The sequence below is a fragment of the Microtus pennsylvanicus genome, chromosome 9 (genome assembly GCF_037038515.1).
Source record: "Microtus pennsylvanicus isolate mMicPen1 chromosome 9, mMicPen1.hap1, whole genome shotgun sequence".
In the NCBI taxonomy this organism is placed as follows: Eukaryota; Metazoa; Chordata; class Mammalia; order Rodentia; family Cricetidae; genus Microtus; species Microtus pennsylvanicus.
In genome coordinates this window covers 60,918,379-61,057,283 of record NC_134587.1, presented here as the reverse complement: position 1 = coordinate 61,057,283, position 138,905 = coordinate 60,918,379, and the positions used below count along the sequence as shown (strand labels likewise).

At 49.9% G+C, this 138,905-nt stretch overlaps 2 protein-coding genes across 3 annotated transcripts; both read left to right on the top strand.

Moving 5' to 3' along the window:
- Positions 1–19,129: 19,129 nt before the first annotated feature.
- On the top strand, positions 19,130–120,560 carry Rasa3 (RAS p21 protein activator 3). The gene is made up of 24 exons (XM_075986237.1): positions 19,130–19,343; positions 64,313–64,430; positions 80,734–80,837; positions 87,785–87,879; positions 94,729–94,805; positions 97,110–97,190; positions 97,555–97,627; positions 101,046–101,122; positions 102,665–102,769; positions 104,078–104,234; positions 104,778–104,926; positions 106,042–106,156; positions 107,203–107,277; positions 107,902–108,025; positions 109,155–109,261; positions 110,507–110,584; positions 111,467–111,544; positions 112,273–112,346; positions 113,685–113,791; positions 114,519–114,601; positions 114,834–115,042; positions 116,060–116,163; positions 117,432–117,615; positions 119,024–120,560. Exons 1-24 carry the CDS (start codon positions 19,289–19,291, stop codon positions 119,097–119,099), a joined length of 2,505 nt encoding a protein of 834 aa, XP_075842352.1. The 5' UTR covers positions 19,130–19,288; the 3' UTR covers positions 119,100–120,560.
- A 4,097-nt stretch (positions 120,561–124,657) lies between these two features.
- Positions 124,658–134,466, top strand: C9H13orf46 (chromosome 9 C13orf46 homolog). Of its 2 annotated transcripts, none has more exons than XM_075984499.1 (8): positions 124,658–124,847; positions 126,839–126,890; positions 127,744–127,903; positions 127,993–128,040; positions 128,983–129,033; positions 129,970–130,037; positions 131,802–131,880; positions 134,401–134,466. In XM_075984499.1, exons 1-8 carry the CDS (start codon positions 124,658–124,660, stop codon positions 134,464–134,466), a joined length of 714 nt encoding a protein of 237 aa, XP_075840614.1. The 2 variants fall into 2 exon arrangements, with proteins under 2 accessions (XP_075840614.1, XP_075840615.1); XM_075984500.1 differs by lacking the exon at positions 134,401–134,466 and adding an exon at positions 134,150–134,201.
- Positions 134,467–138,905: the final 4,439 nt, after the last annotated feature.

The following is a 138,905-nucleotide window of genomic DNA, read 5'->3' as shown; positions in this document are numbered from 1 at the left end:
TACTACCACGGGAAGAAAGCTGAACACAGAAGAGGAGAGAGAGAGAGAGAGAGAGAGAGAGAGAGAGAGCACAAAGCTGGTGTCACCAGAGGAGACTCCTTTGCAAGAAGATGCATTGGAGAGATGGATAGAGGAGGGGCACTCCTGCTTGCTTGCACCACTGCGAACAGCCCAGACCTGCCTGTTCAGGACTCTGTCACCATCCACGATCGGCCTTCTTCACAGGGACACTTGCCAGCCAGGTGTGCCCTGCTATGTCTCCCAGAACCTCCACAAACAGCTAATCCAAGAAGGGCTTTCCTCACTCAGGGCTGAGTCACAGTTGTAAAGGAACCGGCATGGGATCTACATAAGAATGGGATAAATGAAAGAAGGAAGGTTCTGTGTGAGGGAGGGAAGCAAGCACCAATCCTCCCAGCTACAATGCCTGTGAGCCTTACCAACCCCAACATGGCACAAGGGTGCAGTAGTGGCATGAACACCTTGGCTGTAACCAACCCTTCCTAATTAGGCTTAAGACCCGCTCAACAGAGGGAAATCATGCCTGGCACTGGAAACCCAGCTGACTCTCCAAGGCCATTGGAGTCATGGATCTTAAAGGGAATCCTACAATCACTACTTTGCTAAGTCGACCTAATTCCTAACTGCTGTCTTAGTAGTTGTTCTTAGACCCACAGGTGAGTGTAGTTCTCACCCCTCATCAAGAAAACGTCTCTTTGCAACATCCAGAGACCATTACAGGAAACAGAACCAGTAAAAATGCGGAGCTGTGGAGCCCAGCGCCAACAGATACATCTACAATACATTTCCTATAGGGAAGGCTCAGGGAGCATTGCACAAGGGGAGGCAGGCAGACTGTAAAAGTCAGAGGACCAGCCGGGCGGTGGTGGCGCACGCCTTTAATCCCAGCACTTGGGAGGCAGAGGCAGGCGGATCTCTGTGAGTTCGAGACCAGCCTGGTCTACAAGAGCTAGTTCCAGGACAGGCTCCAAAACCACAGAGAAACCCTGTCTCGAAAAAAAAAAAAGTCAGAGGACCAGAGAGTTTGCTGTGAGACTGTGTCTCCTAGTGATGTCAGAAGCTAAGCCCATAACATCTCACCAACATGACTGTTTAAACAGAAGCTGAACAAAGACAACAATACGCATGCTAACACTGACAGGGGAAGCCCAGGAGGACTCAGCCCTACACAAAGAACGAAGGCAACTATGGGACGCTGAGAGTGGGAACAGTCTTCCCCAGGGAAGAACATGCCAGCTGGTTACCCAATACCAATATCCAATACAGCTCCAGCCCTAAAGACACATGTACAAGTGGCGTTATAGAGACTGTGTGTGTGTGTGTGTGTGTGTGTGTGTGTGTGTGTGTGTAAAACAGTTAAAAGAGGTAATGAATTTGAAAGAGAGCAAGGAGGGGTATGTAAAGGGTTTGGGTGGAGAAAAGGGAAGAGGAAAACTATGTAATTATAATTATAATCTCAAGAAATAAGTTAAAAAGTTAAAATGAAAGGAGAAACAAAACCAAAAAAAAAAAAATAGCAGGTGCAGAGACAGAGAAACCCAGGAAGGGAGAGAAAGCCAGCCGCACAGCCCTAAAGCAAAGCCATCGCCTCCACAAGAGGCACAGCCAACGGGGGCATACAGACACACTATGAAATCCTTTGAAGACATGCAAACACAACCAGAAAATATGATGCAAGATATGATGGCAAAGCCAAGCGCGAGCTTGGTCTCCCTGCCATGTGTGCTGCCAATGAGCTCAGCTCCTGCTGAAGAGAATCAACACATTTAGTCTTTTTTTTTTTGCATAATTACCGGAATACTCAAAATATAGAAAACCTCTATTCTCCACAATAACCCCCTCTTTCCCTTGCATTTGATGTCCCCGCCCCCGCACCCCCAGCCTCATGCAGCCATAGATTTGTTTATCATTACCTGTGTGCCTCTCTGTGACGGGCATATAGATGGAACCACCAAGTACGGAGTTTTCCCGTGTCTGGCTTCATTCACTTACTACGATGCTTTTGAACTTCATCTTTGTTGACACAAAACACACTCAGCCTTGAAGTAAGAGAGATACCTGCTGGTGACCTGGTTGGCAAAGTGACACAAGCAAGTAGTCATGGAAATGTGTCAGCCAGTCCTGCATTTCTTTCAACCAGATAAGATTGGATCAAAACCAGCCCCGCACTCTCTGCTCGATTAACAGTGAGGGTGGCAAGGGTGGATTGATGAAAATGGTGGAGGCCAAGTGTTCTGGTTTGATTTTTTTTTTTTGCTGTGACTAGAATCAACGTGGCTTAGAAAGGACTAACGTCAGCTTATGGGCTACAGTCCATCATCCAGGGACGCCAAGACGGGAGGGAAAGTGTGTGCGTGCACGTGCGAGTGTGCGTGTGTACGTGTGTGCGTGTGTGTGTGTGTGTGTGTGTGTGTGTGTGTGGCTGCGCTGGAGCCCAGGGCCTCATATGCACTCACAAGTTTTGTTTCCTAAGATGTATCCTTCACACATTTTTTCCCCACAACCTGCTCCGATACCCAACTAATTCCATAAATCCTCAGTTTTGTGCCGTCCTTTTCCTTCCTATTCTGGAACAACCCTGGGACTTTATTTTAGGTTCTTGACTGTTGGCCTTTGCCTACTTGCTGCAGGACCTTCAGCCACCAGGTAAAACAATATCTTGGTTTATCTGCAGAAGGTGATGACAGGGTCCTGTCTCCTGTTTTGTGAGATTCCATACAGGCTGCCCAGCATCAGGACCTCAAAAAATACTGAGGGCACACCACACCCCTATGTTGTTGTTGGAGTGTTACATAACTGAGGAATTTTGTTTCAAAATTTCATGAGTAAAGCCAAAGTTGTTCAGTGAATAAAACCATGAAGTAGACATGATTGTGTGTTGGTAGAAAAAAGCAACATGATCTGATGTAAAGTTTCAAGCTTAGATCTAAAGATGTATATCTTATAAGGTATATAGTATATAAAGATATATAAGATGTATAGTATATAAAATTAATCTTTAACTTAGATGGACAATGCTTTCTTCAAGATTTTTTCCTTGTTTTTTTTTTTTTTTTCTATTTAAATGGCTGCCACCCTAAACATTCCTGTTTAAGCTGGGCGTGATGGTACATGCCTGCAACAGCAGCACTTGTGAGGCCACAAGGCAGGAGGATGAAGAGTTTGCATCCAGCCTGTGCTGCAGAGAGAGGCTGTTTAAAAAACCATCTTTAATGGAGAAAAATATTTTCTTAAAAATTAATTCACGTGCCGGGACCTATTCTGTGATCGTCTCTTGGTTACACTCTTTTCAAAAACAGGACTTCTATGTGACCTACAGTAGTGACCTGCCTATAATATCCACTAGTGCAATAGTGGCAGAAACGTTAGGGGAGTCATCAACCACTTCTAAAAAACTGGATTTAAGGCCCACTCCATGAGATGGAACCCATGCCTGACACTGCCAAAGTGACCAAGAACCTGAGGCTAGACAGGTCATGGGACCTTGGGAAAAAACTATTATTATTTTGCTAAAGGAATATAGCAATATAGTGACTGACTACAAATAACATTGCTATACCCGTAGATCAATGCATTGCCCAACCCTCATCAGAGAAGCTTCTTGCAGTAGATGGGGATTAACTCAGAGACGCACAACTGGACAATGTGCAGAGAGTGAGGGAGACTTTGTAGCACTGAGCCTAGAGGGAATGTATCAGTCACAGAATGTATCAGTCACAGAATGTATCACAGAATGTATCACCTCGCAAGGCTCAGGGATCTATTCAGGGAGGAGACAGAAAGCCTGTGGGAGCCAGAACAAGCTCATAATTCCTAGGAAACAGCATCTTCCAGAGACAACTAGACTGATACACATAGAAACTCACAGCGGCTGTGACAGTGGGCACAGGATCTGTACAGACCAAGAGTCTCTTTGCAATGGGTACCTTCTGGGAAGGGGAAGATCATTTTTCTTCCATGGAGTGTCCCTGGGTTTATCAGTCTATTCCAGGAGTAGTTAGCTGACTAACACAATGTGGACTCCATGTTTTTTTTTCTGGTATGTGTGTTTGTGTGTGTGTGGTATGTGTGTGTGTGCCTTTTCTTTTGTTTTTATATTTTTGTCTTATTGTTTGCTTTTATTTTCATTTTGTGTTGTTTATTTTTTGAAGCAGGGAGAAAGAGCACAGATCTGGACAGCTGGGGAGGTGAGAAGGATCCGGGAGGAGTTGCAGGAGGGGAAAGAATATGGTCAAAATACAGTGCATGAAAAAGAAATACAATAAAAGACAAGAAAGAAGAAACAGCAACCAAACAAGCAAACTAACAAAAACAGGACTTCTGCTCAACAAATGCTTGAAGTTCAACTCCACACTGGGGTCAAAGGCTCCAGGCTCCAGGTGTGGTTCCAGGTGACTTCTTTCTTACCTAGAATGGCTCCTATTTCAGAACTGAAAGTGTCACACCTCACTAACTCCCTCAAGGTCTGGCTCCTGGTCAGTCCCTCCTAGGACACAAAGCCTCTCCTGGAACTCGACAACTCAGTGACTTGACACCCCTGCTGAGCAAGCTTTTGGGACCTGGTTATCTGTGTTATTGTGTGATGATAACACAGCAGAACATGGACAAGGCTAAGGATCCGCTTCACGGACCCAGGTCCGCCTGAGAAGGCTGATATTACTGCAGTATCCTGTGTCCAGCCACTGCCCAACCCAGCACTTTCCTCTGACTCTGTAAATTTCTCCTCAGCTTTGTACTCCTCAGCAAGGCAGAGGCAAGACTCCTAATCAGTGGGTCCATCCTAGGGCCTGGGAAACACCTGCTTAGAGCATGACCTGAAGGGCTTTGTCCCCTTTTCCAGTGACTAACACATGCTCTCTGCTATTAAAACACTAGAATGGACTCCGGGGTGGACACAGCTACCAAGGGTGTGAGTCTCCACAAGGACGGGAGGCCAGATGGCCTGTCAGCAGCAATCAGCTCCAACTCACTGGAGCACGGCAGTGTGTAATTAAAAAGAACAGCAGGCTCTTGCAAACAGCACTGGGACCAAGCGTTTGACTTGGGAGGGGTTGCGGGAGGGGGGGAAGGTGGATGAGATCCTTAAACCAGGCCTTGCTAGAGATCCTCTGCACTGTGTGGAAGTGATGCAGGACCAGGCACGGGAAGCTTTCTGACAGGCTCTTCCAGCTGGAATGTGTGTGAAGTAGCAAGCAATAGTATGCATGTATGTGCGCATGCACGCATATATGTATGCATGTGCATATGTGTGCATATATACATATGTACATGACCAGCAACATACTCTTTCTGTGTGTCTCTGTCTCACTCTTGTTCTTGGAACAAGGTTCTGTTTTGTAGTCAGGCATGCTTGCAATTCAACAAGCAGCCTAGAACGGCCTTGAACATGTAGCCGTCCTCCTCTGCCAGCCTCCCAAGTATTGGGGGCGATCCACCAAGTCAAGTTCGCCCTCTTTCTTTTCTTAAGTAAGAGTGGCGCGATACTCTCTGAAGGAGAACAAGCTACAAACACACGTGGACAGCCTGCTAGAGCGTCTAGTGAAGCTGCCTCTCTGGAGCCTCACAGGACCTTGGGCTGCAGGTGCAGTGATGGCGGACAGTGGCTATGGTCGCTCTGTGGGCCAGGACTAACGTTCTTAGATTTCAGTTCAGTCCGCCTTCAAAAGTGGGTTCTTCATGGCTGAAACACCATAGTGTTTGAAGTAAAACAAAAATGAAAACAAAAAAAAAACCCAAGCAAATGAAAGGTTTGATGTCTGATGTTCTATGTGAACAAAATGGGTCAGTGGAGGCAGGATGTCCCTTCTGACACTTTAGAACTGCTCCACCTACACCAAGAGGATGGGCAGATAGAAAATGTCTGGGTCGCCTGCACAGCCATCATTTGGTGTTGCCCCTACCAGCATCATCTTTTTTACTGTTGGCTGGATGCAGACTCTCACTTATTTGAGAAAAGAAAAAAAAATGTAAAGAATCAATAGTCTGAATGAGATAAGGGTTTTCTGCAGCGGAGAATCATGTGACTAGAGAATATCTCCCTTCACTAAGCCTGGAGAGACACAAAGTAACCAAGTTAACACAAAATAGGTCAGGCCATGAAAGCATTAGAAGTAAAGGAATAACGTGGGCAGGGTGGTGTCAGTAGTCAATAAAACCTTTTTGACAGGCATCACCGTAGCCAAGTCCCACGGGAAAAAGAGGGATCGATTGGCATTTACTCGGGACACCACTCTCACAGGTAGCCAGAGACGACAAAGTTCATGCCCTGGAGAGAAAATACTCTACTGAAAGAATACCAAAGAGCTGAGAGTCCCGGAACAGTAAGACAACTAGGGGATGGGAATCCAGAAGAGCAGCGCATGTTCACACAGCGTCCATTTATATGGGCAGGGGAAGTCCAGGGTCTTTGCAGAGGATATGCGCAGCCTGCATCCCTGCATCCTGCATGATGTGAGACTGAATTTAGCAAAAGTTATGGAGTCCCTGCTGATCCTTGAAGCCTTCTGCCGCTGTCAACACTTCACCACGGCGTCTAGTTCAAGACCTGTCCTTTCCTCAGGTCCTCTATCATTCTGCCCTGGCTGGATTGAGTTGCTCATCTTGTGGACCCAAAACACAGCTCTTGCTCCAGAGGAAATAAGGACAGTTTATTCTGAGCCAAGTGTGCAGGAAAATGGATTCAGCTTGCTCATGGTATGTTCCACCGGGGAAGTGGCTGTGCTAAGATTTTATGGTTGTAGAATAAAAGACAGCCATACATCAAGGCTTTAGGCAGACACATTGGTGGGGACCCCAGGTAGGGGCATTTCTGCTGAAGACTTCAGGCACTGTCTGGTAACACTCTTAGCCTTCCGGCTAGTGGAAATGCACTGCTAAATTAATATATCCCAGCGCTTTGATGGTCAAAAGGCTATCAGACACAGAGAGGAGCCCCAGATAGCTACTATGGGAGCTATCCATGGCCCCAAAGTAATTCTGGTTCTAGCTTGGCAACCTTCCAATCCTCCACAATGACAAAGTTCTAATCAACCGATCGATCTGAAGCACAGGTATGGCTGCGTATAGTATACAGCTTGCTGGGCCCAGCTCAGCTCTGTAGACAACTGGGGCAAAAAAGACAGGGGATGCCCAGTGACCAGGCTGAGAGCACATCAGAGCAGTAACCATGTGTGTTCTTTTTCCAGGAGGACGGGGCCACCATGCACTAGCCCTAAGTCAGCTCTGGCAGCCACACACACATTCATGCACGAGAAAAATAAAAAAAACCTTGCTGCTTAAGCCTACTATGATGGCCCATACCTTTAATCCTAGTCTCATGAAGCTAGAGGCCGAAGGATCTCCATGAGTTTGAGACCAGCCTGGTATACGAGTTGATTCCAGGTCAACAAGGGTTACATAGTGAAACCCTCTCTCAACCAACAAAAAGATCTGGCAGGCTGGATAGATGGGTCAGAGGTTGAGCGTGTGCTGCTCTTGCAGAAGAACTGACCCTAGTTCAGCTCCTACAGCAAATAGGGCAGCCACAGCCACCTGTCACTCTAACTACAGGGAGCTCTGGGGGCACCAACACTGATGGGCACATACCCCACCCCAGGCACACACCCACACACCCATAGAGTTAAAAGTAAATCTTTAAAAAAATCCCATTTGAATTGCTGACGTGAAATTCACTAAAAAATTATGGAATGAATTTTGGCCTGGAATTGGGACAAAATTTTTAACAATTTCTGAAAGGGTTCTGCACATGCTTCTGCCATTTTGCACTATGTATTTATGAAAAGTAACTCCCAGCACTAATGATTCTAAGATCAAAATATTTATCAACTCTGGAAGAAGCTAAAGAAGCCCTACACCCTGCTGTATCAAATATGCGGCCGAGGTTTCATTCTTAATGCAAAACTAAAGACATACGTACATCTCATGCAAATTTGCTTTTTATCTTTAATAAATGGTAACACTTACATGTTTACCAAAGAACTATTTTAAGATTTTTTTTAATGATTTATTGTCAGTACGTTCAGTTCATATATCTGTTTTTATATACCTACATAACCTGGGGTCATGTCAAATTTTCTCAAGTGAAAAGGGCTAGCAAGTATTAAAAGTCAAGAAGCCTTGGTCTGGAGGGACATTCATTCACCAAGGCCTAGCACGGAATGAATGCAACTCTTTCAGGGAGAGTGAAACACATTTTGCAAGAACCTAGAGGACTCCAGCCAGCAGGCATGCTTCCCATGAGGAGGCGGCTGGGACACCTTCTAAGAAGGGCCTCTTCCCTCCTCCTCTCCCTGCCACTCACTCTCCATGCTCTCTCCTCCCAAAGATTGCTTTGATGTATTTGAAAGGGGAAAACAAAAGGGGCTTGAGGCTTAAGCATGCAGACACCCCAGAAGATCAGGCTCCAAAGGGAGACTTGCCCTGCCCTCCTCTCCCAGCTTGGGAGGAAAGTGTCCAACCAGCGAAACAGAACCCAATCCTCATCTTGGCCTTGCACAGGAGCCCCCATGTCCCACCTGCACCTTGTCTTAGGGCAGAGTGGGAAGGGCCTGCCTTTGTCTCTAAACTGCCTGGTCCAGGCTGCATCTTAGGGCCCTGGCTTCCTAAGGGCTGGAAGCTGTATTTTGGGGGCAGTGCTCTGTAGCACTGGAGGCCTCTCTCCGTCCTGCTGTCTGTCCTCAGGTATGGTAGTGTTAGCATCTAAGTGGATAAGGACAGGCTCAGGGACAAAAGTGGAGCAGGACACCCTGGAAGGAACACGTGATGGTTGTATCCATGGCATTCTGCCACTGTAGGTATCAACGGCCCAAGAACACACTTGTATAATTCTAAAACCTCTCAGGAGAACATAATTCAACTTTAAAATAACGGCTCCATTTAGCCATCTGCTCACAGAATTCCCAACGATTTAATGATTTTCTCTCATGGACAGGAGCTGTCAGCATGCAAGAAACTCACGGGTGTGTCTTAAAACCACTGTTCAAAAGTTAAACCAGAGGCTAGAGAGATTGTGCAGGAGTTAAGAGTACTTGGCTGTTTGTCCAGAGAATCTGGGCTTGATTCCCCGCACCTACACGGCAGCTGTGACTATCTGCAACTCTAGTTCTAGGGGATCTGATGTCCTTTTCTGGTTTCTTCGGGCACCACAAGTAAATGGTGCACAGACATACAAATACACAAAACACTCATAAAACTAAAAAATAAGATACATTTTAGGAATTAAATAAAAAGATTACCCTAATGAGGCTAGAACAGGAGGTAAAACATTAGACTGCAGTAGCTGCTCAGTGGCTTTGCTGTATCATCTGCCTTGTGGTCCTTGAGCATCTAGAATCGTTCTGGAGTAGAAACAACCGCTCCTTTCCATCCACCGCTGGGCTAGGAGACTGGTGTACTCACGTCTGTGGGCCTCAGTCTCACAGAGCAGGCTGTGACTGCCTATGGCTTCACAACACTCCACAATCAGAAAATTCTGGGGTGGGGGAGAGAGAGGCAGAGAGAAAGAGAGAGAGAGAGAGAGAGAGAGAGAGAGAGAGAGAGAGAGAGAGAGAGAGAGAGAGAGAGGAGAAAGACACAGAGAGAGGAGAGACAGAGATACATACAGAGACACATACAGAGAAAGACAGATGTTAGTGCAAACCTAGGCTGAGCTGTGCTAGGAGAGCCCCTGCCCTGGACTCCTCCAGCTGTGTCTGCATCTCTGGGTTCCTTCCACCTGCAGTGAGTTCCTGGCAATCAAACCACCAGGGCAGCAAGATGCTCACAGACCTTGAATTTGCTCTTGACCTCAGCTTCTCCTCCCCACCCTGCCATCACATTAAGGGCTTTTTACAGAGGGCTGTGCCCCGCAAGGTGAGTAAACACAGGTCACACCCTTCCTGTGCAGAGGAGGCTTGGGTTCCTGCTGAGAGAGCTTGGTTTCTGGAGCTGCTGTAAGGAGGGGAGATTGGCAGTGAGGTGACAGCTGCCTCCATGTCACCCTTTGCTCTAAGCATTGCAGTCTGAAAAATTCAGTTATAGAACAGAGGTCCTGTGGAATTTCTCCATTTTCTTCCAGTGGTAACACCTTGCAAAGCCACAGTATTAGAAATGCTTCTGGTATTAGAATAGCCAATGGCTCACTGAGATTGTCTTTCCATGTGTGTGTGTGTGTGTGTGTGTGTGTGTATTTTGGATGTATGTGTGGAGTGTATGAACATGTACATGTATAGGTACTGAACATGTGTGTAAGCTATGTTAGCATGTGTGTGCTGAGTTTGTGCATGTAAGCGTATATGTACTGAGTATGTTTGTATGAATGTTTGGGCATGTATGTACTGAGTATATGACCATGTGGGTGTGAGCCTGTGCAAATGTATATATGCTGACTATGTGAACATGTGTGTGGTGATACTACGAGTGTGTGTAAGTTTCTGTGTGCTGAGTGTGTGAGCATGTGCATGTGAACATGTGTATCTAGACTAATGCAGTTCTATCATATATGTGGATTCCTGTCAAAATGCAGGGCCTCTTCAGACATCAACATCAAGGGTCTCTTCTATCTTTCACCAGCCACAGCTTCCTCTTTCACTAGCCCCGAGACCATCTGGGCCTCCATGTCTGTAACTTTGTCACTGGAGATTATTGTGCAAGCGGAATGCACAGTGGCTGCCCTGGAGACAACCCTCGCTGAATTTCTTGTACTGTCTTGGAGTTTTGCTTTGAATCTCGACCTGGCCAGCAGTAAGCCCTATGTGCTTCCTACTGTCTACTTGGCACATGCCTACTGAGGGAGAGGTCAACGATCATTTCCAGTCTTGCACACCTGATATCTTTTTTTGTTTTAACACCAACTCTCCTTGTAGCTGGAGGGACAGACCCTGGAGGTCCCTGTGGTGTGAGGGAAAGAGCTCCCAGTGTCTTCCTAGTATGAGGTGGCAGAGCAGTGGCTGATGGGATCACTTGTGCTGCCCACGGCAGGAGGCTCGGTCTGACAGGGTGGCATCGCTCTGGGGACGGGAAACCTGCTGCACTACTTACTTACCTCTCCCTATGGCCTGTTGTGTGGCCTCTAAATCTCCAGGGCTCCATACACGGCAGCATCAGGGGATGAGAGACCACTCCGGACTCTCAGGGAAAACAGCCAGTACTGGCCCAGCTGCACGGCACCATGGTCCAGAGCTGTGGGTTGTGACCCCTTTGGGGTCACAAGTCAGATATCCTGCACACCATATATTTCTATTATGATTTATAACAGTAGAAAACTTATAGTTATGAAGTAGCAATAAAATAATTTTATGGTTGGGGTCATCCCAACATGAGGAACTTTATTAAAAGGTTGCAGCATTAGGAAGGCTGAGAACCTCTGACTTAGAGTTGGCCTTACAGCCTGAGCTCTGTTGAGCAGAGATTTGGGGATCATCTCGAGAGGAGGGGAATGCTCGTCTCCACCGGGAAGACAAGGAAATTGGGGCGGTGTGCACTGTGGCTAGCTGGTGAGTTTCTGTCACTCTCCACAGCCAAGGGCTCTGACTTTGAATTTATCAGTGCCCAGGTTGTGTCTGCTCCAAGTGCACCACACAGCTGCTCCCACCGGGAGCGTCACACTCTTCAGACCTTGGTTCTAGAGAGTGAAGTTTGCGGGGTGTGCCCTCCTCAGCCAGCCCACCCCCAACTCATTACTGAGTGGCAGAACAGCCCAATGTGAGGGAAGGAAAGTTGTGTGCCAGGCCTGAGCAGGGTGTAGCTAGTGCCCTTAATCCCTCAGAGCCATTTCCTATAAGAACACAGGCTTAGATTCTTCTGTAGGATGGCCACTGTGGCTGTGCCCAGGATCTCTCTCTCTCTCTCTCTCTCTCTCTCTCTCTCTCTCTCTCTCTCTCATTCTCTCTCTCTCTCTCTCTCATTCTCTCTCTCTCTCTCTCTCTCTCTCTCTCTCTCTCTCTCTCTCTCTCTCTCTCTCTCTCTCTCTCTCCAGATCTGCTTTCTCCCTGAAGAGGGCAAACTCACTAGCACCCAGGGAACTACACAGGGGAACAAGCCCTGGGGCTGGGCCTGGCTAGGTGTCTCTGTTGTCTCACAGGCTGGCAGGTCCTAGACACAGTCAAGTGCTTAGAAGGAATTTGTTATATAAGCAAGTTTCCAACCAGCGCCAACTGTATATAAACATGTATAGAACCTTCAAAGAGCCATAGGAAATAAAAACTCTTGTACTGAAGTGGCGGACATACAAGTGTATTTTTGCCCATGTACAGGTTTGTATTTGTTTGTTTGTTTATCTGGGTCTCTTGACTAGCCATTAATAGCATCTTTTTTTTTCTTCTGATTTCAACAGCCTTCAGCCACAGTTTTGGGCATCCCCTGCATTTATTGCATCTCCGGCACCTTGGACAGGAAACACCTGTCTGTGTATGAAGGACGTCCCACAGCTCTGTTCCTTCTGCTGCTTTAAGCCTGTGTGGGATTCCAACAAAAGGTTCCCGTCCTGACCTCTAGCTGTCTTTTAAACTCCTCGGATAATTTCATGGAGACTTTAAACGGGATAAATATGCTTCCCTGCCGCCGTTAAAGAGGTAAGGCATTTGAGGTCTCGTTAGCTGCTCTTTTCAGTAATGTCGAAAGTGATTTGGCTAATTAGGGTAAAAATACCAAGATAATTTCATTAAGATGGAAACCATATGGTCACCCCGAGAACATTTTTTATGGTCACCATAGAGATGAGGTACACTCTCCCACAGGGGTACCCTTAAACACCAGTTCTACTCCTACCAGCTCAGGGTAAAAATGCTGGCTTGTGTAAATGGTTGAGTTTTCTCCCGGTGAGCGAGATGCTATGCTGATAACGTGTGCAGCTTTTTAATGCTCCGCATGCCCGAAACTCATTCTCCCGTGTAGAGACTCCCACAGCTGCAGCTGCACTTGGAGCAGGTAAAGCCATTCAGTCGTCAGGAATGGCCACAAGGGATCCGGGTTGCTCTGTTCTCACTCTATTTCTGTATGAGGTCTGTGGTCCCAGCAAGACAAAACAGGGGTGCACAGGGACTCTGGCTGCCCAAAGTAGGGGCAGGGGCTCACCGCCTCCTCTTATGCCTCTAGGTCCTTGGCCTGGCTATGATGACGAGATTAGGGAGGGACACCTTCACAAACCCACCTGGCTTCCTTTCCACTAGTGACAGAGAGCAGGGGACACCAAGCAGACTGTGATAGACACACCAGCTGCTTTCAGCTGTGCCTCTCAGCAGCCCCCATCTGGAAAAGCCTGCTGTGGCAGGCTGCTCACCCTCTGCTATTTCCACACCATCTCCCCTGTGACCCGCGAGACTACCAGAAGCAGCTTTCCCATGTTCTTTCTGGCTTCTCATGAAACAATGCAAGAAACTCAGACGCTGACTTGGCCCAGAGCACATAACTGCATTCTGACTCCCCAGTGTCTTTTAACACTGACCGCTCATTCCCCAAACTTACTAAACAACTGTCTGAGTGTCTGAGTACTTTTTTTTTTTTAAAACAAAATATTGTCCTTCCTGCAGGGTTTGCATCCATGCTCTTAGACACACAGCCCGTCTAAGATGCGCTCTCTATGCTTCTCTCAACTCCAGCAGGCACGGAGCTGACCTTTCTGTCCATTACTCCAGCTTTCCCCACATGCTGACACCACAATTTCTTCCTGTGATTCTTATATTTTTAGCTTTAAAAACTTAATCTCTTGCAGATTGGTTGTTTATCTTAAGTTGCCTCAAAGCCTTTGAAAGTAGATGGGTTAGATATGAATAATGATTGATCTAAGAAGCTACTAATGGTTTCACACTTCTCAAGAAATATTTTTCAGGGGTGGGAAGAAGGAGATTATATCAGAGAACAAAAAGTCATCTAGAAGAAAAAGAAATAATAGGCTCTATATCACCATCTCTTGTTCCTTTAAAGTTGTTCTCAATCTGTGGGTAGTGACCCCCTTGGGGGGTTGAGTGACCCTTTCACAGGGGTCACCTAAGACTATCCTGCATATCAGTTCACAACAGTAGCAAAATTATAGTTATGGAGTAGCAATGTAAATGATTTTATGGTTGAAGAGGTCACCACAACATGAAGAACTATATTAAAGTCTCACAGCCTTAGGAAGGTTGAAAACCCTGCTTTAAAGCTATGTGCCACTTCCCCAGTTTCGTGTCTAGGACATGAGCTGGGGAGGCCAATGATGTATGATGTCTGATGGAACTTTTCTTCTGGGATATGCAATATGCACGCATCTACTCACCCCAGATAGGGAGCTCACAGCATACCAAAGTATAGATAACACCATAGTCCAACCTGGTGAACCATGAGTTTTATTGGGGTCTCTTACAGGAACAGAAATGACTCAAAGACAGGTGCATCACCAAAGCCCATCCAGTGTGGCTGGCAACTCGCAAAACTGGGAGCACAGTGCACAGCTTTCAGGCAGCTCCACAGTTTGTCGAGTGTCCTTTCCAAGGGGTTGGCCTAAACCTCTTCCTGGAAGCTCAGCTGGTTTCTGCTTCTTCCAGGAAGCAGATCTAGTCTCAGAGTCTTCTTTGCAGCCTGGCTCTGCTCTTATGACAGGGACTCTCAGCTTTTTATCACTTACTCTCTCAGGGTGTGGCTAGAATCTGCTCAGTTTCAGGGACTTCCTGAAACTATTTGTTTACCTTCCTGCTTAAGTGCTTCCCTGAAGGATGGGATGTTTCAGTCGTGAAGAAACAGTTGCACAACACCGAGGTCCACACAGTTCTTTGGTGGGGGACCCTAAGATGTGCTATAGGGCACCTATGCTTCACAAAAGAAGGGGTCTACCCTGTGTAGGACAGACTTGTGTGTCTGGTTAAGCAAAGCAGATAGTAAGCAGGACAGCCTTGGGAGCGACAACTGGTCTCCTTGGTGATCATTCTGGGGTTCTTCAGAGAGTCTTGGGACATATGTATGTGGCACAAGGCTTCCCCCTCAGTTCTGTCATGTGCTAAGGAAGACGAACACAGAGAACAAGTTTGTAGAGGGGTTCAGGAATAGCGCCCTGAGGCACAGGTGTTCCGTTACTGGGATGCTTAGGTGGCAGAAGCCTCAGGTTCTGGTAGGAATAGATCAAGATCCAGACCTATGTGGTACAAGTCCTGGTGTCACCAGCTGGCACAGTAGATTTTGCCCCATGCTCATGACCAGCTGCATCCTAGGACAGATGGCAGCTGGGACTCCTGGCATCCCTGGTGGGTATCAGAGACCCCAACTCTAAATGGCTGAGTAATAGTATGTCCACATCTCTCTGCCAGGGCTGAGCTAGCTGCTTGCTGCTTATCATGCATCTTTCTTAAAGATGCTCCCTCAGCACCTGGAGGACCAGTCTCTGTTCCTCTAACCAAGCTGCAGTGTGGACTTTCCACCCACAGCTCACCCCAGTGTTTTCTTCCTGGGCCTCGAGGGTAGCATATGTCAACCAGCATGGTTATCTTCCTTATACCCTGAGCTGCCTACAGGGTTCTCGCAAACTTTCAGCCTTCTGTATCCTTCTAGAGATGAGCCAGAAAAGTGACTCCAGTTTCACAAAGACCTGTGACCTCAGGCCCTTCTTCACAGAGGGGTGGGAAGTGTAAGACCCCATTGTCTGTCCTTGTTTATGAGGAATTTCCTGGTGTTTCTGGGGACTCTGGACACCTGGAAGCCTCAATAAATCGCCTGTGAACTTGCTTCTCAACCCCCCTGAGCATGTCTTTGTAAAGTCTGGTTCTCTTCCACAGCCTGTCAACCTGTTTGCTAACCACAGTGTCAGCTCATGGACTAGGCTGTGGTGCAGAACACTTGGCAGGCAGCTCCTAGGAGCCTGGGTAGGAGATCTGTCCTGGAACCAGGGCTGTAGCAAGACGTCTAGAGGCCCGAGTCTGTGGTGATCCACTGCTCCCCTCAAAGTCTATCTGACTCCTCAGGACTATGTCTACTGAGTCTCCAGGCCGGTATTAATCTCTGTCCTGGGATTACTACTTTTACCTCACATTATGGTGCCTTGATTGGCCTACCAGACAAGGATAGCTCTTAGCCTACAAACTTCAGCGTAAGGGGTATAGTGCCTTCATGAAGCTAAGTGTGCAGTTGGTATACTGTGAGCCAGGCCTATGCTGGGCTAGGTCTTTTTTATTTTTATTTTTTTAGCTTCACAAGTTCACATTGCACAGAAGCACAATGACCTTGAGATTGCAAGTCCCAGTTATTCTGAAAATATCCAAGTGAAAGACCCTGCTAGGTAGCTGCAGGCCCTTGAGATGTCCTGGAGCATTTTAGCATGCATGCACACATGCACACCGGTGCCGTTCTCAGAATTCAGACTCACCTTAGTTAGCAGGCTGTAGGTGTGAAAGCTGCTCACTCTGGGAATGTAGGGCGATGGCTTTGTGTATGGGGGACTTTCTTTAGCTTCTTGATATTTATATTTGGTTCCCTTTGGTTTTATGAATTAAGCCGGAGCTCCTGAGAGTGTCTTGCTCAAACAGTTCTCTCCTGGCTCTCCTGTCCTGATGGTCATGATGGTGCCACACACTCTGCTGCTGCTGCTTAGTTACCAGCTTTCCACTATCGGCTCTTGATTCCGTTGCTGCCACAGCCCTCACTGCTGTTAGGTACCCAGTACTGTCTTACCTAGTCCTTTTATGGACCGAGGATGAAAATCTCCCAAGTTCACCTTCACCAGACAGCCTTGTCACTTTGTAAAGGAGCATCACCAGGCCAGCCTCATAGAGTATACCTTTGCCAGTGAGTCACTTCCCCGAGGATGGGGCACTCTTGTCTGTTGTCCACAAAGACAAGTTGGCAGCCTTACTTCCCTGAAAGTGGTGGGGTCATGTTTGTTACTTTTTTTAATCTTCAAAAGGCTGTCCCAGGAGCATGGGGCATTTGCCAGGGTACTGAGTGTCTATGAAATTTCAAGGCGTCATTCTGCTCCATTTCCTTCAGGTCTAGATCTGTCTTACCTCAACTTCTGGGGCTCGTAGTCAATGTCTTGGAAGATCTGTTGGCCAACTGTCTCCCTCATTTAGGCCCAGCTCCAGTGATCCGTAGATGAAAGACAAGCAGGCATGTAATATTTTGCAGAGATTTCAAGGTGTTTCCAGGCATAGAGAGATCGTCTACTTTTATTGAAAGAAGACCTCCAAGCACATTTAGAAGAGTCCAGAATGAAGGTTTTATTTGCTTTCCCTCATTTTGTCTTTGTGTGTGTGTGTGTGTGTGTGTGTGTGTGTGTGTGAGAGAGAGAGAGAGAGAGAGAGAGAGAGAGAGAGAGAGAGAGAGAGAGAGAGCTTGATACAAGCTAGAGTTATCTGGGAAGAGGAAACTCAGCTGAGAGAATGTTTCTATTGCATTTCCTGTAGAAAAGTCTGTAGGAATTTCTTTGTTGTAGGACACTGATGACTGATATGGGAAGGCTCAGCTTACTGTGGGAAGTGCCTGTCTTGGTCAGGTGGTCTTCATCTGGTCCAGAGAGAAAGCTGAGCAATCCAATAGAAGCAAGCCAGTAAATGGGGTTCCTCCATGGCTTCTGTTTTTGTTCTTGCATTCAGATTCCTACCAGATTTTCTTTTATCATGGGCCATGATTAAAGTAAGCCTTCCTTGCCTTTTTTCTTCCCTCCCTCCTTCCTCCTCTTCCTTTCTTCCTTCTTTCTTTTACTTTTTTTCTTTCTTTTTTTGATAGGATTTCTCTGTGTAGCCCTGACTTTCCTGGAACTCACTCTGTAGACCAGGCTGGCCTTGAACTCAGAGGACTGACTGTCTGCCTCTGCCTCCTGAGTGCTGGAATTAAAGGGGTGCATCACCACCTCCGAGCTTTCTAGTTTGTTTTGTGGTTCTCAGGTTGGTTTTGATCATCGTGTTTGATCACAGTACAGAAACCTAACTAAGATAGTCTTTTGGTAATGTTGTCTTGTCTCCCTCCCAACTCCATCCCTGCCCAACCATGTGCTTGCTACTGACCTAAATTCTCAAGCCAGGAATTCAGGATTTTTTGATGTGTCTATTTAGAGGGGTCCCTTCACAGAACCTGACAACACAGCAGCTTTTGGCGGGTTCTAGCCGTCAGGTACTCTGGAATTCCAATGCTGTACTGACAGTCCTGGCCTGTGCGCTGTGTTTCTGGTCTCTGGTTGCTGGTGACAGAGCTACCGCAGAGCACCAAGGGATGTGTGTGTCACACCTTTCTTTCAGGTACTGTGCCAGTGATTTAGCCCCTTGACTCCACAGCCAATGCTTTCTCGATTTTCAGACTTCCCAAAGGCAGTGTATTCTTTCCACAACTCTCCCATCCAGCTTTCACTGCTGAAGGAAGGGCCACCTTCAACCTTCAAGGCCACTGAAGAGGCTGCCTCTGACACCACTCCTCGCCCACCCGGGGCCAAGTCTGTGGGGCACACTTCTGTGACTACTATAAGGGACCCGAGGAGCCTGGAGCGCTTGCCCCTGGAGAAAGCTGGGAGTTGTTCCAGCTGCAGGGAAACCCTGTCCTATTGGAAGGATCAGGATAGGACCTCAGAAAGGTCTGATGGCTGCAGAGAGCCAACAATCCTAAAGTTGGACACCAATCAAATAGTCAGGAAACAGGTTTGAAGGTCCTGGGATGCCAAACTCAAGGCCCAGGTAAAGGCTGCCCAAGCACACCGGGGACAGCGGGGCCTGCCTGCTGGGCACGGGGACCTCACTTTGGCCGTGCATCACCATTGGATTTATTCAGCGCGATCGGCAGGTGTCACTTCTCGTAGGTGTTGAAGCTTGGGCTAGAAGAAATGTTTTCCTTTCACAACTTTTGCTTGAATATACCTTTTTAAAATTTAAGTGCGAGTCAGTCTCACGGAAACTGGCAGTTAAAACACAGATCAGTACTCAAGACCCTCTCTTTGTCCCAGGTCCGAATATATCAGACCAGCGGGGAGCCTGAGAACAGGGACCGCTAAACCCCGAGTCCCTTCCGATCCCGCCTCAGAGTCCGACTCCGCCCCCTTACAGATCCGACCAAAGGGATGCAATGTTTGGCAGTAGGCGGAGTCGTAATGCTCCGCCCCACGCGGGGCATTAGCCAATGAAGATCGGGGGTTTGGCAAAGGAAGGCGCCCACCGCCCCGCCCCCGAGCTCTGCCAATGGAAGGGCGCGAGGCGGTGCACCCGGGCAGAGCGCGGACCATAGCGCGCGGGGCTCCGGGGGCATCCGCCGCTCGGCTCCGTCTGCGGGCCTTGTCCGCCTGTCTTGTCCTCCTCCTGCGGCCGCGCTGCCGGGCCCTCGCGCGTTGACGAGGTCGACAAGCAGCATGGCGGTGGAGGAAGAAGGGCTGCGGGTTTTCCAGAGCGTGAGGATCAAGATCGGTGAGGACCGCGGTGACTTGGGCAGCTCCCCAGACCCCTGCTCCTGGTATCCGGCTCGGCTGGACCAGCTACTCGTGCTTAGCCGCCCAGTCAGCCCGGTTCTCCGTGGCACTGCGGGGGAGGCGGGACCTGCATCGGGGGCGTCTGTTTGTGTGCGTGAGCGCGCGTGGCTGCCTGCGTGTGTCCGTGTGCGCAGGACCGCTCCCGGACCGCTCTGGGTCTCGGGCGCCCGAGTTTAAATGCACGAGCACTCGCGGTTCTGTCTGGGTGTTCCCACTTTAGGGATCAGGTCTACTGATGTCAGTCTCTGAGTGTCCCCTTCCCACTTGTGCGCAGGAACTTCCTTCCCAAGGAGGGGGCGCCCCTTCACCCTTTCTGCTGTGCGGTGCTGCAGGCTTCGGGGCCGTGCGCGCGCGACTGATGTCTGCGCGCTGCAGGCATGGTGATGGAGCTGCCAGCACCTCCCCCTCCTTTCATTGAGAACTGGCCGTGGGAGCTGTGGCCGGCAGGCTTGGCATTCAGACTGCTCTCGGTTGTTCCGGACTTCTGCTGCAACGCTGGGGGCAGGGAGTGAAGTAGAACTGGAGTGATCTGGAGAGGACTTCCTGATTTTTTTTTTAAATCCGGAGAATTTGCTTTTCTCAGTTGCTTTTTTTTTCTTTAAATCTTGTGAGTGATGTGTGAGTCCACTTCCTAACAGTGGTTTTCTGAAGTGACCGTTACACATCAAACCATTAACGCACTGGGAAAGGGCCAATTTTCTGGCAGGAATTCTGGGTCCTAGCGCGCTGTTCCTGTAGTCTTTCCCCCCTGAACTGCGTCCCACATACTGGACTGTTCCCATGTCAAAAGGCCTCTAGTGGGTGGCAACAGCCACAGTCGAGTGTCGGTTGTTGATGACATTCGATGCTGGCTGAGGAATGCCAGCTACTCGCAATCAGCGTGTTGCTTCCTGTCTGACTTATTTTGATTTTGAATCATCGCCGAGACAGTTTGATCTTTGGTTCAGAGTGCTGCGGATACCATGTGGTGCTTGGGCTCCCAGAGGGCATGGGAGGGAGTTCTCTCGCTTTTGTGCTTGGAATTGTTGTCAGTTTCAATCTGAGGAATGGGGCTGCTTCTGGCCGCTGTGGGGCAAGGCAAAGGGCACTTGTGTGAGGGCAGCCAGCTCCAGTTTCCTTCAGCCAAGACCATCTCACCAAGTGAGTCTACCAGGCTCCAGGGGTACTGTGCCCTTCTGCTCAAGGACAGCAAGGGGGAGGGGTCTTGTGGGATACCGTGAGGGTAGAATCCAGGCCTTGGGTCAGCAGGACAGTGTGCCTAGCTCCTGTCCTAACATCAGCTACTGTGTACACAGGGAAGGGTTTTAGTTCTTATCAAACAAAGAGGATGTCTCTTCCACAATGACATAGTAAGAAAGACAAGAGCAGAGGGAAGGCTCTGATGTCCAAGACAGTAGCCCAAACCATCTGCCAGATTAGGGGCTTCACTAGGGGAATAGGGGTGGGGGCAAGTCTTAAGGTCTCCTTCTGTCACTAGACTTTGAATAGGGGTGTGATTGGAGCCTTCATTGCCTCTGATGACATAGGGGACTGGGCAGCACTCAAATGTTTAGGTTGGGTACAGGTACCCAAGCTCCAACTGTCTGCTCCCTAAATGTGCTCTGTCTCCAAGAGGTTCATCGTTCTCAAAGGTTGTTACCCACAGGGCTCCTCAAGGGCGGAGGGTAGTGTCTGTGTGTTCACTGGGTGGAGTATGCAGTGAACACAGTTCTGCGTATAGATCCTACCTCCTGTGTCTGAGCACAGATGTGGCTTAGCCCTCTGGAGCCCAGAAAACAGCTGTGGCAACTGGTGTGGGTTTGGTGTTGCTTAGCTGCCCTTCTTGTCTGATACTGGGGTCCCCAGGGGAATCCCACCAGAAGAAAAAATAGGACTCCAGCAAGGTGGGTGGTATGCTGGCTCCCTATGGGCTGGGCTCCTGGGTTTCCTTTTGCAGTTCTTGGTTTGTGGTCAGGTCACTCGATGCTTAACATCTGCCTGAGTGTCGCTGGCTGTGCCACTGTAGTGAACTCGAGGGCAGGGGTGTTGACCCAGCCTGCCCCTGTTTCTCCCTCTTCACACACACACACACACACACACACACACACACACACACACACACACACGCACGCGCACACATACGCGCGCACGCACGCACGCGCCCACACACACACACTCCTCTGAGCCTTGTCTCCAGGAACGCTGGCTTCCAGCAATCCTGCTGGTGACTTAGAGGGTGACCCAGATGAGCCTCTTTCTGGTCACAGCCATTTCCCCATCTGGATAAAGCAGGAGTCCATGTGGGCTGCATCCGGTAGAAGGGCACAAGGGTGTGACCTGTCATAGTCAACACCCTCCCCCATCCAGAGAAGGAGAGAGACAGTTGCCCCTAAAATCATATAGATAAACACGGTTGCCGCTGTTGCTGTAAGGACTTAGGGAAGGGCCAGTGTGACGAGGCTTGGCCTTCGCTTCTTGGTTTCAGAGCATAATGTAGTACTTGGTTTCACCAGAAATGAATCTCTCTGTTCTTCCTCTTTCTCATTCCATCTACGCTTTGAAGGAAAGGCCACATAAAAAGTTAAGTATCTTAATTTAAAAAAGAGAGAGAGAGAGAACATTTTCAAGTCCTGTCTTGAAGAATTGGTTGCTTCCCCATTTAAAATGTGCAGGGTTGTTTGGATGTGTTCTTCTGTGCACTTAGAATCTTAAGTATCTGTGGTAACAATTACTGCTTTGTTTCTTCAGCCATCACATGTGACTGACCCACGCTTCCTTGAGGCTGCTGTATTGAGGAAGTGTGTAGCCCAACTCTCTAGAGTTGATGCCGCCTGGTGATTGGGCAGATAGCTGTGGCCGGAGCTCATCTGCCCAGCAATGCTATTTTGGGCCCAGTGTTCCCTGGGGTTGCAATGTAGCTTCACTTCCCAGTCATGTTTTCCTTTTGCATAATATTTATTACTTGTTTTAAAAAAGTGCCTCCCTGGATAAAAAACATTGAATGCTGTAGAGGTAATTATCATTTGTGAATTAATAAATAAAAATTCGAAATTCTGGCTTTGCATTCCCAGACCAGAAATGTTCTCTTGCACTATTGTGGCTTTTCTTTCCGCTGAGGTCTCGGCTGAGCTCTGTGGGTGCCCAGGAAGACAGGCTCTGCATCCTGCTTTTCCTCTGGATCCTTGGTGACTCCAGTCCATCTGTGTGGATGTCACAGCAGCCTCTCTGCATCCTGGCTGGCTCCGTGGTCCTGCACTAAGTTTAGAATGTGGTTGTGGAGAAGTGGCATGGCCAGCAGAGCATCCGGCAGGACTGGGTCGCTGTGGACCAGGGTTGGTTTCTCAGGCTCACTTTGCTTCTCTGCCTTCCTGCTGACAATAGATTCTAACCAGGAGCAGGAGGAGCCAGTGAAAGGAGAATGGGCAAAAGTGCAAACTGAGGGCACACAGGGCTGTGAGCCCGCCTGGCTGGTCAGCTGTGATTGGGCAGCAGTTGGCAAAGCGCTAGATCAAGGCCCGGGAGCTCAGGGCTCTGTTAGCCCATTGAGCAAAGTTGTTCTCTCAGCTGGCCACAACGTGTTGACACCAGGGTTGCTGCAGGCCATGGATCTGCAGGAGGCAGTTGTATTTCTGGGTTAACCCAGTTGTCATGGGCCGGCCAAGGCTTGGTCAGAGAGAAGAGGTGTTTCGTGAGTCATGGCCTTTGTGATACAGTCGCTTCTGGGCCTGAGTCTAAGAAGATGCCATGTGGGCCAAATGTGGTCCTTGGCATGGGAGATTTTTAGATTCCCTTGAGCTCTCTCATGCTAAAATTAACTTGGGTATTCCATTAACCGAACTCAGCTCAGCTGCCTGTGCTATTTTTAACTGCCTGAGACTAATGTGGAGATCTGGACCTGTGGAAGCTAGGGAAGCTCTGGCTTGGACTGCTCCAACCTGCTGGTCCAGGTGCTGCCTGTTGGGGCGTCAGATTGGTGCGCCTGGTTGGTGCACCTATGGTAGGCAGAGAAATGCAGATTTCAAGCGAGGGTGTGTATGCACATTGTCTCATTAATTTTAAAGATTTGGTTTCATTGTTTTATTTATTTGTGTTCGTGTATGTGCATGTGTGTGTGTGTACTTGTGTACGTGTGTGTGTGTGTGTGTGTGTGTATGTATGTACACATTCATGCCATACCTGCAGAGGCCAGAAGAGGGTTCTGGATTCCCTAGAGATGATACCGAGACAGTTGTGAACTGCTCAGCTGTGCTGGAAAAAGGACTCAGGTCCTCTGGAAGAGCGGCAAGTCCATGTAACCTCTGAGCCTATCTCATTAATCATTAAATTTAAATTTTCACAACCTCATGACATTGATGTCAATGAAGGGATATACATATGTGTGTATGTATATAATATCTATGATATATATGTGTGTGTATGTACACACACACACATATATAATAGCCAGCCTGTGTCACGTCTGGTCATTTCCTGTCAGTTCATAAGGCCTTTTACTTCCTCTATGATCTTAGATTTGGCTGGCGGGCTGAAGAGGAGCTTTGGAGGGAGGCAGCAGGATGCTGAGGATGTTGAACAGGGCTCTGGTCCATGCTTGTAGACAGCAGGGCTGTGCTGACTTCTGTGCTGGTTGAACACGGCTGAGACTCACTGACCAGCAGGATGGGTGTCTGAGAGGAGCTGTGCATCCGAGCAAGGAGATCAGCCTGCGGTCAGACTGTCACATAGTAGCCTCAAAGTGATATGCAGCAGCCATGCCTGGAAGGCAGAACGTGTTTTGATTTGATTCCCTGAAGCTCATTGTGTATCTGAATGCATAAGTCTCACATGCATTCTCTTACTGAGGAGTTAACTGCAACTGGCTGAGGGCAAGGGACGGTGTGTTTTAAGTGTGGGTATGAAAATGTTTAGCAAAAATATGGATTCTGCAAATCCTTTGAAGGTCCAGGTGGTTGCATGACCTTGGAGGTGAGCTGGCTGGTCTTTAGGACCAGAGCCCCAGACAGTCAATGAGGAGAGGAGGTGATAGTTCTTTCTTAGAATCTGAGACTCAAGAGAGGGTAGTGGTTGGTTCTTGATAACTACAGTTTTTATTAGATGAGCCCTAATTTCTCTGACCTTAGTCTCCTTTGTCTAAGTGGAAAGCAATGCTTCTGTGGACCCAGCCCAGGGATTGCACATGCACCAAAGACTGGATCTTCACTGGCAGAGGCAATGTTTCCAGTATAATTTGAAGCTGTTGGTTCTGTTAATTTGTACAAATTAGAGTTCCGCCTAAGCTGTGCGTAAATCAGAGAGGTCTGAACTTTGATTAGTGGGTAGGGGCTAAAGTCTGAAGAGAGATGGCTTTAGCTCTGCCCACGGAGAGAGGATTCCATGGATCTATGGACCCTAGTGTCCTTCCCTGCCTCTGATATTGTGGGGCTGGTTATCTATACAACTTGGAGCGTAGATGATTTGGCCTGGAGCTTCCAACTCGATGAGTAAATGGTCCTCCCCACAGGCAGAAAACACATGTAGGTAGGTCACGTCAGGACTTAGATATGGGACTTGTAGGTGCTGGGTGGCTTTGGGAAGGCACAAGGTGAGTGGGGGATGTATAGCTATGCATGTTGAGCTGAAAGGGACCTCATGGGTCACAGCTGGCCTTCTGTAGGTGCCTGTCAAGGTATGCTGTCTGTCCATCCTGTCAAGGTATGCTGGTCTGTTCATCCTGTCAAGGTATGGACCAGTCTATGATGGTGCAGAGGAGGCGCCACCTGCACACCAGAAATGTTCCTGCTCCGACCAGATGGCAATCATGTACTGAAGTGCTCTCTGTACAGCCCCATAGCCAGAAGTCCAAGGAACGAAACAATGGGGACAGAGCAAAGTGAATGCCAATGTTAATATGTCATGGAGCATCCACTGAAGGACAAGGGAAGCTGCCTCTGGGCCGTTCCGCGCAACGTGAGACCAGTTCTGTTTTCTTGGGTTCCAGTTTGTTCTTTCCCTCCCTGTGACGAGGCTACAAGGAATGACCCCGTAGCAGTTGAGCTCCTCCCAGGGTTAAGACTGTCAGTCAGGCTTCTCTTTGATTTTTTTGTTAAGAAAATAATTAATTTTTCTGTCTGAAAGTGCTTCCTATTGGGGCTGTCCTTCTGCCTGTTAAAGCCATGCTTTCTTCTCCAGGTGGGTTTTCTTGGCACAAAGCAGTGATTCTCCAGGCAGAGAGAGTGACATCTAGATTCTGAGTCAACGCTTGGGATTTGCTTTGATGCTGGGCCCTGCTCAACTTGGCGCTGCCCCAGTGCCAGCCTCTGCTCTTCGAGCTGAGAGGAGCTGAGGACACACAGATACCTATGAAGGGTGGTCATGGTCCTGACGGGTATTCCTCACTACCATCCAGGTCGCAGAGAAGCAAGGTTGCCTCCCACTAAGGTGTCCTGTGACATGTCTGCTTCATAGCGCCCAGGAGTCTTCATGGTTAGCAAGGGGTGGAGCTTGTGGACTTGTCTGCCAGAGAGGAGTGAACTAGCCCCCAAATGAGTTGCCTGTCCTTCTCAAACCCTTTTAAAAAACAGCCTGCATGGGACTAGTCTGTGGAGCACACCCTTCACGCTGAGCAGCGCTGGTGTCCCCCGGCAGCGTGGAGTAGAGAGAGCTGAGGAGTCAGTGTCAAGGGTGACTAGTTGCAAACCCTGTACCAGCTGAGCTCCATCTTGTCCAGTGAAACCGTCAGACCCGCGTCACGAATCAGGGAAGCTTAGAGATGCCACTCTCTTCTCAACCTTGGCTTCCGGGGGACTTGGTCTCCCTCTCTTACATACTCCTCTCAGGAGGGGTGAGATTTATTCTGTCCCAGGATAGCTGCTGCCTGGAGAAGAAAGCCTGGCTTTGGAGCATGGTTCAGTTTCAGTGTGGCGATGTATTTTAGTCCTAAGACCCTGAACCTCTGGGCATCTACTTTGTTTTGGCTCTGGATAACTTGGGATTTTCCAAGGCGGGGATCAGACTGGGGCACGGGGCCATTAGCATTAGTCCAGGAACATGAGGCTCTTCCGGAAAATTCATTCGTGTGCAAGCCCCAAAGGCCCTGGACTCTTGTCTAGAGTCTGGGATGAGCGCTATGACAAGGCTGGTTTTCCCATGGCCTTTAGGGTGAAGGCTGAGCTGGGGAATTCCAGACCCTTGGATCTGCAGATGGAATACTCAGCCTTCTTGGGAAGCCTTGCTGAGCTGCCTGCTGCAGGATGGAATTCTGGGAAAGCTCAACCACCACCGAGCCTGGAGAGGACACTACCTCTTAACTCAATGGCTGATCTCCAAGACTCTGCTGCTGGATTCGGAGTTTGTGCCAGGTTTTCTTCTGCACAGCTGCCTCAGCCGGCTCCCGAAGAGAGAATGCATTTCTGCTCCCCAGCTCTTGAGCCCGGCCCTAGGCTGGGCACAGGAAGGAGGAAGCAGGCTGCTGGCCCCAAGCCTGAAGGGGCACTGAAGATAATTCCCGAGTGTCAAGGCTATCTCTTAGCGATGGTGATCAGAGCTGTAAGGAGTTGTTGACCTAAGAACACACAATAGGGCATTTCCTCCGCGTGGAAAGCTGAGTTCTAAGAGCTGGAATTATGCCCTGTGCTTGTCTGTATCGCCGGAGATCTGACGCCGGGCACTGGGGCTTTCTGAGGCATGATGTAGCGAGAGAGAACTGAGCTGCACCATGAGACCTACATTCAGGTTAAGTCAAAAGCCATTCTCAAGGTGTCCTCTTGTGATGTCGTTAGGAGTTTATTTACACATATACATATGTGTTTGTGTGTGTGTGTGTGCGCGCGCGTGCGCGCGTTGTGGCCACTTACAGGGCAGAGTTTCGTGCCCCAGTATGCAAGGTGTACAAATTGTGTTGAGGGTTGGGGTTCTTCTTTAGCAACAGGAACAGGTCACTTCTGGCATTGTGAGATTTGCAAAGTTTAAATTAGTCCTGATTTTCACAAAATCCTTTACTTTTCCTGTTACCTGCATGGGTGGGGTATTGTCACCTGGGGTCCAAGACAACTTCAGACAGCTTGCCTCTGCTACTGTGACTTTGGTATCTGGGTATTCTGCTCCTCTATTCCCACACCATAAGAGCTCTTCTCACGATTGTTTTGGAATTTTACGCCTTTTATATTTATTTGTGTAGTACAATGTGGCTCATGTTTTGGGCCACAGCGTAGAGTTTTTCTCGTGGCGTTTCTTCTGTTTGTTTCTGACCTGTTCTCGTAGATGGCTTTTGTCAGGCCAAGGCCCAGTCTTTTAAGCTGCGTGCTCAGGAAGCCATAACGAGACCCACATGAGTCTGGAGCAAACTTGAATCCTTATCATTGGGAAGGAAGGCATGGACAGGTGCCAGAGCTTGAATTCAGTAGGTAAGACATAACCAGGGAGCCCAGGCCGGGATGAACCATTGCCTGTTAAAGAGAAGCAGGAAGCAGTTGCCTGCAGATCATTGTGTTTTGACAGTTGTTGGGGGGGAGACTCGTGGGCACTTTCTACCTGTTGGCTGTTTCAGACAGAGCTGGTGCAAAGCCCTGTGCCAGCTGGACTTTGGCCAGAGCATGAATGAAGGCCCTGCTGGGACACCCAGCCGCTTTGAGCTGCACCGGTTGCACAGGCCTCTGGCTATTCCTGGGTTACAGTTATACAGCAGCGATTCCCTTGAGGAGTCCTGGAGGCAACATCTGAGACATGAGCGTGGCTGACCAGCTCCCCAGCTGGTCCCATCCGTCTGGAATCTGTGACATTCCTTTTGCTGTTCATCATTTCCTGCTCCAGGCAGGACTGCATTTAGTGTTTAGAGAGACTTTCTCAGTATTGGAACCCAGGAATGTGTTTATGCATGTCCCGAGTGGAAATGAAGGGTCACATGGAAAGAAAAAAATTTTTTTCACTGTTTTTGCCGAGTGTCTTGATTTAAATTTTGTTTCGTGAAGTATATTTCATGACGTCTGCGGGGAAACTTTGTCTCCTTTGTTGTCCCCTTGCTGAGCCCCAGGATATGATTTTCTCCAGAGGGCTTGAAGGAGTGGATCAGGAGGGTTTGGCAGGCAGAGAGGTCCCACGGGGTCTTATGTCCCGAGTCAAACACTACGGGGGCGTCCTTCTTGTGATTGTTGTTCTTACCCTCCTTAGTGTAGTCATTCCCCAGCCCCAGGGCCGCTCCACAGAGCCACCCACCTCAGGGCCGGGCTGCCCCATCTCTGTAGCACCCTGCACCACGTGGTGCTGTGGACATAAGAATGCAGCTGTGTTGCGGCTGGTTAAGGGTCTGGCGGCTGATGGGCTATGAGGGTCTGGAAGCTGATGACCGGGCAGGGTCTTGAGGCAAATCAACTGCTACAGTTTGGAATATGATGGCCAGAATTGTGGTTGTAAGTATATATCTGGATTCTGGTGTGTTTCAGAGTGGCTGGTTACCAAGAAAATGCAGGGTAGGTGTTCGTCAGGGAGGCTCTGACTTGATTAGGGGGCTGCACATAGGTATCGTGTGTTGGACTTCATCTTCCTCCTGAGATGCTGTCTCAGTTTGCTGGTCCTTGTCATCAGGGCAAGGAAAGGGTAACAGGACAGCCCTTTTTTCAGAGTGAACATCAAAGAGAGGACTCAGAGGGACTCTCATGGGCTCGAGAGGAAATTTACTCGGACCTTGGCCTCCCTGGTCATGAGCTGATGGAGATGTAGGACCCCCATCATCCCTACTTGTTGTCTCGAAGGGGGCCTGTTGCCCCCCAGATTTGCTCTACACGGCTCAGAAAGCTATGGTTTCGGTCAAGTCAGACTGAAAACTGGAAGGAGAGGCTTCCATAGGGCATGGGGTGCTGAGGTGGAGTCCTTGTTTGAGTGCATTCTTGAGCAGCACGCTGGGAAGAAGATTGCAATGGGGATATTGTTGAACACTTCTGAAGACCAAGCATGTGTCAGGCTCAGGTCCCCCCTTCTTCTCTTCAGGAAATAGAGTATCTCATCACTGTCGGTCACATTTTGGGAGCGTGGAGCAAAGATCTCTTTGCACATCTGCTTGAGAAAAGACTCCAGGGCTGTGTCTATGTGCTTGCTGCTTCACAGTCTTGGGTGTGGCTCCGAGGGGTAGAGGCCTCTGTGGTTTACCATCTGGATGACCTTCCTGGGTTCTGTGAATTTTCTGCCCCTTGGTTTAATGTACAATGAGAATGATAATGGCTCCTTTCTAGTAGCGTGGAGAATTGGATAATATGTGAAGTGCCAGTTCTATGTGGGGACAGAATCAGTCGGGCCTGATGTTGTCATTGTTCTCTTCTGGCTTGCTATGTCAGCCAGGCGCAGTGTGGGGGTTGGGGAGAACCAGCGTCTGTTCAGGGTCATAGGACTCCTGTGGGTGAGCCAAGGGCTGGACTGTGTGGCCAGCAGAAAAACCTACAGATGATGAGTGGGTACAATGCGTGGAGTTGGGCTGGGAGGGTAGAGATTTGTGGGACCCCTGTAAATCAGAGCCTGGGCTACCTGCCATGCTAAGGCTTTGGGTCCTGCATTAACTGTCAGTATTCAAATGTCTTCCATACTGTGTTCAGACCTACCATGAAATGCTAGCTGTGGTGTGGCCCTGTGCCTACATACAGTCTTTAGACCACGTCTGCTGCAGCGCGGCACCACGGTGTGGAGTTGCATAGCAAGGCTAGCAAGGCTACCTTCCCCAAAGCTGCGGCTGGGCTCCCTGCCACTGGTGACAAACGGTACAGGATACGGAAGCTGAAAGAAGTACTTGAGTGTGTGTTGCAGGTAGCCCGAAGCCACTCAGCACAGTCGTTATCTCTGGGCTGTTTCCCGGACTGTCCTGTGGTCATCTTCGCTGCACAGGCCATCATAACAGCGGATGCGCTGTGCCGGGGTCAGCGTGCGGAATGTCCCCAAAGGCCTACGGAGCAGAGGCTTGCTCTCCAGGTTGTTGCTATGGGAGCACAGATCTTTAGGCAGTGGAGCATGGAGGATGCTGCGGTCCTGGGTCCCTTTTTCTGGTCCCTTCTTGGGTATGCAGTAAGCATCTTTATTTCTCCACATTGCCCATCCACGATGTGCTAACACACATTGAGAGTGCAGCTGGCTGTGTCAGGAGCCGCCAGGACAGAGCAAGAGCCCACCTCTCTCTAAGGCAATAAATGCAGGGAACACATCTCCAGTTTATTTTGCAGAATAGAGTGCTCCCACATTGGTTCTGGCTTAGAGCAGCCCCTGCAAGCCAGATAGCCCAACATGGAAGACAAGTTCAGGTTCAGCGCTGGGCCCCACTGTTGGACTCTGAGGTTCTTGCTTGCTTTCTCTTAAGATGTGTTCATTTGCCAGGGTTGCCCCCGGCAAAGCTTGCCGCGACAGCTCAACCAGGATACCCAGGAGCACTGTGCCATAGTGGCACAAAGGCCACAGGCACCTCTTTGCTCACCGCATTCCTGTCTATGCGGTGCCATATCCACCTACAGTGAGGGCCTCAGGGGATCCGAAGGGATTCTAGGTTGCTAGACTTTGGCTCTGTGCACCATGTAGCAGGCTGTCCCTGGAACGAGTCCTGCTCGGGCCTGTAGCTGCCCTCGAGGGCTGGGTGACCTGCTGGTAACACTTCAGCTCCAGAAATACCAGGAATCTCCCTGACTTCATTCCTTAACTTTCCTGGGGCACATTGGGCCATTTCATTGTTGATGCATTTGGAAGGAGAGTAGCTGGGAAGTCAACCCGAAGGAGTGTGGGAAGCAGCGTGTCCCGTGTGGTTTAAAGGCCACAAGAATAAACAATTATATTTTCTTTGAGGGTGAAATAAGGTCTGGGTTCATCTCATTCTTAGCAAGAAAATGGCAGCTTTTAGCGGGTGGAGCTCAGGCAGGCTGTTGGAGCTGGGAAAATGCTGGGAAATGCTGACTGTCCTGGCCCCTTCTCCTTACCCTCAAATGCGTAACACCCATATGTCCCGTAGCTCTTTCCAAGATAGTTTTGGACTCAAGTCTAATAAAGGAAACCTCAGGAAATCCAGAATAGAAAGTTAGCACATGGCTAGAGGAAGTTCATTTTAAGCCCTACAGATAAGTTAGTGGTCTGACTTTCTAATAGTACCACACCAGTCAGCTCGCCGAAGACAGGGGGTGTCTCATTTGCTCAGGGAACTGGGTGCAGTGTTCACTTGGAACCTGGAAATGCCAGTTAAGGATTTTTGCTATTTAATGAGCTAGTTAATATCTGACATCAGCAATTTCACAAGCTGGGTCTGGGTGTCTTGTTAGATAGACAGATCTCTCTTATTGTCAGGAGCCACTTGGTCACTGGGAAGGAACTCAGCAGTGGTCCCTCCTTTATGCACCTTCCTTTCCTTCATGTGCTGCAGCTTACAGGGACGCCATCGCTTGCGTGCTCGCTTCCCAGTGTGTCTGCCTGCGGCTGGTGCCTGTGCAGGAGCTCTCCAACCCGCGTCTCCATGCACAGGCGTCCATGCTCCTTGGCAGCACAGAACACAGTGAACACAGAGGAGGAAAGGACCCTGTGGTCATGGAGCTGTGTGGCTTCAGGATGGGTGGTCAAGAATCGTTCATGCTGGGCTGGAGAGATGGCTCAGCGGTTAAGAGCACTGTGTGCTCTTCCAAAGGACCCGAGTTCTATTCCCAGCAACCACATGGTGGCTAACAACCATCTGTAATGAGGTCTGGTGTCCTCTTCTAGCAGGCATATATGCAAACAGAATATTGTATCCATAATAAATAAATAAATATTAAAAAAAATAAAAAAAAGGTTTATTTAAAAAAAAAAAGAATCGTTCATGCTCTAATTCCTGCCTGCTGGATAGTAGGGTCCCATCCCCTGTCAGGCTTCCCTCCTGTCGTACTGGGTCAGCTGTTACCACAGCCTGGCCACTCCATGCTCTTAGGGCTTCATGACATCCCTGTGTACCCTCCAGTCTTCCTGGATTACCCTAGGCACCCTCCGTCCCTCATTTCTCTTCTTTGGAGTAAGAAGACAGATCCACCCTTTTCCTGCGCTACCCACAAAAGACATGCCGTTCTGGGTTGCACTTGGAATCACCCCACATGGCGCAGTGGCCCTCTAGAATCACATTCGGCAGTTAGAGCTCGTCCCAGATGCTCATTTGCTACAAGTAAGGTGTTTGGAGAAGCTGTGTAGCTAGAGCTTATCCGGGATAAAAGGCAGTGTGCCTTTAGCTGAGAGTACAGAGCATTGGGGTGGCACTCTGAGAGGCTGGGGTCCTGTGGGTGGGAGGAAGGCCTCAGCCAGTATAGTTCAGTTTGGGGTTCAGCTGTGGATGGCATCAGCAGGGTGCTTCCCGCAGCCCTAATTTGACGGTGTTATATAGGGTGGATCCATACTACTTCTTGGCTTGTGGCGTAGCTACCAGGTCCAGATCCAGATCTGGGCTAGAATCTCATCCTGCTGTCCATGTGGATTCGGGGCTCTCCAGCCAGCACATGACCAATGTGAATGTGTTGAGTTCAGGTGGTGATGCTTAGGTACAGACCCTCACACAGTCGAGGGACTGCTGTGAGCTCCACCTGTGTGGGCTGGGAACTGGGAGCTGGGAGCCCGTGGCTACTCAACCTCATTGCCGTAGCTCGAAAGTAGCCAGTCAGTGTGTCGCTGGGAAACGGTGACAGCATGTCTGTGGAATTTGTGGACCAGAAGCCCAAAGATTCCTGGGCCGATAGGAGGTGAAGCCAGTGACTTTAGTTTGCTGGAAAGGTGGGCATCCCTGGTGGAAGCACTTTGTTACAATGTTGTGAGCTCCTGCCATCCCTGGTGAGCTTCTTGCCACATCACTGACATGTGAAGCCAGCACCCGCTTGTTTGCTTTCATCTTTTAGGGTTTTTTTTTTTTCTTCATGAGACCAGTGTGCTTAGCAGTGCTCTGCCTGTGGGATATGGGTGGTTGTGAACTAAAGTTATTGCAGAACGGGCTCAGGCCTTACCCGAGAGGACTGTTCCTCCTTAGTGCCTGAGTGAGTGGAGTACCAACTCCACCCTGTGCAGTCACATACTCCCAGCTTGGCCTCTCTTCTTGTTGCTTTATGCTGCTCAAGTTGCAAGCTCTGCTGATGCTTGCAGTGCAGAAGGCTGACAGCAGATGTGGGCATGTCCCTTGCAGTGTAGAAGGCTGACAGCAGACGTGGGCGTGTCCCTGCAATGCAGAGGCTTACAGCAGACGTGGGCGTGTCCCTGCAATGCAGAGGCTTACAGCAGGCGTGGGCATGTCCCTGCAATGCAGAAGGCTGACAGCAGATGTGGGCGTGTCCCTTGCAGTGCAGAAGGCTGACAGCAGATGTGGGCGTGTCCCTGGGAGGGTGCCATGACAGCAGATGTGGGCGTGTCCCTGGGAGGGTGCCATGACAGCAGATGTGGGCGTGTTCCTGGGAGGGTGCCATGACAGCAGATGTGGGCGTGTCCCTTGCAGTGCAGAAGGCTGACAACAGATGTGGGCGTGTCCCCTGCAGTGCAGAAGGCTGACAACAGATGTGGGCGTGTCCCCTGCAGTGCAGAAGGCTGACAACAGATGTGGGCGTGTCCCTTGCAGTGCAGAAGGCTGACAACAGATGTGGGCGTGTCCCTTGCAGTGCAGAAGGCTGCCAGCAGATGTGGGCATGTCCCTGGGAGGGTGCCATGACAACAGATGTGGGCGTGTCCCTTGCAGTGCAGAAGGCTGACAGCAGATGTGGGCGTGTCCCCTGCAGTGCAGAAGGCTTACAGCAGATGTGGGCATGTCCCTGGGAGGGTGCCATGACAACAAATGAGGGCGTGTCCCCTGCAGTGCAGAAGGCTGACAGCAGATGTGGGCGTGTCCCTGGGAGGGTGCCATGACAGCACTTCTTTCATCCTGTGAGGAGTCTTAGGGATGACTCTAGCCCCTTGCCTAATATCAGAGGTACTGGGAACCCCCAAACAGCCCCAGTGCACAGTCCACTCCTCAAGTCCCCAAACTGGGCTGGGACTGGCTTTTGAGAACTTTTGGGGACCTGATGTGGGAGCAGGTGAGGAAGATAGCAGAGTGTGTGTCTTGTCGCTTTGCCCAGGTTTCTACCCTGAATTCTCCTAAATCCTGTTCTGCTCATGTTGTTTGCGGGTTCCTGGGAACTGTTCCTCTAGGTCAGTGGTTCTCAACCTTCCTAATGCTGTGGCCCTTTAATACAGTTCCCCACGTTATGGTGACCTCCCCAAGCATAATATTATGTTTGTTGCTACTTCATAGCTGTAACTCTTCTGTTAGGAATAGTAATGTAAATATTTTTTGGAGCTAGAGTTTTGTTCAAGGGGTTGCGACCCATAGGTTGAGAATAACTGGCCTAGGGCTTTGTAGGACTTTTGCATATATGTGTAGAGTGTGGTGGTGGGTGAGGTTGTATGACCACTGTAGAAAGTTTGGGGGAATATGGAAGAGCAACATGTTAAAAAACATGTGTCTGTACCTTCACACTAGTAACCCTAAAACTCTCTTTCTTCTGGAGGACTGGGCTTTGTCTATGGGTGTATGAGGCCTGGCATGTGTTCACTGGGTGCTGTGAGCTCTTTGGGGGTTGGTTGTCTTGCATATTTTCAAGTCGAACCCATACAATATTCTCAGCCTGTGTTGAGAGGAGACCTTGTCTCTGAAAGTTCTCTAACCCTATGACCTGGCCACACGTTGACCTCTTGCATGGCCAGCCCTGAAACCCATAGCTGGAAGGTGTCTACAGAGGTCTGAAGGCCCCATTACTGTTCAGACGAGGACCCACAAGTTTTGACAGGTGGGCAGAGAACGGGTAAGAGGTTGTATCCGGGGATTGGGTTTTCCCTTCGACACATTGACCAGCTGTGGATTATAAGGGCTGTTTGGGTTATCAGTCTAGTTCTTTGTATCCCCATGCCACCATACCTGTAGAAAGGTGAGACAGGAGTTTCTCATCAGCCACGTGTTCGTTGGCTTTGTTATGTTATTGTCTTTCTAAGATGACAAGCGTGTGGAATGTTGACCGAATTGAGCTTTGAGATCTCTGTTGATGCCCACGTCTCTCTGATCCTGAGTCAGCAGGAGGGGAAAGATCATGTGCCAGCTGATGTTAGCCCTTGGCTCCAGGTCTAGGATGCTGTTGGCAGGAGGAGTGTGTACCCATTCCTATTTTGCGGCTTCCTTTGTTGGAAGTCTGCTGGCTGCCGTTGGAAAGTGGATGGGACAAGGTTGTTCATCTCCCGTGTGTAGTATGCCCCTGGAGACCTGAGCAAGCATGCAGAATCAGTTCACTTTACTGGTAGGGGAACTGAGGTTTGGAGCTCTCCCATGCGTTCTGAGTGATGACTTTGCTCTTGGGATGAATACGGGCCTCTGTGTCTGAGGACCCAGGGCCACGTGGTTCTGTTGCAAAGGACGACTGTAATGTGATCCTTCTCCAGTGGTCGCTGGAGTTCCAGTCTGTCTCCTGAAACCTGTTCACTGATACTGGCTTAGGCTGCCTTTTGCTTCTTCCGTCATAGGCTTTGTACCATCTGAACTGACTGGGTACCATGGGTGGTGATGGGAGAGGAGACAGATGCTCTTTAAACGGGGGCCCAGAGTCTGCCCGAGGAGTACATAACAAAATGTCAAGGAAATTGTCCAGAGTCTCACACTGGGTGTGGGTAAGGAGGAGGTGAGAGAAAACACATGCCAGACTTTCCTCCAGCATGCTGGAGGATGGGGCAACCAAAACCCAAAGCTCGTGCAACAGGCAAGATGCAGGGAAAATTCCTCCCCACTGGAAGCCACTGATGGAACACCGTGTCTCGCTCCAGGAGAGTGTGAGCCCACCTTAGTGGTGGTATTGTCTTCTCACACATATTGACTTCTCTGCCTCTTGCCTTTCTTTCTGCCTGGGCTTAGTGGAGTTTGGGGTCCTTAGTCAGGTTCTGGAGTCCAAGGAGACCATGTATTAGATATGATCATGGAAGTCAGTACCGGGGATTTTCTGTGAGTCCAATTGATTTTAAATCATGGAAGACTGAGGTCAGCTGCTGGCTGGAGAGTAAATGACAGTCTCTACCAGCTGAAGGCTCCGGTTCTGGTCGCTAAAAATAAAACTGGTGGGGGAAAGAACCATTTGGAGGAAGATTAAAGTGAAGACGAAACTCCAGGGAGCAAAATTCAGGGTGAAACCGTTCTGTTGGCATAGAGCTGGAGAAAAATGGCAGCCCATGGGGTCCGGAGCCTCCTTTAATCACGCCTTTTATCAAACAGTGTGCAGTTAGAAAGGGAGTGATTGCTTTAAGTTGCAGCAAAGCGCAGAACACTTTAAAATTTGATTATTAGCTCTAGTTAAACTTTTAAAAAGAAGAATTATTGGGAAGCTTTTAAACAAACGACCTTATTTCTATTTTGTGTGCATGTGTGTCTGTGTACCACATGGGCTCATTGCCCTTGCAGGCCGGAAGGAAGTGTCAGATCTCCAGGAACTGGAGCTCGAGACAGTTGTTACTCATACTGTGGGAGCTGGGGATCAATCTAGGCCTCTGGAAGAGCCAACACTCTTACCCACTGAGCCATCTTGCCAGCACAGTTCTCTGGGCTAGCACCTGTTCCGATTGGAAGCTGGGCTTTATAACCAGAAGCTATGGAAGGTGGCACAGTTCCTGGAACTGGGCAGACTTAGCATTCTGTGCACTGCCTTGGGATGCACATGTGGTCAGTTTTTCACATTGGTCAAAAGGGCCAGGCTTCCTGACGGGTGGGCAGCGAGGCAGGAAAAGATCATAGTGGGCTCAGCACCAAGGTGACGGCGAAAGAGGCATTTTGATTCCCCCAGAGAGTGGGGTGGGTTTAATAAGTGGGGTGGTTTCATTACCTACTCACCTTAAAAGAAATTGCATTCTGGCTCACACTATATAAAACGTAAGTTCTATATGATTAAAGCTTACATCGTGAGAAAAATGAAACAACAGCAAATTGGTAAGCCATCAGCGTCCTGAACAGCTCCAGAAACATGGGAAAGTTTATTACCAGGGAGCAAACCAGAAAGCCACACTGTGACTCAGGAATCTAGCAGCTGGAAATAAAAAAAATCTGTGAGAAAAATACCTCTACTGAGCACACACAGTCTTTTGTTATTCCATAGACAGTACTTACTTACATAGCACACATATGGCTAATACAGTAAGTCACCCAGAGAGATTTAAAATACAGATGAACATGCTACATGGAAATACTGCACCATTTTCTATAAGGGCCTTGAGCATCCATGTTTGGGGGATCCTGGGACCGGTGCCCATGGCTGCTGAGAGGACTGCATATAAGCCTGTCTGTATGGCAAGATGTTAGTTGCTGCAGATTGAAATAGACCCTAACCCATGGTGGCTGGCACCAAAGTGGCATCAGGGCCCAAGGGAGCACAGAATGCAAACTTGATGCTGTCCTCTTGCCCACCCGGTACTTCTAGAAACAAGCAGGAAGCTGTAGTTACTGCAGGGAGCTGTGGGCGCTCTCTCTTCAGATCCATACCATTGGGGATTCAAGGTAGTGAGCCGATGAACTCTGCCTGCCTCAGGGCTCCTTTGCATCTGTATATGAGCACCTGTGTGCAGAGCATGTGTCGTGATGTGTGTAAGGGTTTTGGCGACCAGTTAGTGATAGTCCTCTGCAGAATAGGCAGGTATGCGGTCACAGTGGCCTCCAGCACAGCTGTGCGGTAGGAGCCGCTGGAGAGATTAGCGTAAAAGCCAGGTGGACGGATCCTACACTGTCTTCAGCCAAGCCATGTGAATCAGTCCTAGGCCTTAACGTGGATTATGGTCAATCCCCAGCTAGGATCGTGGGATAGCTTTTTCAATATAGTAGAAGGGTGGGGAGGTAGTTCGGTATAGTGTAGTAAAACTTCATTAAAAGTAGGCTGGGCGTGGAGGCACACACCTTTAATCCTAGCACTCAGGAAGCAGAGGCAGGCGGATGTCGTGAGTTTGAGGCCAGCCTGGTCTACATGGTGAGTTCCAGGCCAGTCAATGACATATAGAGAGACCCTGTCTCCAAACAAACAGATAGGCAAACAACTTTCTTGCATTTGTGCCATGGGTCTATAGCATCTGTTCAGCAGCCATGGGCTTCCTCGCTTGACCCAGCCATCAGCATGGTACAGAGTGGGTGCAGCCCGTGTACCCAGAATGATTACAGAGTGGGACCTGTCTCAGTGCTCTGTCCCTTGTGGAGAACCACAAACCAGCCCCACCCCTTCTGAATTCTTGGTGATGGTTTCAGAGTAGGAGGAAGCAGTAAAATTAGACTTGGGTTTTCTTTCCTCGTGTATTGCCTGTTAACAAGATTGCTGGCGAACAGAGATTGGATTTTGCATGTGTTCCTCTTGAATAGGCCTCAGCCTGTGTACCCTAATGTCAGAAGCCCCATCGGAACAGTGGGTCTTCCCGAATCACGGAACCCACATGGGTCTGCGCTAAGTCCTCTGCATATGCGCTATGGTGGTTAAGCTTGGGGTGTCTTTGGAACTCGTAACAGTGGGAGTGGGGGTGTCTCTGACTCCATCCTGCACTTGGGTCCTTTTTTCTCCTACCAGGTTGTTCAACCTTGGTACGAAGGTTTATGCTTACTCTTACTCCATCTTGTTATGATGCGTTCAGCTGGAACCACTGGAGGCCCGCTCTTTTCTGAAGGGAAGAGGAGAGGCAATCGATCTGGGGGAGGGGGAAGTAGCGAGGGGATGGGGGAGGGGAGGCTGCATTTGGGATGTATTGTCTGGGAAAAGAACAAAACAACAGCAACAACAAAACTCAAAACAACAGCTCTTACAGAAGAGTGGCCCTGTTCCTCCCTCTAGCTTCAGCTTCCTAGATAGACAGTAAAATCCCCTCTCTGCCCCAATTGGCAGCCGCTGCATGTAAGTTCTCATCTTACCCCAGAACCCCAGGGTGATGGCTCTGTGTACCACCCAGAACCCCAGGGTGATGGCTCTGTGTACCACCCAGAACCCCAGGGTGATGGCTCTGTGTACCACCTAGAACCCCAGGGTGATGGCTCTGTGTACCACCCAGAACCCCAGGGTGATGGCTCTGTGTACCACCCAGAACCCCAGGGTGATGGCTCTCTGTGCCACCCAGAACCCCAGGGTGATGGCTCTGTGTACCACCTAGAACCCCAGGGTGATGGCTCTGTGTACCACCCAGAACCCCAGGGTGATGGCTCTGTGTACCATGGTGCTTTGGACCTTCCTGAGAAGAGGGGGCCCTGGGGATTTGAGAATGATCCCAGTGAGAACTCATGGGGTTCCAGCTGAAAAGACACCTGGAACTGTCATCCGTGGTCACCACTGGGCTCACTTGATCAGTCATATGGATTGGTGTTCAAAGACTGAGCCAAGCATCACAGAGGCCGCTGCCGGTGAGGAGCTCTTTGCCCGGGAGCTCTCCGGAGCCTGGCTTTCCGGCCACTGGGTGAAGTCAGGCCTCTGAAGGGCCATGTTTACAGGTCAGCTCCATCACAGGGACAATGAATATTGGACAGTGCTGGCCCCCACCTGTTTGCCAGAGGCCAGATCGTATCAGAGAACAAGGTGACACTTCCTCGCTTAATCTGTCTTGGAGCTGGCACGGGGACCAGAGTCTGCCAAGCCAAAATTCTGCAGAAAAGCAAGTGCTGGCTCCAAGTCATTCCTTTTCTCCCTTAAACGCGTGTTTAAGAGGCCCTGTAGAAGTGAATTAATGTTCTGAACAGTCTCAAGAAATGACACATCAGAGGTTCGAATGATCGGTGTTTACTATTGCAAACTTACTTATGATCGGAAACAGAAGCCATGAATTGTTCTACTATGGAGGCCCTCTCCAAGGGACAGAAGGGGCAGGGCCAGCCTGACCCTGGGCTGGCCTTCAGTCCTTCAGAGAAGATGGTCTGGGGTTGGTAGAGGGCATTGCTGGCATATTTGAAGCCCTGTGTTCTATCCCCTAGCATTACATAGACCAAGTGTGGTGGGTCCTGCCTGTAACCTGTGCTCCGGGAGGTAGAGGCGGGAGCATCAGGTGCAAGGTCACCCCCAGCCGCAGAGCCAGTTGCAAGCATCCTGGGATACCTGAGACTCTCTCAACAAGAGCAGGATGGAAGCTGGGGAGACAAAACACTTGCCATATAAGCATGAGGACCCAACTTCGGTCCCCAGGGCCACGTTCAAAGGTGAGCACAGTGTGCTTCTAATTCCAGCTCTGGGGAGACAGAGACAAGTAGATCCCCAGAGACCACCAGTCAGCCTCTCTAACCTAATCAGGGAGCCCCCGGTCCCAGTGATGGCTCCTGAGGAGCAGCACCTGAGACTAACCTTGAGCCTCCACACGCATGCGTGCTCACGTGTGTGTGTGTGTCTGTGTGTGTGCGTGCGCATGTGCACATACACATACCACACCCATGGGGTTGGGGATCTGAGTAGGGAGGTTAAACCAGAGTTCTGACGTGTGCAAGTCTTCTGACTCTTCGGTGCCTCCCTTGGTCTAACAAGTTAAAAAGAAAGGGTGCTCAGGGCTGTGAATCTGGCCTCAAGCGGAAGAGCCCAGGGGCCTTCTAATGCAGGTGTCCACACAGAAACATGGCAGTTTTCCTTCAGAGGGTTAAAAAAATCATTTTGGGAACTCGGAACAGTCTTTTAGCCAAGTGAAGCTTGCTTGCGTGTGAACATCAAGGAAAGGCTGTCGTAGGGCTGCTATAGGGCCGTGGTGGCGCAGTGACGTTGTCCTGTTTGGATCTGCTTCCCAAAGCTAGGCATGGGATGGGGAGGCCGGTCGGTTATAGCGCTGGTGTCCTTTCCACCGCTCAGCTAGTGGGTCGCTGAGGACTGATCTGCTAACCTAATCAGAGGACTTTCTTGCTCAGGTAGCTGAAGCAGGCAAAGGGACATTCAGGTCTCTGACCCTTCAGCAGTTACTGCTCAGCTCTAGAGATGCTCAGGCAGTAGTTTGGTGAGAAATGCTTGGTCTAAGGAAGTGATACCAGAGATGCAGCTGCTCTGTGCAGGAGTTGTGAGGCCTGAGACAGGTGACAACGACAGCTTCCTGAGGGAACTCAGGGACCAAGGCGGTTCTGGGTCTGGCGGATGCCCAGAGAAGCCCGATGGGGGAGAGGACTCACACTCAGGGATGTAGTGGCTGGAGGTATCATCAAGAGGGAAGGGTGTGACTAGAAGTGTATGGACTGCCAAGGGGAATGTGTGCAGGATCGCCCAGGGGAAAAGCCCGCATCCTCCTGGGCATAGGCGGGCACACACTGGTTTGGGGCTTCCTTGTTGACTGGGAGTAGAGCTTGGCTTGAGGCAGCAGAGACTCTTGCCTGTCTTTGAGGAGGGAGAGGAGGCACTGTGAGGGTGACGAGCCCTCCCCTAGGTCAGTGTGCTGTATACATACTAGGAAAATGAGAATGAGCCGAGGACGTGGGGTATTGGTTTATTGGGAAACAGCAATTCTTCCTGTCTAGAGACCTGGTTATTCTGGGTGGGAGTAATCCCAGCACTCGGGAGGCAGAGGCAGGCGGATCTCTGTGAGTTCGAGACCAGCCTGGTCTACAGAGCTAGTTCCAGGACAGGCTCCAAAGCCGCAGAGAAACCCTGTCTCGAAAAACCAAAAAAGAAAAAAAAAAAAAGAAAGAAATGAAGGAGAGTTCGTCTGTGAGGTGGGATGCAGGATGCTGGGAGCTGGGTGTTGGGCATCATCTGTGAGGTGGGATGCAGGATGCTGGGAGCTGGGTGTTGGGCATCATCTGTGAGGTGGGATGCAGGATGCTGGGAGCTGGGTGTTGGGCATCATCTCTGAGATGGGATGCAGGATGCTAAGAGCTGGGTGCTGGGCATCATCTGTGAGATGGGATGCAGGATGCTGGGAGCTGGGTGTTGGACATCATCTGTGAGGTGGGATGCAGCCTGCTGGGAGCTGGATGTTAGGGTCTGGCAAGGGGCAGATGGCACTGAGCGGAAAGAACAATTCATAGATGTCACGTGAGGCAGGGGGATGGTCCTGATCTGGCAGACTGGACACTCCTCAGGCATGAGACAGGGCTGTCACTCTCAGGCAGGAAGTTTGTCCGGGAGTACTGACCCTTGGGTGTTTGTGATAGAAGATGTGCAAACCTGTCAGCCTTTCTCTGTGAGGACTCTAATGTGTGAAGTGGAAAACGAGTGGCAGAGTTAGCCTGCAGGAACAAAGAAGACTTTTTTTTTAAGTTGTCCTTTGAGATTGAGTCATGCTGTGGATTCCAGGCTGGCTTTGACATTATGGGCTTCCTGCCTTGGCTTTCTAAGCAGCTAAGATCACAGGCAAATGCTCCAGCATCTGGCTAGGTCATGGTTTTGTTTTATCTTGTTTCTACTGTAATAGCTCTTCGCCCTGACTTTGAGTGCAATGGATGCAATGACATTTCTTGTTGCGTGGAGAGAGGCACAGGACTGGGTCCGGTCTACCTACATTAAACCACAGGAACCGTAGGGATGGAAAGAAACTCAGAGTGGTGGTTTGATTGAGAATGCCTCCACCGCCAGGCTCACCCTCCAGGTGGTGGAACTGTTTGGAAGAATTAGGAGGCGTGGCCTTGTTGGAGGAGGCATGTCACTGGGGAAGGGGTTCAAAGTTTCAAAAGACTCACACCATTCCTGGTGTCTCCCCCTGCTTCCCACTTGGTCCAGTTGTGAGGTCTTGGTTACTGCTCCAGCACCTTGTCTGCTGTCTGTCGCTATGTTCTCCACCGTGATGGTTAAGGACTCTAGCCCTCTGATAAGTCGCTTTGGTCATGGTGTCTTCTCACAGCAACAGAAGACACTTAGTTGCCTGATGGCCAGCCACTTCACTTACAGGTGGGAAAACCGTTGCTCCGAGAGGCCAGATGACTCACCCCACATTCCCTGGGTCTTATGGCAAATGCCTTAGCTCTGGACCATAACTGAACCCCCCCTGGTTTGTGAGAACTTTTGACCGTGGTGCTTTGGCCTAAATCTACTCTTTGTCCTGTGCTGTGGTGACTATGGCCGCCAATGCAGCGAAGCCTTAGATAGGCCATGATGTGACAGAGCCTAGAAACGCAGTACTTTTACAGAAGTTGGGTATGAAGACCACATATTGTCCATTGATGTGAAATGGCCATGGCACTAGCAAATCCACCGAAACAACGTAGAAGTGTGGATTTCATCCTGAGGTCGAGGGCGATGCTGGTGGCAATGGGCTGCTTCCTCAGGTGGTGAGCAGCCTTACACAGGGAGGTTGTGCTCTGTGACACACTCAGGGCTTCCAAGGTGCACACTTTAACAGGGAGGATTGTATGCATGTGAATTACATCTCAGTAAAAGGTAAGTGTAAAATTTTTTTTTTTTAGATTAGCTACTGTCTTAGGGTCACTGTTGCTATTATGAAACACCCTGACCAAAGCAACTTGTGGAGGAGAGGGTTCATTTCACTCACAGTTCTGTTTCATAGTTCAGTGTCAAAAACAAACAGGACAGGAACCAAATAGGGCAGGGACCTGGAGGCAGGAGCTGATGCTGAGGCCGTGGAAGGGTGCTGCTTACTGGTTTGCTCCCCGTGGCTTGCTCAGCCTGCTTTCTTATCGAACCCAGTGGTGTATGGAAGCTGTTTTTTTGTTCCTGGCTGCTCAGCCCTGCAGTAACCACACAGAAGCCATATTATTTGCAATACTGTTTGGCCAATATCTTAAGCGTATTTCTGGCTAACTCATGTCTTAAACTGACCTATCTCCATTAATCTGTGTATCGTCATGAGGCTGTGGTTTACAGGGCTAAGTTCCTGTGTCTGTCTCCAGCAGGGCTACATGGCTTCTTCTGACTCCACCTTCTTTCTCCCAGCATTCAGTTTAGTTTTCCCTGCCTAGCTCTACTCTGCTCTATCAGGCCAAGCCAGTTTCTTTATTCATTAAAAATAAAAGTGACACATAGACAGAAGGACCTCCCAAATCAATCCAGGACTACCAGTCCCGGGTGGCACCACCCACCATGGGCTGGGCCCTCTCCCATCAATCACTAATTAAGAAAATGCCCTACAGACTTGCCTACAGCCTGATCTTATGGAGGCATTTTCTAATTGAGGTTCCCTCCTCTCAGATGACTCTAGCCTGTGTCAAGTTGACATAAGTCTAGCCAGTGCAGCTACCTTCTGAGTGCCATAGGGGACCAAGTCATCACGTGAGAACCCAGGAGATACAAAGTAATAACTTACTTGGCGGCTTCATGGCTTCATGAATGGCTCGCTGAAACAGATGGGGGCTTCTTACCAGTTCAGTTCATCACTGAAGATGCAATACTCCATTTCTGTGCATGCGAGAAGAGGCAAGGAGAGGTTCTAGAATTCTGAAACGTGCTGAGCCAGGAGGGAGGGTGTTAGAGGGGGCTGGTATCTCAGCTGGAGCCATCCTCACTGCCGGCTGTGTCTGTGAGAACCCATGGGCTGAGCTTAATGAATGTCTGTCGTCATATCCCACCAGGCATGTGACAACAAGAAAGCTAGAAATAAACATCCAAAGATGTGTTTCTCTCCACGCTTTGTGGTTCCTTACAGAGATGGGGATTAGAATGTGAGCTGGTGTAAGGAGCCTGTCAATATGGACGTAACCGCCTTTTAAAGAGATTGGTACAGGACTGGGGAGGTGGCTTAATTAGTAAAGTGTTTGTCTTGCAAGCGTTGGGACCCAAGTTCGAACCTCAGAGCCAACATCAAAAAGCCGAACGTTGTGGTGTGTATTTGTAACACCAGCACTGTGGGGATGGAGACAGGCAGGTCCCCAGGACTCCTTGGTCGGCCAGCGGAGCTTACTTGGTGAGCTCCAGGGACTGAGAGACCCTGTCTCAAACAACAAGGCTGACAGCTCCTGAGGAACAACCCTCAAAGTGGATCTCAGGCCTCTTGTCTTTTCACATACATGCACCCACCTACACATACACACAGAAAATAAAAATATACAAGAGTTTTGCAGATGACACAGAGCATAAAATTCCAAAAACCGAAGCAGTAACCCACTCGCTTTGAAGTGTGCGATTCCCACCAACCGTTTACTGCGTTGTGCCACCATGGGCCGCTAGTTAATTTTATTATTTCATAAAAATCACTTCCAGAATATTCTGTCACTTTAAGTAGCAACATCCCTGCCTGTCTGGATGATTGGCTATGATTTGTCAACTCCTGCATCAGCTGGCACTTCGGTTATTCCCACCTGCTGGCTCTTGTGGCTAAGCATAGGCACAATTTTATTTCAACATTTATTTAATTTCTCCTTCCTTCCCTCCTTCCCTCCTTCCCTCCCTCCCTCCCTCCCTGTCTCCCTCCCTCCCTCCCTCCCTCCCTCCCTCCCTCCCTCCCTCCCTCCCTCTCTCCCTCCCTCCCTGTCTCCCTCCCTGTCTCTCTCCCCTTCTCTCCTTTCTTCCCTCCTCCTAAATAAGCGGGGAGGGGGTCCGTGGGTCCAGTGAGGTCCTCATGTAACTGGGGTCCTATAGGATCACTTTCTACTGTGTCTTTGTCTAGTTATGTCCTGGCAGCAATGTCCCGGCTTCTCCCCATCCTCTGCTTTGCTCGCTTGTTTCTTCTGTTTTTCTCTTTTAAATTGTAGCTGCCCTCCGTGGGTGTGAACTGTTATCTTGTGGTTTGGGTTGAGATTTTTGTAATGACTAATGACACTGGCACTTTGTATTTCTCTGAGGAAGTATTTGTTTAGGTCCTTGGGCTTTTGTTTTGTTTTGTTCTCTCTTTCAGTTTGGTTTCCTTTGTTGAGGCGCACAAGTTTTTAAAGTTGAATTCTAGGGCTAGGAGTGTGGCTCCAAGGTAGAGCACGCGCTAAGCTTGTGTGAGGCCCTGGGTTCTATCCACACACCACACACAGTACATTCTAGACTCTTAAGGACTTGTGACTTGGCCGCTACTGCTCTCATCTTGTGGGTAACCCTTCTTATTTAGTCTTCTTATGGTCTGAGGTCTTTGTTCCCAGACACCAGTATCGTTGGCTGTTCTTCACTTGAAGCTGCTTTCCGTCCATGGTGGGGTAGGTGTTGTGTGTTTGTGTGGTGGGGGTAGGAATGTTGAACACGCCCTTAGAGAGACAACTGAGTGTCCAAGTGTCAGAGATTACTAGGGTTTCATGGGGTTGTGACAACTAGGTCTTTCTCTGTCACCAGAGCCATTTGTCTACTTAGTCCTGCCTCTGTCTGCTGACAGCAAGGAAGGGAAGGGGGAGGGGAGGGAAGAGGAGGGGAGGAGACAGGAGGAGACAGGAGGGAAGGGGAGAGGAGGGAAAGAGAGGGGAGGAGACAGGAGAGAAGGGGAGGGGAGGGGAGGGGAGAATCTACTGGCTTGTAATGAGAGCATGGCCTCTCTGCTCATTGCCAGGTGCAGTGTTGTTGGGACAGTGTGACTGTGTAGCTGTCTCTGTGTCTTCACCAGCGTCACACATGTGTGTTGGCTCTGTGTCTTCACGAATGTCACACATGTGTGTTGGCTCTGTGTCTTCACGAATGTCACACATGTGTGTTGGCTCTGTGTCTTCACGAATGTCACACATGTGTGTTGGCTCTGTGTCTTCACGAATGTCACACATGTGTGTTGGCTCTGTGTCTTCACGAATGTCACACATGTGTGTTGGCTCTGTGTCTTCACCAGCGTCACACATGTGTGTTGGGCTCTGTGTCTTCACCAGCGTCACACATGTGTGTTGGGCTCTGTGTCTTCACGAATGTCACACATGTGTGTTGGCTCTGTGTCTTCACCAGCGTCACACATGTGTGTTGGCTCTGTGTCTTCACGAATGTCACACATGTGTGTTGGGCCTGTGTCTTCACGAATGTCACACATGTGTGTTGGCTCTGTGTCTTCACGAATGTCACACATGTGTGTTGGCTCTGTGTCTTCACGAATGTCACACATGTGTGTTGGGCCTGTGTCTTCACGAATGTCACACATGTGTGTTGGCTCTGTGTCTTCACGAATGTCACACATGTGTGTTGGCTCTGTGTCTTCACGAATGTCACACATGTGTGTTGGCTCTGTGTCTTCACGAATGTCACACATGTGTGTTGGGCCTGTGTCTTCACGAATGTCACACATGTGTATTGGGCCTGTGTCTTCACGAATGTCACACATGTGTGTTGGCTCTGTGTCTTCACGAATGTCACACATGTGTGTTGGCTCTGTGTCTTCACGAATGTCACACATGTGTGTTGGGCCTGTGTCTTCACCAGCGTCACACATGTGTGTTGGGCCTGTGTCTTCACCAGCGTCACACATGTGTGTTGGCTCTGTGTCTTCACGAATGTCACACATGTGTGTTGGCTCTGTGTCTTCACCAGCGTCACACATGTGTGTTGGGCCTGTGTCTTCACCAGCGTCACACATGTGTGTTGGGCCTGTGTCTTCACGAATGTCACACATGTGTGTTGGCTCTGTGTCTTCACGAATGTCACACATGTGTGTTGGCTCTGTGTCTTCACGAATGTCACACATGTGTGTTGGGCCTGTGTCTTCACGAATGTCACACATGTGTGTTGGCTCTGTGTCTTCACGAATGTCACACATGTGTGTTGGGCCTGTGTCTTCACCAGCGTCACACATGTGTGTTGGGCCTGTGTCTTCACGAATGTCACACATGTGTGTTGGGCCTGTGTCTTCACGAATGTCACACATGTGTGTTGGGCCTGTGTCTTCACGAATGTCACACATGTGTGTTGGCTCTGTGTCTTCACGAATGTCACACATGTGTGTTGGGCCTGTGTCTTCACGAATGTCACACATGTGTGTTGGCTCTGTGTCTTCACGAATGTCACACATGTGTGTTGGGCCTGTGTCTTCACGAATGTCACACATGTGTGCTGGGCCTGTGTCTTCACCAGCGTCACACATATGTGTTGGGCCTGTGTCTTCACGAATGTCACACATGTGTGCTGGGCCTGTGTCTTCACCAGCGTCACACATGTGTGTTGGGCCTGTGTCTTCACGAATGTCACACATGTGTGTTGGGTCTGTGTCTTCACGAATGTCACACATGTGTGTTGGCTCTGTGTCTTCACCAGCGTCACACATGTGTGTTGGCTCTGTGTCTTCACGAATGTCACACATGTGTGCTGGCTCTGTGTCTTCACGAATGTCACACATGTGTGTTGGGCCTGTGTCTTCACGAATGTCACACATGTGTGTTGGCTCTGTGTCTTCACCAGCGTCACACATGTGTGTTGGCTCTGTGTCTTCATGAATGTCACACATGCGTGTTGGCCTTGCTGCACAGGAGCTCCAAGTTGCACTGTGCATGTCCTTTCTGTTCTTGCTCTTGGGAAAGTCTCCCAAGAATTGTCCCAGGTAGCCTGAACTTCCAACAGGATGGCTGAGAAGCCCACCTGTTTTGTGTTTCATGGAAAACCTGGCTTTGGCTGGAGCAGTGCTCAGGGTTCCTTAAGCCTGGATAGTGTGCGGCTGACATCGAGTTCCATGAGACATCCTGTCACCTGCTTGAAAATAAGTGGATTTCCCTTCTGGTCAGAGGCTTCAGATGAAGTAGATGCCATCCATGTATAATTTGTTCTAGATTTTTTTTTTATCACCTGATGTTCGGAGTAGAAGGGGGAGGGGTGGTTGCTAAAACCTTTTGACATCCAAATATCTTTCTTTCTCACATCTGATCCGTGACTCTTTCAGATAATGGTGTGGGAAGAACAGAAAGAAGCAAGTAGTCCCCAGATTAGAAGGCAGAAGAGCTGAGAGTGAAGTTCTGTTTGATCTCAGAGGAAGAGGTTTTCTCTCTAGAGGGAAGCAGGCATGTCACAGGAGGGAACCCGTGTCCCCAGGTCAGGACTAGGCCTTGATAGTGTCCCCACAGGACTGGGGCTCTTTCACTCTACCTAGACAGAAGTCATAGGTGGGGAAGCTCTCCCAGGGCTGGTCTCGGTACTGTTTGTTCTTCTTGGCCTGTGACAGCAGTGAGGACAAACCAGACAGGTGGGATCGGCCCCAGGCAGGTGGGAGCTGTCACAGGTGTGCATGTGATCTTGGGCAGGCTTCAGGGATTGGGACCTTCAGTGCTACAAATATTTCGCTCTTGTGTAGGCTCAGGAAGTTGGGGTTCCTTGGCCCTCGGCAGCTGTTAACACTATCACTTCTGAACCTAGCCCGAGGGGTCCCTCTCACTTCTAGTGATACCAGAACTGTTTTCTGGGCTCCCCCTATTCTGTGTCTGTTGGAGCAGCTGGGTCTCTCTGCCTGACCTTCCTGCTGCTGCTGGAGCTGTCCCTGCATCTTCTTCCTGAGCGGCCAGCTCGACAGAAGTAAACAAGAAGAGACCACTTTCGAGAAACGTTTGTTACACCAAGAGAAACCTTACCGGAAGGTGTCTCCCAGTCTGCTCACCAAGTGAGCCAAAAAGCCTGTTTAGAAAGCTAAAGAATAAACATTTGCACCAATCACAGCAAACCCCTCATGCCAACGAAGGCAGTATTTCCACCAGCCGCTGCGCTCGAGCCCATCCCAGCAGTCTGCCCACACAAAGGACTGTGTTTGTACCGTGACAGACCTTCAGCTGGACCCCCCAGAGGAAGTGATTCCCCTCTGGTCTAGATGAAAACAGCCGCGCGAATAGAGGCTTTTAACGGCGAAAAGTTACTTCACAAGCTATTTGAGATAGTCCTTGCTGGTGTTGAGTCTGGGGTGGGGGCGGGGCTGCTATTGTACCTGCAAAAAGCAGCTGCAATTGCCATGAAGCTTCTTCAGGGCATCTTCAGTGTTTAAAGCAGCAGGCCGTGGGCACGAGGGAGGAGATGAGGCTCTTCCCTCAGTACATTCAGGGACTAGGGAAAAGGATTTTAAAAAAGTGGGTGCAAGGGACGGGTGACTTCTTATCTTATTAAAGAGTGAATTAATATCAAAGGGAATGTTTTATACCTTATACTATCATTAACATTGTTTTGACAATGCTGTTCCTGCCTTGGGGTTATGGCCTTCTAATCTGTCCCAATCTCAGTGCCCTGGTGACTGATTCCCCAAATGCAAGGAGTTTCCCAGCTCCGGCTCCTTGACTCAGAACCAATGATGCGCACCCCAGAGGAGCCCTTGCTACAAGCCTATGTGGCAGCTTGTCAGAAATCTATGGTGCCTCCAGAGGTGGCTGTCGGGGGAGGGGGGCTCCAGGGAGGTGGCGGGGACCCTATGGCCCCAGGAGGCATGACTTTGGGCCCCCAGGCGGACATATGCCTGGATGCTTTAGTCATTTAGGAAATGATTGCCCAGAAGATGTTGGGGAGATGAGAACTTTGATAGTAAAGATGGTTTTAGCTCCCCTAAACTGTGTCTTTGATGGTCCCATTAGGTACTTTGTGCGCGGCCTCCCTTTGTATCTGTCCATCGTCCCAAGGAGGAAGAAAGAGCTGGAGAGAAATGTCATATATAAGTAATCTAGACTGCTGACCAGGGAATGGGTTTGACTTTTGAATTAATGAAATGGAATTAGAGCCCTTAAAATAAGTTCCTTGCACTAAACAGACACATCATAATGCACACCAGAGAGACGGCGTGCGAGAGCCGGTGTGGTGTTGCCAGCCGTCTGGCAATGTGGTCATTTAAGCAGATTTTGTGCCAGATGTTTTAAGTCTAGGAATTTATTACCCAGAAATGGACTCTACAGGAAAAGACGGAAAATAACCCAAGTGCCCATTTCCAGAGAAGGCTAAGCTGTAGAACCTTAGCAGACTCTCTCTACTTCCCATACTTGCAGAGATGTGAGTTTCATGATGTCTTTAAAGAACTTGATCATGGAATTTCGTCTGCAGGAATATGAAAGAATGACTGAAACTGGAATCCAAACATTGTCAAACCAGCAAACGGGAATCCCAAACCAGGCCCCGTGGGCAGTAGAGATACCTATCTTTTACCCTACCTGTGGTAGAGGAGGGACAAGCAAGACTGGAAGGGATGAGTGGTGACAGTGAGACAGATGTCAACAGCTGGACAGAACTGCAGTGACTAGGGCCGCATCACAAAATGATGCTTGAGAGTTTTAAAAAATGTCTTAATATTTCTTGTGTAGGTGTTTTTGCCTGTTCTGTGTATCACGTGCGTTCCTGGTGCCCTCAGAGGCCAAAAGAGGGTATCAGGTCCTGTGGAACACAGATAGCTGTAAGTGGCCATGTGTGTGCTGGGAATTGAACCTGGGTCTTTCGGAAGAGCAGCCAGTGCTCTTAACCACTGAGCCATCTCTCTGGCCTGGGGTGTGGGATTTATCATGGGTTCCAGGAGCCCCTAAAGAGGACATGCTTAACACTTGGTTCTCAGCAGACAGTTGGATGGTGGTGATGTTGTAGATGACATTTTGTTTGACTTTTAAAGAAAATAGGGTTAGTTGTAGATGCAGAAAAGACTTGAGTTTGGGCAGTGAAGGTGGCAGCTGGCTTCATTCCCCTCTCTCTCAGCAGGGAGCCAGCAGACAACTTGGAGGAGAGAAATGGCAGGGAGGCTGGCTGTTGAGGAGGTAGGAGCTGGTGCCATGACTGTTCTCGAGCGGGGGAGCAGGGGTGTGACCGCACTCGGTTTCATCTTGGACCTCCCTGGCTGAGTGTTTTCTTCCGAGCATTCTGGGGCTGTGAAAGCACTGTACTGGCTCCAGCCTAAACATCCATCACGGTGGTCCATCCATGCTGTAGGATATAGTGTACGGCATGAGAAGCGGAGAAACCCTGCACAGTTGTGAGCCACTATAATGTAACCGAACCCTGAGAGGAAACGTCACCACGTTGTGTTGGGTTCAGGGCTGGAGGAAGGGAAGGGGAAGTGGCACCAAGCAGGACTGGCCTCTCCCGGGGGACGAGAACGTTCTCACCATTGGCTTTGGTGATGCTTGCACAACTCCGCGGCTGCCCTGGGAACTAGTCAGCTCTGTGCTGAGTGGTGTTCAAATGCTGCCTCGGTAGAGCTGATTCCAAAAAAAGAAATATCCACCAACAAAAAACAAAAACCCCCAGCACCCAAGACACGAGAGCTCCACAGAGCGTGTCCCACACACCTTACTGCGAGAACAGGTGGCTGCTGGGTGGTGTGTTTACAGTTGGCTGCCGTCCTCATATCTGCTTCCTCAGGAGCAGGCAGGCGTTCCTCTGTGAGGCTCCTCCACGGAGAATGGGCATGTTCTTGCTCACACTCGGCACTTTGCCCTGGCCTGTGTTATTCTGGCACCTCCTGTCACCTCCCTGCCCTCCAGTCATTCCTGAGGGGGCACAGACGTCCCCGGGAAGGTGGTTTTCTTCAGAGCGCCTTCCTGGGGTGCCGTGTCTTTTGAGAGCCTCTGTGTTGTATTAGCCTTAGCCTCCCAACGCTGTTCCCTTTTTAGCCCCGTCATCCCCGTCATCCTCCTGCCCACTCAGTTTCCTTTTATTTTCCTTCCTTTACAGCCACCCTGAGCGTCCCACCCCTCTGGCTTAATGACAACTCTCTAGAAATTGCTGTGCAGTGACTGATGCCAACAGGATACTTGAAGAGAGCCTCACAGGAGACAGGAGGGACCTGGATCCCAGGCGCGATTGCTCGCGGCTGGGAGAGCTGTAGCTTCCCAGCAGGAGTGACAATCTTTGTTGTTGTCTGGGCCTCTTCCGGCCGGCCTTCCTTCCTTCCTTCCTTCCTTCCTTCCTTCCTTCCTTCCTTCCTTCCTTCCTTCCTTCCTTCCTTCCTTCCTTCTTATTCATTTATTTAAGGAGCAGCATTCAGCACAGAGACAGAGATTAGTTAGGACCCACAGATGTAGACTAATTTGGCTTCCCAGCTCCCAAACTCAGGAGCTTCGAGTATCTGACTATAAAATTCCTCTGAGGGTTAAGCTTTGAGAGGGAAGGAGGCAGTTTAGGGTTACACAAGAAGTGCCTTGGGCTGGAGGACAGTGATAGGAGCCTCTGTTAGTTGGGCTGGACCTGAGGTTGGTGGTGGTGGTATAGCTCTGGAGCCCAGGATGGGCAGGGCACTGTAACCAGAGTAGAGCACCCACCACGGGTGTTGGAAAGCAAAGCCGTACACAGTAGTTTCTTGATCAAAGGCAGGATGATTACTTCTGCTCCCGAAAGTTGCCCATCACTAATAGCAGTTGTTATGCATGGAGCTTTGTAACCCTGTCCTGGGTGTGTCATGTGTGTGCATGGCGGTGTGAAACTTCCTAAGTACAATGATAATGGCATCTGATTTTCAATAGTGTTGAACATGTACCTGGATCTGCTTTGGAGGCTTCACACGACTAACTTAAGGATTGGAATCAATACTCTGGCTGGGTCAGCTCCCCGGAGCTCAGATGGCTTGTCCTTCGCTGGTAGACAGTGCGGGTGCCCAGAACACAGGAAGCTGGGCCACAGCCCTACCCAATGAGCACCATCAAAGACTACGGTGCCAACACTTTTCTGACTTTGCTGGAAGCCAGTTACTCCCATGACACTGCTGGGTGCCATGGCTGGTGGAGGTGGGCACAGGCGTAAGAAGACCAGACCAGACACCAGAGAAAGGTTCCTGCATCCCCTTTGCAGGAATCAGGACAGAGCAGAGTAGTCCTGACAACGTTGTGATGGGTCCAGGGTCAGGACAGGCCTCCCACATCATTCAGATTTGAGCTTATAGGACTGTGTATGAGTAGGTTCCTTCTGTGGCTTCTGCAGTATGGATAGGCCCTGAAGGCCAGATGGGATGTGGTAAATACAACTCTATTAGATTGACCCTCGTGCAGATGGCAGGATAGAGCCCTCTGCAGACTTACTGACCTGGGGCTACAGTTTGGGACAGCTGTGGACCCCCGTGATCCCTCCCTGTATTTGGAAGGCCTACAGGCTGGTAGCTAACAGTGGGAGGCTTACTGTAAGGAGACTCTATTCTCCTTTGATGTGGGGAGGTCGCTGCCTTCTCCCTCCGGGCATTTGATGACAGAACATGATATCGGCCCCTCAAGCGTAGTCTTTTCTTCACTAAATAGTATCTCTGAAACAGGCGCCCACATGGTACAGTGGCTTTGATGGCAGACCTGCCCTGGGGCCCTCCAACATAAATCTTTCGGCAGATAGGTGGGCCAGCATGCCTGCTTTCTGTGGGTGCCTGTGTCCGCTTCCACAGGGGCCCGTGCCACTGTCATCCCAGGAGTCTATGTTGTACATCACCCGTTTCAGTTCCCAGGCAGGTTCTAAGCACACATCGAGGGCATACACAGAGGTAACTCGTTTAACCCGTCAGTCGGGATCTCCAGAAAGTGCTTGATCTGCTGACGCACACAGTCCAGTGTAGGATCTGCAGTGTGGTCTTGAACACACTATGTTGCATCCAGAGGGAAGGTGCTAGGTACCCAGCTGCCATTCCCTGGATGGTTCACCTTCTGGCACCGTTGCGTGTATCCCACCTACCTGAGTTGGACCCAGTGGCAGCTTGAGTGTGGGTACATTAGGCTCTTTGGTGGCAGGTTGTCTTTCTATGGTCTGAGCTTAGAAAATGGTGGAGAAAATGTGAGTGTAAATTAGGTCTGGCATCTGAAGTTGTCACACCGTGACTGGCACCAATCTAAAACAAAAACAAAACAAAAAACATAAGCCAGGCAGCGGTGGCTCACGCCTTTAATCCCAACACTCAGGGAGGCAGATGCAGGTGGATCTCTATGAGTTCGAGGCCAGCCTGGTCTACAGAGTGAGTTCCAGGACAGCCAGGGCTACACACACACACACACACACACACACACACACCCCTTTCTTTGGAGAGCCCATTGCCAGTATTTCCCAGCACCCCAGCTCAGCGTGGTCCCTCCCGTGCTGGCTTTGACTGGAGTTAGGCATCATGAAGGTTGGGATTGTTCCTCCTACGCCTCTGTCTGCCTCCCAAAGCCTCATTCCGTACAGACAAATCTCTCCATGTCTTGTAGGCAGAGACTCTGTTCTCTTTGCCCACCCCCTACCCCCACCCCACCTCTTTGTCCATAGCCTCTGAACGAGGGAGGCATGTCTCTACCCACTGAGGCAAGGCGTGTTTCTACTCATTGCAGTGAAAACGTGTCCCACCTCCCCTGCCAGCCTACGGTTCGGGTTGCCTAAGCTCGGGCTCTTTGCACATGTTTGCTGGCAGTGCCAGTGTCCTGGGTTGGGAGGACTAAAATCTGCTGCAGTGTTTGGAGCAAATTTAATGCAAATCTGGAGCGATTTAATGCAAAACCCCTTTATCGTAAACCAAGAGTTGCTGGTTTCCTGCTATGTCTGTGAGTTGGTTTATGAGGAGCAGCTCTTGACGGAGACCAGTGTGGGCAACCTGGGCTGTACCCTGATCCACTCAGGAGCATTCATGCCCGGTTCCTGAAACCCTTAACTCATACCTCCTGTAGAATTTGGACTCTGGCTGTGCTGTGGGTGTTGTTTTGTGAAGGATTTCCAGAGGTTGTACTGAGGGAAGTCTAGCGCCACCTCCGTTGTCAGCGTGAAGCATGAATGCCTGAGATGGAATCTTGGGCCCTGAACTGAAGGTGTCACTATCTGTTTTGTTTGGTATGTGGCAGACGCCCAGCACAGGATTAGCCTTCAGGTGCAGAGAGCCTGTGGACCTGTGCTGTGTGTTCATAGGAACGTCTATATACAGAGAGCCTATATGGTCTATATACAGTCTGTATAGACACACACACATATATATATACGTCTATATACAGAGAGCCTGTGGACCTGTGCTGCGTGTCCATAGGAACGTCTATATACAGTGAGCCTATATAGTCTACATATGTCTATATGCAGTCTCTATCTCTATCTATCTATCTATCTATCTATCTATCTATCTATCTATCTATCTATCTATCTATCTATCTATACACGTCTATATACAGAGAGCCTGTGGACCTGTGCTGTGTGTCAATAGGAACATCTATCTAGAGTGGTCATTTCCTTGTCTATGTGTGAATTTGGATGGAGTCATGCGGAACCCCAAGTTCCTTCCCGGTGTCTGTGGCATAGTTGCACGCGAAACGCTTTTGGGTGTATCCTCGTCTCTTGGGGATGTGTCTATGGAGACATTCTCTTCTTTTGTGAATGCTGTCTCCATTATTTTAGTTCATTATCCTTGGCTTGTCAGATTGCTACTCTCATTTATTTGATATTTAAACGAGTTAGAAGCAGTCACATTGGTTCCTGATGTACTCCCACAGGGTTTCCGTTTCTAATCTCAAGGACTTGAGAATTTCCATACTAGTTTCCCACACGTTGCTCAGGAATCAAAGTGCAAAGACCAGCTGAGGCCCAGGCTGGCCACTACTATTCGGGGTTCAGGAGAGAGTCCAGTGAGTGGAAGAGGTAGGCAGGCTGAGCCTCTAGGGTAGTGGGCGGGGCCTGTTGCTCTTATTTGCTGAGCTGACTGATGACCTGCTAACTCCTCCTACTGATGCTGGCAGGAGCCCAGCTGTGAGATATCAGGATTTTTCCAAGCTTGGGTCTTGGGCGGGATAGGGCGACCCAGAGTTAAGTCCCCTTTGATTCGTACTCGTTTCTTCTGCCGAGAAACCTTTTCTGGGAATTTGTAGTCTAGCCATACAGTTGCTACTCTTAATGGGGGTAGAAAATATGGCCTCATTTCTGCATCTTTATAAGTCTTCATGGACAACTCATTATTATGTCTGATTCATTATTTAATATCACTAGCATAAGATGTCTGGTAAACCCTCCTGGGGAGCCGGTGCATTTCATGTTAATAAAATAGGATAATAAAATTATGTTATACCAGTTCCCAGCAGCTCTAGGGATGGGCGAATGTAATTTCCCTTATTTTTGCCATTCTCAATCTCCACATGACAGTCTTGCTTGATGCTCATCATTCTCACTGTAAAGAGCTTCCTGTCCTTTGTGGAAACTGAGGACTCTGAGAAGTAGCGATGGCCACTGTGTAGGCTGTTCCCGGGTGCCCACTCTGTGTTGGAGGCTGGTGGTTCCTGAGCTCTCTAACTCAGCGTGCTCACAGACCTGGTAGTGTGATTTAGAAATCCAGACTTACTCAAATAAGGCAGTACAAATGTGTTCCAAGAATAGGATATTTCAATCACGAACATGTTCTTTTTGAAAAAACTCTTCAGTGTTGTTACAATACATGGTCTTGACAGATGTGAACTCTGAGGCCTGATGATTGGTTCAAAGTTAAAGATGTCAGTGTCCGCACTGCAGACAAGCCTGGACTCTCGGCCGTCCTTCCTGCCCTCCACAGTTCTGAGCTGTTACCAGTTGTGTCTGGGAGGGAGCCTGCTTTCAGCCAGCAGTCCAATCCTTCCCAGTTCCCCAAACTTAGACTCTGGTCACGCTGGCTTAGGGTTTATTTTGTTAGCTTTCAAGTGCTGCCACTGAGTTCTGGTGGTGGTTTTTAGAGTCTGGGAAATCCCTTGGCAGGGAGCAAGGATTGGAGGAGGCCAGTGGAGCTGCAGTAGCAAGGGTGGTTACTCACATGGCTCTAAGAACGACACCTCCCAGTTAAGAATGCTGCACCCCAACTGTCTCTGGGTTATTCCCTGGAGATTGTCGCAGTCCATGTGGTGGTCATATACCATCTTTGTGGACACATTGACCTCAACACAATCACAGTAGTTAACTTCAATGCCCTACTCTTACTAACAGTTCACACACACACACACACTCAACAAAGAGACCTTAGAGTTTAATGACATTATAAGATAAAATAGGGGCTGGGCACAGGTCTTTCAGCCTAGCCCTTGGGAGGCAGAGGTAGATGGGTCTCTGTGAGTTCAAGGCCAGCCTTGTCTGCAGAACAAGTTCCGGGACAGCTGGAGCTTTGTAGTGAGACTGTGTCTCAAATTTAAAAAAAAAAAGGATAGACCTAATAGATGTCTATAGAATATTCTACTCAAACACTACATAATACACATTCTTCTTGGTAGCCTGTGGAATTTTCTGTAAAATATACCACACTGTAGGACATGAAGCAAGTATTAAACACAAAATACTGAAAGTTCATTGTGACTATCTGGTCACAATGTGGTAGAACTAGAAAGCAATAGCAAGAGAAACTGCAGAACGCACACAAACTCACAGTTCTTGAAAAACACACTATTGAATGACGAATGGGTCATTGAAGAGACCAGGGGTGGGGGATTGATATTTCAAGAACTGAATGAAAGCACAGTCTACTGGGTGGGTTATGTCTGATGTGATGAAAACAGTCCAAGAGATGCGCCCCAGGTCTTAGAAAAAGAATAATCTATACCAAAAACCAGTGAAAGGAAAGAAACCACAAAGATCGGGACAGAAATGAATGAAATAGAAACAGGAAGAAGAATACAAAGAATCAATGGAATGAGGAGTTGGTTTTTCAGAAAGATAAATAAGAACGACAAACTCTTATCAAACAGAGAGAGAGAGAGAGAAAGTGACAGAAAGCGCAATAAAGTCGGAGGTAAAAAAGGAGACATTGCAAAAAAAAATAAATCAGTGAATTTCAGAGTATTATCAGGGCATATTTTGCAAGCCTTCACTCTAATAAATTGAAAAATCTAGCCAAAATAGATAAATTTCTAGGCACATATTATCTACCAAATTTAAACCAAGAAGACATAAACAACTGAAGTAGATATACAACAAGCAAGAAAGCTGAATCAGTAGTTAAAAAGGCTTTGGGGGCTAGAGAGCTGCTTCAGGGGAGAGAGCACTGGCTGTCTTGGTCTTCTAGAGAGCCCGGTTCAGTTCCCAGTGCCCACATGGTAGCTCACAACCGTCTGCAGCTCCAGTCTCAGAATTAAAAATAAAATACTAGAAAACCAAAACAATCCAGTCAACATATGAGTCAATCAAATGAGCAGACAGCTCTCAAACAGTTGAGTAGAGGTGACCAGTACATACATGAAAAGACGTCTCTCCACCAGCGGGGAATGCAAGCTAAAACCACAATGAGATTTCATTTTACCACAGTCAGAATGGCTGTCATTCAAACAGACAACAAAATCTGGCCAGGGTGTGGAGAAAAAGAAACCCTTCTACACTGCAGGTGGGAATGCAAATTTGTTCTGCCTCTGTGGAAGTTAATATGGAGGTTCCTGAAAACCTATAATTAAAACTACCCTGTGACCAGCTCTACTACTCCTGGGCACTTATCTCAAGGACTGAGGTGACATACCACAGAGATACCTGCTCACACCCAAATTTACTATAGCCCTTTTCTTAAGTGTCAAGTCCTGGAATCGGCCCCTATACCCATCAGCAAATGAAAGAGTAAGGAAAATGTCTATGTGCAAATGGAATATTACTCAGTCATAAAGAAGAATGGAATTATGTCAGTTGCTGAGAAATGGGTGCAGCTGGAGACCATCGCATTAACTGAAGAAAGCCAGACAGAAAAGTGAATACTATCTTAGTCATTGTTTATTGCTATGAAGAGATACCATAGCCACAGCAACGCTTATGAGAGAAAGCATTTCGTTAGGGCTGGCTTACAGGTTCAGAGGTTCAGTCTATTGTCATCATGGCAGGAAGCATGGTGGCGCACAGGCAGACATGGTGCTGGAGAAGTAGCTGAGAGTTCTACATCTGGATCCCCAGGCAGCAGGAAGAGATAGAGACACTGGGCCTGGCTTGAGCTTCCGAAACCCAAATCCCAGTCCTGTGACATACTTCCTCCCCTATGGCCACACCTATTCCAACAAGGCCACACCTCCTAATCCCTTCAAATAGTGCCACTCCCTAGTAACCAAGTGTTCAAATCTATGAGCCTATGAGGCCATTCTTGCTCAAACTACCACAAACTATCATGTTTTCTCTTATTTGTGGCTCCTAGAGATGATTTTATTTTATTTTTAAATCAGAGACAGGGTCTCTCCATGTAGGCTTTAGCTGTCCTGGAGCCTGGTATGTTGACCAGACTGGTCTTGAACTTACGGAGATTCACTGCCTCTGCCTCCCAAGTGCTGAGATTAAAGGCTTGTGTCACTATGCCTGGCCCCGCTAGAATTCCTTATAGGTGTATGTGTGTGTATGTGTGTGTGTGTGTGTGTGTGTGTGTGACATGAAAGCAGAAGGAAGACTGAGAGATGAAATAGGACTAGAAGGAAGAAGGAAGGGATGACAATAGGGGAAGGAGCAAAACTGGGGTGAATATAGTCAGAATACATGAAATAATACATAATTGTGTTTATGAAAACCAACACTGTGCAACAAATATAAGCCAGTTTAAAAGATGGGAAAGGAACCCATGCAGCTTGGGAGGAGATGGAGAAGGCTCTGTAGACTCAGGAGGGTACTTGGGCATCTGCAGCCCGTGTGTCTTTGACACCTGGCTGCCAGATGTTCTGCTGTCTCTCAGCTGGATCTACTTACTTGGGATAACTTACTGTTCCTCATTCTTCATGATGCAGACAGAGCCTCTCATCCTAGGGACCCTGTGAGAAGACACAGGACAGATGTGTAACTGCTCTGGTCTTCCCGGTCAGGGTGGCTTGCTAGTGGATGACTCAGGACAATTGTCTGCTGGCTGGGGTTGCTGTTGTCATAGCAATCAGGATGTTTCCATCCCTGTCTAGGTAGTGACTGTGTATTGCCAGTAAGTGAATCCCACAAGCTGTTGGGGACTGACTGGACATCCTTCTAAGGAAGTACAGTTGGTATTCTCCTATTTTGACTCCGTGGATAATAAACAGGATATTAGGTCTGTATCTCCCATCAAAAACCATCTCCCACGGGACTTTCAAAGAACATTTTCTTCCAAGAAACAGGGCGACGTGTGGCTAACAATCTACACTTCACTCTATACTCATTGTAAAAACATATGCTCACACAAACAAAAACAAGCAAAGACATAAGAACACAAAGAGCAAACAGATTCCAAAGGAAAGCTTTAATTCATGTTGTAAGGTGTTTGCCTGGAAGTCAGTAGAGTATCAACTCAAAATTTGTGATCTCTTCTGGAGCCACCAATTCCCAGCCACAACTAGGGATGGAGAACTCCTTTTCCGTGAGGCCAGAGCTGCAGTGCTCACTCTAAGACCAGCAGGATGGTTATCGCTTGGAACTCATTTCTGTAGAAGCCGTGGACTTTGTTCTTTCCCGTGAATTCATCTTGGGCACACAGACAATGCATGTGGTGTAAGCCCATCATGTCTTAGTGAGCCTGCAGAAGTTGATCTTTGACATGTTGAAGCTGGCCTAAGCTTTACTGCCTCAAACCAGGTTGGTCATGTCTTTATTCTACTTAGGAAGAAATGGATGTTCTGGGAGAGCCGTGTTTCTAAGGTGAGAGTGGCTACAAGAAACATTCTTGGTGGTTTTCCTCTGCATCATGGTTGGTCATAGTTGGTTCCCCAATGAGTCCTTAAGAACTCCAGGGATAGGTGGGCCCGGTGGTGGAGAACTGTAATCCTGGCTACTCAGGAGGCTAAGGCAGCTAAATCACAAACTCAATGGAAATCTGAACAACTTAGCAAGAGTCTGTCTCTTGCCAGGCCGTGGTAGTGCATACCTTTAACATAGTGCCTGTGCTAAGGAACTAGGCTGGAGACTTAAAAACATACACACACACAGACAGAGACATGGGGACACAGGTCATCTTTGATACAAGAATGCCAAGTTTATTGTGCTCCAGGGAAGCTTATATAGGGATCCTAACTGATAGCCACGCCCCAGCTCTTGGGATCTTTCAGCTGTAGGCCTCACCAGAACCCACTCCCCTGCCATCAGGGTCTCCTGCTCAGAGCAGCTGCAGGCACAGGTAAACAAGTTGTTTTGCTCAGTTCACCACAACAGGCAAAGGGTCTGAGGCAGGCAAAGAAAGTCAAAGGGCTAGGGGTCTGCAGCCCCCAATGCTTTAATCCCAGCATTGGGGAGGCAGAAGCAGGCAGATCTCTATGAGTTCGAGGTCAGCCTGGTCTACAGAGTGAGTTCCAGGAAAGGCTCCAAAGCTACTGAGAAACCTTGTCTTATACCAAAACTAAAACTAAAAAGAAAGAAAGAAGAAAAGAAAAAGACTTTGTCTTGAAAAATACAAGACAAAAAGGACAAACAGAAAACAAAACAAAAATGTAAAGAAGAGGGCTAGGAAGGAAGGCTAGCTGCAGAGCGCTTGGCCTAGTACAGTGAAACCCAGCCCCACCCCAGACACGTGAACTCCAGGGTGTCTGAACTGGGAGGACAGGAGTCTTGTCTTCTCAGGGCAGGAGTAACTCAGGCTCCACAAGACTGTATGTACCTGCTGTGGGAAGCAGCCTCACACACATTAAGACCTGTGGGCAGCTCCAAGAGATAATATGTATTGGCATAGGTGTCCAAAGCACTCTGGGACATCAGAAAGAAAATGTGATACAAAAAAAAAAATATCACTCATTGAAAACCATCTTCCATTAACCTTCCCCTCCATTCCATGTCTCAGGTGAACAAACTTAATGAAAAGTTTAAAAGTCATCTAGATGCTCTGGAGAATTTTTGGCTGATCAGTTTGTAAGTTGGCATTGTTCTGGCCAAATTGTTTTCCTCAAGAAAGCTGAGCATATATGCCTGCTTGACGCTTGAGGAGGGTAAGGCTGTTGGTGCTGTCAGACCCAGACGATTATAGAGCTTGGAGGAACATCTGCCATGGCATGGTTGGTTGTGTCGCTTGTCAATACCAACACAAAGTGGTATCGGCAGGTACCAGTGTGTGCCTCTGTGTTGCTGGCTATTGTGTGGCATTGCTCCTGGGAAGAAATGAACAAATATCTACTCACCCAAAAGTCAGCTGATGACAGACCAAAGTGCGAAGGCCACCAAACTCCAACTTGAATTTATTAGGGTTAACTAAAAGAGTTTGGGTGGGGGTTACTTTACAGAAGCAGGGACAGACAATTCATAGCAACTGAATCACCAAAACCCCACCACCCATGTTGTGACAACTCACAAAAGCTGGAAACCCGAAGAGCTCTGCAGGGCTTGCAGCTTCACAAGAGGGAGGGTCCCTTCTAAGCAGCGCTTGCTGTTTATATAATCTTTGGGAGGGAGAGAGCTCATGACCCTGGTACGTTTCAGGGACTTCCTGAGACTTGTGAGTTGTTTACTTCCTGAGTTTTCCTGAGACACCCATTAGAACTTCCATAATCTTAAGGAGCCTTCTTCCAGGATGGAAGGTTTCAATGTATAAGAGCCTGCAGCCCAACAACAGAACATTGCAGTCTTTTGATTTGTAAGGAAACCAAACCATACAAAGGATGAACTAGTGTACAAGGCGAAGGCACACGCCTCCCTACGAAGGTGATGCCACTGTTCAAGAATGTGTGATTGTCCGCTATGTTCAGAGTGTCCGGTTTTATCCCAGGCTTTTCCAGACCCAGGCCAGCTGGTCTTGGTGAGTTCCCAGTAGAACATCCCCATTGTCTCAGTGTGTGGGTGCACCCCTCGCGGTCCTGAGTTCCTTGCTCGTGCTCTCTCTCCTTCTGCTCCTGATTTGGACCTTGAGATTTCTGTCCTATGCTCCAATGTGGGTCTCTGTCTCCTTTCATCGCTATATTCAGGAGCATGCCTATATGTTTTTCTTTGGGTTCTCCTTATTTAGCCTCTCTAGGATCACTAATTATAGGCTCAATGTCCTTGGTTTATGGCTAGAAACCAAATATGAGTGAGTACATCACAACTCAAGAACAATGGCAATGGGTTTCTGATCCTACTGCACGCACTGGCTTTGTGGGAGCCTAGGCAGTTTGGATGCTCAACTTACTAGACCTGGATGGAGGTGGGGGTTCCTTGGACTTCCCACAGGACAGGGAACCCTGATTGCTTTTCGGGCTGAGGGGGGGGGGACTTAATTGGGGGAGGGGGAGGGAAATGGGAGGCGGTGGCGGGGAAGAGACAGAAATCTTTAATAAATAAATAAATTTAAAAAAATAAAAAATTAAAAAAAAAAAAGAATGTGTGATTGGTGACTGTGCTGAGCATCCTGGGGTGGGTATGATGACGTGTCTGACAGCGAGGATGTTGAGTATTCCGTGCTAAGTTGGTGTGTGTCCCATTTATTCTTCAGGTGAAGCCAAGAATCTTCCTTCCTACCCGGGGCCAAACAAGATGAGGGACTGCTATTGCACCGTGAACCTGGACCAGGAGGAGGTTTTCCGGACCAAAATTGTGGAGAAGTCACTCTGGTAATGCCCACTGCTGCTTTAATTGCTTCTGATTCCATGTCTGCCTATCTGTGCCGGGCTGCACACGAGAGTGTTTTGTATGAGGAAGCATCCGCTGGGCCCTCGGGTGGGCTGTAGTGGGCACCTCTGCCCTGATGAAATCAGTTCCTGATCTGCAAGACCCTGAATCATGGGAAACTTTTGGCGGCCACTTCTTTCCCCTGGACAGGAAAAAATCTGCAAATGAGGCTGGAGAGATGGTTAGGCAATTAAGAGCATTCACTCTTCCTGCAGTGGACCTCTGGGTTCAGTTTCTAGCACTCACAAGGTGGCTCCAAGTCATCCTTACCTTCAGTTCCAGGGCATGGCACCCTTTTCTGGCCTCTGTGGGAACCAGGCATGCACACGGTGTACATACATACATGCAGGCAAAACATTCATATACCTACAGTTTTTTTAAGTGGTAATTTTAAGAAAGGAAATATTTTAGAGCTTCCTCACCTCATGCTATATTTCTTTAAAAACTTTTATGAAAACCATACTGTGTACACAGAGCTGTTAATTGAGGATAAGAGCCAAGAAAACATTCATTGGCAGACTTTGAGTAAGGCAGGGGTCAGCCAAGGAGAACAGGAATGTAGTGGGACTTCTAACTTGTTAGTTTTTGGTCCAGGATGAGAGGTTTTTGTCTTCAGCATGAATTTTCAGCATGGTTGTGTGCCCCAGCATTCTGGGGCTCAGATCTTGTTTTGCCAATAACTTGCCAGCCGGCAGAGGGTCTGTGCTATGGCTAAGAGCATGTGGGGACAGGAAGTGACATCTTAGAACCCATAGCAGAGATCTGAGAGTGAGAGGGGGAACAGCAAGAAAGCTATGAGCATCTCTTTGGCGCTAGGAAGGAGCCGAGACTATTATCACGACAGGCACACGAGCCTCTGTGAGCATCCCATTGGCGCTAGCTAGGAAGGAGCCAAGACTGTTATCAAAGCAGACACACCAGCCTCTCAGCATCCCATCTGTGCTACTAAGGAGCCAAGACTATCATCAGGGCAGGCATCCCAGCCTCTCTTGCGGTTCTTCAAGATCAAAGAGAACAGCTCCAAGCCAGGGACTCCACCTTTCGGGTTTAGAATTGCGGGTTGTGTGGTTTCAGAAAGCTATTCTGGTTTTGAGAGCATTTTTAGCAGCTGAATTATATCCTTGCCTATTGCTACTTCAAGTGGTAGCAAACAGCATGTCCTGATGACTTAATGAGTTTAATTTTTGGAAAACCACTAACGCTGCCCGCCCCTGAGGGCGGTGGATGGTGTACCCAATTCTGTCTGTCTTGAAGCCACCCTGCTGAGGCCCCATGGTTACAGCTGTCTGTGTTGTTATTTATGCGCACTTAGATTTCTTTAAAACAAAACTGAAGACTGAAAAATACCGTCAAGGGTCAACTGTATGTTGAAGAAAGTCTTGCAGGGTTGGTGAAGAAGATGCTTAATTACTGATATTAATACTCAAGCATCACATATCACACATGTGTATGTATGTATATGTACATGTGCATGTATGTGTGCTGCAGCAGAGATCATTGGTTCCAGAAGTCTTGAGAACAGAGAAGTTGATAAAAAGTGCCAAGAAGTCTCTGGGTGTAGTGGCAAGCTCAGCAGCTATTGTAGAGCCAGGCTGCAAGATCAGAGTTGAGTTTCAGGAGTGAGGTGACATGAAGGGGCTGACCTAGTCTAGATGAATGAACTTGTGGGCAGATGGGCCTACATAGATGCAGCTATGTGAACAGGTAGATAGGCAGACAGCGATTCTAGTAGGCCATGCCAGCAGTGGAGACTGAGCCAAGAGAAGGTTCCTGGGAAGGTTAGAAATTCTGTCTTCCAGTCCTTGGTGCACACATCAGGGCCAGATGATTGGTCTTGGGGTATTCACTGTGCTTGGTGTTCAGGCTGCTGTGGTCCATCCTTCTGTAGTCTGCTTTGTCCAGTCAGTTCCTGTGTCCTGTCTTCCTGCTAAGATTTTAATGTGCCCCCACAGTCCCAGTTCACTGTAAATGTATAGCGTGGGTGACCTTTCTACTCAAAGTTTGTTGCTGTTTAGATAGTCTCATCTGAAATCTCTATATAGAAGAACCATTGTTTCTGTGTTTGCAACCTTTCCAGAAAAAGTTTTAATTGTCCTGGGACTTTTGATTCTCATCTGGTGAGAGACTTCAACCAGAGTCTGGGGAGAGGGGTGAGAGACTCTTTTCCTTCCCATGTCCCCATCTTTCCATCATGACTCGGGCTATGGGTGAAATATGCCAGCTGAAAACTGGGTCCAAGTTCAAACTGATAACCCCAGAAGTGAACCTAGAAAAACTATGGCAGGAGCCTCAAGTGTGGGTCTGTGCGACCACATCATGTGCAGCTGAGCAGCTCCTTACACTGGTAGACCTGCAGGCTGACACCCTTTGCCCTGCCACTGGGCTACATGTGCCAATGGCTTGTGGAAGAAGTAAGCTGTGGTCGGTGCTGCCTCAGCCTGGTGCTGAGTCCGCATCTGTGGCCTGAAAGCCTTGATCCATGGGTTCCAGTTCGATGCTGAATCAGCATCCACTCAGGCAACAAAGGGCTCTTTAAAGCAAATCCAATCACCTCTTTCAATATCAAAATCTCAAAGAGGTTTCCTATATCAAGTTCCAAAGACTGTGAACTAGAAGGGGTAGGTGTGCAAAGAAAGCGTGTTTGTGTGTGTGTATGAATGCACTGGTAGCTGGAGTGATAAACTCCTGTGGGGGCTACAGATGGGTGTAAACGGAGACAGCTCTTGCATTCCTGGTCGCCCTGACATGAATAATGAATCACACAGAAGCTGTATGAATTACAACACTGTTTGGCCAATAACTTAGGCATATTTTTAGCTAGCTCTTACATCTTAAATTAGCCCATTTCTATTAATCTGTGAATCATCATGAGGCTGTGGCCTACTGGTAAGGTTCTGGCTGGCGGCTGGTGTCTTTCTTCTTCAGCAGCTACATGGCGCCTCTCTGACTCCGCCTACTTTCTCACTATATATCTGTCGGATTTCCTGCCTGGCTTTACTCTACTAAGCCATTGGCCGAAACAGCTGCTTTAATAACCAATGGTAATAAAATATATTCATAGCATACAGAAGGGAGCCCCACATCAGATAGTGACATACTGCAGCAGGACAGAAGGCTCTAAAGAACGTTTTTGTAAGGTAGTATTTGTAGAAATGAACAATGCAACAACCTAAATGGAAAATTTGGTGACTGAATTACATTTCTCATGGACATGCCTGAAGAGAAAACTGAAGGCAAATTTGAAATAGAAATTGGAAATGCAAGACGTTTCAAGAAGTGGAGGACAGTGTGGTGACCGTGGCACAGCTTACTAGATGGGGATTCAGGAGGGCAGCAGCGGGCACAGAGTAGCCAAACCTGAAAGGCCCAGGTCCTGCCCTGGTTCGGTGTGGCTTTGGGGCAGGGGTGGGCCCCAGCAGCAGCAGCAGCTGAGGGGAGAGACAGGAGGGGCAGACCCAATGGCACCTGTGATAATGATAAGCAGGGGGACAGAGCAAGTGGAGCCCCTGGTCCAGACTGAGAGCTTATAGCCAGATGCCACCATCCCACAGTGCTGCTCCACACAGGGCAGCTATGCCCATCAAACATTTTCCTGGCATCAACCTCCAGAAACAGATTCTCCATGGCTCCCCTCCAGCACCAGCATCACCCTCTAGATTAGACACTGATTTGGCAGCATTCCTGCAGGAAACCGAAGACTCACATAACTGCAAGTCTGAACTGGTCCGACTGCACATGTGCAGCCTGGCAGGGCTGGTGAGAGTGGCAGGAGCTGGGCATGGTCCTCTGGAGGGAAGCGCTCACAAAACACATTCCCCGGGAGTCCCTCTGTGCACTGGGACTCAGTGCAGAGCCACACAGAGGCTGCGCAAGGACGAGAGGAAGCTAAGTTTCTTTTCCCCTTTCACTCATGTGGATGCCTTCTCAGAGTTCGTGCTGTGTGCCTTTCCCATACTGATGGGAGCTGGTCCCCACCCCACCCCCCAACACACACCAGTGTTCTTGCTCTTGCTACTGAACCAGTGTTCCTGGAGAGTGCTCTCCTATAAATCCCTTTCCCTTGCTGTCAGTTCTTGGAGGGACACACCGGGGAGAACAAGCCCAGCTCGCTGACCCCAGCACTCCCCCAATGAAAGCGAAATCGTCAAAAGCTGTGTCCCACCAGACATGCCCCTGATGTAGTCAGTGTTCACTGTGAAGGGACACACCACCAAGGCAACTCTTAGAAAGCATCTAACTGGGTCATCATGCCAGGAAGCAGACAGGCTTGGCCAAGTGTTACCTGAGAGCTTTACGTCCTGATCCACAGGCAGCAGGCAGAGTGAGAGAGAGAGAGAGAGAGAGAGAGAGAGAGAGAGAGACAGAGAGACAGAGAGAGACAGAGAGAGAGAGACACACACACAGAGAGAGACAGAGAGAGACAGAGAGAGAGACAGAGAGAGGGACAGAGAGAGAGACAGAGAGAGGGACAGAGAGAGGGAGACAGAGAGAGAGAGAGAGAGAGAGAGAGAGAGAGAGAGAGAGAGAGAGAGAGAGAAAGACACACAGGGAAAGGCAGGCAGGCAGGCAGACAGACAGACTGGTCCTAGTGTGAGCTTTGAAACCTCAAAACTCAGTGAGGGACATGTCTGCTCTAATGAGGCCACACCTCCTATGCCTTCTCAACAATCCCATGCTCTTCCTGGTGACTGAGTGTTCAAGTACATGAGCCTATGAGGACCATTCTTATCCACGCCACCGCACAGAGCTCTCCTCACTCTTGACCTAGCAGAGCTGAGATTTCACCTTAACTGTGCGGGTAGGTCACTCCTCACCTTCTCGTTCACTGAAGTATCTGAAGGCATCTCAGGGCTGCTGTGTTCAAAATGTCCAGCACAACTCCATACCAGATAGAAACAACCAGAAAGGGAGCTGCTGTCGGACCTGTGCAGGGGTGTGTTGCTGCCATAAAGAACGAGCATTTCAAAAGGACCAGCACCCCATAGCTGTAAGAAAATTCCATCAGGTGGGGTACCTTCTCTTCCTGGTCTTGGTCTGCGGCTGGAAACACTGACTGGGAGAAATGCGCACTCAGGGCTGTCATAGAGGCAGTCTTAGCGTGGGCAGCTCTGGCCCTTGGCACTGAGGTGTCCAGACAAGGGTACTAGGGACTTAAGGAAGGCCACTGCCTCGCAGGAATCCAGGGCAGACCCTATGAGTCTTGGTGGGAGTAAGGACAATGCTCACGGTGACTTCTAGTTGATGGTTCTAGAGCAAGATGCTGGTACGAGAGGGTGAGAGCCATGGTTGCCCCTAGCATGGAAAGGCCTATGCCTGCCATGGCTTCTCCGGTCTGTGTCTTTCTAATTCTGGGGTCTGGAAAGTGGTTACGCACACCAAGGTATCTAGATGATCCTATGGTAAATGTCTGTTTCCTTAACCTAGGCCTGGTTTGTGTCTGCAGTATCCTGGAGGGAGTTACTGTGGGACCTAGGAAGGAGCTGGCGCCTCTTACCATTTTACCACTTGGCTGTGCTGTCTGTCCAAGGGTCCGGCCAACTGGGAGGCTCCTGGGTCATTTGAACCGAGCCTAAGAGTTCCCGGGTTTATAATGACCCCAAGAGGCCTCTCCAGGTCTAGGGTGGACCTTCAACAGCTCAGGAAGCCACTGTATATTCTCCTATGGATGTGACCCCAAGTTCTCTACTCCCGATGCCTTGTTTTAGCCCACACTCAGTTACAACGCCCTCAGTCACTTTGTCCTTAAAGCTTCTCGGCATTCTTTCTTAGCCAGGAGCACGCCTGTGTCAGGAGCACACCTGTGTCAGGAGCACACCTGTGTCAGGAGCACACCTGTGCCAGGAGCACACCTGTGTCAGGAGCACACCTGTGTCTGGAGCACACCTGTGCCAGGAGCACGCCTGTGTCAGGAGCACACCTGTGCCAGGAGCACGCCTGTGTCAGGAGCACACCTGTGTCAGGAGCACGCCTGTGCCAGGAGCACACCTGTGCCAGGAGCACACCTGTGCCAGGAGCACACCTGTGCCAGGAGCACGCCTGCGTCAGGAGCACACCTGTGCCAGGAGCAACCCTGGGTCAGGGGCAACCCTGGGTCAAGGGCACACCAGTGTTGGTCAGGAGCAACCCTGGGTCAGGGGCACACCAAGTGTCGGTCAGGAGCACATCTGTGCCAGGAGCATGCCTGTGTCAGGAGGACACCTGGGTCAGGAGCACCTGGGTCGGTAGGGAGCACGCCTGGGCCGGGAGCACGCCTGGGCCGGGAGCACGCCTGGGTTGGATTGTGAGGTTCCTTCTACACCATGGACAGCTGCTGGGCGCAAATGCCATTTTGTTTTTATGTAATAAACTTTAAGCACTTACTGCATTCTTTGACAATATTAGTCATCCAGGCCAAGTCGTGGCTTATCAGCTTGTGTCCCTCATGGACACCTCCTGGTACCCAGGAAGTTTCAGAAGAGGGACTGCAGGTCCCTATCCTATGAGGTGCAAAAGAACTTGGCCCAGCTCTGACCTTCTCCCTCTATCTTGACTGCCTGTGCTCTTTCTGAGAACTGTGGGGTGCCTCTTCAGGAACTGCAGGTCCCCTTGTGCCCTTGACTTCATCCTATGACATGGTCTTGGCTATTTCAGTCCCCCAGACTGTGGGTCTTGGGAATCTTGTCTTGGTAGCATCAGAGTGTTCTTGTCTGGGCACAAGGCGAGGCTAAGAGGAAAGAACCTGGGAGTGAGAGGCTTGTTTTATCCCGATACCTACCCAAAGCCCAAAGCTCCAGGGCTAATGACGCAGGTGACAGGTGCTCCCTGGTCCTGAAGACAGGTCAAGGCAGAAACCCAGCCCACATTTCTCACCCCCAACCTCAGACCAAGAGTCAGGAGCTCAGCCGAGCTGTGCTTCTCAGCAGGTCTGTGCTTTGAAAATTTGCAGATCAATGTTCCAGAGTTTCAAGATAAACAATCCTACCCCACGTCTTGACTACACTTAAGTACCCTGTAGCCAGTGCATGGTAGGCTTCCGGCCAAAACCCTGGGGTGCTAGGCTGTGAAATACAGGACACCAGGCAGGAAGTTAGCCTGGTATAGAAGCGCCATGACTCATACTCATGGTCCCTCTGTTCCCGGTCTCCGCTGTCCATGTGTAAGTGCTCCAAAAGCCACCCATGACATTTTTGGTTCCTTAGTGAATGACAGGTGGTCTTCTTCCACTGTGTTTCCCCGGTGTGTGGATTCTCTTTGGGCTGTTCTGGTAGCAGTTGCCCAGAGGCTCTGGTGTGCACCAGTGGTTAAATCTGACTGCTCTGTCTTCCTGGCTGCCTGTGATGTGAGCTCCCCAAAGCTTTAAGAATCACATTTCAGGGGACCAAAGAGGCAGACTTGAGTGAAGCCTTGCTGCACCCCAGCCTATCTCCTGGGGACATTTGATATACCGTGAGCTTTAATGAAAGTTTAATCTAGCTCTTAATTAGTGATTAACCCTGCATCTATTTTGTAGCTGAATGTTCAACCATTGAGAAACAGGCTTGGATTCTTTGTAGAGAGCTGCTTCCATCCCATGGGACGAAGAGCCCAAGAGTCATGTGGCTTCTGCCTCAGGACCTCCTGGACACTGGCCTTGTCTGTATCTCCCCAGACGCTGGGGCACAAAGACCAGGCACAGAGAGCCCCACCCTGTTTCCATTATCCTTTTCCACGCAGGCCCGCTCCTCCCCCTCCCCTTAAGTCCCCTTCTCGCTAAAGATGTTGGGAAATAGGCCCAGGAACTTGCTCCAGGGAGGACACTGGGGACCCGGCTCTATCATTTTCTCATGACCAATGTCACTTGTCACGAGGTACACACAGCAAGCAGCTGGGATGGGGTGGGGCAGCAGTAGATGTCGGGGAAATGACTCAAGGAAGACTAGGTGGTTTCTCTGCAGGTCCCAAGTGAGGCTTGTGTGAGCCCTGTGCCCAGTCCTGTGGGCAGTGGAAGGAGGAGAAGTTGGAAGGCTATGAGAGAAGGGGTTCAGAGGGCTCCGGGAAGAGGGGAGGGAGAAAGAGGGGAGGAGGTATTCAGAGGGCTCAGGCCAGAGGCCCCACTGGGAGATAATGGCCCATTGTCAGCTTTTCCTTTTCTTCATGGAAGTTCCTTGATGCTGTGAAACTCCTTTGAGCCCCCGGCTTCTTCCCTTTTGATGAGGTAAAAGACAGCATGTCTGTCATTCCGGTGGCCTCAAGGCAGAAGCTGCTGGCTAGATTAATTTCCTCTTGTCAAACAGCAATGAGGAATGAGGGTCCCAGCCCTTCCCTGTGGGTCTTTTCTCTATTGGGAAAGAGGTTTCTGGAACCCTTGAGCTGAAATGGGGGTCGCCTGGCAAGCATTATCATGGCTCTCCTGCCACTGGCTGCAGCCTGGACAAAGGCAGCCTCTGTGGACACAACTGTGGCTAAGCAGTGCCTGGGAAGGGAAGCACCCTCACTGTGTGCCCCTTTGAGGGCCGCAGAAAGGAGGCTTTGTCCACAGGGAAGCCCTGGGAGGAGGCTGGTAGAAGACTGTCCTCCCTCGTGTTCAGCCTGTTTCCTTTTGCTTTCTCGAAAATATGCTTTAAACTCGGATGCCCAGGAAAGGGCACAGACTGACTCCCATGGATGAGAGAGCCCAGCACACAGGGTGTGGAGGCCCTGGGCCGGTGTGCCTGGTTCTTCCTGCTTCTAGCCTGATACTTAGCGCGCAACCCGGGAGGAAACCTGGCATGTAGCTCGCCACAGCCTGGGTGTCTCTGCCTAAACTGGAGGTCCTTGCTGTGGGCACTCCTTCGTTGTAGGCCCTATGTAAGGCTGGGACAGCCGCGGCCCCGTAGCTGTGAGGCCCAAGTCCCTGCTGGTGAAGCTGTTCAGAGTAGGGGGCAGAGGGTTTCGGGTCACCGCTAGCATTTCTGTTCCCAGGGCCTCACCTTGAATTTGCTTTTGGTCATAGCCATCTTAATGTGTTGTTGTTGTCTGTTTGCTTGTGTTTGCTTTTTAAAAAGGGGACTTCTGAGACAGGGCCTCTCTCTGTGTAGTCCTGGATGTCCTGGAACTTGCTCTGTAGACCAGGCTGGCCTCGAACTCACAGAGATCCTCCTGCCTCTGCCTGCTGAGATATTCACAGATGTGGGGCGTGTTTCTTTTAAATGGGTCCCTCATATGCTGCGAATTATTGGAACGCAGATTCAAACATTCCTAATGGGTCAATATCCTGAGAGAGAGGAAGAGACACTAATGGAAAATGGGCTGAAGTCGTGAAGAAAAGGGAAGTTTTAAAAGCTCATAAGTATGTGGAAGAATCTCAAATTCACCTGTCCTTTAAACATTTTAAATGAAATAGTTTCTTCATTCATTTTATTTCCTCTTGCTATCAACTGAGCCAAATTTATTTCTTGGTGCTTGGAGACGGGGGTACCTAGGGTTAGAGCCACACTCCTGTACAACTTTAACTCTACTGACATGACGTGGTGTGTTGGGACGTGAGCCAGCTCATGCTTTCTGGAAGCTTCTGTGGCATGATGCCTCCAGAACATCAGAGCATTCTCCACCAACAGTTCCACCTCGGAATGGTTCTCTGGGAGCAGGCAGGAGCTGTGCAGACCCCCATCTGAGTATTGTCACATTGCTTCTGGCTGTGAAGGTTGGGAAAAGCCACCGGTGAGTGAGTCTGGTGGCTTTGTTGGTGATCATGGGGACATTTGGCTCCGGGTATTATGTTTGCTTATCCTGAAAGTGGCCGTAAAGATGGCGCAAAGGAAAAGCTGTGCCGGAACGTGTGTGGCGATCCCACTTCTCCTCTAAGATCCTCGGGTAGCTGTTTCCACGTCTTTATCTGTGTATATTTAGGGCAACACATTCTAGGAGGTCTTATCCCAGAGCGTTAATTCTAGTTTCCAGTTTCCTGACATCTGGCTATATTTTTGTTTTAAAAATAGCTTTATTGAAATATAATTTACTGACATCTACTTCAACCGTTTCAAATCTCAGCTCTGTGGCTTTGGGGGAGCTTTGGAGGCCTCTGTAACCATCACCACAGCTGCTTTTTGAATATTTCACTTTTCCCAAAGAAGTGTGGGTCCTGTAACCGTCACCATGTGCCCTGTGCCTGGCATCCCAGGCATCTGTCTCATAGCGGTGGAGCTCTGTGTGGCTCGTCGTTACCCAGTGTCTCAAGATTCATCCACGGTGTCACACACACAGGGCTGAGTTGTCTTCAATGGCTGAACTCCACACCCTCTGATGGAGCTGTTCCTTCGTCAGTGTTCCTTTCGAGGCAGGCTTTCTCCGGGTAGCCCTGGCTATAGACCAGGCTGGCTTTAAACTGGGATCCTCCTGCTTCTGCCTCCTGAGTGCTGGAATTCAAGGTGTGCGCCACAACCCTGGCTTTTCCTTATTTATTTATTTATTTTTTGCTGATGTGCTGGGAACATTTGTGTTTGAGTTCTGATTTGCTCAGATTTCATTTCTCCCAGGTGTGTACCTAGGAGTGGCGCTGTGGGTCACCTGACAGTTGTGAGTGATAATGAGGTCTTCTAGGTCTTCCTCCTAATACCATGTACACGAGCACCTTCACAGAGCTGGTGCAGCGTTTCTGTTCCCAGGACCTCACTTCAATAGCCATCGTACTGTGTTTTTGTTGTTGGTTTTTTTTTTTTGAGACGGGGTTTCTCTGTCTAGTCCTGGATGTCTTGGAACTTGCTCTGTAGGTCAGGCTGGTCTCGAACCCAGAGATCCACCTGCCTCAGCCTGCCAAGTGTGTACCAGCACTGCTGGATTCGTGCGCTATTTTTGTTTGTTTGTGTGTTTGTTTTTGAAACAGGGGCTCACCATGTTGCCCTGGCTGACCTGGAATTCTCTATATAGAACAGACTGGCCTCAAACTCACAGAGATTCTCCTGTCTCTGCCTCCTAAGTGGTAGGACTAAAGGCGTGCACTATCACAATAGACCAGGCCTTAAATATAAATATTTTTTTTAACGATGTAGCCATAATAGATTTTCATTCTTTTTTAATTTTATCTGTATTTTAATTTTATTTTTCATTTTTAAAAAAGATATTCATTAATGTTAGTTAAAATGAAAGGTAAGACTCTTTCCCATGGATGTCTCCTGTTTCCAAAAGTCCACAAACTGGGAATATAGCAGAAGGAAGGAAATATGGGCAGTTCTCCAAATTTGCATGTGAACTGTATTGTGGATTTGTCACAAAGGTAACGCTTTCCTGGATACGTGCTGACTTTGAAGAGAAGGTCTGTTGACCCGGGAGACATGAAGCTGGCACCTAGTCCAAGTTTGCTCTAGTCCCTGACATTCATCCTGGAGTCCTTGCTATCCCCCTGTGACTTACCTCTCAGCTAGAGCAGGTACAGCTGGCATCTCTCCTGTGTCTGGTGGTCGTGGAGTGCCACATGCAGAGGCTATTGTGTGACGTCCAGCACTGGCTACGGAGAGTGCTGCTGACAATCTCACACCCACCTTCAGCGAACACCAGAGAATCTAGGGCCACTCTCTGGGAGCAAGCAATTTGCTAGAGGATTTATAGTTGGTAGGTTGGTGTCCACTCATTTTGCCTTCTCTGTTTCTGGAGCAGAGACAGGACTGTGGCGTGGTACCATGCCTAGAGCAAAGTTCATTCCACTGAAAGTCCAAGAGAGCCCCCATTTCCTGCCCCACATATCAGCCTCTTCCCCTCACAGTGGCCCAACCTCGAAGCTCCACAGGCCATCTGCTTGGTAAGCAGCACCCTCCCTCCATGCTCAGCCGAAAGACCTCCATTCTCTGAGGGCACCGTGTTCCTCAGATATGGAGTTGCCTTTTCTCTCTCTCTTCTCTCTCTCTCTCTCTCTCTCTCTCTCTCTCTCTCTCTCTCTCTCTCTCTCTCTCTCTCTCTCTCTCTTCCGTTTACCAGATCAGACCAGTTCATAAAAATTTAACCTGATGAAATCATTCCCTCATCTGCCAGGATCCCACCTTAATTTCCAAAGTGTTTGAGGTGACCCGCAGGCAACTTAACCAGTACAATTTAAATTAAAAAGTTCTATGGAATAAGAGAATGCCAAGCGTGGTAGCACCTATAATCCTAACACTCAGAAAACTGAAGCAGGAGGATCACTGTGAGTTTAGATCTAGTCTAGGCTATGTAGTGAGCCCTAGGACAACCTAGGTGAGACACTGTCCCAAAACGAACAGATAAACAAAATCCCACACAAACTCAAACAAAACAAAACAAAGAAACATGAAATAAGAGAAGAAAACACATTTAAGGTGGTTGAAACTACTAGAAAAAATTACAAAAAGATCAGACAAAGGGCCACTTGTCTGCTGTATTGGAACCGCTGGGATGTCCTTAGCTCATGGGAGGCATACCCAGTATGACAGTAAGACCCCAGCCCCTCCTCTTTTTCCCCTTTGCTGTCCTGATGTGAAGTAAACTTTGGCTCTGTCACAGGCTCCTGTCATGATGTCTCACATACACCCAAGACAACCAGCCATGATCTGTTCCACGTAGCCCCAGGACAACCAGCCATAACCCCAGGACGACCAGCCATGATGTGTCTCACATAACTCCAGGACAACCAGCCATGATGTGTCCCACATAGTCCCAGGACGACCAGCCAAACAGTCATGGACTGGAATCTGCAGAACTCTGAGCCCAAATAATTGCTTTATCTTTGTATATTGGTCATCTCAGATAATTGCTATTGTAGGGACATACTATAACATAAAGCTAAGTGACATATCATCTGGACCTCTCCGGAGGTGGGTTACAGTGGGACCCTAGATGTGGCAAGAATTGCTGTGACCAAGGATTGCGCCAAAGATCAGTCACTAGAGCCTGGTTCTCAGAGGTCCTTCCTAGAGGCTACGCAGAGGGAACAGAAATGTCAGATGATTTTGAGATTGGATATCCAAGTGTCTTAACCCAAATAAGCCCTTCAGCTTCCATCCCTCTGAGTGTTGACACAGGTATATGCGGAGGAACTAGTTCATACTTAAAAAAGAAACCCAAAGGTTTTATGATTGCTGCTAAATAGAGCCATTTAGTAGTTCTTGTGGCTGTTGAGGGTTTTTAGAGGATGACACAGTGCCTGTCTGGGCTTGTTCTGTGCTCCTTTCTTTGAGGTTGAGGATTGATGATCGCTTTTCTTGTTATTGGACCAAAGCCCGTGGAGCATGGGCTGTTTCCACCATGACACATCTTCTTGGAACGTTCCTAAGTAGGAATAAAGAGGGGTCTTGTTTGTAAAGTCTCATTAGTTTTCAGCTTCTGTGGCTTCATGGGGAGGTGGACAGGTTTCATCCATGCTACAAAGGCTGTGTACTGTGATATGCATCGGTTGTGTTTTTACACATGCCTGTGGCTCACACATGCACTTTATGGGCTGATGTGTGCATATGGGGCAGGCACAGCTGCATCCAGAGTACGTAGACACATACATGAAGGTGTGCATGCATACATATTTACAGGTTCCCATGCACATCTGCACGTATGTGTGTCCACAAGCACATGTGCTCACCAGTGTAGCACACACACTCACAGCTGCGTCTATGGGCATGTGTACACATACCACCCCCAGAGGTACACACACAGGATTATTTACACTTATACACCCATATACACACTTGGACATGGAGGTTCTGTCTCCCAGTGTTTCATGGGAAACACTGTTATCATGTAGAAAACACACTGTTTTTAAGGTTTTAAATTACAGAGAGCACAGTAGAGCCGAGAGATCAGTACTCCAGGCTGGGGACTGGAGCTTTACACAAGGCCTTGCTCTCTTGTTGAATCTGTGTCTGGCACACGTACAGAAGAAACAAAGGCTGACTATAGGGGCCAAGTGCAATTTCCTTAGGCATCGTTAACCTAAAGAATTCTGGGTGAAAGTCCTTGGGCATCCTGCTTCTGTGAAAGATAAGATGGTATTTCTTGTTGTCTTTAAGTTGCTCCTTCTCTGTACCCAAAATGCTCAAAGCCGCTTCAGCATCTTAGATTTCCCTTCGAGGAGTTTGTTTTCATTGCAAAGAGGTAGTTTCTTAAGTAAACTTAATCCCATCTCTGACAAATTATACTAAACAGTGCTACATACAGACAGAGCTGTCTGTCTGCAGACCTTGGCCTGAGAAGGAAGGTGTCCGAGCTCCTCCTCTGACCCCCGGGTGGAACACTAAGTATTGCTGTCCCACCCAGAGGCCAGGGTGGAAGGCTCACCTGTGTGTCCTGGTGTCACACCCGCCTCGACCAGCAAGGAAGACGGAACATCGGAGTTCTTCTTGTAAGCAGTTTTATTCAGGATCTTTTGACAATCTAAGATATCTCTCTCACTCTCTCTCCCCGGGCAAACCTCTCCCAGCCCTTAAAAAGGCATAGGCCGCCAACCCCGAATTGCCAGGTGGGCACTGCCCATACGTTCATGCATATGCAAGCAGCTGACAATCATTGCATGGTAATAGCATGAGTCAGGCCTTAGCCATTAATAGGAGTTGATTATCACAGAGAGCACTCGCTTTCAGGATCGCGGAGGGCGGGAGCCAGCACCATCAGGTGCGGCTCCACGCAGCTCTCTACATCACCATCAGGTGTGGCTCCACGCAGCTCTCTACATCCTGGCTTAATTTCTCTTTCCTCAAGGTCAATGAATAGTTACTTTTTTCATTGCCATGATGAGATATCTGGTGGGAACAGCTGCCATTTGGCGTCTGGCAGATCAAAAGGCAGAGAGCTCAGACAGCGACCAGAAGTAGAGACCTGCCTTCAGGAACCCGCTTTTGCTAGCTGGGCAATAGCCCCAAAAGTCCCCAAACAACCTTCCATGGTAGCATTGCCATCCAGGAATTAAGTGTTCAAACATATGACCAATGGGGGAGACATTCAAATCACAACAGCTAGTGATATTTGATGTGTTTCATATGCTTCTTGACCATTTGACTTAAGTGTGATGTATTTGTGCTTACTGTGGTTACGAACCCTTTGTCAAATAGCTGAGTTATGTTTTCTTCCCTCCTCTCTTATTTCTACACTCTTAATTTTATCTTTTAAAGCATAAGGTTTTCTGCTTTATATATTTTAAAGGATAAAGACTTACTTTTATTTTTTATTTGGGTGTGTGTCTGTGTATGTATGACGCGTGTGTGCAGGTACCCAGAGACCCCAGAAAGGGGTGTTGGATCCTCTGGAGCCGGAATTATAGGCTGTTGTGAGCTGCCCACTGTGAATACTGAGAGCCAGACTCACATCCTCTGTCTGGGAGAACAGCAAGTGCTGTTAAGCACTGAGCCATCTGTCTAGTGCCCAGCATAAACATCTTAAATTAATGCTTTATGTTCTGCTCGCCTAACTTAACTGTTTTTTTTTTAAGCAATCATTCTTATGATATCACATCTAAGAGATCTCTACCTAACTCCAGGTCAAGCCCGGCTTTGTTCCCATGGACTCCTGAGAAGTCCGTAGTTTTAGCCACTAGGTTTGCGTGTGATCTGTTTCAAGTTCATCCTGCATGGTGGTGAGCCAGTCTTTGCGCATGGATGCCAATGGTCCTTGCCTCGTGTGCTGTCCTGTTGCCGTCCCCGATTGTGGCACACACCTTGGTTCCCCCTTGAACAGTCATCATTCCTGTTTCGGACCTCAGCCATGACCATGCATGGGATTGGAATCACATCTGATTTCAAGTGAGGCCCCATGTCTCACTGAGGTCACTGGGTTTCCTTCACAGTTCGCCAGGTCCGGTGGTATCCTCATCGTGTCATGAGCCGGTTTTTCCTAGCCCAGAACAATGGGAAGTTTGTTTAGTGACAAAGCCCTCTGGCTTTCTGCCCCTTTAATTAGAACGTCGGTTTATTTTAACTTTCCATTTGTAGGCCTGTTGCAGCTGTGGGGTGACTCACGAGGGGGCTGATGAGCCACGGGAACAGTGGGAGTCTGCCATGGGACTGGCTTCCCTCCTTGCAGGACTCAAGGGCAGGCGGGTCTCTGCGGGGAGGGAGCATGTCTGAAACGTCAGGGTGTGTGTTCCTTTTGATGCCTCCACAAACTCAGCCACCCTCCTCCCCGTTACTGTCAGGTCTCCCTAACAGTCGTGAGGTTGCTGAGGCATGTGGTCAGTGCACTGGAGATAGCTTTGTTAATGGCAAGGGCCCCCCATTGAGTTCTCTGATCTTTGGTCAAGCCCATTCCCCGGACATGTCAGCCTGTGCGAGGACTCGTTCACACATATTCTAACAGTGTGCATTTTGTCTGTCTGTCTAGCCCCTTTTATGGAGAAGACTTTTACTGTGAAATCCCTCGGAGTTTCCGTCACCTGTCCTTTTACATTTTTGACAGAGATGTTTTCCGAAGGGATTCCATCATAGGTAGGTACTTAAATGGTAGGTACTTACATGGGTGTTTTCTTGCTTTGACAAACAGGATCTCATCCTGCTGGAAATGGCAGGCCTCTCCTAAGCACCTGCTGCCCTTAAGACTGGGAGGAGATTAGCGTTTAATCCGAAGCCTTCCTGAACAGGCCGTGTGGCACTGAGTCACTCCTGATGGGAGTCGCTCGGAGGCTTGCCTGTGTGGTCTGGCCTCTTGCACCATCCTGTCTTCTGGTCTGACAATGTGCAGAAGCACTTGCCACTGGAACACACTGACGAGGGCCTCCTTAAGGTTAGCTTGAAGCGTGTCCCAAAATGTCCCTAGACAGATCAAGCGCTCCTTCCCAGGTGCCATAGGGAAGTTTGACTGCAAGCCTTCTCTGGTCTAGGCTTCTCTCATCCCTAACTCCAGCATAGTGGTAGGGATACGCAAAGGCCAGGGAGAGAGTTCGGGGCCAGTCAGACATGTATGAAGTCCACGTTAACCCCTATGTCTCCGAGCCTCAGTTTCCCTGTGACTTCAAGAAGGCAGCAGTCCTGATACTCTCCCAGACATTAGTCATGTGAGGAGTCCAGGTGATGGGCCAGCCAAAGGCTGGTTTCTATTCTGGTACTCCCTTGAACCCAAGATTATCCAAAACAGGAGCCCGGTGTGAGGGTAGCTCACCCACTGCGAGTGGACAGGCGATGTTGTGCTTGCCTGAACTACATTGTTCAAGGTAGGAAGTGATTTCCTCTGGATTGACTGAGGTCCCATATTAGTTGAGATGATGAGTCACAGGAATGCAGAGGAGAATACTGTTGAAGCCAAGAGGGCACCGATCTGAGCGTGGCCAGATGGAAGCTCCAGACTTCTCCATGAGAGACTCTGTGGGTTCATGTCAACATGGAAGAGGATCAGAACCTTACTTCATTGCCACACCTGACCTCATACTTCTTTCCCTCTTGACTTTACGCTCACTCCTACCCCGACAGACTCCACCCTTCAACCGTCACAGCCATGCCTCCTTAACTTTCTGACTGGACCCACCTTATCCACACAGCCACCTGACCCTTGCTTTCCATCTAGCCACACCCCTCATGCCCCACCTTACCTCTCCCTGCAAGCCCCCCTTATCTTGCTCCTCACCCCAACCCCATTTTGTCTTATCCTTCAGCCCGTCTTACCTCAACCCTCACAGCTGACGGCATAGACTCCTCATGCTCAGCCCTAGGCTCTCTGCTCTTCACACCCCTTCTTAGTCACTGTTCTCTTGCTGTGAGGAAACACCACAACCAAGACAAGTTTTATGAAAGAATGCATTTAACTGGAAACTTGGTTCTAGTTCCAGAGGGTTGTTTCATTATCGCCATGGTAGGGAACGCGGTGGCCAGCTGGCATGGCACCGGAGCAGGATAGCGGGGAGCTTGCAGGTGTGGTGGGAGTGGGGTGATGACTGAGACCAGACCTGGCTTGAGCTTTTGGAACCTCAAATCCCTCCTCCCAGTGACACACCTCCTCCAACAAGGCCACACCTCCTAATCCTTCCCAAGCAGTTCCACTGATGGGGGACCAAGCATTCACATATATGCCTATTGGAGCTATTCTCGTTTAAACCAGCACATACCCTCTTACTCATTTCTCTCATCCGCTTAATCTTGCCCCTCATGTGACCCTCTCACAGACCTCACCATGGCCCTCACACCCCACTTCACTTTGTCCTTATTGCTTTCTCGTCACACCAGATGTCACCCCCAAAGTGACCTCATCTTACTTCGCCCTTCACGCACACCTTACCTCATCTCCTATACCACGTAGCTCCCCACCTTTCACACCCATCTCACCACTGAATCTGACCGTACACTCAACCTTTATGTCCTCATACCCCTACACATGGTCCTCATATCTACCATATCACCTCGCCTCTTTCCTCACATCTGACCCCGTGCTCCCGCACACCCACTGGATACTCGCTTCTTACATCTCCCTCACCTTGTCCCTCACACCAGTCCTCCGCGTGCTCTGTGTACTCAGCCTCGCTCTGCTCACTCTCACGCCTCACAGAGGCCTCACCTCACTTCACCTCACACCTCCCTGCACACTCTTTCTCCTCTCACTGCTCTTCAGCCTGTCTCTTCTGTGATGACTCAGCCCTTGTCCCGTCCCTGCCCTGCTGTCCCCATGCTCCTCCACATCTGCCATCAGGGCGTCTCGCCTGTGTGTCTGTCTGTATTTCACCATTTATATGACGCCTGTGGGCAGGAATTTGTTTATTGTAGTCATGCCTTGGGTGCACGCTTGACCTTGGTCAGTGTGCTGGAGGAATGCATACATGTGGACACATACGTGTGTGCCTATGTAGATACTTACATAGAGCTTTAACTTGAGCCTGCCGAGAAAGTGGGAAATGGAGAAGTTGGTCATAGCTATTGTGCTTTTCCAGCGTTGTACACTTAGTTGCTTCGTTCACTCGTGCTGTTCATTAGTTTACTCATTTTGCAGATGTCAGTTGGTGAGTCTGGTACTCGGGGTCCTAGATGGCACTTACCTCCAGGATTCTTCCCTTCTGGTCTTTTTCTTGTCCGTGCCTTGGTAACTCCTGTGTGCACCTCTCGTTCCCTATCGTGCATCTCTTAATTTTCTCTGAGTGGGATGTCTTAGTGTCCGCTTGGTGTTTGTGGCCTCCTGGACCTTCTGTCAGGGGTGGGGAAGCACTATGATCTGCCAATTCTTCAGACAGGCTGCACTGTGCTTACTGGATGGCTCCCACTGAGAACCACCGTGTGAGGGGCATGACGCAAAAGGACCCGAGTGCCCATCAGTCTCCCTGAAGGGGCTGTGGTTCTCCAAGTTTTGCGTGTCTGTCTGGTGACAACTGTAAATTGGCTTCTGCGTGCAAGCCACTGGTTGGCTGCTATTAGGAGTGCCCAGGACTGGCTAAGCTGTGGGGGTGAGGAGCTGAGGTGACTGTGGGGCCACGTTTCCACTTTCAGCATCAGCTGGAGAATCTCGTTTTTTCCTCAGTAGCATTGCATGGCATTGTTAGAAATAGAAAATAGATGTAAACTGTTGGGGACACGTGATAGGGCCCCAGTTTTCAGACTGTTTGGACCTTGTTCTTGTGAGCTCTGTGTGTGGTCAGGCTCCACCTCCCCTTCCTGGGCACCCCTCATGAGGACTGTGTTCTTCATCCCTCCTCCCACCGCACCTCCTCCTACATGTACTCCGTGTGTCTGTGTAGTGTTTTCTGCTCTCTGCTGTAGGCTTCCCACCTACGTTCCTCTCCTGCGTGGGCCAGTTCAGTGTGGCCCGTAGGAGCCCTGAGCTCCCAGAGTGCTCTCTGTGTAGCTCACTTGCCTGCCTGAGGGTTTTGTTGCTGCTTCATTTTCTTCTTCTTTCTCCCCCTCCTCCTCTTCCTCTTCTTCTTTTTCTTCCTAAACAAGGCCTCATTTAGCACATCCTCAAACTTGCTCTGTAGTGGATGAGCTTGAACTTCTGGTCCTTCTATCGCTGCCTCCCGAGCACCGAGATTAATACACATTGCTGTGCAGGTTTTGCCGAATACTGGACATGGAATCGATGGCCTCATGTGTGTTTGGCAATCGCTCTACCAACTGTGCCGTATCCCTAACTGTTAGGCCTTTTGGTAGGACTAATGGGAGCCGGTGGAAGAGTGTGGCAGGGTAGCCAGAGGGCTCTTCTCTGCTTGTTTCATATGCTGGAGCTAGCTGTGACTTCCTTTAGTAAAGGACACAACCCCAGATCAGCCACAGCCAGCAGTCCGTGTCCCAGCATTTCAGTCAGCTGGAGAGAGGCCAGACCATGAATGCTCTTCAGCCCCAACAAACCATGTGCATCCCAAACATGCCAAGGAAAAATTGGGCCATGGCTTCCAAGAATGTGTGAAATTTGTTAATCCAGGTGTTTTATAAGGGAGAAAGTAGGGCAGGTGGTTTTCCTGGTGGTGGGCAGGCACGGTGTGTGAAAACTCCCTGTCAAGCAAGCTACTCACCGTGAAGCCATCTGCCATCTTAAATATGTCAGTGTTTAGTTATGGGGTTTAGTCATTCTCACAGCCGGCCATGTCTTTTGCTGTATTGAGTGTATTGAGAGTCTTGGGCCTGGGCTCTTGTGCTAGATGCTTGCCTGTAGTTTGTAATCATTGTCTGCTCTGGGCTCCCCTCGACCATGCTGCTCAGCCTGGGAAGGTCGGCCACGAAAGCACCATTGACCAGGTTGCATCTGTGTTTGTTTCCTGAGGAAACTATACGTTGGTTGTGTGGTGACTGCCCTCCTCACGTTTAAACTAATTCCTTCCTGACTCATGACTTCTGCTTGGCACAGGCTCTAGGCCCTGAGTCCAGGCAATAAGGGGAGCTTGCCCTTCTAAGTGTACAGTGCTTACTCCCTAGAAGCCAGTTCTTGCCAACAGGCCACTGCCAGGCTCTAGTCCCTTCACTAGAGGGGTGCCCTCTTGAGGATTTGGGGATCTCTCAGAGGTGCTGAAGGCTTCTGAGGATCTGAAGTCGCTCTCAGGTTTGGGATGCTTTCTCAGGCACTGAAGGCCTTTTAGGATTTGGTGCTTGAAGGTTTTTTTTTGGTTTTCTCTGAGGTGTGGGGGTGAGGCTCCTCTCTTCAGGATCTAGTGTTGCTGGCTTAGGTTCTTGGGCATTTCCGGAGGCATTAGAGGTGTTGTCAGAACCTCAGACACTTGGTGAGACTTCTGTTGGCCCTCGCCACCCCCAACGAATGACCTCTTGGTTTCAGGCCACGAGGAATGGCGGCCTCCAGGTCACAGGTTTCTCTTATTATGAGGGCCTGAGGGGCCTGGTTGTGTGTGTTCTAGAAGGCGAGGTCAGTTTCAGCAGACGCTCCTAAGGAATGCAGTAACAGACAAAGCCTGAAGAAACCATCCAGGCATACCAGAAAACATTAACTATGATCGCTGAAATTCTAGCTCTGTCACCTCAGTTCTACTAATGTTTACCTCGTGTAACAGCTCATGTGTGCGTCTCACAAAATAGCCTCACCAGAGAAACCCACGGTGAGAGAAAATCTCCCAGAACACACACAAGCTGCTTCATCCTGGTGATGGGCAGAGGCTTTAGGTTGGATCTGCTGGTTATGAAGCCTGGGCCACAAGCAGGTGTGTATCATGAACGGAACTCACTGTTTCTTCCTAAATCACCACACTACCTACAGAGACGAGCTTGGCCGCGTGGGTGCCAGGTGTTCTATTCATTTTTTTTTAAATGCTTAAAGTGAAAACCACTAAGTAAAGAGGCCGAGGGGAGTGATGGTTCTGGGGCTGAGAGGGCTCAAGAAGCATAGTACTTCTGTTTGCCAAGCCCTTGACTGTCACACACAAAAGAGACAATGGGAAGGAGATGACTTCCTGCAGCTAGGCCAAACACACCGCCTGCTTCGCCTTATACCGGCCTGCTTAGGGGAGAACTAATCCTCACAGCTGGGAGAACAAGAAGTGGTTGACAGGCACCTGCACGTAGGAGATGGACCCCAAAGAGAGGCTCCTTTGCCGCGCCATCCTTCTGAACACCTTGAGTCTTGTTCTGTGTGTCAGACGGCATATGTAAAAGTTGAATGAAGTACTTCTGAAAATTAATGTTAGTAGTGGTGTCTAAAAATGTAGGACTCAGGACGCGGGTTCTGCACGTATCAGCGCTGCTTATGCCAGCGTCTGCCCATGAAAGCATAGCGTCATAACGCCATAGCTGTTAGAGCATCAAACTTCAGAGGTTAGCCTTGGGTCCAGTCTAGCGGAGCACAGAACCCAAGGATTTCATTACCCTTCTTCATGGACATGAGCTCAGTCTCATGAAACCTTTGTTTCATGTGGGCTTATTCATAAGAGACTAGAAAAAGAAGACATCGCCTCCACACTGTGGCCAAAGGTTTGTCTGCAAGAGCCACAGGGCAGCTGCCTTCGGTGGCCAGAGGCCTCAGGACCTTGTTGTGGAAAAATCAAAGGAATACCCGGCAGGTGGCGGGAGGAGAGGAAGAACCTACAGACAAGTTGTGTCCTTGTGGCAACCACTGTTGACTGAGGTTTCTGTCCTGCCCAGTCCCAAATAAACACACAGAGGCCTACATTAATCATAAACTGGTTGGCCTAGTAGCTTAGGCTTATTAACTCTTATAACTTATATTAGCCCATTGTACTTGTCTGTGTTAAGCCACATGGCTTGGTACATTTTTCGGTGAGGCAGTCACATCTTGCTTGCTCTGTGTCTGGTTTCCTCTGTCTCTGGGTGACGACTGCAGACCGAAACTTCCCTCTTCCCATAATTCTCATTGACCCGCCTCTACTTTCTGCCTGCTCACCCTATCTCTACTTCCTGCCTGACTAATAGCCAATCAGAATTTATTTAAAATACAAGTGACAGGGCACAGATGATTGGCCCACAGCAACTGTTCTTCAGGCACATGTGTATGACCACATGCCACACACATGTATGTCACGTGGTGTGTAAATTAAAGGTGGACATTTGTGACCCATTCTGCCATTTCCCTTAGTAGACACATATTCCTACTAAATTACCAGAGACCTATAAAGTGTATTTTGTCTACATTTTATGGGAAGCAGCAGGGAGGGGCTAGGACAGCCAGATCTGCTGGGTGGGTACCTGACAGGCCATTCATAGCAGAAAACAGGCTTGATCCCTTTCTTTCTCTTACAGCCTGCCCACAGCAGCAGCTTAGAGAACGTGCAAGGTGGGAAAGTGTTTATTTGTAAAATCTGGCTCTTGTGCCGGTTAGCTTGCGGGAAGTGCTGTTACATGAACAGACAAGTCTGCAGCCTTGGCCAAAGCCAGCATGAAATGTGTTCCGAAGAGTGGAATAGCCAAGTCTTAACCTTGTTAAGGAGTCAGGATCTGGTCTCCTTGACCTCTCCTGTGCGTCCACGGTTTTCCCTCCATGGCCTTGCTCTCCTTCTGTGTTCCAGGCAAAGTGGCCATCCAGAAGGAAGACTTGCAGAGCTACCACAACAGGGATACGTGGTTCCAGCTGCAGCACGTGGACGCCGACTCAGAGGTGCAGGTGAGGCTTGCAAATGTGGCTCGTGGTGAGGTAAGCGGTAGGCTTTGGGGCTGAGAGTTTACACCCTGTGTCTTCACCTCTGATCAAGCTCCGCAGGCTTGCGAGCTGTGTTTGTTGCTCTGGTTATTGGCACGCTTTGTCAGGCAGATGGATGCAACTTGAAAACTGCAGAAGGTGGGAAGGGAGGTGGCAGAGAAGGCAGAGAGCATATAGTAAACTTGGGTAGGGCTCTGCGCTGCTATTCTGGGTGAGAGTAGCTGAGCCACGGGAGAGTAGCTGAGCCACGGGAGAGTAGCTGAGCCACGGGAGAGTAGCCAGCATCCAGGTTCCCACCACCTCAGTAGCCTCCCCGTGACCTGCCTGCATAGCTTGCCATCTGGGACTGAGCGCCCAACTTCCAGGGACAAAGAGATAGATGGTGGGGGCTTAGTAAGTAGGCCTGGCATGCAAGCCCCTTGACAAGCAGCACAAAACTTGGTAGCTTGCCTCCTCCTCCTGTAAGAGGAGATGCAGCAGGATCACTCACTGAGGGAACAAACCTGCACATGACCGAGGGACTGTCGTAAGCCCTGGTGTTAGATAAAGAGCAGCTGCCACGATCCCCCTCTTTGCCGGTGCTGTAGTCATGGCATGACTGGGAGCTGAACCAGTCCTGAGCCAGTCAGCACTCGGCTCCCCTGTTCAGGAGTCACACGACTACATGGCTAGAGTTTGCAAGCCTCAGTTCCAGGAGACCTGCGCCAGGCCTTACAGTACTGGGTGCATTGTGGGATAGGATGATGGTTACCGTTTTTGTCCTGAGTAGGTGAAAATCCATGAAACAGATCTATTGTAAAGACCTGGGCTGTCATTCGGCAGAGAGAATTCACTTGCAGTTAACCGGGGAAGCTCTGAGTCCCATGTCCCCTGTGTGTGAGGACTACAAGCTAGGCTAGCCTGCGTGCCCCATATCCTCCAAGTTTCTCCACCTCGGCCTGCCTTTTCTATGCACAGGGCGAGGGTTCCTTGCCAAGGTCAAAGGTCATCCACAGGGTTGTCACTGAGACCAGCACAAGAAAAAGTGAAGCACTGAGTGGAATCACATGGCCAAGCTGCAAATGGGCCTGTGGAAGTCCTGCCCATGGAAGGATCGTCTGATTTCCCTAGTCATTGACCCTGCCTCCCAGGAGCCCACTGTGAGCTAAATAAGGCTGCAAGCACTGCTGGAAGCAATGAGGGTGCTCTCGTGGGGCCGCCGAGCCTTTTTGAAGGCAGCGGTCGGTTGCCCCTTTTCTCCCTGGTTTAGAAAGCTTCTCCAAAGGGCACTGTGTATCGCTGGGAGTTTCTGGCCTGCTCCCCATGAGATTCCCAAGACAAAGGCCAGCTCAGCACCTTCCCAGAGCTGCACAAATCCCTTTCCAGGCCCGGTTTCCCCTGAGTTAGGTTTCAGTGTGACATTTCCTAGTTCTTATTTTTTATTAGTTATTTCGTTTTTAAATGGCTTCAGATTCACAGGAAGCTGCAAACTGGAGTCCACAGGGAATATAGCCAGAAAGTTCACGTGTTATATTTTAGCTAAAGACAGGATACAGTTTGTGAGGACCCCGTGGCTCCTCCCGGGGTGGCTGGTACAGGTCACATGACTGTGCCTTTATCCTGTGTGATCTCACCAGCACACACACACACACACACATGCATGCATGCTCTGTTCAGGTTTTTAGTGTGATAAAACGCACATCTCACAAAACCTGCCACCGTCACCATTTCTGAGTGCAGTTCGGTGTCATTGTGTGCCTTTGCGTTTGGGTTGTACCACTCTCCATCTCCAGGACTCTCTCCAACCCGTTCAACCCCGTTCCCAGGCCCAGAATCCACTGCTCTGCTGGGCCAGGAGTAGGGAGGGCCTTTCTGTGACCCTCTGATTTCACTGAGTGTCAAGTCCCGGTCCATGAGTGTTATTGTATCTCAGGATTCCCTGCCTTCCTAAGGCTCTGTGGCTGGACCACATTTTACTTATCTGTCAACTCAGGGACAGCTTAGGAGCTGATGCTCCTACTTGATTGTTAGATTTCTTTGCAGCTTTATCCTGTGTACACATTTGTATAACAGCTACTATAATCAAGATTCAGAATCGCAAAGCTACAAATATACATGCATGTGTCAATCTCATGTCTGGAGGGGAATTTCCTACTGAAGGCCAGGAGGTGTCCAAAGCACCCTGGAGGCCTGTTTTTCTCCCTTCGAAGCCTGGCTCTTACGTCAGTATTAACAGATCTTGACTCCAGCCTTCTTGTCTCCTGGGACCTTGGATGGTGAAGGACGCATGAAAGGTCTGGAAAGATGGATCAAAAAGGTCTGGAAAGATGGATCAACAATTAAATGCGCTGACTGCTCTTCTCGAAGACCCAGCGTCTACTTGGCAGCTCACAACCATACGTAACTCCAGTTCCAGGGGAACCAACGCCCTCTTCTGGCTTCTTCAGGCACTGCACACACACAGTGCACAAACATACATGCAGGCAAAGTATCCACACACCTAAAATATAAATAAATCTCAAAGAAAAAAATGAAAAAAATAAGACTAATCTGCCATGGCTGGGCTGAGGAATAGCAGATCTCTGGAGGACTCAGTCCCTCTCTGGGGTGTGAAATGCTCTCATTCTCAGAGAGGCTGAGACAAGGAGACAGCTCCTCCCCTCAGCCTGACCTTTAAATCGCAATCGCCATCTTTTACGCCACAGCTGTGGCTTGTTTTGAAATGTCGCGTTTACAATCTCTAGAAGGGCAGAAAGTGGCATTTGGGTTCCTGGATCCACCTGTTCTGTAATTCACGGGAAAGACTCATGCATTATGACAGACGGAGCTGGGCCCACGTGAGAGACCATGTGTCACAGCAATGGAGGAAAAGACAGCTACATATCTTGCTTCCTTCCTGAACTGATGCTTTACAAAGTCCTGTATAAGTCACGTTATTATCCAGAATCAGTCGCTTCTGCTGGTTTCTTCACAGGGGACCCGTCAGATATAGGGATGACCCTGTCAAGAGGACAGGGGCTCCAGCTGGCAGGGCACCCTGCAGTGCCCAATGTCCTGTAGTTCCGAATGGCAAGGGGAGGGATGGCACTGGTCCTTCTCTCCTGGCTCCTCCCCAACTGTGCCCCTCATCTCAACTGCTTATGGGCGTGTGATGGAGTCAGGACACATAGTATGCTCCCCATAGATCTGTAACTCATTTCAGGCCCAAGGCCAATGCCATTTTAGGGATAGAGGTTAGCTCTGAAGGCCAGAGAAGGGGTAGACATTCTCTCTTCCCCCAGAGTGTCTGGGGATTTGTCTTTGGTGTGTCAGACAATCCAAAATGTTGCCAGTGGTTGTCCATGGTCCAGGGCCACTTGAGAGCCCGGATGCTAGGAGAAGTACTTGCCTCCTTCCTTCCCTGGCCCAGTCCTGCCTTCCTTTTCAGTTGCCTGCTTTTCCCTTTACTACACAGATCTCACCTAGAGCCAGCTCTGCATTTCTCCCTGCCTTGGTCTAGTGGCTTCTCAGGCCAGTAGGGACAATTCAGAGCAGAGTGTCCACTGTCACGAGCCACCTTCTCGTGGGGGACTGGCCAGGAGTGTTCTCTGTTTCCTGAGGCAGCTGTTGTGGCGGGTGGGGGGTGGGGGGTGGGGCTGTCATCTGCGACTAAATCAAATGAATAAACTTTAAATTTTATTAACGTTTTAAGTTCATAGGGAAACTAAGAGATCTGAGTTGTACACGTCTTCCTGAAGCCCTGACCGTTCCCCTGGTGACCAGTGTCGGTGTCATCATTTCCCAATGTACACAGTTCAAGCCCTTAGTGGTCCATGGGCCACAGCCCGCTTGCTTCACAGGCAGCCTCCCTCACATCGCATGCTCAGGTTGGGCACACCCTCACCGTGGTCTTGGTAGTCGGTTTTGGTAGCCTGACTACAGGCCTATCGCTCCGACCATCTCTTCAGAGAATCTGATGGGGGGTTGACTTCCTATGATGTTCTGCTTTCAGGTTTTGTTTTGTTTTTGTGTTTTTACTTCTAATCAGGCATTTGGTTATTTCTGCTTTCAGGGGATTAATTCTAGCCTTCTAAGGTCGCTGGCCCCGGGTCTTTTGCCTTTCCAGAGCGTGAAGCTAACACTCAAAATTTCCCTCTTACACGGTGCTTCCGTGGCCCCCACAAATTCTGATAAACTCTGCTTTCGTTTTCATTTATTTAAAAATATTTTGAGTTTCCTCTTAGACTTCTCTTCATTTTGCCCCTGTGGTATTTAGATGTTGTTGTCATCTCTATGCCTCCTCTTCATTACTAGCTTCCAGATTGTTCCCATGAGCTCTGAGAGTGAACTTTGTGGTTTCCCCCTTACACGTGTAGCTGATGAATGGAGCTAGAGGTACTTCCCTTGTCCCCAGTGAGCTCAGTAGGGTGTTTCCTACTGTCTGACAAGGTCTGGGAGCTCCAATTGGCTCCTCTCAGGACCTTGTACAGTGGAACCCTGCAGCTGTCACTGCCCCCTTTTGTGGATATTCTTGATATTCATCTTAAGTAAGACTGGAGGGGCGACTTCCAGCACTTCCGTCTGCACATGAAAGTGTGTCTCTCACAGAGCAGAGTGAATTCAAGGCCACCTGCCTGTCCTTCAGCGACTCTAAAAGAGAAGAAAGGCACCTGTGCCTGTGGTGTAGCCACATACTGGACCCAGATGTGGGCCCTGGGAGCAGAGGGCAGGGCTGTGAGGGACCGAAGCACAGGTGTAAACCTGATGGGTTGTGCACCACCTGCCCACAGAGGCACCTCCCAGCCTCCACCCTGACACCTCGCCCTTTAGGAAACACCCATCACACACAGGGATGGAACCAGAATGAGTTCTGGCCACAGGCTTGCCTAGGGCAACCTCTTGGTGCAGAGGGGTCATGCTGTAGCTGGCTGTTTCACCTCCTTCTGGCCTCTCCCAGACCTCTAGAAACGGAAGCCACCGCTCTTTGAGGTGGGAGCCGCCCTTGTGCGCAGTGTTTGTGCTGAGTCTCGGGGCACTGCTGGTGTGTGGGAAAAACAGGAAACAGGAAGGCAGCTGCCATCAGCTGTGGGTGGTGGGATCATTCACCTCACCCTCACGCTTCTGCCTTTCAGAGGCTAAAGATGGACTGAGGTCCAGCCCATCTGAACATCTCACGGCTGGTTCTGAAAACGGCCTGCTGCTGGTGAGGCTGACTTCAAGTGCCTGGGACGGCCGGTGTTCCAGCCTGAGCCCGCAGCCGCTCAAGCTTCCAGTAGTGGCAGCTTCAGGCAGGCTCCACTGGTCATGGAAGAGGGAGCCTCAAAAAGCCCTCGATATTGTCGTTCTTACCATTTGGGTATTTTCCTTTCCACCAAGCATTGGGGATGTGCTGGGAGCTGGTGCCCTCCTCCCTGTCTTGGTTAGGGGTCCTGTTGCTATGACAAAACACCATGGCCTTTGCCATTTGGGGAGGAACAGGTTTATTCCACTTCCCAGCTTGCAGTTCATCACCCTGGGCAGGAACCTGGAGGCAGGAGCTGATGCAGAGGCCATGGAGGAGTGCTACTTACTGGATTGCTCTTCATGGCTGGCCTAGCCTTGTTTTCTTGTACAGCCAAGGACCACTTGCCCAGGCGTGGCATAACCCACAATGGGCTGGGCCCTCCCAAGTCAATCACTGATTAAGTAAATGGCCCACAGGCTTGCCTACAGGCCAATCTCACGGAGGCCTCTTCTCAATTGTGGTTCTCTCTTCTAAGATTTGTATATCTTTGTGTCAAAAAAAAAAAAAAAAGAAAAAACCAAGTAGAACACTTTTTGTCAGCATTTTGGGGTGGCAAAGGTTTCTCTAGACTTCTGGTGAAACCTCAGTTCAAGTCAAATCAGGATTTGTGACTTCAAAACAAAAGAGAATTTCAGAACTTGCTAGTATGAGACTGAGCTGGGATTTAATGATGATATTTGAATATAGGCTTAAGCTGGAAGGTTAGGAGACAGGCACTCAGAAGGAGGACACATTTGAGAGCACGGGCGTGATCTGCACAAAGAGCCCCAGAAAGTGAAACGCCCAAGTGTAGGTACAGGTTCCTCAAGGAGAGTCACAGCCCATTGAGTTTTTACAAGAGGATGTAGGATTTGGGTGAGGTTTGGGGGGACCTAAATGAGGTCACTGAGTAGTTCCTGGAGGGGCTCCTGGCGGAATTACACTCGCTAAGGTAAAAGTCTCGCTTACAGTGATAAAGGAAGGAAGCATATCTTCGTTGTAAACAAAGTTAGCAATCTTGGACTCTCATAGGCAAGGCATTGTTTGATGCCTTGGTCCAAAGGTTTCAATGACAAGGAGCCTTGAGACTGCCCGGGTTAGCCAGCGCTTCTGTAATTACAGATGTCTTGGCTTAACGTTTGTGTACACCCAACCCACGGGAGGTCCCACATCCCACATGGATCCCACTGGGGAACAGGTCTTTTTCTCCTGATGCCATTCCCTCCTTGTTCTCATAGTGTGACTGTGTATAATAAACAACAGAACATTTATGTTGCCAGTTACCTGTTGCCCTTCTAGAAGCATCGCTCTGGCCTCCCCGTGGAGATTGTGACCCTCATGGGAGAGCCTTACTCAAGACACGTCCTGCATATATGCACTCACAGCCCTTCTGGGGTCACTGCTCAAATGTCCTTTTCTTTTTTAACACCCTTGAACCCACTCGGAGCTATTGTAAGACCAGTGGGTGACACCTGCTCTCTTAGTGTCTGAGCCTAGGTTTGGTACCTAGCAGTACAAGTGTAAACCACTTAGAGGGCCGTAGGTTTTCTACAAGCTTTGTCTACTTGTAACACTGTCCTTGTGCCTTGCAGGGCAAGGTCCACCTGGAGCTGAGACTGAGCGAGGTCATTACAGACTCTGGTGTTGTCTGCCACAAACTCGCTGCACGGTAAGTCACCCAGAGAGAGAAGTACATCTTTCGTTTCCCCCAGAGGTTGCCTTTTTCACCCTTGACGGAGCTGATGCCCACCCCCAGTGTGGTACGCGGCTCTTGAAGATAGACCGACATACACAGTGCTGTTCTTCACCTAAGAAGAGGGACGCTACCTTCCAGGGCTCGAAATGGAAACAAGCCAGCATGCAGGGAGGTAGCGCAACACCACAGCAGCGAGGTCACATGGGTGCATATAGATGCATGAGGGCACTCCTGGCTAAAGTTAGTTCCGAGCATTCTGCCCCTTTATTATAGTAATCTGTAGGAAGTCGTGGCTCCAGGAGAGTGTAGTTACACACATTTCATTTTGCGTTCCCGTTTCATCCCTGGGAGTGCACCCCCGTTGAGACCTGCCCTTCAGACTATGCCCCTAAATATGCTGTGTAGCTTCTTCACTTCCCCTCTTTAAATCGTATGCAGAGTAGCCCCATACACCACTCCTGTCCTGCTGGCTTTCAGGTCTTGGCCACTCTCTCTCCCTCTACACAGGACCCAAGCTGTGTCTTGGAGAATGTCATCATCTGTTTTCTATTACTGTAACAAAACCCTTGAGGCCAGGTACCTGACACAGAGCCAAGATCTGTTTGATCATAGTTCTGTTAAGGCCTTGTGCTGTGTCCTAATGAGACGGAGCACCCCGCAGTGAAACTGAAAAATCCGCTATTGTGTGAGCTTTCATCTCACCACCCTGAGTGTGATTGCTGTGCTCCAGGGGCTGTGAGGAAGCCTCAGATAAGAGAAAGGTCTATTTGTGATGAGGATACAGAAGCGTGACCCTGAGAAGGAAATTCGAGGGACAGGGACTAGTCCTGTAGTGACTCTAGACATACCCAGCCACCTTCAGCTGGAAAGGGATGGAGGATAGCACCCTCTGTTGTCCACCCAGGTCTCAGTGCAGCAAGGGGGCCTCAAGCCAACCTTCCATTGTCGACCGTGGCTGGGAATTAGTATAGATAGTACCTACCGCCTGAGACATCTCCATAAGCTGCAGTTCCCTGATGAGCTCCCTAGTATGTGGAGCTACATCTCAGCATCTCCATACCGAGGTAGCATGGGCCCATTTTGAAGGTTCTGTTGAAGAGCAAAGCCCGTAAATATTAAACACGGAATGCTACAGTGCTTGTACTGTAAACGCTAGATTTGGGAACTTAGTATGTTTCAAATTTTCTGTTCACAAACTTCAGGAATGGCTTACCCATGGTGTGGGGGCATGCTGAACATTGTATTGTCTATACATCCACTGCTTCAGAAGCAATGCTCAGGGGACAGCTCTGGGCCCTCTGAGAAGGGATGCATCTTAAGACCCATGTCTCTGACTCTGCTTCCAACCAGCTGATGGCAGAACACAGGCTGAGGGGAGCTATGGCATGGGGTATTAAATCCCGGAAGGAACCGCAGTCATGTGTAGAGGGCCATCAAAAGCCTCCTGGGTTTACATGTGTCTGAGAACCACTCGTATCCCTTTAGCCCAGGGAAGAGCCTTGTGATTGCCCAGAACACGTAGTGCAGACAGAAAGAGGACTACCGCTTTGTAAATTATGAACCATCTCGAGGAAAGGGTAGCCTCCCCCAAAACGCATAGAACAAAACCAACCAAATCAGAAGAGCCAGGACCACAGCTTAGAGCTTGAGTTCAACAACTTCGTTCTCTAATAACCAGCTGCAAAAATTCTGGATACTTGGCCTAAACTTCACAGAGCCTAGTATCCACTCAAAGAGTTCGTGTGGATGGAGAGTGGAGCTAAACACCAATAGTCAGAAAGACTAAGAGTGGCGTAGATGTGGCGCTCGCTGGCCAGTGTAGGAAAGTAGTAACGCTGGGTCAGAACATGTGGACCACCACGAGCCATGGCTGTAAATCCCTTAGCTGTAGATAGGCATGCGGGAAGCAGTGGAAGCCCTGGCCAACAGCTTACACTATAGGAAGGCAAGAACGATGGAGAGGCCCACAGAGGGGTTGTAACTGCAGGCCACTGAGCAGCAGAAGGTGGTGTTGACCCTGGGGTGATACCATGGTCCTCAGCTATCACCCAGGTGCAGCGGAGGGGCTATGACCATGATGGTCACAAGGCTCAGTACCCTAGAAGACATAATCTTGTGAAGGCCACAGACGCTCTACAATTCCACAATGCTTTGCAATTGCTAATCCACATTCTTGCCAGAACCTGCCAGGCCATAGAACTTCTGGCTGAGGAAGCATTGGCTTGGTCTCCTGTGACCTCCAAGTCCTTTCCCTGATCACGGTCTTCTTTGTCTCAGCATCTTTGAGTGCCAAGGCCTCCCCATTGTGAACGGGCAGTGCGACCCTTACGCCACAGTGACATTGTCCGGACCCTTCAGGCAAGTTGTCTTTCTGACATCTCTCCTGCCTGGGTGTCAGTTTTGGGTTGGGGGCACGGGGGATGGCCAGGTCTAGCTCTGGAGATAAGAGGTTGCCCCAGCTTTTTCAGAGGGGTGGGCACGGTGCACTTAGAAGCAGAATGTGTTGTGTAGATTTATTGCAGTGAGGTCTGTTTCTCGGAAAGCCTTTGCAAGCTTCATAGTTGGTATTTTGGGCTCAGTAAAGGTCCCTGTTTTACATACCATCTGGAGGTGGAGGCAGACAATGCTTGGGAGATAAACAAAGGTAACAAACAACTGTGCATTTGACAGTTCGGTTCCAGACCCATCTGGAGCCCACCAACTCTTCCTTTCTCCACCCCAGGTCTGAAGCAAAGAAGACGAAAGTGAAGAAGAAAACGAACAACCCCCACTTTGATGAGGTGTTTTATTTTGAGGTTGGTGCTTCGGTGGGAAGAACTTTGAGTCTTGGCACCGAGACTGTGAGCAAGTCTCAATCCGAGCCACCTGACTCTGTCTCAGGAGCTGTCTAGACCCAGCCCAGAGATCCTCAGATCTGCATGGTATTTGAATCCCTGGTCATTTTCCTCCTTCTCAGGAGAGAAAAGCCACATGTCTCTTCCTGAACCAGCTGGCTCACGCTGGAAGGGGCAGATTGATGCTGTCACCGGGCCCCCCAGGACTCGGGTTGTTTGTTTGGCTTTGGGGCTTTTGTTTTCCTGGCTGTTCACCACAGCTTCCCCAAGCAGGGTGAGGTTCCTTTCTCCGGAAATGTGAGGGTTTGAGCAAAAAGGGGAAATGATTCAGCCCAGAGCACCCTGGGGCCTCTTAGAACTAGAGCAGGTTAGTCAAGAAGGGTGAGGCTGGAGCCTGCCTGAGGCAGCGGGTTGCCTCTCAGCCTTGGTACCTTCTGTTTATTCTTTAGCACCAGGTTCTGGGAGTCAGGAGGTACGGGACAGGCAAGGCCCCAGTTCCCATCTTCAGAGCCTGCCACATGGCGCAAGAGAAAGGCAAAAATGTAGGTGTCACGAAACCCCATGTTATGATGGGCTGTAGACCAGCGTGGTGGCCCAACATCTGGAACTCCTGCACTCAAGAGTCAGAAGCAGAAAGATCCTAAGTTAAAGGACAGCCCGATCTACAGTAGATCAACTTCCATGACAATGAGTGTTAAATGGCTAGGCCTTAATTAAGAAAAAATATAACTAGGATTTGGGGAGATGGTTTAGTAAAGTGTTTGCCATGCATGCATGAAGACCTGAGTTCAAATCCCCAGACCCCACCTAAAAATCCAGGTATGCCAGTGCACACCTGTAATTCTGGTTCTTAGGGTGAGGAGACAGGTGGATCCCTAGAACTCATTGGCCGGCTGGTCTGGTCAAATCAGTGAGCGTTGGTTCAGTGAAAAGGACCCTGACTCAAAAAATAAAGGTGGGGAAAGAATGTCCAACATCAGCTTTTGACCTACACTTGTGTCAAGTGCACACATTATGAAAGAGACACACAAACAGTCAATAAATTAAAACATAGAACCCGTTCAGCTTTGGTGGCACAGAGACCTGCTGTAGGGCCAAGGAGAGCAGGGCTTCTCAAGTGTGGAATCTTGAAAATCCTGAGCAGGGCTTCCATTCTGAGGCTGCTACTATCAGGGCTGGGGTGCTGGACATCTTCATGGACAAGAGTGCTTGGAATCGCGTTAGTAAGAACAACAGGCAGTCTTCAGGACCATCCCTAGGCAAGGTTGAGGCAGGGGAACAAGAGGCCTGGAGGCAGGTCTGCGACCTGCAGGGTGCAGGGTGGGGGAGTGGTGGGGAATAGCCGTGTTCTGTGCAGCCAGGACATCCTTGCCATATAGGCAGGTGAAGATGTCACAGAGCAGGGCATGACACTGGGGCCTCAGCAGGCTCTACTGGGAGGCAAAAACTTGTGGTCATAAAATGTGAGCGTTTAGTAGGAACTGAAAATCAAAGCCACTAGGTTGGTACACTATGGCACAAGTGTGGACGGACTCTCCTGCCCCCGAATCTATTCTGGTGACACACTTATTCCTACCCTGTCTCTACTGGGTGAGACCCTGCATCTCTAGGCTGTGTGTGTCTAATTTACTCACTAAAGACTTGAGCTCCAGCCCATTGGATTAACTCAGTGTCCTGGAGAAGCTTGAGAACCATGTTGTGGGGTGCTTGCCAGACTTCCAGAGGCAGGTGGGGCCCCTGCCCCTCCCAGTCCCAGACTTGAGATGCTGCTGTCGCTCTGTCAGTCGTATGACTCAGCAGCCACACCCAGTTAATAAAACTTACCCGTGTTCTTTATCACTGTTTGACTTAAGTTGGGGACAGACTTGGGGGTGGGGCTCAGGAAGAAAGTAAACAATCTGGCTGACTGTAACCTCTCCAAGGTTTGTGTTTTAGTAGAAGGCAGCTTCCAGGTTGCTGTCTTCCTAGATTTATCTTAGATCCTCCTTGCTGGGGAGAGGGTGATGGGACACCTGGAGCCTGCCTGAGCCATGCTTCCCTGAGATTCACTGTGGGCTGTACCACCATCTCGAATGGGACAACAAGGAGGCAGTAGGGACAGGGTAGCATCTGGAGAGGATGGTTTGGGAAGATGTCTTTCTGATGATGTGCTTCTGGGAGAATCAGTTGATAAGATGTGGTGTTCAGGATGGAGGCAGGTGGTGTTGGTGCTCACCATTGCCTCACTCTCCAGTAAATTAGAGCACATGGCGTAAGGAACATGAGTGACAAGTTCTAGAATAGGACTTAAGGCAAAAAGTCTCCCTCTGATCCTTCTGAAGGACCCCGAGGGAGGCAGCATTGCTCATACACTACAGTGGTCAAGGAAGAGCCAACTCCTTGGCCATTGCTCTGAGCCTGAATTCTAGTTCCTGTGCCTGCCTATTGTTTTTCGATAGGGTCTCAAGTATCTCAGGCTGGCTTTGAACTCACTGTGTAGCTGAGCAGACTTTGAATTTCTGATCCTCCTGCCTCCTCCTCCTAAGTGCCACGTCGATATGGCGCTGGGGATTGAGCTCATTGCTCTGTGCACGGTGGACAAACACGCCACAAAGGTGCATCATTAACCGTCCTCCACCTGTTAGGTTACAGGAGCCCAGCCGTTCTAAACCATCAGAGGAAAACTGTCAGGCCATTCCTTCAGTTTCCTGACTTCTCCCAGGGTGTAGACTCTGCAGAACCTCGTGCTAGGGCTGTGTGATAGGCTGAACCACCAAAAGAGTTGTGACCTGTCACTATTGTGGGACCTACTGTGTGTGTTGGGTGGGGAGGGGGTATCCTCCATACCTTCTTTTTTTTCATATTTATTTATTTATTATGTATACAATATTCTGTCTGTGTGTATGCCTGCAGACCAGAAGAGGGCACCAGACCCCATTACAGATGGTTGTGAGCCACCATGTGGTTGCTGGGAATTGAACTCAGGACCTTTGGAAGGGCAGGCAATGCTCTTACCCTCTGAGCCACCTCCCCAGCCCCCTCCATACCTTCTTATGGGTCAAAAGGAAACCAGAAGAGCTCAGGTTATGCCCTGTGAGTCTGGCTTCCTGCCTCATGACATTGGGACCAGAAGCCTTGGGGCCTGTAAGGTCATGAACTCGATGGGTAGTTTACAGATGGAACAGGCTGCCTCTGTGTAATGTCCTGTTGTGTCTTGAGAAATCGGCCCCTGCCATGTCTCGATGTGGCCCCAGGGCAAGTTCCTGGTCTAGAAACCCTCACCCCCACCACACACACACACACACACACACACACACACACACCTGTCCTCCCTTGGGTTGTGGAATGCCAAGGTACCTGGCATATGTATCTGACCTTATTTATCCCCTTCTAACTCCAGGTGACCAGACCCTGCAGCTACAGCAAAAAGTCCCACTTTGACTTTGAGGAGGAAGATGTAGACAAACTTGAAATCCGGTGAGTTGCTCACAGAGGTTGATAGCAAAGGTTAGGAGATATTTCACTGAGACAGGTTCCACCCCCCAAACTATTGAGGTAGCCCTGGCACAGCAAAGCCCCAGCTGTTTGGGGGTCTCATTGCTTGCTACCCTCAAAGGTCTAGGATCAGTTTTGGAAACCACAGGGTCTTCTTCTCATTGATACTGCTCAGTGGGAAAGCCTGCAGGCATCCGACAGATCTCTTCCTCCAGGATATTTTCTAAGCAGTCTCATGGGTCCCTGAGGCTTTGGCAACCCCTGTGGAGCCATCTCCTCTGATGTTACTGATTCTTTTTGTGCGGCTCCTGTATGGGTCTTCCTGCTCTGTTGCTATAGAAACCAAGTCTTCTGTAAGGGTTAGTAGGCACCGCATCCTCCCCCTGTGGATTCCGAAATCCACCTAAGTTCTTTGGGGAGCATGCTGGCCATCAAGTGATCAAGCTGGCCAGCAGGAGCCTTCAACCCTGGGCTGGGAGACACCGGCAGCCCTCCTGGTTCCCACATACATATGTTCTCAGTGACGCGTCTTCCCTTTCGGTCACATGGGTGTGCTCTATAGGACTGGCAGAGATGACCGAAAGATCAGCCCAGTCTTCTAAGATGTCTCTTCCATAGCACTGCCCTTATAGACAAGGCATGGTAGACCTGTATGAAACTTGCAGCTCTCTGGCCACGAACCCTGCCGAGTAGTGATGACAGGTGCCATGGACCCAACCCACTGTTATCCTGGTGCTGCTTTTCCGCCCCTAATGTGAGGGGAAAGTGAGTATTCTCTTGAGGAAGGGGCATCTCTGAGTGGCTCATCTGCCCCAGAAGCACTGGACACTGCTTGGCCGAAGACTGTGCTGTGACCGTGGCTCCTTGGGACCCAACTGCAGGCCCTCTGGTGCATACACAGTATCCCTTGATCAGGGTTCACACCACACGAGGTCTAGCGTTTGATGGAGACAGAGGCACGGCTCTTAAGTTTCAGGAGCAAGGCTCCTGTGTCCAGTGCCCCTTCCAGGTTTAGCCATGGTGGGGCATCTGACCTGGCTTGTTATTTTGTCCTGTGGACAGCTGCTCAGTCTTATGACACTTCTATTGTTCGATATGCTGATCTTGAAGATCAAAGCATGGTACATCGGGGAAGAGCCAAGATCCTTGGGGCCTTAGCACATCTCCAACATCTGCTTAGGGCCCTTGGATTACTCTTAGGTGAAGGGACCCTTAGGCCAAGAATGGAGCAGCTATTTGGCTTAGCCATGAGTAGTGACAGCCAATAGTTCCCTCCATCAGACTGAACTGGGAGTCCCCCCCTGGCTCCCAGACACAGGTACTGCTTGTCCATTGCACTGAGAATCAAAATCTCCTCTCCACCATGCAGCCTGGTCTACCTGCTCTTGGTACAAGTATTTACCCACTCTGAGAACTGAAGGCCTATATTGCTTGCCCCTCTGGGAAGCAGGCTCCTTCCATCCCCTGCCCACTAACTAGGGCTGCTCCGTGAGACCTGAATGGCACTTGGCTCATCTTTTTCAGAGTTGACCTCTGGAATGCCAGCAACCTGAAGTTTGGGGACGAGTTTCTTGGGGAGCTGAGGATCCCCCTCAGAGTGCTGCGACATTCTAGCTCTTACGAAGCCTGGTAGGTGTGCATCTCAAGGTACAGCGCTGGGGATACAGCATGGCTTCCAACTGCGGAGCCACTGTGCTAAGCCGACCTTTTCCTACCACTCACTACCTGCTCACTTCGCCAGCTCGCTGCCTGGGCTTCTGGTCTTACAGTAGGTAGCACAGAGCAGGTGGAGGGAGGGGACCGGTGGGCAGCAGTGCTGGGAACCTAATAACAAAGAAGGGTCCAGTTAAAAGCAAGTTTTCTCGCTAAGAGCAGCTTTGGGCATCTTGGAGAACGTGTCGGCACAGTCTAGTGGCTGGCTGGGCCCTGGCTGGCCTTCCTGCTCTTCTTGGCTTTAGTGCTGTGGCTAAACCAGACACTGTGGCTTTAGCAGGGCTGTATCTTCATTTTATTCCATGTTGGTTCCTTAAAGACACAAAGAGCCCAGTGTCCTGCTATTGGTGTCCTTTTGTCCAGTGTCCCACTGTCCAGTGTCCTGCTGGTCAGTGTCCTGCTGTCCACTGTCCCACTGTCCAGTGTCCTGTTGTCAGTGTTCTGCTGTCCAGTGTCCTGCTGTCCACTTTCCCACTGTCCACTGTCCCATTGTTCAGTGTCCCGCTGTCCAGTGTCCTGCTGGTCAGTGTCCTGCTGTCCACTGTCCCACTGTCCAGTGTCCTGTTGTCAGTGTTCTGCTGCCCAGTGTCCCATGCCAGGTGTTACTCTGAGGGTGCTAAAGTAGATTCCTGGCGACAGGAAATTGACTTCTAGTTCAATAAAGGGGTGCCCAAGTAGGTCCCCCTGCTAGCTCCATGGCCAGGTTCTGGGATACAGGGCGCCACCTTGGCAGATGACAAGGCTGGGTGGAGAAGAATGGTCAGTGTGGGCCAACAGAAAGGGAAAGGTTCTCAGAAAACACGTTTGTGACCACTGGTCATAAGCACAACCCAACTCACTCTTGTAAAAACCACACACTTGTGTTAAAATGGCCCCCATTTTGTCTGATCCCTGCCGTGGTGTGGGGCCTATCCTCAGACAGACAGGCAAAGGCTCCTGGCCTCCCATCTGTCTTCTCCCAGCAGCTCATCTCTCGCTTCTCGCCCATTCCTCATTCCTCCTGCTTCAGCTTCCCCTTTGCCTGTAAGTCTGTGGCTCCCTATAGGAAGCGTCCAGGTGGCCATGCTCTGAGATAGCCAGGGGAGCAGCCGTGGAGCCTGTCTTTCCACCCGAGACCCACCTGTGACAGCACAGACTATCTACAGTGGCAGGATGCTAGGCTGCCTTAGAAAGGCTCTGGGAAGACCCTGCCTTTACCTGCCGGTCCATGTCCTTCCTTCCTAGGTTCTTCCTCCAGCCCCGAGACAACGGCAGTAAGAGCCTGAAGCCCGATGACTTGGGGTCGCTGAGGTTAAATGTAGTTTACACAGAAGACCACGTCTTCTCCTCTGAGTACTACAGCCCCCTGCGTGACCTGTTACTGAAGTCTGCGGATGTGGAGGTGTGTGTCAGCCGCTCTTACTGGTGAAGGCCCAAGTCCAGCTCCACAGACCAGCCCTGGGTACCCGCCTGTCAGGCACAGCCAGTTCAAAGCATTACCAGTGGGCCTTTGCCACCCTGTTTCCAGTACCTGGGGACACCCGTACCCTTTCTCTGTGCAAGTGACATCTCTCTGCAGTTACAGCTTCAGGAGTCTGGCCCACTCAGACTGCCTTCTTTTCCAACCCCAGTGCTACTGGATTTAGGGCTTGGTGGGAGGGCGCTTAGGCCACACTCGGAGAATATAGTCAGCACGGTCCCACGAGAGGTTTTCTCACGGGTTTTCTTCAGGTGTGGTATTCTCTGCAAAGTGGGATATTTAGCAGATGAGAAGGAAGTCACCGAGTGGGTGGGTGGCTCTCTGCAGTGGCCTCCCTGTGCTATCATGCATGTGACCGTAGGGTGACGGTCTGGAGTCACCAGGTACTGACCTATGGGTGGGGCACGACCTGCAGAGGGTGGGTGCTGTTCACGTGCTCACTGCTCCCATCTCCCCTCTGCTCAGCCTGTCTCGGCCTCAGCAGCGCACATCCTGGGTGAGGTGTGCAGAGATAAGCAAGAGGCAGCCATCCCACTGGTACGGCTCCTGCTGCACTACGGCAGGGTGGTGCCCTTCATCAGTGCCATTGCCAGTGCAGAGGTGAAGAGGACCCAGTAAGTGCCCCCATGCCCGGTCCCTGCATGCTCAGCCCGCTTCCCACCTCCTGCTATTTTCCCTGTACCCCATACAAAGATCCACCCCTGTTTTTTGTACGTTCTACTTGACCTTGCTGCTCCCCCCACCTACCAATATCCTTGATGGGAAGCTGGGCCCCTGGGTACCCAGTGGGTAGCCATCAAAAGTAGCCATCCTAACCCATATCTGTGCACAGTGTTGGTGGGGAGTGAGAGTGCCAGGGTCTTCAGGAGTCTGCCCCTCCCCCTTTCACAGATTTCCTTATTCCTTATCTCTGGGGAGATCGGGGGGAGGTACACTGGGCCCCAGGGCTTGAAGGACCATCTCTGTCCACTCTGATGAGCCCAGGTCTCCTTGGAGGGTCCCATTATTGAGTCATAAGGTGGGGTCTGCTCCCTGCTGAAACTGCAAGCCTCGTCTCAAGATGCTCTTGATGAAAAATGAACCAGAGGAAGGTGGCATGGTGATTGGAAGCCAGTTTATACCTGGCTTTGTGTGTAAAAAGCCCAAGATTTGCCAAAAGCACCCCCATAGAGGGGTAGAGGCAGGATTCATCCAGCCCTTCATATCAATAGTTAAGAACTTGTTTGTTGACAGAGGTTTCTGTCCTGCCCACAGCAATTCAGTCCCAAACAAATACACAGAAGCTTACATTAATTATAAACTGGTTGGCCTATTAGTTCAGGCTTTCTTATTAACTAACTCTTACATGTTACGTTAACCCATAATTCCTGTCTGCGTTAGCCAGATGGTTTAGCACCTTTATCAATGAGGTATTCTCATCTTGCTTCCTCTGAGTCTGGGTGACCACTGCAGACTGACTTCTTTCCTCTTCCCAAAATTCTCCTAGTCTGGTCACACCACCTACACTTCTTGCCTGGATACTTGTCAATCAGCATTTTATTAAACCAGTACAGGTGGAAAATCTTTACAGGGTACAAAACCATTGTCTCACAGCACTTGTTGAGATAGGGGTATTGAGTTCCTCATGAGATATCTGGAAACAGGCCTGCCAGCATTCATGTACCCACCTGGTGACCAGGCTCCCTTAGTACCTAACCAAGGCAGACATCATCCCAATTCTGTTTTCCAGGGACCCCAATACCATCTTCCGAGGAAACTCACTAACATCTAAGTGCATAGATGAGACGATGAAGCTGGCGGGCATGCACTACCTCCATGTGACCCTGAAGCCCACCATTGAGGAGGTGAGATGGCCCTGGCCACTTTGGCTTGGTTATCAGGGCTCCTTTGAGAGACAGGACTGCCCAGGGACCTCATTTTAGTAGTTTTTATAACGGACATTTTGTATATATTCCAGAATCCTCTTTGCTTTCAGATGGATGGATGGATGGTAGGTAGGTAGGTAGGTAGATTGATAGGTGATGGATGATAGATAGATAGATAGATAGATAGATAGATAGATAGATAGATAGATAGATAGATAGATAGATAGATGATAGATAGATTGATAGGTGATGGATGATAGATGATGGATGACGATGATAGATAGATAGATAGATAGATAGATAGATAGATAGATAGATAGATAGATAGATAGATAGATAGATGATAGATAGAATCTCCTCACTGTTAAAGGCAGAAGGACATGCACGAGAAACCTCATTTCCCCCAGGCATTCCTTCCCACATCCTGGATCCCTTAGTCCCTACTACAGCTGTGGTCTGCATTGTCTGAGGACTAGACTGTCCCTGCCTATGGTTCAGCTGCCTTTTGTATTCAAACTACTCCTTCTCCTAGCTCCTTGTAAGACATGACTGTCCTTGTAAGACAGGTTGTGAAAAGCAGGTTCTTTGTATGGAAATTTAAACTAGAGTACTGGTTTGTCTATGAGCAGAGTCATGGGAATACTCGAGAGGACAAATGTTCTTGGAGCTTGGAGGTGATTCCTCATGAGTATACAGTCTTGGGGAAATGCCCATGGCCTGGCGAGGACAGAGGGCTGTGCGTCCTTGCTTCATTGGTTTCTCCCAGCAGCCTGTGCAGTAGGGACAACCATCTACTGTGTGGAGTACCTTGGGGTCTCATGGGACTCTGTGGGATTCTCTGGGACTGCATGGGGTCAAAGCTGATTTATGAGGCAGCTGCAGTGCACCCAAGCCTTGAGATTCTATTCTGTGCCCGTAGCTGTCCAGTGTCAGTTGTGGGAGCTGCCTCCAGGAGGCCATCTTCCCCAGGAAGCCTTTCAGGCCTCTCTTCCCACCTTGTGTAGCACCAATTAATGCTCTTCCAGATCTGCCAGAGCCACAAGTCCTGTGAAATTGACCCTGTGAAGCTGAAGGACGGTGAAAACCTTGAGAACAACATGGTAAGGTACCCGCTTTGTTCTGGGACAAGAAGCCAGTCTTCTATTGGGGTTTTCTGCTCATGGCCATGTAGACACTGTTTGAAGGTCTCAGGCAGGGCAGGGATGACTGGGCCCCAAACCACTTCTCGGGCTCCTGACCCAGAGTGCAGTATTGTACCCACTTGTGCACTGTCAGCATCGTGCCTGTTACCCCCTAATCCACCCCATTCCACTCACCTGCCTCTTAGAGGCTCCCTCGGCCCCCACTGTCTCCTGAGGACCCAGACCTGACCTGTGAGCCCACAACCTGACCCATGAACTCCACCGGTTCTCAGCTCAGGACCAACAAATCTCTCCACGTGAAGCAAGGCCTCACACATGCTAGTGTCTTCTTACGCCTTCACACAGAGCAGGCTTCGTTAAACAGAAGTGTGGGTTCCTCAGATCCTAGTGAAGTTCAGTCTACATTCCATGATGCTGAGCAAGAGGACCCAAGGGGTTGAATTCTGTAGCCACTCAACACGATCTTTACAGGGAGTGTGTTTTCGAGCATCACGGAGGTCTGGGCTCCCCTATCCCTGGGCGTGTCTCTGGTGCTGTCTTGGCCTCAGGGAGACTCTGGGTCTAATTTCCCAACTCTTGAAGGAGAGCCTGCGGCAGTATGTGGATCGCATCTTCACCGTCATCACGAAGTCCGGAGTGAGCTGTCCCACCGTCATGTGTGACATCTTCTTTTCCTTGCGGGAGGCAGCTGCCAAGCGCTTCCAAGGTGAGCCACCGGGGCCTGAGCCGAGGTGCAAGGACTCAGCCGTCTTGGCTCATAATTCTCCAGTCTCTGGGAAAGAACCCCGTAGAGTGTGAATGTGGCCTCCCAGAGCTGCCTTCAGATGGTTTCTTCTTTGGGTCATGAATTCCGAGTCACTGCATTACCAAGACGACCAGCCCCTTGGAGGGCCTTTCCCTACCAAGAACCCCAAGTGTCAGGAGATCCAGGACCCACTCCTGCAGACCTGGTCCTTCCTCACACTGACTCCTGGAGAAGCAGAGATGCCCTCCCTACAGCCCCTCCCCCCCCGCAACTGCATGCTTCATCCTGCAGAACCCATATCTGCATGGCAGCCTCCCTTCACACTGTGATAGTCCCCAGACTAGTGGGACCCCATAGGCCTTGAGCCCAAGACCAAACCACTCAGGCTGCCCCCTACCTCCTCCAACTCATACCCCAGTGCTATTGGCCTCTCCTATCCCAACCCCTACCCACACCTCTCCAGGCCCCACACTTACCTCTCCAAGCAGATCCCAAGCGTGTGAGTCCCATCACTGTTCCACACAGACTGCATCTCAGGACAGAGTGCCTTGTTCTTGGGAGCAACCTCTGGGAAACAAGAATCTGCATGAGTCATGCAGACCCCAGGCAGCTCCGACCCCAGAGCTCTAGGACTGCAAGCCGCAGGGTGCTAGGGAGGGAGTTTCTGAATAAGAAAGTTATCATCTCAACTCAGATGGGAGTAGAGCCCCCAGTAATGAGTCCTCAGGAGGCCCTGGTGAATGACGTTACATCTGTGATCCTCAGGTGCCAGACTGTGTCCTCTTGTGACATATGAGAGAAACAGGTAGACAGAGAGACAGAGGCAGAGAGATCTAGACACTGGAAGAAATATGTAGAAATACGACAATACTATTGGGGCAGACCAAGGAGCAGCAGAGACATACAGATATATAGACCCAAGAGAGAGACCAGACAATGCAGAAGAAAGTCATGAACAGAACGAGACAGAAATAGAGTCTTAAGCCTAGTCTAGCTCATCAACAAGGCCCTTGAGAATTGCCGGGCAAGATCAGAACCCGGATGTCATTGCCTCTGTCCGAGACTGCAAGTGTCCCCTGTCTGCTTCCAGATGACCTGGATGTGAGGTACACAGCTGTGAGCAGCTTCATCTTCCTGAGGTTCTTCGCTCCTGCCATCCTGTCCCCAAACCTCTTCCAGCTGACACCCCACCACACGGTAAGTGAGCTGTCCTGCAAACCAGCCAGCCAGCCCGTCCTCCGCAACTAGGCAGTCCACCTTAACCAGCCAGTCCTCCTTAAATAGCAAGTTTTCCTCAACCAGCTAGGCTTATGCGAGTGGAAGAGAGGGTGGGTTGAGCAGTTTTATTCACTCTGATGGAAGAATTGATACGATTTTATCTTGTTTTGTATTTGTGTATGTCTAGGTATGTGTTGGGGGGGATGCACGGGTCGATATCTTTCTTCATACACTAGGCATCTTATTCTCGGAGAGAGGGTCTCTCACTGGGACCCAGAGCTTGCTGTTTAGGCTAGAGTTGCCTGGCTCCAGGGATCTGTCTGTCTCCACATCTTCAATGCTTGGATCACAGGTGCATGCTACCATGTTCCACTTTGTATGTTGGTGCTAAGGGTCAAACCCATGCTTGTATAACAAGCACTTTACCAGCTGAACCATCTCGCCAACTGCCAGTTAATACTGTTTTAAATAATAATGCGTGGTCTGGCCAGGGTCTTACCTGATACTGTCTGCTAGTGTTCTTCCCACCACCTAAGATATACAAGCATTTGTTTCATCTACTCATCGTGTATATGCTATGGCCAAGCCCCGTCTGATGGGCATAGCCTTCTCCTGGGGTGACATCTGTATTCCTGGTAGAGACAAGTGCAGAGCAGCCCCATGCTAGGGGTTCTCAACCCTCCATGTCATGTCAGAGCTGCAGGCGTCCCTAGCCAGGGTTGCGAAGCCTCAACAAGTGTGACAGTGGTCTCCTGGGTTGCTCTAATTTGGGGAGGGTTCTTTGCATCTCAGGCGGAGAGTCCTCAGCCATGTGGTTCATCTCAGCCAGCAATGCCAGGAACCTGGGGACTTGATGAAATGGGCTCCTGGTGTGTGGCAAGGTCCAGGTCTGAGCAATGCAGATCTTCCTGAATCTTTACTGATGTATATATTCCCATTCTATGCTAGGTTTTAGGCTACAACTGACCTTCTCACAGGAGTCCCCTAAGACCATCAGAGAACACAGATATTTGCATTATGATTCATAACAGTAACAAAGTGATAGTTCTGAAGTATCAACGAAAATAATTTTGTGGTTGGGGTCACCACGAATGAGAATCTGTTATTAAGGGCTGCAGCGTTAGGAAGGTCGAGACTATCATTTGTCTCAGCTTTTTCTGGGATTGACAGTTGCTCTTCTACAGAACTAATAAAACCTACGTTTCTTTTGTCCTGTCCTTTCAGGATCCACAGACGTCTAGAACCCTGACACTTATCTCAAAGACGATCCAGACTCTGGGCAGCTTGTCCAAGTCCAAGTCTGTAAGTCTACGCTCATTTCATCTGTTTATGAACAGTAGGCTGCTGGCTTTCCTCCTCTTCAGAAGCATATGGGGAGGGTGTGTTCATCACAGCTGTTAGAACAGCAGATAGAATCAAAGCCAGTGTCTCCATCTCCCAGCTCCCAAAGTTCCAATCCCAGCACTTCCTACAGCCTCTACCCTCACCAGTCACTGTGGGGGAGATTCACCGACCATAGTGGTGAGCAAATCAGCCCCATCTGACTCTTTAAGTGGACAAGATGGCTGAGCCTCCTCAGCTTTGCCCCAAGACCCCTAGCCATAGTAGGCCAGATATGTGGTATTGACCTTGGCTGTTGGCACTGTAGGAGTAACCTAAGAATTGTCTGCAGCTGACATTCATCCATCTGCAGCCTCTACATCCTGGACAGCAGAGGCCAAGCCCCTCTTGCCCCTTTGGCCATAAGTCTGCATTTCCCCTTCATCATCATAAATGCCCCAGACCAGGGCTTGGTGCTGAGGTGTCTGACTTGCTGGCCCAATGCCTGTTCCTACAGACCGTTGCTTTGATCCATGCTGCTGGCCCCAGGCTGCTGTGACCACATCTCTAGCTAGTTTATAGCCGGTAACCCCGATTCCCAGGGTTGATAAGAGCACAAACGTGCTTTGAGCCAGGGGCTTCAACATAGACTCCCAGCAACCTCTATGGGTAGTACCTCAGAATCCCAGCTTCCTGCAGACACCTCTGGGTGGGGCAGCCTCTAGGTGGGGCTGTGTCTAGGTGGGGCCTAGAATCGCCTCACCTGTGACACCTGAGACTTGCCACTGTGTGCTGCAGCTCTCTGGTCTTTGGCCATGGCCATTGGTGCTGATGGTTGTCAACAGACGACCTGTTTCATTTCAGGCCAGTTTTAAGGAATCCTACATGGCGACATTCTATGAGTTCTTCAATGAGCAGAAGTATGCAGATGCTGTAAAAAATGTAAGTGTCGCGTCCTCCAAGGCACAGCTCCCCACTCTCTCCATGGCCTTTGCCAGGACCTATGTCCTCTCTAACTGAGGTTGGCCTGCCTGCCCTCCCGTGTACCTCAGGATGTACCACTAGATCCTGCCTCCCTCCCATGTACCTCAGGATGTACCACTAGAACCCACCTTCCTCCCGTGTACCTCAGGATGTACCACTAGATCCTTCCTCCCTCCCATGTACCTCAGGATGTACCACTAGAACCCACCTCCCTCCCGTGTACCTCAGGATGTACCACTAGAACCCGCCTCCCTCCCTCCTATGTACCTCAGGATGTACCACTAGAACCCACCTCCCTCCCTCCCATGTACCTCAGGATGTACCACTAGAACCCGCCTCCCTCCTATGTACCTCAGGATGTACCACTAGAACCCACTTCCCTCCCTTCCATGTACCTCAGGATGTACCACTAGAACCTGACTTGGGCCTACAGCTCAGGGAGAATCCCTAGCAGGTACCTGGCTCCTGGTGAGAGCCCCGACAAGGTCACGGCAGGTGGACAAGGTCTGGTAGGATAGACTGGGCTTGTCTAGTGGAGACAGAGCAGACCCTCCAGCTCTCTCACGACTCACACCCGAGATCTCTCACTGGCTTCTGAGGAGGTCTACGCCCCCAGATAGGGTTCTGGCAGATCAGACTCTGTCCCCATGCGTCCCTTCTGATGGTCCCATTTCCTCCCACTTCAGTTCCTGGATTTGATCTCATCCTCGGGGAGAAGGGACCCCAAGAGCATAGAGCAGCCCATCCTGCTTAAAGAAGGGTAAGGAATTGGGTCCTGGTGGGGAGATTGTGGTATAGTTGGCCTCTTTCTCCTCCCCCACCCTTCCCATCCTGTAGACCTACCTGCGAGAATGCATCCTGCTCTCGCTTGCGTGAACTTTGACACATGCCTAGTTCCCGTGAGCCCTGTTCTGCATGTCAGTTCCCAGTTCCTCGTGGAGACCATGTTTAACTAGCCCCATGTCCCATTGGCTCAAGCTTGAGCCATCTACAGGTTATCATCAGGCTGCCCTAAGTGCATCTTCTGTCTTTGTTTAAATCACTTCCTACCTTAACCATGTGTTCAGCAATACACACATGGCACCATGTGATACGTATTTAATTCACAAGCTCTGAAGCAACAGGTTTTTTTCTCATGATCCTTAACTTGGCCCAGTGTGTACAGGGCTGGCGAAACTTATATTGATGGAAACAAACTGTCAGAGTAGCAAAACCATTGCAGAGTGGAGCAGCCTCTTGGTCTCTGCCGGCACACTGCTAGGATTTCACTAGCTCTCTCATGCCGAGGTTTTGGGCTTTTACCCATCCTGAAGCACTTACCTGTTCGTCTTCTGGATCATGAACTCAGACCCCTCGCAGCTCTGTATGCGTAGAGGCAGTGTCACCCTGGAGACTGGCCTGTTTCTTCTCACGCTGTCCTATCTCATCACGCGCAACCATTGGTGGAAGTAATTGTGTCCACAGAGGCCCACACACTGTAGAGGCACTTCCGCTGCAGCCAAAACACCCCTCACGTGTGTGTTACCTGCCAGCACACAGAACCGTGAGGTTGACTTTGCATACTTAAGTATATTTGCTGGCTTAAGTCAGCCCTGCTTATGGGAGGCCAGTGACCCTGACTGTAGCCTCCAGCAATGACTACTGCCCCCCATGGGGAAAAACTGGTAGCAGTTAGAGAAAATCACTTATGCATGTACTTGGGTCAAAAATTGAGCAAGAAGATTTATGAATTCTTTTCCAAGGGACCCACAGATAGTTTCCCATAGTGCTGTACATGTGTGCTCCTCTGTATGGTAAAGTCCAACCTGACAAGGGATGCTGTGTACATAAATTTTATACAAATTCCATGTATTTACAAGTCAAAGAAAGTTGGGTTTTCTAGGAAAGTACTAGTAAGAAGCAGAACTGTTTGATAAAACAAGAGAGTGTGCCCTTCAACCTCAACCTTAGCCCAAGAACTCAAAACAACAGGGTTTCAGTACCACTGCCCACCCGTGGCTTATGAGAGTAGAGAAATATTATGTGTGATTATGTGTCCGGAGGTAGCTCAGGCCTGACTCGAGAACCTTCACTGAGTGCCACGTGCCCTCTGTGACAGATTTATGATTAAGCGGGCCCAAGGAAGGAAACGATTTGGAATGAAGAATTTCAAGAAGAGGTGGTTTCGCCTGACGAACCACGAGTTCACCTACCAGAAAAGCAAAGGTAATGAGTTTCCCCACTCCTTCACTTGGGGCCCAGCCTGGCAGAGAGGCTCCCCTAGTTCCCAGTACAGGCTGACAGCCACAGGAACAGGGGGAGCAGGTGACAGCTAAGAGAAGCCTCAACGAAGGTGACTCTGTTCTCAGGAATTGCTCCCCACAGAACCAAGGGGTACAGAGCTGAGTGGGGGTACAGAAGACCCTTCACCTGCACTTTGACTTCCTCAACTGTCTGTAGCGTCGCTGCCCCCGGCATCCCTTTTTGTGCCTTTCTTGCTCCTGTTCCTATGTAGTGAGGGACCGGGGGCCATGAGTTTGGCAGCAGCCAGCTTTCCTTAGGGAAGACCTACTCAGCCAGGTTCTCTGTGCCTCATCAGGCTAGCACCTCACAGTGCTGGGTTCCTGTCATGGGGACAGAGCTGAGCAGTCCTGCCCTGCCCTAGATCTAAACTGGCTTAGTATGCTGTAGTGCTGGAGATGGGGTAGGCCATGTTCCTGGGGACCTAACAAGTGAGAACAGGCCCAAGGTCCTTCTTTGCGTAGATACTGTGCTCTGAGAACCCCAGGCCCACCCCAACCCCCCATCCGGGCTCTTCCTATTTGTCCAGCCTTCGGGAAAAGACAGCCAAGAGCCCTCTGCCTTGGCTTTGCCGTCCCTGGGCCAAGGGGAGCCTCCCACCTGGGGGCACACTGTGCAACTGAACACAACTCTCCCACCTTCCTTGTTGCAGGTGATCAGCCCCTCTGTAGCATCCCCATTGAGAACATCTTGGCTGTGGAGAGGCTGGAGGAGGAGTCCTTTCGTATGAAGAATGTGAGTGCTGACCCAGTTCCAGCCCAACAGGCTGCCCTTACTCTCCCTGTCCGCCTCTGCTGTTGGCGATGCGCCCTCCACCATTACCCTGCCTATGCAAGCGGAGACTCTGCTACCCAGGCCCCCATCATCCCACCTCCTCTACCTTCTAGTGGTCGAACCAACTAGAAGGTAGGCAAATGACCTGGCTCCTGCTGGACTTACAGCGCCTGATCCTCTTCTCCGCACTCAGATGTTCCAGGTCATCCAGCCAGAGCGCGCGCTATACATCCAGGCCAACAACTGTGTGGAGGCCAAGGACTGGATCGACATCCTCACCAAAGTGAGCCAGTGTAACCAGAAGCGCCTCACCACGTACCATCCATCCGCCTACCTGAACGGCCACTGGCTTTGCTGTAGGGCCTCCTCAGACACGGCTGCTGGTTGTACTCCCTGCACCGGGTAGGTCCCTGGCTCTGCGACCCCATCCGACTAGGCCGGCCTCTGCACTGTAGAAGCTAAGACACTGAATGAGGACTAAAATGTGGCGAATCAGAAACCACACACACAGAGCTGCTCTTGAGGGAGCCCTTGGTGTGGTCCTCTGAAAGGCTCTGCCTAGGCTGATGGGAGGTGCAAGTCTTCTAGGTTCTTCTCTATCTCCTGCCCAGGGCAGAGATATCTTCATGCATGGCAGGCCCATGTGGAGGGTCCTAAGCAGAGACCCCAGGATGCTCTGTGACTTCTACAAAAAGCGTGAATGGCGTGCGTATCCCTCAGCACGTTCTTAGCTCACAGATACCTCACCCTGGTTTCTCTACTTGGATCGTTGCTTGCATCCCCTTCTTGGAAACTGAGGCAGGCCATTGCCTTCCTGGCCCCGTGGCCAGCTTGGCCTCCTGCAATTGTCAAGGCTCTACCTACGGGGCTAGTCCTGGAGGCATCCTAGTCCAGTGAAGATTGTAGTGCCCCGTGTTTGACTCGTAAGTAGCTGGTCCACGTAAAATAAGCAAAAATAGCCTTGTGCAACAAGTCCTGAAATGTTCAGGGTCACTCACCCTTCAGGCTGTGGTTGAACCCTCCCATTGAACTGGATGTCATTGTCCCCAGCCCAAGGCTCAGGAGGGCCCCTTGTCAGGGCTCTCAGATGTGTGTGTGTGTGTGTGTGCGCGCGCGCGCGCGCATACGCGCGCACACATCCCCGTATCTCCAGAACCCTTCTGGGAGGAGATCAGAGTTTCCTCCTCTTTTAGGTTGGTTCAGGAGCCAGAGCCCCACAACCTTCAAGGACAAGAGGACTCACGGGCTCATGTGTGGAATTCTTCTGGGTCATTCCTTCCTGTATTCCCCAAGAAGATTTTTCTCACATGGTCTTTTCTCATATTGCTACCAAGTCCAAATTTTTTTCTCACTCTCTCTCATACAAAGCAGTGTTTAAGAAAATGCACTCACAGTTTTGTACTTGCTGTGTTTGGACAGCGGGCTCCCGGCAAACATCCAGCTGGACATCGATGGGGACCGTGAGACAGAGCGCATCTACTCTCTCTTCAGCCTGTACATGGGCAAGCTGGAAAAGATGCAGGGTGAGTGTGGACCCTGGTCACCAACCAGGGGGAGTTGTGAATCGGGATAAGTAACCACATAAATGCTACTCCAGGGCCTCTGGGGTTCCTTGGTGTCCGTGGGTGTCTGTTATACTGGACAGGGAGCTTGGTGAGGGTTAAAGAGCAATTGGCAGGAGAGTAGTCTGCCCGTGGGATGTTCTGATCTTTTCAGATAGAATTTAACATGCAGACTGTAAACTTCGAGATTCTTTGGCCTTTCTTAATACTTCTATACTGAGTATTTCATTCGTCCGTGCTTTCCGGAGAGGTGTATAGTATGCACACGCATGTGTACATGGGTTATATATACATGTACACATGTGGATGCATACACAATTACTTGTGTGGGCACATGTGAGTATGCCACATGCCTAGCAGACAGATGGACAAAGGGGACAGATGGACAGCTGATTGAGAGAGCGGTGAATTAATGTATTCACACCAGTGCTGAGCTAGCTTTCTCATACAGTTCAAAATTCATCATTCAGGGGATGGCGTCCCCATAGTAGACAGGTCCTCCCACCTCAGTTACCATACACAAGATACACACACACACACACACACACACACACACACACACACACACACACACACAGAGTCATATCTGGTCTAGATAATTGACACCCTTATTGACACTCTCTTCCCTGATGACATCTGGTTCTGTCCAGTTGACAAAGATAACCATCACCACCGATTCTGTCTCCTCACTTGATTTGCTCTTGCTCATACCAGTTTATACCAGTTTTATCTTCTCTCCTGGTTCAGAATCAGTTCAGTGCAGCCAGGAATCCTGAGGGTGATGACTGGCTTGGGGGCTGATGTCTTGGGTGTGGAAGGGTAGCCCTGCTCCTCTCCAGGCCCTCTTTCCTCATCTTGAGGAGCATGTATAGCAATAGCCAGGAGCTCGCTGGTTTGATTCTGCAGGGCTCAAGATGTCATGCAGCCTTCCTTCCTCCTATGAGGTCAGTTGGAGACAGTACTGTGGCTTGGGATGTGAGGTCTCAGAATGGCAACTGGAGAAACCTTGGCTATGTAGCCCACCCAGAGGTCCTCCAGGCTGGGTAGTGCTTGGTCCTATATGTAGCCCCTATTTCTGTTTTTTTTTTTTTTTTTTTTTTTTTTTTTTAAAAAAAAGAAGCTTTTCGAGGGTGGGACTGTGTCAACATCCAAGGATGGAGCTAGGAAAAGAGGATGCGGGGGCCACATCCCCTACTGACACTTTACTGTCCCCCCCCACCCTGTGGCAGAGGCCTGTGGCAGCAAGTCAGTGTACGACGGCCCTGAGCAGGAGGAATACTCGACGTTCATCATCGATGACCCCCAGGAGACCTACAAGACACTGAAGCAGGTCATCGCTGGGGTGGGGACCCTTGAACAGGAGCATGCACAGTACAGGAGGGACAAGTTCAAGAAGACGAGATACGGGAGCCAGTGAGTGCTGGGGGGCTTCAGAATCATGGGGGTTGATGGAGAGATCTGGACCCTCACCCACCTCATGTGGAGAGGCCTTGGGGCTCCATGGGGTTCGGTGGCCTGGGCTTAGCCTCGCGTGCTGTACCCAGCTCTGTCCCCTGGTGTGCAGGGAGGCGGTCCCATCCCATTAGCCTCCCAACTTGAGTTCCTGCCATTACACATACTCTTGGCTGTCTTCCCAGGCCACTGATGGCTCTGGGTGCAGGGTCGTTAACTAACCACATTCTTGTCTCTGGTTGAGGAGGGAGGGGTAGAGAGGTGGAGGACTCAAGCCAGACGGAGACATTCAGCCTGCCCAACTCGGGTCATGTGGCCCCAGTGGGTCAGCCTCTGTAGGTGGAGAATTGGAGAAGATGTTCAGGACCACAAAGGCTAGGACAGCTCCTGAACTGTCTTCTGCAGGTTGTGGGGCCCTACCTCTATCCAAGCACTGCTCAGGTACTTCTCTGGAAGTGCCCATGGCATAGCCCCTAATGGGTGGGTGACTTGCTTGCCCTCTCTGCATCACTGCCCGGCCTCCAGGGAAAGATACAATGATGCCCAGGGACAGTAACAGGGCCCAATCCCACCACACTGGGACCCTTGGAGATGGTTTGACCCATGTCCTGACTCCCTAGGTCTTTGCAGGACTCAGTGTTAGTATCTGCAGGCTCTGATCTCAGACAAACTTCTACTGACCCCCATCCAGTCCCATCTTCCTGCCAGATCCCTTTGGACACACCTGTGGTGGTGCCCACTTTTACCTTCTGGTAACATTCCTGTGTTCGTATTAAACTCGTGTGTCGACCTCATAGTCTTAAGCTCGTAGGCTGAGAACAGCGAGAGAGGCATGACTCCATTTCTCATGAAGGGAGGTAAGGTGTGGGCTCACCATGGGGCAACAGTTACCAAGAACCCACCATGCTCCAGGCCCTGTCCCAGCATAGAGCATTTACCAGCACGAGAAGACAGGACCACACCATCCCAGAACATGCACCATATACATGTGCACGTTTCAAGTGTTGCATACTCTGTGTGTACACATGTGTACACACAGCCCCCATATGTCTGCACTAACACGTACATACATCTGTGTGCATCTGTGTACACATGGTTAGAATACACAGCCCACATGTATGTGTGTATAGTATGTTCTAAATGTGCTCTGTACAAGCACACATGACATCTACACATAGACAACATGGGGAATAAGCCATGCAGAGCAGAAACCAGTGTCATGCTTTTTGGGGGTCAGCTCTGTCTTTGTGGATCCACACTTTCCGTGTTTTTCATGACATGCGTGTGTCACGGTGACAAACACAAGGACTACTACATGTACAGAGGTTGTCAGCAGCACAGCCTCACTCTCTCTCTGCTCCCTCTCCAGGGAACACCCTATTGGAGACAAGAGCTTCCAGAACTACATCAGGCAGCACTCTGAGACCTCCACCCATTCCATTTGAAGTCCCAGCATCTCCCTGAATGTGCTGTTGAGCCACACCGGGAAAACCCACAACCGTTAATAGCAGACAAAAGAAGACAGAACACGTACATGGAGAGGAACCACGTTCACCAGTTCACACAGGTCCTACCGTGCCGGTGGTGCCACTGCGAGCCACGCATGCTCCTTCCCGGCAGGAACTGTTGCCTGGGCTGTGCACTTTCCTTGGCTGCCAGCACAGGTGGTCTGAGCCGTTCTGGAATGTGTGATCCTTTGTCTTTTTACTACTTTGGTTTTATGGGGATCCAGGGATCTGTTAAATATTAGGGAAGTGTGGACTTTGTCTAAACCTGTTCCCACATGGCCCAATCCCTCTTAACAGAGGCGTGGCTGGTTCATTCGTGGCCATGTTTACCTTCTGCAGTGTATACTCCCCTTCTTCACCTGCTGAACTCTGTGGCTCTGCATACATGTAGCAGTCTGACCCTAGCTCCAGAAATCCTCCTTAATCCTTGTTCTACTTAATCCCTATTTGGGATGCTAGAAGCAGTGTTTTCGTGGCAGCCAGCAGGCAGGCAGCCTTTCTCCTCAGCTTGTGTTGGTTCACTCCTGGCTAAAGGATTGTTTTATGGCTGGGATGGACAGGATGGTACAAGAAGCCTTTGATCTTTGGGGACGTAGAGAGGGAGGACTGTGAGCCCAGTCTTTGCTGGGTGGCCATCAGCCCTCACCATACGTCTGGATGCTGGACGAAACTAGAAATCCAGAGGCTTGCTGCCTTGGTGAAGGCTTGGGAAAGATTTTTAAAATGTGCATTTTCAAGCTGTTTTCTTAATGTTTTTAAAGGACTGTTTTTAAATAGCATTTTGATATAAGGCAGTGTGGAACAGCAACACCTATATGCAATAAAGGGTGTGGCCCAGGGAACTCCAAAGGGAACGGTGTTTGTTTCTCACAAAAGCCAAAGGGTCCTCAGGGACGGAGACCTGGGCTGCGGGCTGCACCATCAGCAATAAAGGCCAAACATGGTATGTCACATGCCTATGTCTCTGTGAACCAAGCAGCTACACCCGGCAATGTCTAGAGACACTTTGGATTCCAGGTGGGAGGGTCCCGAAGCAGACAAGGCAAACTGCATCAGCTTAGCCCCACAGTGCTGCTGGGGCCTTATCCCCCACACAGCATCTCCACAGGCTGAGAGAGAGGCACTCTGTGGGCAGATGTTGCCGAAGGACACAACCACGCACCCCGGCGCCAGTTTCTCTGTGTTCTTGTTGGGAAGTTCACTCTTCATCTAGAAAACATGGTAACAGCCTTGGTTGTCACAGAAATGGAGGATTAAAGAAAAATGACTTTGGACACAGCAGTTAGGCTGCACTGACCTTGTTTTTAACATGGATTTGTAACTTAATGTTTCTGTTTATAAGATACTAACGATTTGCAATGTATTTTATCGGTCGATTAAAACAGATGTTTTATTCTTTCTGAGGAGTGGTTTGGACTTCCGGAGGGGCTCACATGAAGGAGACAGTGTGCAGGAGGGCCCCTACAGGGAGGGTGGCAGATAGAGGTAGAATGCATCATTGTCAGACCAGATAGATGGTTCCTGTGGCGACAGGTGGCGTTTCTGATAGCGTGTGTTGTCTCTGACATGTGTCCACATAGGACTCTGTGAGGGCCTGGCTTTTTGGCGCCCTATGGCATCAGGCACCTCCGGGAGGTCCTGTGTAGTTGAAAACATCTAGGGGAGGAGGAGACAGATTCCTCCCTTGTCTCTAGGATATGGTACCCTGAGGTCATAGCAGAAGTGTGTGAGCAGACAAGCAGGCTGCATGGGGCTACTGGCTACTCAGGCCTAGCTGCCTCTCCTGGAGCCCTAGAGAGTGAGGAGGCACAGCATGCAGGCCCCTTGCCAGAACAAACGACACCACTGACTCTCATCCTTCTCCTCTACATTTGACTTTCTTTAATTCCATTGGGAGTCTGAACCCTTATAAGAAAAGTCTAGGGTCCGACTTTGAGAGCACCGAGTTAGACAGCTCTCTGGGGGCTTCCTGGGCCCAAGAACTCAGGCCAAAAGGCTTCCCAGGACAAGGCATGGGCCGCTGGTCAGCGTCCTCTGGCCTCAGGAGAGTGTGGAGTGGAGCAAGGATGGTGGCCCTGCTCCTTGGCCTCTTGTCTGCCTATGATCTCCTAGGAACGGAGTGGGGAGTGTCTGCTGGCCTGGCCACACGCATTTGTCAGCCTGGATCAACCGGAAGCAAAGTGTCCTTAAAGAATTGGACAATACCAAGACAGAGGACTTACCTCACATTCCAGCTCATTCTGGAACATGCCTAGCTAGGGCGCAGTTCAAACTAGAGCGTTCCTAACTAGAACTCAGCTCACACTGAAACATGCCTAGACTCAGTTTACCCTGGGGTATGCCTCTCTCAGGCCAGCTTACACTCCAGCATGCCTAGTTAAGATTCATCTCATTGGGGTGGGGGCAGGGTTCACACTTTATCGTGTCAGGTTAAAGTTCAACCCAGGGATAATGAGGAAGCTAGGGATAGACCAGTCCCTGTGGGGAGGAGATACAATGAAACACCAGAGTACTTGGGCTCAAAGCCCCCTTCGCAGCTCTCTCTGATGGAGACTTCTGCCATGTCTGTGCTTTTCTTTCAGAAGGTCTGTTAGTCACTGGAGAAAGCATCTCCATGAGCTACCTCCACGCTTCCATCTTGAGCTCCATCCATCGGAAAACATCTGGAGTGGGGTAGGATTGCCACCAACCCCTTGGATGCTAGGTCTCCACAATGGTCACTGGACCAGGTGACCTGCAGCCTCCCATATGTGAGATTCTGGGATGTTAGAAAGGGAGGGATGCCTATGTGGGGAGACATGCCTGCATGCACCATGCTGGCTGTCGGGAGCTATATGCTCTGAAGAATTTTGAGGTCACTTGAGAAGCCAGTGGCTGCAGATAGAAACCTCAGTGAACATCTTCCCTGTAGCAAGAAGAGGGTAGCTTTGTCTTCCCTGAGGTACAATGAAGGACTCTCTATGAAGACCTCACTGGCCCAGCCCTTGCGGTCTCCCTCCCTGACCCCACACAATGCCCTTTACCACGCCTCTTCCATCCAGATAGCAGAAAACCAAGTATTCTGCTATTTCCGGCTACATTATTTATGAAGTTGTCGTAGTTTGCTTCCTATTACTGTGATAAATACCACAACAAAGAGCATCTTACATCCTGATCACAGCCAATCATTGGGAAGGCAGGGCAGAACCAGTTATGAGGAAGGTTGGGCAGAACCAATCATTGGGAAGGCAGGACAGAACCAATCATGAGGAAGGTTGGGCAGAACCAATCATTGGGGAAGGCTGGGCAGAGCCAATCATGGGGGAGGTAGGAGTAGAGCCAATCATTGGGAAGGCTGGGCATAAACAATCATTGGGAAGGCTGGGCAGAACCAATCATTGGGGAAGGCTGGGCAGAACCAATCATTGGGGAAGGCTGGGCAGAGCCAATCATTGGGAAGGCTGGGCAGAGCCAATCATCAGGGAGGCAGTGGAGAGACTCAATCAGAAACAACCCATGGAAGAAAGCTGCTGAGCAGCAGACTGCATGGGAGAGAAGGATTTGCCAATCCTTTGGGGTGTAGAAGATCCTATATGGGTCCTAGATATCAGACACAAAGCTGTTTAATTTTGGTTTTGCTTGGCTTCAATTGTAGCTTCTCTGGTTCTTCCTTCTTGGAGTAAGAAAATACATGAGGCCACAGTTAAGAGACTTTGGATTTTTAAAGAGAACTTAAACTTTTAAATTATTGGAATGGTTAGAAGACCGTGGGATGTTTAAAAGCTAAACTGTGTTTTCTATTGTGATATTAATATTAATATCTTGGGTACAAACCACAAAGGAAGGCTTATTGCTTAATGCTGATGTGTTTGTGTGTCAAGCTGACAAAGACTAACCAGTGTAGGATCCCGGCCAGGAAAATAAATTCATATACTTTTTTTCCTGCTAAATATACCTTAAGTCAGTTTGATCTCAGAAGGCCCAATCAAAAGCCCTAGAGAGTCAGGATGCCCCTCCTCCCAGCATGGTACCTCTAGATGATGCTGTACTTGAACAGTGAACCAGGGATCTTCTGTTGGTCTACGTTAGATCAAGTTGTGCCCTCCCCACCCCCCGCCATCATTTGCTGAGGACCAAACACCAGGGACCTCAGGCTTGACTGTTTGAGAAGGGGGATCTTGGAAAGTTAGGCAACTGAATTAAGGTCACTCGCGTGAATCAAAGTTCCTAGAAAGAATGACACCTTACATCGGACATCTGTAAAGCTTGTTAACTGATAAGAAGCCCAGTAGTTGTGGCGAGGTTGGAATGTTTATCTTGGGCTATATTTAGACACTTTAATAGCCATTTCTTGCCTACCTTCTACGTCTGACCTAACAACCTGTGATTAACAGATACAACCCTTTGGCATGCATTCACAAAGCTCTGGTTTCCCCAACCAAAAGGCTGCGGCCGCCACCAGATAGCAGTTGAGGTCGAGCTGGAGTCCCTTGACTTTTGTTGCATCCATTTAATGCTTCCGCCAGTGTATTTGAAAAGTACTTTTGTTTATGGTTTTCTTTGTCCTGCTGATATAAAAGCTCTGGAGACTGGAGATTGCTCAGTGCAGAGAGTTCTCAGCACTCAGATCGAATGGCTCACAACGGCCTGTAACTGCAACTCCTAGGACCCAGCACCCTTTCCTGGACCACACCGGCACCTGCACCCACGTGGGCTATATCCCCCCGACACACATAAATTTGAAAGAGAAAAAGTTTTCCAGCTGTTCGTCCATGGAGTTTGAATGTGTTCTGAGGCGGTGGTCACTTGTATTTAGCTCCAGAGTAAGCTTTTATCCCCTTCAAGGGGATAAGTGTATGTTACGTCGACACTAGGGGGAGCCACAATCCAGTGTTCCTTCTTCAAAGAAGAGATGAAGACACAGATTCAAGGGACAGCACCTTAAGATAACATCTGTGACCCTAAGAGAGGCTTCAGGGAAGCCAGCCCTGCCCTTCCTTGATCTTACCCTCCAGCCTTCGACTGGGAGACATTTTTCCAGTTGAAGTCATCCATGTTTATGTCAGTGTAATTTAAATCATCAAATTATCTTCCACCAAGTCCTCCTCCCGGTGGCGAGTCTGACCAATTGGCCTGGATGTAGATCCAATCACGCTGCCCCAGAACCCTTTATTCATTTTCCGGACTTTTCACCCTGCCATCCTCATCCCTGAAGGAAAAGGAAGATGTCCAAAGGAGAGACCGCGCGGGCGTCAGGAGCACACGTGTGAGGCATCAAGTACAGGAAAGTGGCCAACACGAAATCACTCAAAAACAAAAAAACCTGGAGCCTGCAGAGACCTCTGGGGTGGCCCTCAGCATTCAGCTCTGACTTGTGATGTCACAGCAGCGCCATAGCAACGGGGACTGAGCATGCTCTGGGCCACTTTGCTGGAGGAGAGACAGGGAGAGAGGTGCACAGAGATGCCTTCGGTCTGAGGCTGCGCTGGTGGCTTCCTCTTCCCCTCTGGGTCAGGATGGAAAAGGATCCTGCCACTCACAGGAGGCACAGGCCTGGCCCTGGGGCCTTGTCCTCAGGAATAGCCCCTGGATACCTCAAAGTGGCCAGCGAGGGGGCTGAGCTCCAGAGGAGCAGGAGTGTGGGTGGCTTGCACCAGAAGGGGGATCCACCAGTCTGCATCAGGAAGCTACTACGCAAGGAGCTAGGTAGGGGATGGCTCTCTCTTGGTGGGCTGGGAGGGCAGGCCGGACCTGGCCCAACTTCAAGAGAGCAGTTTGTGTACAAATGAACACAGACAGTTTGCACACCAACGTGCAAGGCATATTCCTGTAAGGAGAAGTCACTGGCTTCTAACTGCACAACTGCACCAAGCGATGGAAATCCTACCTTTCTCATTACTGCTCTTTGCTAAGTCCACTTCACAGGCAGGATCAGGACTAGAAGGTTCCCCTAATAGCATCTTCTAAATCGTAGGTGCATGTATCCCGTGTGCTCAGGTGGGGCTGACATGTATCCTCTTGTGCTCAGGTGGGGCTGACAGAGATCTTTGTACGTGCGGGTACTTTGCCAGCATGTATGCCTGTGCACTGTGTACATGCAGTGCTGTGGAGAACAGAAGAGAGCTTCGGGTCCCCTAGGATTGGAATTAGAGTTATGAGCCCCGCGTGAGTGCTGGGAACCAAACCCTGGGCCTGTAGAAGAGCAGCCAGTGCCTTTAACAGCATTTCTCCAGCCCTGCCAGTCCATTTTTAAATCCTTTTGGAAGTGTTTAGGTCACCAGGAACCCTTCTAGTGAGCTCTCCTCCTCTCACCATTCTGACCCGTTGGTTTGAGGTATCATGCAAAGCTGTATAACACACATAGCCACGGAGAGAGCAAAAAGGCCTCAGTCTCCTGCTTCTCTCTGTTGGGCAGGCAGCTTCTAACTACAGATGCCCACAAGTCTGAGTCCCCTACTGCAGACAACAGAGGGACAGGCATGAGGTCTCCTGAGCGAGGGGTCATGTGGCACAGGCCACGGCCAGATGTGCTGAGCACAGGAGGGGACAGGTTCCCTTATAGGAAGGGGGCAGCTTAGGCGCACCTCGCATCTCTATGAAGGGCAGCGCTGGGATGGAGGACTGGAGTGGATGGAAAGAGAAGAGGACCAGCTGGTGAGGAAGTGTCTCCTGCACCGGCATCAACTAGCCTGGACGCTAAACCCAAGGAAAAGGCTTGCCAGTTCTGTTAGGGCACCATCTAGAACAGGGCAGCCCTCAGCCCAGTCTCTGGGCTTGGTTTTTACCAAAACTCTTCTTTAACATTTTGGGGCTTCTGTCTGAATCCCAAAGCCACTGTGGGGATCAGATTGTACCAGCCATCCATGCTGAGGTCTGGCCCCGACGGCAACACTGGGGGAATTGGACAGAATGGGGCCTCAATGGAGTCATCTGTTCATGGCTCTTCCTGTTAGATGAGCTGCCAGATCCCTGGAAGCTGAGGGGAGGAAGTTCCATGCAGAAGAAGTATGCCTTGTGGAGGGAAGCTCACAGACCAAGTAGTGCTCCTAGGATCCATTGGCACGGTTCCCTGCAGTCATTGCCCTGAAGCTGGGAATTCATGTTTCATGGCTACTTGTTAAGGTCTCCTCAATCTTGAACACATTCAAGGTACCTCCTGTCCCATGGGATAGAGGATAGTTAAGATCACCCCAGTGATGGCCCTCAGAGTTAGGAGGCATCAGTGGCCAGGATGTTTCCTGACAAGCCATTCTGTCTAGAGCAAGTCGCCATCTTGTGAGGGTCTCTTTTCCTTGACTCCTGTTCTTCCGTTCCCGTAATCAGTGTTGGGATAAGGAAGATTTGGGGACCCGTGAGTGTATTGCAGGAAGCTATGAATGCCAAGTCTGGGTCACAGAAGAACAGAGTAAGGATTGGGCTTTCACAACTACACATGAAGCAGGCTCAAAAGCTCCAGCCCAGGCATGGAAGGTGCTGGACTATGGGGAAAAAATGCAAGTGCACTGTGAGAATGGTCAAAGAAGCAGATGTGGAAAGAATTCTCTTTAGTCATGGCTGTTCACGCTCAAGCTGGCCTGGAGCCTGCCCTGAGGAGTGCTAGGCAGGACAGTGAACCAGTGGGTTGGTGAACTGTGGGAAGGCCTGGGTGCGGGAGCCATCATACCATGGGATGCTAACCAACTTCCCTTGCTCCTCAGACTCTGAGGACCAAGGTAAAGATCCAAGAAGTGACACGGATGATACCTCCTGGTAAGTGGAAGGCACTCTCTTCTGAAATGGGAGGGTTGGGGCAGTGGGGAGCAGGGATGGAGCCCTCCCTATGGGTCGGGACTTGAGAAGACTCCTTTCAGGGGGTGACTCTTTTTAGGGTGCATTGGTTGGGATGGTTGGGGACCTTTTTTATCTAAGGGACCCATAAAACCAGAACCCACCATCGTGTGTCTCAGAAGTGCAGGCAGCCCTGCTCACTTCCTAGGCAGCCCTTCTGCCTGGTCCTTTTCTGGCATCCAGCCAACTTGGGGGGAAGTGTCTCAACAAGTATCTCCATGTGCCTCTTCCAGAAAGGAAACTCCACCCTGTCTCATGTCAGTTGGGTCCATTAAGGTGTCCTTGCTGAACGGGGAGGCTGTATAACCAGACTCCCAATGGTCAGATAGAACAGCTGTCTGGTCACCTAACACGCAGCCATCCCTCTGCACTGCCTACCATCCTGCCTTTCATGGGGCTTCAAAGTCATTGAACCCAAGGGCTTTTCTCAGATCCCAAAGTCTATTTGCCATGGACCAGGCACAGGTCAGGCTGCCTGTTTACAGAGGGCTTCCCATGAGCCAGCACCAGTGGAAGGTGCTAGACCAGAAAACAGGGAGGGGGATGTTGGCGACTAAAGTCGCTGAAGGCTCCATTGGTTGGCAGAATTAGCTCCATAAACCTGTAGGGAGTGGAGCTGGTGTCTCCAGACAAGATGAGTTGTCTCCAAAAGGGCACACAGGCTTACCTCACTCCAAGCATTAGGGGAGCAGCCAGAGAGACAGCAACTGATTCCTGTCATAACACTTACTCCAAACGGCTTTTTTTGATGTCTAACCTACCGACTTATCTTCAGTCAGGTGAGCCTAGAGGAAGACAGGAAGAAAAGGAGCCAGGATGAGGCCAGAACGCTGGACCAAAAGTATGGGAAGTCGGAGCCAGAGAAGAGCGACTCGGAGGCCAGCACCTCAGAAAAGGATGGTGCCCGCAAAGGAAGACGCACCTCAGTGGCCGAGGTCAGGCTGGCCTCGGGCCGCTCTGTGCACTTTGGCCTCCTGCACGGCCTCCCCTGTACTCACCTGTTGGTGTCTTCTTTGACTTGTAGGAGCAGGAGCCAGAGTCCATGAAGCTGAATAACCTTCTAGAAAAGCAGGCAAGCACTTCTTACTCGAGCCACAGGCGTTAAGATGAGCAAATCTGTCCATATGCAACTCCTGGTGGGCTCTGCGCACACCATAGACTTGGAGTCCTTAAAACCATCTGAGCAGGTGCTCTTCTATCTGACTGGGCTAGAAATTGGTTCAGGGAGCAAGCTCTGGGCCTCTTTGCCTGAACCTACAGCATCCTGCCCTAGCTTGCCAAACAATTAAGTCACTAAAGGTGTGGACCTTGAGATTTCCCCTTCCGATTGAACTTCACCCAGAATAATAATACCCTGCCCAGAGCATCTCACCCAGGGGTACTGACCAAAGGCACCCCTGACCTTGGTTTCTGAGATACATCTTCTGTGCAAGCACCATACTGAATTATGAATTTCATGGTGACTCATGAAGGAAGGTAGCTTTATCCTCCTTCCCAGATCATGTTATGGGGAACAGGGACAGTGGGACGGACACCTTTTTCACCAGGACTTCACAGCAGATATTCCTTGGCAAGTTTCTGGGCCAGCCAAAGTGTCAAACAAAGGCTGAGTTGGCATATTGTGAGCTAGCCCACCTTAGAGAGTAGATCTTGTCCCAGTGAAGCATAGCTCTAGGTAAGTGTATGGAGGTGAGCCATGTGTTCCTGTAGATCAGGGCTGGGGAGGGATCCTCAGGACTCCACAGTGGCCTTGTCACTTGTAGGATGGAGAAACTCTCAGAATCTCAAGAACCTGTTTCCACTAAGTAGAAACGGGTGAGAAGGTCATGCTGCTCCTCATCCGCACAGAGCTTGCCTTCTGGCCCCTGCACTCTGTGCTGCCGTGGTCCTCCAAGCTTCACAGGGCCCCTCTGTCATCACCAGCATCTGGTGGGGCCATCCAGACCACAGGTCTACAAGGCAGAACCCTGTAGCTCCTTCCAATCTCTCTCCTAAATTATTGTTTCCTCTGTAGAAACCATCTGTGTTTGTGGAGATCGACCTTGGAGACCATACTGAGGAGGAGGTACAGTAAAAACCTCCAGACCAGAAACCCAGATTACCCACTAGGAGAGCACCCATACTGTGTGTGTGAGTGGGGGGGAGCATCACAGACACATGAAGGGTGAGGCAGAGACTCAAGACCAGAAGTTCCACGGAACATCCATGGTGCTACTGATGAGGACTGACTAGGAGTAGAAGAAAAACACCTGCTAAATTAATATATCCCATCATCACCACGGGTATCACTGCAATCACAACCATCAACATTATCACTATTCCAACAACCATTGCTGTTACTACCGCTATCACCATCGTATTTTCACCCTTGACATCCTTGTCAGCATCACTACCGCTGTTGACCACACCAACATGGTCATCATCACCATTACCACCATCATCAGCGCTAGTATCACGACCATCATTATCAATATCCCCATCACATAGTCACCATCATGGTTATGATTGACATCATTATTACATCACCATCATCATTATCCATAAAATGATGAGATTTTCTCAGTGGCTCATCAACATAGTTATTTGGAGTTTCCCTCCAGTTCCCTGCTGTAATGAGCAGATGTCTTTTGGGGTGACTTCTGAAGTTCTCAGTTGACAAATTTAAGGAGTACCTGAAGGTTGGCTACTTTCCAGATTACATCTGTCTATACCTTTAGCTTCTGAATCACACTGTGTCTCTATGAGGCCACTAATGGGGCCCTGAGTTCTGAGGACTCCAGAAAGGTCATCCAGTAGCAGAAGTAGACCAAGGGGCCAGTTCTCTCCATTTGTAGCCCAGGAGTCAGGGAGGCTCACAAGGAGCCGGAGTCCTCTGTTGGGCATCCCCACTCAACAGAGAACTGTCTGGAAGGAGGACATTCGGAACCATAGTGGACTGGCTTTCTCTGTCCCTATCTGTTCCTTGGGAGGGTCCCATAGGTTGTTCTGCCTCCTCCCATAGATAATCACCTGTGCCTTGAGGGAAGAGAAGAGGCCCCCGATGGACACAGGGGACTTGTCAGAGGATGAGTGAGTATTGCTTCAGGGATAACTTAGATGGGGCTGCTTATCAGGGTGACATTCCTACCACAGACTCCGATGGTGACAGCTCTGTGCCTTCTGCCTTCCCTCCATCCCCTAAACCATGCATAAGTCAGTTGATTATGGGGACCAGAGGGGCTAAGGAACAAGTGACAATATGGTAAACTTTCTCAGAGCTTGGGAACAAATTTACCAGGAGCCATATCTCACTCCACCACCAAACCACATCTCCTCATCTTATTAGCCAGCAAAATGACCAAAGCAGAAGGTAAAGGTGTAGCATTTAACTGTAGAGAATTAGGAAGGCCATGGATGCCATCAGGGAGAGATAGCCTCTCATAGCTGGGTTTAGGCGTACAGAGTTTTGCACACTAGTTCTGAGACTTATGCCCTTGGATAGACCTGCAAAGCTTCACAGCTTCCTGAGGTCCAGAGGCATCAGCCACGAAGAAGGGCATTGGGATCCAGGCAAGCACTTGCCTCTGGCCCATGGATCTAATTTTACTTCATTTCTGACAATACAGAGAAACGGAGAGAACACAATAGTTACTCAAATTCCCACCCCCTCAGAATTAATGTCTTTGTTAGGGTCTTGGCTTGTTTACTTGGGTTTTCAAGGTAAAATTTCTCTATTGGATTTGTTAAACTGGTTTGTGGTCATAAAGGAACTCACATCATGAGGAACAGAATAACATAGAAGAGGGGAGTTTTAGAATCACCCCTAATCCTACTGGGCTGCATAATCTTTGATGTCACACTCGGGCAGAAGCTGGGTCCATGTGGGGTAATGGTTGCCTCTAGGCCATAAGTCACCCATAGGCTCTGCTCCTTGGCCACACTCCACTTAGCCCTCTATCTGGTGGGCAGTTGGGGAAATATGGTCACGGTGATTGCCACCTTTGCTTCAAGCTTCTGGCCTGGGAAAGGAATCAGTGATGTCTGGTCATCCTCACTGGGAAGTCTCCCTGACTGACCTCCACATGACCAGGCCACGACAGGTGATCATATCAAGTGTTACCAAGATAACAGGATGCCCATGTCACACTCCCCGTGTATAGTCCATGTATGTCACACTCCCCAGCCCAGACTTGACAGAGGCAAGTCTTCTCCAAGGGATTTTCCCCTCACTCTTTCTTGGATGGATTTAACCACAGACAAAGGGTTGACTTTGCACTTTGGCTTGTCCATTGTCTGGGTCTGCTTTGCAATCTCTAATGCTCACTATCCTAGGTAGGGTAGGTGTCAGAGTAACCCTGAGTACTGGCAGTCACTTGGTAGGGATGAGGGTTCTGTACATAACCTGGTCAGGACAGGAGCCGGGACACCCATCTGCACCTCTCACCTCTTTAATTTCCAATTTTATGCCCATTTTGATTATGAGCTGGGTGATTACCTTCGCCATAATAGTGGGAACTGCCGCCACCTATGGCATACGTAGTGGGAACCACCACCTCCTATGGCAGGAACATACATGGAGGTTACCTCTCTCCACCTCCACCTTGCTACCTGGAGGATGTCTTTTAAGAGTCCCTCTAGACAGAGAATAAGAGACCTGGGTTCCCGAAGGACAGAAATAAATGGCGAGCTTTGGAATTGAGATATAGCTTGCTGGGGGAGTGCCCTGCTGCCGTGGGCCTTGCAGAGTGGGAGCTGCGGAGGTTTGAGAGTGTGGGGTGGGGGCTACCGTCCAGGAGGTTGGTGTGTGACAGGGCAGAGAGGGCCTTCTTACTCCCTCATGTTCTTGGCATCCAGGACAAGGACCAGCTGGGTGTGCTGCATCCCATATTCCACAAAGAAGAAAGCAAAGGACACTATCAACACTCTGGAAAAGGTAGTCAAGACCTGGAGGGCAGGGAAGGGTCTGAGCAGCTAGGAGCCCTGGGTGGTGTGCTCACTCCAGGGCCCCTCTGGCCAGTTCCCTGGGGTTCCATTTCCATCTTGCAAGGTTAGCCACAGCTGAGAGAAAGAACAGTGGTGCATAGACTCCCTAGTCCGCTTAAACCTGTGAATGCTCGGGGAAGGGGCATGCACACCACCCGGGTGTACGCCCTGGCCACCAGAGACAAGAGGATGTTTGTGGATCATGTTCTTCTTCCATGGGATGTGGACAGAGGCAGGAAAGTGGCTATGTCTTCCATAGGCACCTGCCAGTAATGGCTGACGATGCTGGCATGCCCTAGTCCTAGGGTCGTCCTCTACCCTGCAGGTCCTGGAAACATCTAGAGGCACCTGTGGGCCCAAACTCATGATGGAACATTGGTGCTCAGGGGAAGGCACGGTGGGTGCCAAGGTCCCTGTAGGGTAAGGTCAGGGATGCCCAGGAGCCTGGGTCTCCTCTTTACTTGTTGCTGGACACAGGCAACAAGAACCCCAGTATTGCCGGGCGGTGGTGGCGCATCCTTTAATCCCAGCACTCGGGAGGCAGAGGCAGGCGGATCTCTGGGAGTTCGAGGCCAGCCTGGTCTACAAGAGCTAGTTCCGGGACAAGCACCAAAGCTACAGAGAAACCCTGTCTCGAAAAAAAAAAAAAACCCAAAAACAAACAAACAAACAAAAAAAAAAACAAAAAACAAACCCACACAGAGAACTCCTATCTTTAGGTCTGACCATGGCCATGTGCTTCCAGTGCTTCCAGACCAGGAGAGAGATGGTCCTTCACCAGGTGTAGGAACTCAATATTCTCACCTATCCAGTATCCTGAGCTTTGTTTTCCCCAGAGATACACGTTAAATGTGCAAGGATAGCAGAGAAGCTGTCTAATGCTCGAGGAACAAGCCCCCAGCCCAGGCAAGTTGAGTCAGGGGCTGTCACAGCCCCGGTCAGGTCAGCTGTCTTCCCAACCTGATGCTAGAGCCAGATTCTTTCTCAGCGGCTACCACAGTCGTAGCCCCAAGTGATTAGATGCCAAGATGCCAAGGCCTCTGGACCATCTAGACATTTTGACCTGAACTCCTTGGGGAGAATGCTCAGAGCTGATACCCAGGTTCCAGACGGGAACCCAGGACAGCCATGTGAGAACAGAAGGAAGATAATATACAGACACTTTCCACCTTGTTCAACCGGTTGAAGGAGAGCAAACTGGCGTAGTACAACAGCTGCCACTCCTGTGTCCTTCCCTCATCCCAAGAGCGGGCCCAGCTGCCCTCTCACCAGACATGTGTCACCAGAGTCCCCCACATACCTGCTCGACATTCACACAGGTATGTTTTTATGTACATGGGACACTCACACTCATTCATGAGTGTGCAGGGCCATGCTCCTCAGCTCCTCATGCACATACCACACGTGTCCACACTCAGACAGTCGCACGTATACTGCACAGTGCACACGTATGCACATTTGCATTTACACACCTTATACACACGCTCCCTTCCACAGTACAAATGCACAAGGTCACATGTATGCATGCTCCATGACCATGCTTCTGTACACATAGGCATGATGTGTCATATGTGATGAGACACCTGGAAGTCGAAGGTCAGGGGCCACAGGCCACAGATATGTAATTTGTCTGTGTCTCCACTGTTTCCTTTGGGTACACATGGAGTACAGATAAGAATTGGGGTCCTTTAGCTGTAGAAGGTTAGTGTAACCTCTCAGAGCAAGGCTTAGGAATTGACTTTCCAGGGAGGCCATTGTTGTGTAGAGAAGGGAGGAAGGACCACCCATCAGTTTCCACACAGGCCCCTAGCTGGAAGGGCAAGCCTTTGCGGTATCATTACTCATTGAGAACAAATGGGCCACTTTGAGCATTGTATCTGAGTATTCCTACATGCCTGAGACCCGAGTCTCCCTTCCCTGCCTCTGTTCCAGTCTGTCTTTGGACTCTGAGTCGTATGGCTTCTTAGCATCACTTGTCCCTTCAGAGAAGAGGTCCTGGCAGGATGAGAAGGGGGTGGTCACCTGTGTGCTGAGGGCTCAGAGTGGGGGCAGGAGGTCAGTTCTGCTTGGGCAGCAGCCGGCAACAACCAGTTTCACTGGGAAGATGAAACAGGCCTGGTGCTTGAGGACTAAGAAGTGCCTGCATTCTGTCCCCGTGTCCATGGTTGGCAAAGACACTGAACCACTCATCCACAGGGTCTTTCTTGTTGCTGCTTCAGGTGGCCAGCGACTGTTGAAGGACACCTACCATTACGGTCCAGCACAGCCACTAGCTCCTCAGATCCAAGTGATGCTGGAATTCAGGGAAAGTTGGCAGCCTAGCTTCTAGGGTTCCACCTCCCACTGCCTGGAAGTTACCAGGCACCTCCCTCCCCCCGCCCTCCCCCCAGTGACTCAGACCCCCAAGGATCCCATCCTCTTTGGGCCTCATCTTCCCAGCCAGGCACTGACACCGCCTTGGCTTTATTAGAACCACCAGTCGCCTCAGGACAGGACCCCTCTGACTCAGCCACTAGTAGAGCTCTCTGGGGACTAAGGGAAGACAGCCCAGGCCTGGAACAGCTTCCTGATCCTCCCTCCATGGGCAGGGCCAGAGTGACAGCAGCCAACAGAGACCCAAAGCAGGGACCCTCCTTCAACCCAACACCAATCACAGGTAAGGTGGAAAGTGAGTTACCTTCCGATGGTCCCCCGCAGAGGGAGGGCACCTGAGGCTTACTCAGGTCAGGGGCAGACTGTGGTGCACGCTGGGGTCACGCTGCACCTGAAGTTTCCTCTCTACAGTATATAACAGGCATGTCACTGGTGACCGTTTTCAGGTGCTACTCAGTACCGAGACAGGGCATCATATGGACCAAGTCCATGCCCCTAGGGGTCCTGCCTGTAGCTGGGCAGAACAGTATCTCTTGATACTTCTAATCTGAGCCACAAAAGGGTCTTTTGGTAAATATTAGTCTAGTTATTAAAGCCATGAGGACAGGAGACACATGGAGTTAGGGGGCAGGTAGAGCCCTGTCCGCTGTGTGGACTTGTGATTGCAGCTGCTCTGCGCAGGGCGTGTTGCTGCGGCAACCAGCCAACCTCCCCTCAGTTCCCCCTCTATCCTCCACCCATACCGCTGGGGCCTCTCTAGGCTTATTTGTGCCAACACCGGGACCAGGATTTTAGCCTGTCTGATGGCGCCCCCTGGTGACTCGAGTTTTCCACCCGTCTTCGCTTGCAGTCCTAGAAACCAACTATTCAACGGGCTGGCCACATCATCGCTCACCCAGAATTTAAGTTCCAGCTAAATTGCTCACTAAAGGAAACATCACGATGTGAAGGCTTCGCTGGAGTTACAATGGCGTACACAGGCTGCAGCTGGAGAGGAGAGGGGCCAAGGTTACCTCTGATCTGACCCTCCCTGCATCCCCAAGCCCTGGGCCACAGCCGTCCTTAGTCCCTTTACCTGGAAGCCTGGTTCTCTAAGGTGCTTGGGGATGTGAACTCCCCAGTCACCTCTCATGTGTCTCTCCCTCCCTGACACAAAACAAAGGAGAAACAATTCCTCAAACTTGTGCATCTGAGGCCCTGAGTACCTGGACTCACCAAGGACATAGTAATCATTGAAGACGGGGGCGAGTGTGTGTGTGGGGGGGGGCAGAGGCTTGATCCCATAGTGTGTTTCTGGAGTTGTCATGGTCACTAGGAGGCATGTGGACAGGGTAGGGCGTCTTCGGCCTCCTTCCCAGAGCAGGATCCTATTGGAGTCATAATTGGGAGCAGCCCAGTATATGTAGAACGTAGAGCCCCAGCTGGGATGGGGAAGACTGGAGGAAGTAGTGATTCAGGGAAGGTCTGTGGGGTCCAAAGGGAATTCAGGCTCATATCTGAAAGAGTTCTTGGGACATTGAGACACGTTGTCCTTTGCAATAAGAAGTTGGTTAGAAGAGCTATTGGCACATGTGCAGACAGGGACCAGAGCTTGGTTGAGTGCTTTGAAAGGAGCTCAGGCCCAAATGTCATACTTAGGTAGGCATGCAGCATCGCTAATAGGCAACCTAGCCCGTGGCATGGGGAGGCTCTGTGTCGTCAGGCTGCCTCTTATTCCCCACTGGGAGCCTGGGGCAGTGGAGGATGCCTTGCATTGCCAGGGGAGAGCAGAAGTTCATGGATGCGAGGGGATGTGATGATTATAGTCAGTTTGATGATCTGAAGTACAGTGACCTGTGAGGTTCCTTGGCGCCTGCCATTTTCCTGGGGTCAGGGCACCTGGAGAGTTTGTCAGGGGGTTAGAAATTCACTGACAGCTTCTGAGTGGGGAGTGTGAGCCCCAGTGTGGTCTGAATTCTGACAATATTCTTGGCATCTTTCCTGCATAAGCTTAGCTTTGGGGCACATTTTCAGAGCTCTCACACACTGTGAACACAGCTGGCAAAAGTGACCTGTGGCTTAGGACCCTCCCCAGGGGTGAGCAAACATTCTGGAAGGGTGAGAAAGGCTGGAGTCTGTCTCAGTGAAGGAGACCCTGGTTTCAGCCATCTTGTTTGGTTCTGACATACCTTACGGCATCTCAAAGGATGACCCTTGCTGTACAGATGGGGAAACTGAGGTCCAGGGAGCAGCCAGGAAGCTGAGGCAGAGTCCAGAGACTGAGCAGCACTGGGGTGGAGCACACATCTCCATGGGCTACCCACAGGCTTGCTCCATCCCTTCCCCCAAGCTGTTGACCTCTCATCTGCTCTGGTCCTGCTCATCACCCATCCAGCCCTGTGGAAGGACCTACCTACCCCTACTTTCAGTGGCCATGATGGGAAAGACTTCATTCTCCAAGGGCATCTATCCCATGGCCAAGGATCCTTGTCTCCCGAAGGGCCCTAGTCCACCCAAGTAGCGCCCCTTCTGATCCAAGAGCTCTGTTCCCCAAGGAGTTCCCATCTCCTCCTCCATTCATTTTCTAGGAGTAACACCACAGCCATCAGATTCTTGTCTGCAGCCTCACCTAGACTGAGAGCAAAAGAGCTCAGGCTCAGCATAGCCCAAGGGCTGGATAGTGTGAATAAGAAGCCTTAAGCTGTTCAAGGCTGAAATCAACTCCCCTATCACAAGACAGTTCCATGTCCTTGGTCAGTCCAACTCAGTGAACTTCTACCTTCCAGTTTCCCACCCCACCCCTGGCATCTAGGCCGCTTAGGAGAGAAGTCCCTGCAGTCCTACATCTGTCGCTGGGAAAGAGAAAGAGGAGCCTCAGGAACTGGAACCACAGGGAAAGTCCCCAGTCAGCAGCTCTGCAGAACCAGGTTGTGGGGCAGGCCCAGGCATGCTGAGACTTGTCTGCAGCCTTCCCTGAGCTTCCCTATCTACGAGCCTGCCTAAGCCGCCTCCCACTCAGGTCCTCTGAGGACTGGCTGGCAAGGAACCCAGTGACATCCTCCTGAGTTTGCTGCCAAGTTTGCTGCCTGAGGTGGGAACAGTCGCAGATTCCAGGAACCGGCAGGGGATCTGGCATGCTGGATAGACCTGGAAAGGACAGGAGTTGGAGGAAGCCAGAGCCCCAGAATTCACCCCTCGGCAGTGTCCCTGCCAGGCCTGAGGGGCACGACCTTGCAGGCTCTCCCGTTAGCCTGACTCAGCATCAGCTTGGCATGGCTCGTGGTTTCCCAAGTAATTGGGAGAAAGTAATTTCCATTCCAGATTTGGAGGGGTGTTTCTCACAGCTGACCTTGAAAAATGCAACCACCTACCACCGACCTGCAGCTCTGACATCCCTGACGTCAGGGCCACACGCGCCTCTGACTGGGAAGCACCTTGGTGAAGCGTCCTGCAGTCCAGGATGTAATTAGTGTCATAGGCCCAGCACCCATTGACATGATGGACACAATGAGCAAGGTGATTACGCAGGGGCGTCACTTGGGGGTCAAGAGGTACCAGGTCGTTCCCTGGTCCACGGTCTCCTGCTGGCTGAAGAGCGTGCACTAAGCATGCTCGAGGCTGATTGGGCAGTGTCCCAGTCAGCTGAGACTCTAGGTGGCACTGTCCTCCAGGAAGGAAAGAGATTCCCCCTGGACTAAGGTTTGTCAGGAGCCTGCTACATCAGGTACACAAGGAAAGGTCTAGGTTGGGGACTCGAGGGGGACACTGACAGAATGTTCTTTTGGGCAAGAAGTTTGTTAGAATTAGCTCCATGGACGTATAGACTAGAGGAGCTCTAAGGAACATCCAGGCCCCAATTACCATAGGCAGATAACACGGCAGGGACTCCGAGCAGAGTCACTGTGACCAGGGTCCCTTCTTACAGGTATCATTGGAAAGGGGGGGGGGGGAGTTTTCTGGCACAAACCTAAAACTAGGCTGTCCCTGACTCTTGAGTGGCCAGAGCGGGGGAGGATAGGTGTAGGATGTGTGGGCACAGGAAACTTTCTGGTGTACCACCAAGTCTGAAAACCTGTAAACTTCCTTGAAAAGAAGGGCGCTTGCCATCTCTGGAGACTGGACACAGGAGACGTGTGTTTACACACCGCAGACAGACCCTTGGGTGTCTGTCTCTCCCTGCAGTAGTGGGGATCCCAGGGTCAGCTTTGAGGATGGAGAGAGGGCCACAGGCAGGCATAACTTGGGCAGCATCTGGTCTGGGATTCTCACACACTGACAGATGTGTTTGTGTTCATTCTGTCAGATTTTACTAACAATTCACAAACCATTTGTTTTGAATCAGTTTTCCTTTGATAACTAACCTTTGGCAAAACAAGTTATTTTATTCCAACTTATTTTTATTTATAAGTTATGTGTCTGTGTAAGGGTTTGCGCATGTGAATGCCGATGCCCCCAAGGACGTATCAGGTCCCCCAGGGGAGTTACTGGCTCTTGAGAGCCATCTGACACAGTCACTGGCAACATAACTCAGCTCCTCGGCAAAGATCCTGTTTCTAACGGATGAACCATCTTTTCAGCCCTTATTCCAATCTTAACTACAAATATTCTCAATCTACAGATTAC

Excerpts from the sequence above, each read along its gene's own strand:
- C9H13orf46 (XM_075984499.1), top strand. The coding sequence starts at position 124,658 with ATGGAAAAGGATCCTGCCACTCACAGGAGGCACAGGCCTGGCCCTGGG. Across the intron at positions 124,848-126,838 it reads GCTACTACGCAAGGAGCTAG|ACTCTGAGGACCAAGGTAAA; the intron begins GTAGGGGATGGC and ends CTTGCTCCTCAG. Across the intron at positions 126,891-127,743 it reads GACACGGATGATACCTCCTG|TCAGGTGAGCCTAGAGGAAG; the intron begins GTAAGTGGAAGG and ends ACTTATCTTCAG.
- Rasa3 (XM_075986237.1), top strand. The coding sequence starts at position 19,289 with ATGGCGGTGGAGGAAGAAGGGCTGCGGGTTTTCCAGAGCGTGAGGATC. Across the intron at positions 104,927-106,041 it reads GCAGAGGTGAAGAGGACCCA|GGACCCCAATACCATCTTCC; the intron begins GTAAGTGCCCCC and ends TCTGTTTTCCAG. Across the intron at positions 108,026-109,154 it reads AGCTGCCAAGCGCTTCCAAG|ATGACCTGGATGTGAGGTAC; the intron begins GTGAGCCACCGG and ends GTCTGCTTCCAG.